The 143,093-nt window shown below is 42.3% G+C and overlaps 3 protein-coding genes across 3 annotated transcripts; 1 reads left to right on the forward strand and 2 right to left on the reverse strand.

Annotated features, from left to right (window-relative positions):
- Nucleotides 1-31,048: 31,048 nt before the first annotated feature.
- LOC308300778 (chitinase-3-like protein 1) lies at nt 31,049-45,237 on the reverse strand (the record flags this gene model as incomplete). Its single annotated transcript, XM_080744679.1, has 12 exons — nt 31,049-31,189; nt 32,423-32,539; nt 33,805-33,987; nt 34,177-34,300; nt 34,375-34,499; nt 34,903-35,068; nt 35,174-35,230; nt 37,090-37,294; nt 37,571-37,597; nt 42,414-42,512; nt 44,782-45,030; nt 45,225-45,237. The coding sequence occupies 12 exons, from the start codon at nt 45,235-45,237 to the stop codon at nt 31,049-31,051; spliced, it is 1,506 nt and encodes a 501-aa protein (XP_080600805.1).
- Nucleotides 45,238-58,660: 13,423 nt separating this feature from the next.
- On the reverse strand, nt 58,661-66,165 carry LOC308300779 (fibronectin type III domain-containing protein 7-like; the record flags this gene model as incomplete). Its single annotated transcript, XM_080744680.1, has 10 exons — nt 58,661-58,692; nt 58,972-59,001; nt 59,267-59,527; nt 60,084-60,338; nt 60,934-61,188; nt 61,741-61,998; nt 63,638-63,892; nt 64,489-64,755; nt 65,103-65,360; nt 65,916-66,165. 10 exons carry the CDS (start codon nt 66,163-66,165, stop codon nt 58,661-58,663), a joined length of 2,121 nt encoding a protein of 706 aa, XP_080600806.1.
- A 4,996-nt stretch (nt 66,166-71,161) lies between these two features.
- On the forward strand, nt 71,162-118,043 carry sec63 (SEC63 homolog, protein translocation regulator). The gene is made up of 20 exons (XM_080743917.1): nt 71,162-71,516; nt 81,847-81,946; nt 84,392-84,506; nt 84,988-85,100; nt 85,665-85,726; nt 86,576-86,634; nt 86,823-86,873; nt 88,555-88,663; nt 90,266-90,360; nt 92,373-92,505; nt 93,381-93,473; nt 96,635-96,780; nt 97,551-97,698; nt 103,616-103,698; nt 105,036-105,104; nt 106,383-106,541; nt 107,175-107,348; nt 108,698-108,898; nt 113,365-113,469; nt 116,175-118,043. The coding sequence occupies exons 1-20, from the start codon at nt 71,393-71,395 to the stop codon at nt 116,310-116,312; spliced, it is 2,277 nt and encodes a 758-aa protein (XP_080600043.1). The 5' UTR covers nt 71,162-71,392; the 3' UTR covers nt 116,313-118,043.
- Nucleotides 118,044-143,093: the final 25,050 nt, after the last annotated feature.

Here is a 143,093-nt window from a genome sequence, read left to right on the forward strand (position 1 = left end):
CTGCATGTCTACAATGGAACAAAGCGGTGTAGACAAATCCTACACTCTGAGTGTACTGTACGCTAACATCAAAGTCACAATGCGTAAATCTCTGCATATGCCAAAAATTTGATCTGCACCACGTTGAAAAATGTGTGCCATGGTGTGCTAGTTCTTCCAAAGTACAAGTAATACATGTATGTGATGCATATTACTGCATCAATAAAGCAAGTCATCCTGCATTTGAGGAGGGTGCTCCTCAAATACTCATCTTAAAGGGGATATTTCACTTTCAAGTTCAACTTCAAACTCCATTTTTACCATGACATGATTCATTTAAAACACCCGTCCTATTCTGAATGATATTGTTCTTCTGTGAGGGGGGGGGGGGGGGGGGGGGGTTCCATTACTTGAATTGACAAACATAGGCTGTTTTCATACAGACATAATATTGGAAATTATATCAGTTTCATCATTAGATGGAGCTGTGAAGCCGTTAAGTACAATTGAGTCAGTGAGAGTAAAAAGAAAGTTTGCCTATTTCATGTACCTTTGGTCTGACAAGAAGAAGTCATGATCCAAACATTCCTCCACTGTAGGTCTTTTTGCTGGGTCATGGTTGATCATCCACTCGATGAGATTCTTTGCAAGCTCATCCTGAACACGGTCCAGGTTGTAGTTTCCATCCAAAATGTTGCCTTCGCATCTCTTACCTTTGCCAAATGGATGGTGTCCTCCAGACAGAATGAAGTATAACAGCATCCCAAGCACCTTTACAATTAATGTGAACATTTAGTGACAGTAATGTATGTGTTGTACTCAATGATTACATTGTTCTCACTCTGCTGAATATTATTATTATCTAGTCTTTATTTGAACGCAAACATGAGTTGCACTACTTGGTAGGGATGGAGCTTGTTATTTTTTATTGATAATGAACACCTTATCGATCATGCTTATCGAGACAGGCTTTTATTGAGCCCATTGAGCATTTTCTATTATTTTGTGGAAAAACGTGAGACAACAATAAAATCAGATTTTCTTTTTTATTTAGGCCTATATTAAATGATATGTAATATACAGTTTTACAGTACTATTCATAAATTATGAATAATAGCCTACTGTAAAACTATACTATAAATAGTATATTTATAGTATAAACTATATGCTAACATTTCCATGTCTCTTTTTTATAAACAGAAAACGCATATTCATCTTTTTCATCCTTTTTTCTTTGTTTTAATCAACTAACAAAATCAATGGGGTTGTAGTCGAGTCCACCTAAGTCAAGTCAAGTCCAAGTCATATGGGTGTCGAGTCCGAGTCGAGTCCGAGACCAACTGGGATCGAGACAGAGTCGAGTCCGAGACCAACGGGGGTCGAGATCGAGCCGAGTCTTTTTTTCTTTCTTTTTTTTGTAGGTAGGCCAAATGAATGTCTCGTCTTCAAATTAGGTCTCCCCAAATTACCTTTGGTTGCTGTGGTTTAGGTTTGAGGGGGTATTACACTAAATAAATTAGTAGTAGTAGACTACTCCATTGCTGAATGTGATGTTGTGAACCAAAATGCAATTGTAAATGTCTGCTCGTTTTTACATATGACATCAATCATTCACATAAGCTGAACAATGGATTCTTTTTCGTTCAGTCTCTCTTTAAATTAGCACCAGGGTTGGGAAGGTTACTTTTAAAAAGTATTCCTTACTTAAAAGTATTAACTACTAGTTACTTTCAGTTAATTTGGATTATTTTTAAGCAAAATTATTATTATTATTATTATTTTCTTTTTTAAATAAGTCTCCCGGTACTGTTTTTTCCCCATACTGATTTTCTATAAGAACCAACATACAAGTAAGACAAATAAGTACAAACAAGACTTATGCCATACTGTATATCCCATATCACAGACGATAATTATCCAGTCTAATATCATGATATGGATATAATATTGATGCCCATGCACGAAAGGCCAAGTGATTACAAAAAGAATATTAATTAAAAAAGAATTATACTAGGCCTACTGTTACAGTCTATAACATTTTTAAACATTGCTGTTATAGCTGTGTCATTGTAATAGAGCTGCATGATTATGGCAAAACGTATCTTATCAAACACAATCTTATCTTAAAGAAGAAACATTTTATTTTGACTAAAAGCTAAAATAAACCTTTAAATAAGGTTTCCCCATTCAAACACATAGCAGTACATGCCTGTCTGCATTTGAATGTTCAAGGTGAGAAATGTACCTTATGTCATTATAGTCTCATGCCTTTCAATTATATACAAAATGCAAACAAAATTAAAAAAAAAAATACACTGCTTCAGGCTTCAGTTGTTTTGGTTCTTTTAACCTCTCTATGGGGACTTAAACTGTCACCTTCTCTCTAGCTGTTGATCAGTGCATTTGTTAAACTTTCGGACGAGGCTTGCTTAACGAGTTATAAGCAGTTATTATCTTCCCGGCTACAGCTGGGAAGACAACAAGACGGCAATTCTTAATCCAGCGGTGCGGGTGGATGATTTAAACATGATCACAATGTCTTGTGTTTGGATTGGAAGCTGTTTAAGGACTTATTTATTTGGAACACAAGGATATCCTACAGGTAGGAGGGAAGGAGTGGACTGAGTTCAGTGTGTTGTCTCCGTTGTTGGGCTTGTTGGCTTCTGCTGCTGCAGCAGGGCTCTCGGCTGTGTGTGTGTGTGTGTGTGTGTAGGTGTGTGTGTGTGTGTGTGTGTGTGTGTGTGTGTGTGTGTGTGTGTGTGTGTGTGTGTGTGTGTGTGTGTGTGTGTGTGTGTGTGCCTGCGTGCATGCGTGTGCGTATCAGATGCGTGTCAGATACGCTCCGTTATTTACAGCTCTCATATGGATATAATACATTTATTCCTTTGTATTGTAGTGATTCGACTCGAGTGGACTCGGTGTCAATTGGTCCGAGACCGAGGCGAGTCCAAGTCAAATTAAGGGCGAGACCGAGACGAGACCGAGTCAATGAAAATTTGGACTCGAGTCCTGACTCGAGACGAGTCAATGACTCAAGTACTACAACAAAAAAAATCAATTGCACTACATTTGACTAGGGCCTGCAAATACAGTACTTACTAGTAACCTTTTTTTAACCAAATAAATACTGTCTCTTTAAAAGTGTAATTTACATGTCATAGTACGACGGTGTCATGCACCAATAATTACCCAATCTACAAGATCACACCGCGTCTGCTCACACTGCGTTGTGAGCTTGTAGATCTGCTCTTTTCAGTAGACTGAGAAGAAGTCACACTGGCGATGCTACAGATTCATTCGCATGGAGCATATATCATAACTCTATGGCAGGGATTTGAGTATCCCAAACAGATTATTATCAATGGTTCTATAGCATGCACTGTTCCGTGCCGTTCCTGTGCGTGCATGTGGGAAACATATTGCCATGACGGTGTCCGGTCACGTCCGGCCTCGAAAGCACTACTGCTAGTAAGCATACATTTTAGGCCCTACCCACCCTGAAAACATCGGGTTGGGTATGGTCGGGTTTGGAAAGAATTAGTCATAAAAAAATCTTTTCTATTTTGCATTTTAGGCCCTACCATACCCTAAATGTTGGTCGGGTTCGGGTATGGTCGGGTTCGGGCAGAATTTGACAACTCTAGTCCCACTGCTGCAACAGCCGACACTGGCGTTGTTACAACTCGTCGCAGATATGCAAAAAAAAAAGAGAACTGGGTTTGTAATGGACCCGTTTTTCGGGCTCCATCCCTACTGGGTGTTGTTAAGGCTCTGAATTAGGTGCGTCTTGGGAGTGTTTAGGGCGTTACATTAATTAAACCAATCATAGTGTCTATTCTTATTCCCTTTAACAGAAACTGTGGTTCAGCTAGACACACTTGTTATTTAGATAACAAGTTGGAAGAGAAGCACACCGCATGTGGATACATTGTGTGGGGCCATTCATTTGATATATTATGTATTTTTATTTACTGTATATTTTGCTAATAAATAAACCTAAAACCTAAACCAAATATATTACAAACCTGGATGTCAGTGCTCCGTTTATATGGTACACGTTTGTCATCACTGTCTTCATCGCTGTCTTCATCCAAGGTCTCTTTTGCCATCCAGCATCTTGTTCCTGCAAAGCCTGTGACGTAAGTTGTTTCTGCTCTGAGCAACCGTCTGCTAATTCCAAAATCGGCCAGTCTTGCCTTCCCTCTAATATCTACAGAGCAAATGGGTTAGATAATATTTTTAAAATCAACACGTTTTAAATTCAAACTATATTAAATGGTGGATGCTTAAATCTCTGACATTATCTGTTTAATTTGGCTTCTGTAGCTTACCAATTAAGACATTCTGGGGCTTGATGTCCCGGTGGAGAATTGGAGGATCCTGAGAATGAAGTATCTTTAAACTATTTAGAACCTGCTTTGCAAGCTTCATCTTCTGTTCAGAGTCTGTATTCTTGATGTATTCTTGCAGCGAATATTCACATAACTGAAGAACAAGGTATCCAAAGGTCTTATCCTCTACAAAGCCCAGATATCGTACAATTGAAGGATCTTCAAGCTCTGGAAGACTTAAAAGGTTTTCCTCGTTCCGCAGCTCTTCATAGCTGGATTTCAACATTCTCTTGATCGCCACTTCAGTGCCATCATCTCTTAACCCCAAGAAAACATCAGTTCCATTACTTCCCTTTGCTATGCGGAATTCTTTATCATCCACAAACTCAAAACTTCCAACTTTGACAACTTTCTCAGCGTGCACATTCTGCACAAGCTTCTCTAACTGTGGTCTCCACTGTTTACTGATTTTACGCCATGTCCGTGGTGGGGTTGTTGATGGATCCATTTCTGTGCTTCAGAACAGCTATGGAGAGACAAAAAAGGAAGCTTAATAGATTTATTTCTTTAAACAAAATCACATGTAGCAGTGAATATAGGTGTGCATAACCAGAGTTGGGGTCCGTCACTCAAAAAAGTAATGCACTACATATTACATATTACTTTTGAAAAAAGTAATGCCTTACACTACTTTATTACTTCCTGGAGAAAGTAACTAGTTACACTACTTGTTACACTACTTTTGCGTTACACCAAAAAAAAGCCTGAGATGCATTGTCGACATATATTAGATGTATTAAATATGTATTAGATATTATAATAATATCTAATACAATACAGTTATGTTGTTCAATGAAGTGTCCCAGGGCTCACTGGTGGTCATTTGAATGAGGGTAATAATAATAATAATAATTAAAATGGTGTACACGGTACGGAGTTACAATAGAAAAAACTATGGCTTGTGTACCAAGTCGAGCCTTTGTACACGACTTTGTACATTTCCCATAGATTCTATGGGACTTGAAAACTTGCTACTGCCCTTCGGTGCCGTCTATATTTTCTCAATGGGGGGCAGCAGAGAGCCATATGTACACAGGCCCTAGTTGATGTCCACGACCAATAGTTTTACATGAACCCTCTGAGGGACACCGTGGGCTAATCAAGTGGTCCATGGTCGGTTCTCAAAGTGAGGTCGGGGGACCCTCAGAGGGACAATGTGGGCTTATCAAGGGGTCCATGGTCGGTTCTCAAAGTGAGGTCGGGGGACCCTCAGAGGGACAGTGAGATTATCAAGGGGTCCATGGTCGGTTCTCAAAGTGAGGTCGGGGGACCCTCAGAGGGACACTGTGGGCTTATCAAGGGGTCCATGGTCGGTTCTCAAAGTGAGGTCGGGGGACCCTCAGAGGGACACTGTGGGCTTATCAAGGGGTCCATGGTCGGTTCTCAAAGTGAGGTCGGGGGACCCTCAGAGGGACACTGTGGGCTTATCAAAGGGTCCATGGTCGGTTCTCAAAGTGAGGTCGGGGGACCCTCAGAGGGACACTGTGGGCTTATCAAGGGGTCCATGGTCGGTTCTCAAAGTGAGGTCGGGGGACCCTCAGAGGGACAATGTGGGCTTATCAAGGGGTCCATGGTTGGTTCTCAAAGTGAGGTCGGGGGACCCTCAGAGGGACAATGTGGGCTTATCAAGGGGTCCATGGTCGGTTCTCAAAGTGAGGTACATCCTCAAAGTCCCTCCTTCCCCAAAAAAACAAACGCTTCTCTGTTGTTAGTGAACCACTTCGTATGCCTTCTTGCAGCGAGTCTGCGCGTGCAGCCACATTGTTTGTATACAATGAATTTGTCTATAGGCTTGTCCAGCTCTAGTAGGCTGTGCTAGGCTCTACAAGTTTCAATTAGGGTGCACAAGGCAGCGGTGTGTACACGAAACTATTGGTCGTGTACACACAAACTAAGGCTCCTGTACACAGTGTTTGGTCTCAATTGTGTGAGCAGCTAAAGGGCAGACAACGGCCTAGAACAGCCTAATGGTGCCTATGAAGACTCTAGTACACCCTTCTTTGGCCTCGACAAGCCTGATCATCCTACTATAGCTAGTATCCCCCTCACCAACTTTGTGCTCCCACCAGAGTGGACTAGGCTATACTTTGGTATACTAGGCTTACTGGGTAGAAACTGGTGGGCTCTAATAGGCTTGTCCAGCTCTAGTAGGCTGTGCTAGGCTCTACAAGTTTCTATTAGGGTGCACAAGGCAGCCCTGTGCGATGGACTAGAAATATCCATGTAAAACTATTGGCCGTGTACACAAACTCATGTAAAACTATTGCCTGTACACAGTGGTTAATCGCATGTGCAACGAGCTACAGGGCTGGCCTGTCCACCCTGGTCTGGCCTATTCGAGCCGGATCCGGCCTGTAATGGCCTGGTGCAGCCATCTAACTACCCCCTTCCCTGGTCTATACTCCCACTGGGCAGGACTGGGATGGACTTAGGTGTACTGGACTCTATTAGGCACTGTTGGGCTGTATTGGGCTCTGGTGGGCAGTGCTGTGCTGGGCTCTGTTGGGCTATACGAGGCAGTACTGTATTAAATCCTTGACATGTTCATGTAAAACTATTGGCCGTGTGCACAAACTCATGTAAAACTATTGCCTGTGTACACAGTGGTTAATTGCATGTGCTACAGGGCTGGTGGAGACTGTTGGAGTCTGGTGCAGTCCTGTGAACCCTGGTCTGGCCTATTGGAGCCAACTAACTGCACCACAGCCCTGCCTTGCAGGCTGACCCGGTTCCGCCCCCCACCACGTTAGCATTCACCAGCGTGGGCAGGCCCGACCCTAGCCGATCTAATTTTTTTTCCTGATTTCTCAAAAGGATTCTGCCTACCCCCCCCAAATCTGGTCTCGGTGCACTTAACAACATAGTAAAAGATGGGCCCATGAGAAGCATGGGTTCGTTAACCAATGCTAACCCCAGCTACCGGTAGGTCAGGGTTAGCCTTTTAGCCTTCATAACGCAAAGGGGATAAGACGCGAGACCTCGGTTTTGAGACATATCGTAGAGCGCTCCAAGAGGAACGCGTGGGCATCTCGTTTGTCCCCCCCCCCCCGGGATCTCCTATTTCTCAAGGCTCATAGAGTCTATAGCCCTAAGAGGACTTTGCCTGGCAGGCCAAAGATAGCCATCCGGAGTGTCTGTGTGGGACGAACCTTATATGGGCGCGTTCAGCTCTGCTCTGTAATCAGGGTTAGGCCCCTAGGTCTCAGAAGCGAAACACATATCCAGGCGTTTGCCTCGGCGAGCAGAGCAAGGATCATCTTGCCATTTGTCTCTACACCCTCTAGAACCCGAGCTAGCCCTTCTAGAATTGTTAGAAATGCACCGAAAGATTTTCACGCGACGGGACCAGCACCATCGGACTCAGCGTCAAAAAGTAAGTCAGAATAAGTATCTTTTATCCGAAAGAATGTGTAATCGTGTTGGCGGCGTGCACATTACGTGTCTTTTTCGCAACCGTAAAGGGTTAAAAGTGTCGGCGAGACACAAAACCCATTCCATCGGATCAGGCATGCTTCAAATATGAAAGTGTGTCCACTGACAACAGTGGCACCGAAAGGTAATAGGCTGAAGCCTGGACTTATTATGCCTACCCTTATTGAAAAAAGTAAGAACAAGTATTTTTAAAAACAAAAAATAGTATCACATAAGAGAAATAATAACAATAATAACTGGATTAATAACAAAACTGTTATATAATAATTACTGAAGTAATAACAGAGTCATAACAAAACTAGAGAAATAATAACACTGGCAAAAATAATAACAGTAATAAGATCAATAATAATATATTGTTAATACGGATAGTAACAATAAGGGTAATAATAATAATAATAATAATAATGGGTAATAATAATACGTGTAGGTGCGCAGAGAGGAAATGGCGCAAGGACCGACTTTCATGTCTCACTGGATATATTACGCAATAGTCTCTCTGACTATCAGAAAGCAATAAAAATGGCTAAAGTACAATGCATCTCCAATTTAGTCAACTAAGGGCGGCCGAGCGCCTAGTCGGCGGCCTGGCCAACTCGGGAACAATGTAAATAGGGAATGAATGCCCCGCCCTTTAATGCAAACCCCATTATACCTGTTGTCATAGGATCCGTTTTGACCATCTGTTTGCGTGTGTCCATTTATGCCCATATATGGAGAGATATGTCTGTCTACGTCCATTTTCTGCCCATATATGGAGATCTCTGTAGGACCTGGTTTGACCATCTGTTTGCCTGTGCCCATTTATGCCCATATATGGAGTTTGCGACCTGGCCAACTCGGGAACGATGTAAATAGGGAATGAATGCCCCACCCTTTAATGCAAACCCCATTATATGGAGATCTCTGTATCTGTCTGTGTCCCTTTTATGCCCATATACTCTATCTGTGTCCATCTTTTATGCCCATATGCCCATATATGGAGATCTCTGTATCTGCCCATATGCCCATATATGGAGATCTCAGTCTGTGTCCCTTTTATGCCCATATATCTGCGTCCATTTTATGCCCATATGCCCATATATGGAGATCTCTGTATCTGCCCATATGCCCATTCTCTGTATCAGTCTGTGTCCCTTTTATGCCCATATACGGAGATATCTGTCATGGAGATCTCAGTCTGTGTCCCTTTTATGCCCATATATCTGTCTGTGTCCCTTTTATGCCCATATACGGAGATATCTGTCGGGTCGAGGCAAGGCCCCTGTATTGCCCATATATGGAGATCTCTGTATCTGCCCATATGCCCATATATGGAGATCTCAGTCTGTTGGGTCGAGGCTAGGACCCTGTATCTACTTCTTTTATGCCCATATGCCCATATATGGAGATCTCTGTATCTGCCCATATGCCCATATATGGAGATCTCAGTCTGTGTCCCTTTTATGCCCATATATCTGCGTCCATTTTATGCCCATATGCCCATATATGGAGATCTCTGTATCTGCCCATATGCCCATTCTCTGTTTCAGTCTGTGTCCCTTTTATGCCCATATACGGAGATATCTGTCATGGAGATCTCAGTCTGTGTCCCTTTTATGCCCATATATCTGTCTGTGTCCCTTTTATGCCCATATACGGAGATATCTGTCGGGTCGAGGCAAGGCCCCTGTATTGCCCATATATGGAGATCTCTGTATCTGCCCATATGCCCATATATGGAGATCTCAGTCTGTTGGGTCGAGGCTAGGACCCTGTATCTGCCTGCAGTGATGTCACAATGACTCAGCGCTTGCACCCGGCACTGCAGTGATGTCACAATGAGTCAGCGCTTGCGCCGATTTTGCGCCGATTTCCGCATAAGGAGATTCCGAACGTTTCACGCCGGTTAGGGAAAACCGCGCGTCGGGTCGGGTATCTGTCGGGTCGAGGCAAGGCCCCTGTATTGCCCATATATGGAGATCTCTGTATCTGCCCATATGCCCATATATGGAGATCTCAGTCTGTTGGGTCGAGGCTAGGACCCTGTATCTGCCTGCAGTGATGTCACAATGACTCAGCGCTTGCACCCGGCACTGCAGTGATGTCACAATGAGTCAGCGCTTGCGCCGATTTTGCGCCGATTTCCGCATAAGGAGATTCCGAACGTTTCACGCCGGTTAGGGAAAACCGCGCGTCGGGTCGGGTCGAGGCCCGGCACTGCACTCCGTGCTGCGGCGGGGAACGTGTGTGCCGAATCTGAAGCCGGTGGGACGAACGGTTCTCGAGATACGCGGATTACAAACACACACGCAGAGACTTCTCGCATTTATAGATAGATAACAGTAATAAACCACAGGTGCTTTTCAATATTCTCAACTCCATCACAAATCCACGTGATGCACCTGCTATCCTTCCCTCCTTAAGCCTCTGTCTAGATTTTCAAACATTTTTCATTGATAAAATCCATAATCTTAGGTTACTACATAATTATACTGCTCCAGATCCAGTCACACCCACCCGTACCGTCAATTTCTCCCAATTCAAACCCATCACTCTCCCTTCACTCTCCGAATTAATCTCTCGCCTAAGACCCACAAACTGTCCTTCAGACTGCATCCCCTCCCCTCTCCTTATCAAGGTTTTTGGTGCGGTTGGCCCAATTGTTTTAATGCTGCTAAATGTGTGTCTTACCTCAGGCTGTGTCCCTACTTCTTTTAAGCACGCCGTCGTACAACCGCTAATAAAAAAGAAAAACCTTGACCCCACAGTTTTATCACATTTTAGGCCCAAGTTTTGGAAAAAATAGTTTACAACCAACTACAGAGTTTTTTTAATTTCACAAGGCATCCATGAAACATTTCAATCTGGCTTCAAACCTGGCCACAGCACAGAAACAGCTCTTTTAAAGGTTTTTAATGATCTGATTTTAACAGCAGACCCCGCCGCCCTGGTGCTCTTGGACTTATCAGCAGCATTTGATACCGTGGATCACAGAATCCTTTTACAGCGCCTGGAGCATCAGGTCGGCATCACCGGTACGGCCCTAACATGGTTCCTTTCCTATCTGTCTGACAGGAGTTTTTCAGTACAAGTAGGCCCATTCTCCTCACCTCTGGCCCCCCTCACATGTGGGGTGCCACAGGGCTCCATACTAGGCCCTATCCTCTTCCTGCTCTACATGCTCCCCCTCGGTCCCATCCTGTCCAAACACAACATTTCCTTCCACTGCTATGCCGACGACATCCAACTATACCTGCCCCTTAAACCAAATTCTAACAATTCCAACAACTCATTTCAGCCATTACTCAACTGTCTACAAGACATCAAAATCTGGATGGATGCTAACTTTTTAAACCTCAACCAAAGCAAAACTGAAATAATTATATTTGATCAACATATGGCCCCACCACTCATCATCCCAGACCCCCTTCTCTCAAACATCCGCACATCCGCCAAAAACCTCGGTGTCACTTTAGATAGCACATTCAAATTTCACAAACAAATTAATTCAGTTGTCAAAACCAGCTTCTTCCAACTCCGCCTCCTCGCCAAGGCCAAGCCATTTCTACCCAAGAAACAACTAGAAGTGGGAATACATGCCTTCATCACCCAAAGGCTTGACTATTGTAACTCCTTATATAGTGGCATAGACCAGTCCTCCCTTAGACGACTACAACTGGTCCAAAACGCTGCGGCTTGCCTGTTGACTGGCACTAAAAAAACGGGAACATATAACCCCGGTCTTAGCTTCACTCCATTGGCTTCCCTTAAAATTCTGTATTGATTTCAAAATCCTCCTTTTCACATTCAAATCCATAAATGGTCTGGCCCCTCAATACCTCTAAGATCTCCTGGAACCCTATGTCCCCGCCAGAGTCCTCAGATCTGCCGACAAACAGCTGCTGGTCGAGCTGATTCCTAAAAAAACTACTAGAGGGGCCCGCGGCTGCAGCCCTAGGCTATGGAACAGCCTGCCTTTTTCAATTAGGACTGCTCCATCCATAAGTGTTTTTAAATCTCAGGTTAAAACTCACCTATTTTCTTTAGCTTTTAATGTCACCTAAGATCCTTTTAATGTCTGCTTGTACTGCACATGTGTTGTGCTCTTGTTGCCTTTGTTATAATGTATATATGCTTGCTTTTATTGTTTGCTCCTGCTCTCACTGCGCTGACTGTACAGCACTTTGGTCAATTTCGGCTGTTTTAAATGTGCTTTATAAATAAAGTTTGATTTGATTTGATTTGTTATAGTGCCACCAGCGGGTCAACTTTTGCATAACACATTTTTGGAACAAAATGCCTCAAATCATGCATGCAGTGTCCGATTGCGTCAGTAACGTCAAAGAGAGCACTGCCTGCGATCTTGACATTTTGTACTTTTATAGCCATTGTTTTCTGGCTTGAAGCGAGCCCACAATTGTTTCGAAGGAACAATATTTTCTAGTTCAAATGGCAGTTATTGACAAAGTTTTTTTTTGCTTGAAACTAATGAAAGGCAGTCAAAAGTCTGTTTTGCATTTCTCAATTCACTCAAGGACCCTTAATAGCCGATACACACACACACATACTCTCTTTAGTGATATGTTGTGAGCTTGTAGATTGTCTATTTTCAAATAGCCAGTGTAACCTACTGTATATTAAAATAGTTCAATAGTTATCAATTTGTATATTGAAGTAGTTCAATAGTTATAACTTTTTATATATAGGCCTATATACTGTATAATATATAAATAAATATATTTTTTAAGTTCCCGCATATTTTGCATAATTTCGCAACTTTCACAAGTTCCCGCATATTTCGCATGCATTTTCACCGCATAATTTCACGTAAAAAACCCGCATAATTCACCGCATAATCAAGGATTTTAGCCCGCATAATCAAGGATTTTAGCCCGCATAATCAAGGATTTTTGCCCGCGTTTTTCTGGAGGGTCTTATGCCTGGTTAAAATCCCCTGCCACCACAAAATAAGAATGTGCAAGAATGGATATTACACATAACACTTTTCCCTGTCAGAACCATCAGAGCGTCCCCACAACAGCAAAGTAAGTTTCACGAGATGACAAGAATGATGACTTTCGTGGCATGATAAATTACTCTAATGTATCTAATAGCGGTGTAATGATATAGTAATAGTTAATCGAAAAATCGATTTTAATTTGCAATGATCTACTATATTGTTTGCAAAAGCAAAATATCATACCGCTTTGGCTTTGTATCGTATCGTTTTAAAATGCGGTAATCGTTATTGAATCGTTTTGCTATGCAAATAATTGATTGTGTGGAAACTAAGTATTTGTGCCTTGTATTTGGTAATTTTAGGAAGGAAAATGTAAAAGGGGCATAATTACTTTTCCATTCTATATCTTGGTCTATCGATGTCAAGGTGCAGGTTTGTCCATATATGTTGAAATATATGTCCATGTATTTGCCAGATAATCACAGTGTTTACTTCCATAATAATAGATTTTTACACGTTTTACACAGATTTAATTTCTTTGCTAAATAGTTACTATATCGATTTCAAATAATTGAATAGAATCGTATCGCCATGAATGAGCCAATATCGTCCATGTATCGTATCGTTATCGCAAAATGAAACTGAATGTGTGGGTGCGCGTGCGTGCGTCTGCATGCGTGTGTGTGTGTGTGTGTTTGTGACAGACAGACAGAGGGAGAGACAGACAGACAGTCCCATTTCACAAGTTTTCAAATGTATACAAACTAGAAGGTCGTTGCGTTGCGTCTATTGGATTAGATATTCGTCCAAAACAAACCCCTGAGGTACAGGGTGGCTTTGAGCAGATTCCCTTGCAATTGGGCAGTTTATGTATCAGGATAGAGAGGCCACTATCCGAGTATGTTCTTTTCCCTTGCTGCTTTCTTTAGCTTTTTCCTGCTTGGCCACTTAATCACTGCTTGTAGGCCTGTCTTAAAAAAATCGACGAATCGACGCGCCGTTTTAAGCCCCTGGAATCAACGCCAATTGTTTGAGTCGAGCCGTCAAAAATATATAATTTTTTATCACACCGGTGCGGTATGAGAGCGCTGGACTGTCATGTTCTTCCTATTTAGTCCATACTAACTAGACAACTAGACTTAAAAATAAAACCAGTTCACGTGACTTGAAAGTTGCCTTGAACAAGGGGCTCTTATTTTGAAGTTAACCGCTTTGAGAGGAAATGCGTCGACATGTTGTTATTCTACTTGCTAAAGCTGAACAAGAAGCAGCAGTGCAATGCGCTTTCACTTTCACTCACTGCTGCTGAGTGTGGCTCTGTGGTGGTGGTCTAAGGCTGAGGACTGCGGTGGAGTAGAGGACTTCTAGTAAAGTTTTAGATTACGTCAATTTGCTTGGATTGCGATGCAGCCGTGTGCCGTTCTGCATCGACGCAGTGATGTTACATTATTGTTACCTTTAGCCTACTTTGGTGTTGTTTTTCCTCCTGAAGGAACGGGGCTAAATCGTTAGCATGCTAGCGCTTTAGCCCTGTTCCTTTAGCCTTGGAGAGGCATAAAATCATTAGCCTACAACCAGGCAGTTTTCAAAGCAGAGAATCCACCAATCATATGTGGTTTACAAACCGGTACTCTATCAATGCGTCGCGGTCGCGCCTCCTCTCCAGTCATTAAAGCACATCTTTTTCTTTTTTTTTTAACACATAAACGATTCGTCGACGCGTCGGATTAACCCCCGCGACTCGAGTCGACTTGATAAATCCTGAGTCGAAGACAGCCCTAACTGCTTGCAGCTATATTTATGATTGTTGCACATTTGTCTGCGTTTGTTGGTGTGTGTATGTGTTCACTCGCAAAAAGGCACACGTACCAATGTCGACATTGTAGAAGTGAAGAACACCACCGTGGACTTCTATATCTGTGTCTATCTATGTATGTATCTATCTACTATATGATAATATATGTCTCTCTGTCCCTCTGCCTCTGTCTGTCTGTCTTTCTCTCTCTCTCTCTCTCTCTCTCTCTCTCTCTCTCTCTCTCTCTCTCTCTTCTCTCTGGGTGCACTGGGTCGTATGAAATTATCATGCTGGGGGCATGTTTTGGTCGACGAATGCACTGTTTGGTCCTATGCAATCATCACGCTGGGGGCGTTTTTTTTGGGTCGGCGAATGCACTGTTCTGGTCACTATTCGATTGTAGGTATAGATTATAGCCTACAAACATAAATTGTATAACAATCTTTTGAAAATAGCAGATCTATAGGACCTACGTGCTCACATGCGTCACATTAGCCACGTTTATATGGACGCTTCTAATCGTATTAAAAACAAGATTTTAGAAAAACCCGATCTAATTCTCCATACGTATACACCGAAATAAACCTATCAAAACCAACACGATTTAAATTCTGATCGGATGCAGAGGGGTGGTCTAGACCTTTTTACGACCCGATCAAAAGGAAAATCCTTCCATGTATACACCGAACCCGATTAGAATCTGATCATGTTCTTTCAGCGCACGCTTCCTGGCCATGTATGGTGGCACTTTTTGGGATGTTTCACTACATTAGTCTATTTAGATTTTGTAATCTATAAATGTGCAGAATATCTGTTTAGCCTACGTGAGCGTGCGTGTTTGTGTGCGCTCATGCGAGTCCCAACCGTACGACAGCTCAATCAACTAGGCTATAAAACTCAGGAAGCATAATTGCTGAGAAGCGCGACAGAGACAGAGAGGGTAGAGACAATGCTGCGCACGCCCACACACACACGCCAACGCAAAAGAGAGAGAGAGAGAGAGAGAGAGAGAGAGAGAGAGAGAGAGAGGTTAACACACCGACTCAAATGCACCAAATGGACCTGTACGTGTGGTGTGGTGTGTGAGCGTGCGTGAGAGAGAGAGAGAGAGAGAGAGAGAGAGAGAGAGAGAGAGAGAGAGAGAGAGAGAGAGAGATTCTAAGCGCGCCTGGACGTTACCTTGTCCTCGTTCATCTATCCTCCTTTGACCATGTCAGATTGACCTGGCCACTAACTAATTGTCTTCTTCTTGCGATCATAAATAGCTTAAGAAACCACCAGCAAAATATCCTATAGGCCTATCCTTCATCAGATAAATAATATTTAAAGGGCACCGGTGTAAGGGGCATATAAGGGGATATAAGAAAGTCCATTTAGAAGTAGGTCTATTTAACTAAACAGACTTTTTGTTATTATCGTGAATGCACTTGTCCAGGAAGCATATTATGTTCTATGGGCCGTCGGCACAAATATATTTGTTTAGCCTGTATTAGGCCTATATTATCATTGTTATAATCATCACATGACATCACTTATAGGTAAACAGAACAATGTACATCCCCAATAATCGAATTAAAAGAGCATTGCAGCTTATTTTTTTCACTTTGGTGGGGCTGTGCATTTGCATTAGGCTCCAATCATGTTATTATTATTAATGGATAGGGAAATGCGAGCCATTTAATCATTTGCGTCACAACCCGATTTAAAAGTGGGCACATGTAAACACCAGATTGGATTGATCTCACCCCATGTAAACACTTGATCCAATACCTTCAATCGGGTTTATTTCGATCAGATTGGAATGAAGCTGTCATGTAAAGGCAGCTACTGTGAGCTTGTAGATCGGCTATGTTCAAACAGACTTTAATGTATAGAGTATAGGGCTGAAGTGGTCAATGATTGTATGTTTTATAATAGCCTAATAATCAAATATTTATCTAGATTGTTGTTGTAAAAGTACACTATGTGACTCTTGAGATGTAGTGGAGTAAAGGTAAAAGTACTGAAAACTGGAAATACTTTTTTTAAAGCAGGGGCTAATGAATTTTAGCAACAAACAATAATGAATATTAACTCATTGACTACACTGATTAACAATTCCGCTTCACTGCCGAGGTTTTCTTACCTTTTAGACAGCGTGCGTGTAGATCACTGGTCCACTGATCGTGTATCACAACTGTGTGCACGGGATTCACCGTTACAAAATAAAATAAAACTTAACTAAATCCATACAGCCGCCTCGAGCCTACGAGCCTCCATGTTTTCTCTGGGCGCAGTCAGCGTGCCTTCAGGGCGGAATCCAAACATGAGTCTGCGCTCACGCAGAGGGTTGCATTCTATATAGGAAGCAGCACAATCACGCTCTACAATGATGCATCTCCCTCTCAGCTATTAGGGCTAGTTTTTAAGGAATAAATAAATAAAATATTAAATGTGAAAGACAATTGACTGACTTAGACATGTAAAAGATACTATAAAAGCATACATTTTATGCTTGAAAGCATCTTCAGCCTCACATAAACCCTATCCGCTCACCTACAGTACACAGATTTCGAGCTGGCATTTGCCAATGATCTGGTTCAGTTTCCAGTAAGACTCCCTAAATCGGGAGATAAGCGACCGTCAGGTCGCATACACAAACTTTAGAAGGCAATGGTAGCCAATCAGGAGGGAATATGGGAAATGGGACTGTGTACCACTTTGCGTGATGTTAGGGCAAAATCTGTAGGAGCAGTGTCCAAAAATGTGTCTTGCAAGAATGGGCCTGATGGTGGCGCTAGAAGAGGGCCATGTGAGAAATGAGGGGCGTTGTGGTTGTGGTTTGGCAGCCAAGGAGTGTGTGTGTGCAAAGTTTTGCATGGACGGTCGGACGGACGGACGGACGGACGGACGGACGGACGGACGGACGGACGGACTGACTGACAGCCGGTGGAGGTTTTGATAGTAACTGCAACCTGGCGGTCGCATTCGATACCCTAAGCCAGAGAATCTTGTCTGTCCGGTTTTCATGTTTTTACAGAGAACGCAGACAGACAGACAGCTGCATTCCATTGCGATTGGAATTACCCTGCCTATTGCAACATTTCCTGCCGTCTCCGGCTGTTGCTGTGAACCCTGAGCAGCTAATGGGAGTGTCAACAAAGTGCAGGTCGTATAAGGACGTGTAGCTCTTTGACTAGCGTGATGTGTAGAAGCAACTTAAGGACAGATCAAAGAATGTACACTACTCAACATGAAAACATACTGTATTATTAAAAAATTACAAAAACAAATATATTGCTACACACTGTACATGTACGGTAATACACAACACAGAAATGTGTTCTTGGCCTGAAGGGTAATTGCAGAAAAATGACCCATGGCAACATGAAAACATCAGTGAAACCACCTTGACTAATATGAAAAAATCATTACAAATAACATTAACCACATGAACCCCAGCTATGCCTATTATGAGGGGGATTAGCCAAAAATAGACGATCTACGAGCTTGTAGATCAGCTATTTTTGGTACAGAGATTTGATACAGAGATTATATAACATTTATATAACAGTTATAATTGTCTCCACCAGGCCGAAAGGCATGGCAGAGACTATGTTTTCGCTCCTGTCCGTCCGTCTGCGTGTCCTTCCTGTCCTTTTCTGTAGACAGCTAATCTCCGGCACTCACAGAGCAGAACCTCTGCCTCCATTTTTTCATATGGGCCTGTTACAGCGCCACCAGGATGCGGGTTTGTGTAAAACACATTTTTGTACAGTACTCCTACAGATTTTGTCCAAAAATGACGCAACGGTACACAGTGGCCCTCATTTATCAATGGAGTGTAAAAAAACAGTGTATATTTTCCCCAAAATTTTGCGTAGGCCAAGGTTCGAGTAGCATTTACGAACACGTCCTAAATAGATACACCTGGCGTATATTTGATCCCAGTGTTGATAAATGCGCAGGCTCAAAATTAAATAACACACCCTTAATTATTCTTGAAACGCCCCGATTTTACTACTAGAACAACCCGAACAACGAAAGAAAAGCCAATAGAAGAGAGTTTACTCTGCACGCTTCAAGTTCACTCCCATGTCTGTCCGCGTCCCACACAGACCACACACACACGCACACACCACCACCAAGCCCAGCAGCATTTTGGTTCACTGTGGAATAGAGTTCTCAACGGGCATGAAAATTAAGGCCCGGCCCTAACTGAGCCCGACAGGGCAGGCCCGAGGCTCGGCCCGATCGACCCTAACGAGTTTCATCATTTTAAGCCCGATGCCCTAGAAGGCCAGAGTGAAGGAAAATAAATAAATTAAAAAACGCCTCCAGGTGGCGCCACGCCAGCACAGTGGTGACCGTACCACGGTTACACTCCGCCATTCCGAAACATCGCCATTCCGCACATTGACTTACATTGTTAGCCTAACCCTAACCCTAACCCTAACCTAACCCTAACCCTAACCCTAACCCTAACCCTAACCCTTACCCTAACCCTAACCCTAACCTAACCCTAACCCTAACCTAACCCTAACCCTAACCCTAACCCTTTCGGAATGGCGATGTTTCGGAATGGCGGTCTGTTGCCCCGTACCACGTGGTTCCCCATTATAGAGCATCGCAGTTGAAGCCCCACCCCGTCCTCACTCTGGTGTCGGAAGCGTTTTCCGCATTCATTTCTTCCATAGACATTTCAGTAATCAGTCCGTCCAATCCCCAAAACAACAGGTTTGGGGATTGGACGGACTGATTAGCGCTGGTTAAGCCTGGTTTCATTGGCTAATTTTGGTACCGAATCAAACGTGACGTGACCAGAAACCTGTCTATAGGCCTACAAGTTGCAATTTGAGACCAAAAGAACACAGGATGAAGGTGTGTGATGTTTTGTATGAATCTGATTTAAATCAATTGTTGTTTTTTCTTGTTATAACATTACACTCATGTTTTTGGACAAATTAAACAGTGTCTAGAAATAGATATGTATTATAATAGTTATATCTTGGTTTTGAAATGTTTTTCATATAGAGCATAGGCCTACATGTTTCTGTTTTAATAGCTTTTAACTAACCAGAGAGAATGATCTAATAATATTTTACCTACATTGTAAACATTATTGTGTGTTAACTGTCTGATCTGTGCCAAAATGCAGATTTCTATGCATTTCTGGGGTTTTGACCGTCCCTCAAAACCCAAATTTTTTTCGGCCACCCGCCATGCGGGCGGCCAGGATGTATCCCGTATTTGAATCTCTGGGAGTTGGCAACCCTATGTTACCCCATATGTTCTACTATAGATAGAAGAAGACGTTATTATTTATAACTTTGGTTTTGGCGATTCAAAGACAGTTGATAAGTGCGCGCGTCCGTCAGTGGGGGGCCACCTAAAATAATCTTGCTTAGGGCCACCTGAACCCTAGAACCGGCCCTGTCAGTGGTGTTCCATCCACCCACTTGAATCAAACCCAGCCACACTAGCTTGTTTCTGCCAAGAACTCTGTCAACAACTCTGACAACAAAATCCTGGACAGGAAAGCAGATCGTTACTGAAGCACACTGTACAACAAATGTAGGCTATGTAGGCTATATCTCAAACAAAGGGTTAGTTAAACGTTATTTGCTGGAATTGACGCCAATTTCCGGGTTCTCGTTGAGCCTCCTGTTCCCATTAACACAATGCCTAAGACGTCCACAGGAGTCTTCTGGTTAATGGTTAATGGGCGCCGATTCCCTGTTAAGATGCCTGGAGACATCTTACCTGGTTTCCATAGTTACCAGTTGAATAGGTGCCACGGGAGTGGTGAGCGAAAACACTACATTATGCCATGATGCAACTTGGCCGCCAGCATCATGGAGTGTCTATTCTCCATACAGGCACCTGTTCATTGCTGATGCAAAGAAACAAGCTTTATCTCGGAATCTATTTCCACAAATAGAGAAGGCCAAGAACCGCTCTTTTTCACCGCAACACTGAGCCGTGACGGTAGGCAGCGGTTAGGATTTTAGTTCACAACCGAATGTAAACAAACTGACGCCCATTTTAAAGTCGTCATTTTCCACAACATGCACACGCACGTGGCTTCCGGGGCTCTTCAAAATAAAGCGTAACCCGGGGCTCTTCAAAATAAAGCGTAAGTGAATGGCGGTACACAGCCAAATTATATGTCGCTATTTCACCTTCGGTGGTGTAAATACATTATAATCTCAGTGGTAGTGAGTGAGGTTTTGAGCGAACTGTACACTTGATTTTATTACCTAAGTAAACCTTTTCATAAACACTTTATGTTTTCAATCACTAACATTTATTAAATCATCATAATATGCATGTATTACATTATGGTCCCATTCTTTTTAAAAATGAATGATAAAGTAGGGTGTGTTTCTAGTATTTCTACTGGTTCTACAGAGAACCCGCCCTCGCTGTGGTTGCGGCCAATAGCATTCATTTCAGTTCACATTTCGGACCGGAAATAGACCGGATGTAGAAAGAAATTACTGCAAAATAGGCTTAATTTACGGTCTGTAGAAACTAATGGCATGACACTGTCCAAATCTTTTAGGGCCTATGGTCTCAACAAAATGGAACAAGCTATTGCCACCCTCAAACGCATATTTTCACAGAAACCATACCTGTTTTTCTTTGCTCTTTATGGTCATCAGATCAGATTGTCTGGCTGTACAGTAGGTTCTGCTCTCCTCCCAGGTTTTCTTCTCAGTAGAGAGGTAGTAGCACACACCATCACCAAATGTAAATCCATGTGATTCTATAACAATAACAACAAATACGGTTAATGTTAGTCACTTTTGTTTTCTTCCATTTGATATATAATGACAGATGATGAACAACATGATATAACAACAAAGACAAACAATGACATCTCTCTGACCACAAAGAGTCTTCTGGGCATCTCTTTCAATTAGTTTGGTGTATCTGTCCTGTAACTCGTTGAAACTGGTCTTACACTGGTCTTTCTGCTCAGCCAGGTCAAAATCTGGGTAGAGTGTCTGCTTGGCAACCGGAGGGTTCCCAGTTCGATCCCAGGCTCCCCAAACTTTGTCTCAAAGTGTCCTTGAGCAAGATGCTGATCTCCATAATTGCTCCCGGTGTGCAGTTTGGTGCCTTGCATGGTTTCCTCTGCCATTGATGTATGAATGTGTGCCAGTGTGTGTGTGTGTGTGTGTGTGTGTGTGTGTGTGTGTGTGTGTGTGTGTGTGTGTGTGTGTGTGTGTGTGTGTGTGTGTGTGTGTGTGTGAGTGAATGGAATGGAATGGAATGTACAATCTCTGTAAAGCTCCTTGGATAAAGACGCTATAATATAAATGCACCATTTACCATTCAAGCTGTTGTATAGTAAGCTGAGGATAAGGGTTCTACTCCAAACTTCAAAGGATCCAGACAGTATAGTCGCTGCAAGCCTTAATTTGCTCTGCCCTCTACTTCCTGGAGTCCACGATCAGAAGTGGATTATAAGAAGTGTTTGACACCATAAAGTCCAATTCTTATTCAGCAAATAAACTACATGGACGCTCATCCACAAAATGACTGCTGCAGGAACCACCTGTGTAATAATCTAGTAGTTTTATTCAGCATGCCTTTTATTAAAAAGAAGTATATGGGCATTTAAAGATGAGGTGCCATGATTTCTTTCATCCCTAAAACATGATGATCAGGTATTATGATTATAGTAGGAGGAAGATTGAAAAAAAGGGTTCAGGAAGTGTTAAAATTATGTTTTTATGTGGCCACACCCACCAGTTCATTAGGTATGCCTGGTTGTCATGATGGGTGGTGACCCAGCTGAAGTTAGCCACACCCACAGTGTTTGGTATATGGTTAAAGGGGAGGGGATTAGTTTATGATGTCATCTGTGTTTTTCGACTTTTGACTCAGAGGCTTTCAGCTTTCAGGAAGTAACCAAAAGTACACAGGAAGGCAAATTTGCACATTATAACCACAGTACAAAACTATGGCACCACCTCTTTAATAACAGTTTTATGGTGTGGGCTACAGAACAAAATATGCTTGAACATATATTGAACATGTTAAAATTAGGGGAAGAAAAAGAAACAAGCTTCCCAGGCAACAAAATACTATAACTTTTCCATCTTGAGGGCGTAATACATAATACATGATTCATACATAAAGCGAAACATACAAGCTTAACTTGAGTTAAGTGATCTCCTACTTTGCGCACGGTGTCATGCTAAAATTGTGAAATGTACAAGCTCGCAATGCATCGCATCATAACTCATTGTGAGCTTGTAGAATGTAGATCAACTATTTTCACTTTATTTATTTTTTTATTTTTTTTACCTAGAATGACATACCCAAAATAGGGATTTATTATTAATCTATTATTTCATTATAGATTATTGTTTCTTTTTTATGTCTACTAAACTGATTAGTTCGATTAAGTGTTGCAGCCATAAAATAGAGCCCAAAGTATTTCAGTCAACATGCCAACATCCATCAACAGTATGATTTGGGTCAAATCTAAAATGTAAGGATAGTGTTTATACAATGATACTTACAGAGTGTGAGCAGGACAATGATGCCAACCAATAGCAGAAGACACAGCAGCCCCCCACACACTGCAACAGCTTTGAAAACGTTCTGCTTTGACACTTCACCGCCTGAAAAACATACCACAAACCTTGGGTGGGTTTAAAGGGTTTAGAGATAAAAAAATAAGATATTTTAAATGACTGCCAAATTTTAACCATTGCTTTAACAGATAACAAGTCATTTATGTTCTTGTTCTTCTTAAATGACAAAGTGAAATATTGTAGATTGGCTTGAAACTGATCCTATCAAGTTTGCCAATTGATGTGTCGACATCTCTGATGCAATTGTCTTTTTAAGCAATAGAAAATGAGAGCGTGTGAGTTATATGTAAGAGAATAGAATTTGTATTTGAGTGGACTGTGCTTTTTTAAAGAAAAAATAATAGTATAAGGCCTGCAGCTGTCTAACTGCAATTTTAAAAGCATCAATTATTAAAGGAAATTTTTATTTTATTACAACAAGGGTTCACATTTTAGATTTTAATTGGAGAAAAGAAAAGTTGAGATGTTTTCATTTACTTATTTCTATTGTTTTAGCAATTTTAATGACCTTGATTTCAGTGGTTGGGGCATGCAAGTGGCCAAATATGTATTATATATATATATATATATATATATATATATATATATATATATATATATATATATATATATATATATATTTAGTCTTTAAATGAAAAGAGTTGAGAATCACGGTGTTATTCAGTTATTCATTGTAACGTGTATGACTGTTACCTCCTTGCAGCTCTTGTGCTGCGTTGTTCCGTGCAGCATCCTGCTGTGTCCCAGGGCCGGGTTCATAGATGTCTACCATCCTCTCCTCCCTCTCTCCCCTGTCGTCTGGCTCTCCTCTCTCCTCCATCTCCATCTGTCTCTCTCCTCGGCCATATCTGACCTTCTTGGTCAGGTCTGGTCCGGTGTTGACGCGCGCTGTATTGACATACATGTCCTCAGACATCGTAGTTCATTGTCAGACTGCACTTGTTGCTGTACAACTTGTTGGAAAGCAGAAGTCGCAAGAGAGGAAGGTGAAGACTTTTGAGAGCGAAGAGTGAAGTAATTTAAGTGTGGTAATTCACACTGCAGCCTGTCTTTAACAGATTTAAGGGGGTTGGACGTACAGTAACTGAGAAAATGTCACAATGTGAGCAAAATGTTACAGGAAACGCACACACTCAGGAGTGTCGCACCAAATTCTGGGCCCTGGGTTCAAGGATTCACTGTGGGCCCCCCATGAAAAATAGAAGATATACATCAGCTCACAGCGTGGCACCGAGTGCCGCGCTGCGAGCTTGTAGATCTGATATTTTTGAAAAATCTTGAAAATGTGTGCAAGTATTTGAATATTTCAAATCCTGCTAAGGTTTTTTGAAAAACCTATGTTTCTATGTCAGTTGTGCTCAGATTCTTTCATGTGAAGGACCCCCAAAATGATATGTATTTGGCTACAGACCCCCATCTCAAAATATTTAGTTCCAGGGACCCCCCCAGAAGCAAGATTTGAGTTGCAAATGTTCACTTAAAAAATACATATATTCAAAAATACCGAAAGTATAACATAATGAAGGCCCCTCCACCTTGGGCCCTAGTAAATCAGTCCCACTCCCACCCCCCCCCCCCCCCCCCCCCCCCCCCCCTTGTGACGCCCCTGCGCACACTATAACAGACCTGTCTTACGCGTGTAAAGTTATATGGGGGTTGAACATCCAGATAAATGAGTTCCCGCAAAATAATTATGTGGTCTCAGGTCTGCCCCCTGGACCTCTTAAACACATTAACTGGCCGTCCCTATTTTGGGAAAAATAATTCAGAAACAAGCTCACAACATGCCGCAATGTGCCGCATTGTGAGCTCGTAGATTGGATATTTTCGCTATTGGTCAGGTATATGGCTGAAGGGGTTAAAGTGTGGCAGGAAATATGTCTTTAACCAGAAACGGGGAACACGAGGAAAGCAGTGTTGATTTTGACAGCATATTTTGATTTAGTTTTCTAACTGTGAGTTTGAACTCAAATTGTTGCTTCTGGGGGTCCTTAGAACAAAATATTTTGAGACGGGGGTCCGTGGCCAAATACATATCATTTTGGGGGTCCTTAACATAACACAGTTTGAGAAACGCTTCTTTTAAATCCTAACAGTTATCTGAAAAACCTATGTTGCTATATCAGTGGTGCTCAAAAATAAATAAATATTTGGCTTTGCCAACCCGTTTTAATCATGTATTATAGTGTCTTTAATTAGTGTTTCTTTGCTCAGAGTGCCTGCTGCTTTGCAGTCAAAGCACATGATGTGTGTACTGTTCAATTGTTGAACAGAATTCCTCTATCCCATCCATTTTAAAGGCTGACCATTTCTCAATCATAAATTAAGAATTTGTACAGACTTGCATGTTTAAAGAGATGAGTGTTTCACTCTTTGGTAAGTCCCGTAATGCTTATATTCATCCTGTCAATAAATGCATAAAAACACTCTTGTCTGTCTATAATGTTTTAAGACCATAATATAAGCCTACGCCTAGAAGACTATGATGGGGGAAAAAAAACATCCATGTGTCTCACACTGGTTTTGATATTTAATGAAGTGTTGAAGAATAGGTTAGGTATTTGGTAACATTGACAATTGGGCATCATGTGGGCAGTCTTCTACAAACAATATAGAACCAGGTGGGGACAGTGCATGACAAGTCTATTCCAGGAGGGGGAGACATATTGAAGGTTACTACAGTACATCAAGATGGATAGATAAATGAATACATTAATGAATGAAGCACAAAACAGGACAAATGACATTAACCCTTAAGTTCTGTTCAGATTCACTACACCTTCGTTCTGTTCGGGTCATTTTGACCCGGTGGATATTTGGTTTAAAAAAAACAACACTAATATAAATTTTAACTTAACAAATCATCATGATACATTGACTTTGACTCAATACCAAACAATTCATATGATATATTTGGTAAATGTTTGCATTTCTGCTTTGCTATATCACATTAAACACTGAAAGAGCTAGGCGTTTTTACTGATTTAGCTGAAATCCATGTAAAAAAACTACTTCATTTAATACTGGGCAATATTGCTCATGCTTATAGGAAGGGGGGGAGGGTTCGGAATGGGGCTTCGGAAGGGGGGTGTTAGAAGTGGGGGTGACTGTGTGTCTGTGTTTTGGCATAATACTGTGTATTTCTGTGCTACCGGGTCAAAATGACCCGAACAGCACTTAAGGTTCAAAAAATATGAGGGGGGTGTAGCATGGGTGTAGTGCAAAAATATTTTTTTTACATGTTCATCTCAGAGGAATCTTTAAGGCCAGTGAGTTTCAAGTGGAAACATCTTTAACTTCTACCTTTTTTTTCCAAATGAAAATGTAAAACGGGTCAAAATGACCCGAACAGCACTTAAGGGTTAACGTACAGTAAATGTAGGTCCTCATTCAAGCCATTGTGAATGAAGAGTATGAAGGGGGGAGTGTTCAATATTGTTGATGTCAGGCAGAAACCTGTCGCCCATGCAGTTAGGTAAAGTTAGCCAAAAGTTAAACCAATCTGGGAACTAAATCAAAATCAATATATTTCTTCACAAATGTGTTCATAAAGGTGTCAACTATCACCTCTGAACTTTCTCAATCACAACTCCCTTGGGGAACTTTGTGGGAACCAATCAAAGTTGGGGGTATCGGGATACCTGGGCCTGGGATGAAAGGGGATAAAATGAAAAAAATGCCAATATGAGCATATGGGGTGTGTAATTAGGGTATTTTTGGGCTGCTGAATCCATTCCAACCATTAGTTTTCAGTTTAAATGACTCCTTGGCCATAAAATAGGCCTAATTGGCTAAGGCTTAGGCAATCATGTCATTCGAGTTCACCTGTGTCCTGTTAGTCCCTATGCTTTAAACCCTTTTGAGTGTTCCTTGTCAGATTGTATTATGTTATCATGTGTGTCATGATGTGCGCTTACCCACCTGATCTTGAATAGTTGTCATGAATTCAAACCCTACTCCAACCATTTTTTTATTGACAATATTATGTCTTGTGGACACAAAAAGGTAGTTTGTTGTGGCCTATTTTATGGCCAAGGAGTCATTTCTACTGATAACTAATGGTTGGAATGGATTCAGCAGCCCCCAAATACCCTAATTACACACCTCATACGCTCATATTGGCCATTCTTTATTTTTTTCCCCCTTTAATCCCAGGCCCACGGGATACCCCCAACTTTGATTGGCTCCCACAAAGTTCCCCAAGGGAGTTGTGATTGAGAAAGTTCAGAGGTGATAGTTGACACCTTTATGAACACATTTGTGGAGAAAGATATTGATTTTGATTTAGTTCCCAGAATGCTTTAACTTTCTGCTAACTTTACCTAACTAATGGGCCATACGAGATGTCGGTCTCTGAAAGGTGGCAAAGGTTACCATGCATTTTTGAAAAGCTCTATATCTGTAGATTATATTTTGGTATGATAACCCTTTCTTAGACACTAAATTGGTGTTATCACTCAGCCACTAGAGTTGGTGTCCCATTAACTTTTTACTATACAGGGAAGAAAAAGAAAAAAAGAAATCTTTAAGTAGCATATGAGGGGTCAAACTAGGGTTTTCTGAATCCATTGCAAGCATTTGTTTTGCACAAAAAAAAAAACATTCCTTGGGCAAAAACGGCCCCATCAAAAGTGTGAAAAGTGATGACTCATCACTTTTCATCACTAAACCATAGTCTTGTGGGGCCGTTTCCGTTTTTAGCCCACGGAATGTTTTTCGTGCAAAACAGATGCTTGCAATGGATTCAGAATAATTGAAACCCCCTAGTTTGACCTAGGAGTATCACAGGTAATGTTGGAGTGCCCGTTGGGCAGATCTTTATGCCCATATATGGTGATCCATGTTGGAGTTCCCGTTGGGTAGACTTTTATGCCCATACACGGTGTTCAATGCGAGCCCACACTGTTTCATAGGAACAGTATTTCTAGTTTTAATTGTTGTTTTAACTACTATTTTGATACAGTCTTGTACTCTTGGGGAAAATCCTTGTCAGCCCATCTTTTATTGTCACTTGTATCAAGAATCTGTGATTGGTCTTTTTGAATGTAATCTTATAAACTAAGCCCGGGTCATCGGCCCGGCCACTAGTCATAGTGGGGTTAAATGAGTGCCATTGCCATTTTGTCACTGGAAAGATTTTCAAATAGGTAATTTAATATTTTCTTGTGAAAACATTGTCACCAACTTTGACTGTGAAATAATCTGGGGACCCCCCAAAATGATCATCACCAATTGAGCTAGTTGCACATGACATGAGGCAGTGATGAGTTCCACGACACCTCAAAACAAACCTAGAGGCTTGAGAGAGAGAAATAGAGTTGTGTGTGTGTGTGTGTGTGTGTGTGTGTGTGTGTGTGTGTGTGTGTGTGTGTGTGTGTGTGTGTGTGTGTGTGTGTGTGTGTGTGTGTGTGATAGAGAGAGAGAGAGAGAGAGAGAGAGAGAGAGAGAGAGAGAGAGAGAGAGAGAGAGAGAGAGAGAGAGAGAGAACAAGAGTCATGTGTGGGAGGGTATGAATGTGTGCAAAACACCATGTCAATTCATGTATCCTTGAAGTGTGCTGTCAAAACACTGTGACTTGATTGATTGATTGATTGATTGATTGATTTAAGTATTTATTAGAAGTTTGCATAGGAAAAGGTACAGGTTCATGACAGTCATGGACACAGCTTATTTACATTGAGATCCTTATTTTTACTCATAACACTGTATGACAGACAGAACACAGTACTATGCAGAAGATATCAGAGAAGTCGTAAAATACAATGCAAAATAAATGGTATTTACAATAGAAGGGTCAGGGGGAGGTATAGTTAGGCTGTTTCTGTTACCAGTTTTGAGTAGTAGTCAGAGCGGTTTTGAAGGGAATTAGGGATTTACACGCCAGAGGCTCTATAGCATTATGATCCTCCCTGTCCCATTTTTTGGCATCTTTGACACTATTAGTAAAACTAGCCCTTACCCGTTCAAAGATATGAGCTCCAAAATGATGTGCAGTGTGTGGGTTATGGGATGTGCACTGTGCATACAGTATATGAGGGATGGAAAGTAACTTTAACTGGTGCTTGCATGATAATATGTAGGAGCATCAATGTAAGAAATACCCGTTTCGTTTAATGGCTACCCCCCCCCCCCCCTCCCCGCCTGCCTGCACACACACACACACACACACACACACACACACACACACACACACACACACACACACACACACACACACACACACACAGAGAGAGAGCTGGTTAAACATGTTGCCTCATGCTAGATGCAGAATAGATGTGCCTCAAGCTAGATGCAGAATAGATAGTAGATACACCATAAAAATGCTAATATACAGTATATGATTTGTGAAAGTGACAAACGGGCTTCACAGTTATGTCAGGTGTGTTCATATGCTAATGGTGATGCGATTTCAGATCAATTGCTCCAGCCACTGAGGAGAAACGCTGTTTCAGACAGACAGACAGACAGACACTCACTCACTCAGACATTCGCAAAATTATAGTATAGATGGACTTGGCTACTTCTACCATGTACTTTTTTTTCACCATGTGCCACCAAATTACGGTGTTCTTGTTCTAGATTGCGCTGTCGTAACAGATACACATATTTTATTTTTCTGTCCAAATAATGCTGAACCCCCCAACAAATATTACGGGGTCCACAGTGAAGTGACAAGATAAGGACTTTTAGGACATTCTTAATACCTAAAAAGAAAGCAAAAGGGAATTATTACATCAAAGAGTATCAACTACTATCAAAGTACTAAAATTGGTGAAATTGGCCAGATTGTCAAATATAACACATATAAGAATGAGGCAAAAACTTAATACACAATCTTCAGCTCACAACACCTCACAATGCGATACATTACAGAGTCAAATAAAATGTAATGCCTCAACTCCTACAATAGACCCTATTCACGGCCCGCCCACGCATGCGCACTCAGCAAATTTCTCAGCAACTTCCTGGAGCTGACGTCAGCTTTGAAGGGTAAAATAACACAGAAATTGCTGGACTTAAAAGCCAACAAATCATTATTTCGAACGGTAAAGTAAATTAAAACGCTTTGTGCCTTTTACTATCTTGTGTTCTTTATCATACTAGCCGTATTTTATACTTTTCTATTCGGAAATTGCATTAAATCTGCGATTTCTGTGTTAACTCTATGGGCTTTCTATGGGTTTTCCCCTTCAACCGTGACGTCAGCACCAGGAAGTTGTGTAACGTGAATTCGGTCAATTCCAAGTGCTTATCAGGATGCATGACAATGATGTGCTTCCCATTATTAAGGCCAGCCGCAACACTTGCAACTGCCTCGAAAAACTAAACCTCCGGGACAGTGTTGGATGTGAGTGATGCCATGTCCACAGTTGTAATAAGACCCTGGGGTATCAGGCTTGGCATAAACTCCATCTGCCCTGCCTGCACAAAAGGAAGCACTATTGTTGGTTGCAGTTGTAGTTGTGTCAGCGAGCCCTTTGGTTGGAGATGGCGTTTCTACTCTTGTGTCAGCAGGCCCTTTGGTTGGAGATGGCGTTTCTACCCTTGTAGTTGTGTCAGCAAGCCCTTTGGTTGGAGATGGCGTTTCTACCCTTGTAGTTGTGTCAGCGAGCCCTTTGGTTGGAGATGGCGTTTCTACTCTTGTGTCAGCAGGCCCTTTGGTTGGGGATGGCGTTTTTGTAGTTGTGTCAGCAAGCCCTTTGGTTGGAGATGGCGTTTCTACCCTTAGATGGTGTTTCTACCCTTGGAGTTGTGTCAGCAAGCCCTTTGGTTGGAGATGGCGTTTCTACCCTTGCAGTTGTAGGTGGAGGGGGAGGGAGATCGTAGTACTCGTAGTAAATCGTAGTACTTATCCTACCTTTAAGTGTATCATCATCATCAACAACATCATCATAGAATGACATTGTTTGATGTTTAATTACTTCCCTGAATTGAGAAGAGATTTCAGGTGAGTGATGAGAGGATAGCTGCCCTGGCTGCAGAACTCTCCTGCAAAGTCATCAAGGTCCAGAGCCCATACAAACGCTCCCCCAAACCTATTGTCTTTTATGTAGCGGGCCTGAGGAAACGAGGAAGAACAAACACATCACTATTTACTCATAAGGCATTGCAATTGTTACAAAGGTAGTGTTGATTTTGTCAACTAAAACTAAAATGTCAACAACGAAAAATGTTTGTTGACTATCTTTTTTTCACTGACAAAAACAAAATAACTACTATACAAAAACTAAGCTATGAGGAGTAAAACTGGGACTAAATATATTGATAAATTCATCAACAAATAAAAACGAGAGTAAAACAAATTATGGGAGGGACTAGTGGAGAGGAGATCCAGTGCTCGGGTGTTGCACTCTGGAAATAGCAGATCTACAAGCTCAAAACAAGTCGCGGTGCGACACGTTGTTAGCTTGTTGCGACCGCCAGGTCGCATTTACTATCAAAACCTCCACCGGCTGTCTGTCAGTCCGTCCGTCAGTCAGTCAGTCAGTCAGTCAGTCAGTCAGTCAGTCAGTCAGTCTGTCTGTCTTGTCTTGTCACGTCACGTCACGTCACGTCATGTCACACTTTTGCCCTACTCATATCTCCGCCATCGTTGCCCCTATCCATGTGAAATTTTCCACACACACTCCTTGCCTGCCAAACCACAACCTTCAGGACCCCCGGACCTCCACGGACCCCCAGGCACCCCCAGGGACCCCCTGCCACCGCCGCCAAATAGTGCAATAATGTCCAAATCAACACCCCAACTGGGCTACTCACGGGGAATTCCCGGGGACCACCGACTCCTGCTGCTCCAACAGTCCTTCACCTTAACTGGTTTAACTTTGCCCCACCCCCTCCTCTGATTGGCCCAAACTTTATTTGGCTTTACTCATTAACCGTTTGTCGTACACACTTGTGGGTGGAACCAATGCCACTTACAGGCCTCTTTGTGTATACTGTGACCTGATGGTCGCTTACTGGTAGTTCGGATATTTTCAGCATGCAAATAAGTGTAAAATCAATCACTACGACACCATCAAGGCCCGCCAAAATACATTTTAGGCGACTAAATTAACTGTAGATTTAGTCAACTAAAGTTGTTTGATATTAAGTCAACTAAAACCAGATTAACCAAAAAATAGTCTGCCTGGATATTACTAAAACTAATGCAATTTAATTCAAGATATTGACTAAAACTATATCTAAATTTGCTGTAAAAAAAAAAAATACTGCACGAAGGATCACGATCTGTGAGTTGTAAAGTTAATTTGCTGCACCACAGAACGTATAGAAACAGACAATCGATCACCTTGGTCTCAATGCTGGCCTTGTTGTCAAACCCAACCCATTGGTTTCCTTTGGAAGCGTATGGGACTTTCTGGTCCGAGATCCACGTGACAGAGGTCCCATGAAGAAATGAGCAAATCTGTGGAATATCCAGATTATACCTTATAAATAACAATCAAGTAAATACATTTTGTATTCCCCACATCAAAGCTTTTGGTTAAATAAGCCACTTTCCCCCACAATAGTTGGGGGGGGGGGGGCTCCAAACTGGCCCAAATCCATCTTCTCCTGGACACAAACCAAGTGTACATTGATCTGTGTGTCCTCCAGACTTCCGTACATAACTACAGTACAGTATGTTTCACATGTATGTCGACAGCTGTTTGTGTCGCGAATCATGTATATCAAGAGCCTGTCTGTCGCATGTAGGCTATATGTAAGCAGCCTGTCTATGTGGCATGTACGGTATGGAAGCGTGTCGATATTGCAACATAGCATTTGTTCGATGTTCCATTTGTTCGACGCAAGTGAATGTTAACCTGGTGAACTGCTAACCTGCCGACGCTGGTGAATGCTAACCTAGTGAATGTTAACCACTATGCCTAAACCTAACCCAAACCGGTGCGGTCATCGACAATTTACTAAAATAAAATGTATAAGTTGATCAAATATCAAATGTGTGGAATGTGAGGCTCTGTAGTCTACAGGCGCTTTCTTGTCCCACACATGATCATCATGCCTTAAAATCTGAGCAGGGTAGTGCGTTTTCTGGAGGGAAGGGGGGTTACGGTGGGGGGTGGGATGGCCCTAAAAAGGATTGGCCCCAGGGCCCTCGCGGGGGTTAATCCGTCCCTGATGTCGACAGGCATTCAGTACTCCTTGCGTTCAAGGTGCTGTTTGACTGCATCTAACAGCAGTAAGTTTACCTGCTCTGTTATTCATGCATTTCTTTACCTCAAGGGTCTTCAACAGGGGGTCTGGGACCCCTAGGGGATCCTCAGAGTTACTACAGTGGGGCCTCCAAATCTTTGTGAGAAACCTTTTTCTCTTCTTATATTAACCACTTGAACCCTAGTGTCCATATTCTGAGGACTTGAGCCAAAAATAGCAGATCTACAAGCTCACAACGCCTTGTATATCGGCTATTCTCGGCAAAGAGGTTTGGTGTGGAGGGGGAAAAGAGCACAATAAGTACAGAGTGAAAGGTCAAGTTTATTATGTATTGACCGTTCAAGTGGTTAAATATCTGAAAACACAAATTGACATGAATCCAAAATACACTGATGATTGTGCTGTCAAACGATGAAATGATAATCTATGAACAGGTTCTGGGGGTCCCTGCTTCATCTCTCTCTCAACTAAGGGGTCCTTGGCCTGAAAACATTGAAGACCCTCAAGCTTTACCTCATAGTAGGACCAGAAGCCTCCCTCTCTGGTGAAGGGCCCGGCAGCGGCAGGATCGCTGACAGGGGCCCCAACAGCAGTGGACTGAGAGGAGAGGCGAAACGCTCGCCCATAGGTTCCAACCCCCAGGCTGAGCTTCTCCGCAGGCGCTCCATTATCACGATAATACTTCATGGCAAAGTCCTTCGGGGAGCAAAAGAGTTGGACAGGAAGGGAAAAGGGTTAGGGTTCAAATTGACTCCCTACAAGCTCACAGCGCACTGCGTGATGCGACGCCTTGTCAGCTGGTATAGGTCAGCCATTTTCGGACTGCGGGCTCAAGGTGGGCTCATATTTAGATGAATACAAACGCAAGCAAAGGTGAATTCTCACTGTATTGAAGTAAATGTTTTCTGCAGTGTCTTGGGAGCCCTTGTACAGAGGACTGTTATGGCCCGTGACTTGCTCCCATGAGCCATGGAAGTCGTACGTCATCACGTTGATCATGTCCAGGTACCTGAGGAAATGGAAGTGAGATGTCGGTTCACCCACGTCCAGACTTCGAATCTTTTTAACTCGTCTCATACATACCTAGAAATCTCTGCTATTTCATAACCAGCGTCGATGGTTGGTTTCCCAGCTGCCACTGCGGCAGTAAGCATGAGTCTGGGACGACCAGTGGCTGCTCCCTCCGTCTCATAGGCCCGTCGCAGTTCCTAAGTTGTACAGACACTGTGTTATACATGAAACAAGCCTAGTGAGACGATTCATCCTCACCAAAACGTGAATGATTTTCACCTAGAATGAAAAGTTCTGTTTTTGACAGATGCATAAATATTTCAAAGTAAAACATTCTGTTAAAAAACATGACAAACAAAATCTTATGGATTAACCACTTAAACCATATACTTATAGTTTTCCAAATGCCAAATGTTATGATGACAAGCCCAGAATGCTAGGGTCCATCTACTGTAATTCAATTAATTGCGTGGATCAATGGCCACAAACACATATTGATCACACTAACCGATTGTGAAAATCGTCTTTACGCGGTAAAAACAAGACATACTGTACGTACGTACGTTCCTGACAGTGGCTGAAGTGAACTGTGGATCTGACCTTGCACAACGAAGTGAACCTCTGCTTGTCCCCAGCAGGACTTCCTCGCGATCCTGGATATTCCCAGTTCAGGTCTAGACCGTCAAAGCCATGTTTTGTCAGCAGAGCGATGGAGGACCTGATGAACGTACTTCTGTTGCCCGGAGTTGACACCATTCTGCTGAATCTGAAACAGGAATACATGGATGCATTAAGGTTGTAAGGTTGTCAATAGAGTATGTCATGACTGAATAGTGAATGTATGTGGAGCATATAATATCAAGTGTCTCACTTTTCGGAGCCAAAATGGTATCCACCAACCGACAACAGTGTTTTGAGATTAGGATTCCTATGAGAAAATACAAAGCACAGTTCAGCAGAAATGGTTATCTTCCCTAAGGTTGCATCCTAGAGGCAAATCTTTCCAGTGCCCAAATGACTTCAAAGGTAATCTACAAAATAACTTGTTTTTCTTTTGTTTTTGTTTTTTAGTTTTTTTTGCACTGGATCGCCCGCTGGTCAGTATAAGAACTCTAGCAAGAGCACTCATTCAACCCATTTTTTACTATTAAGTCCACATATGGTATCGCAGCGACTCATTAGCTGACAAGAGTACAGCATCTTGAAATGGGCCTGGTGTACAAGATACATGACACCACTAAGATGTACCTGACAAAATACCTACAAAATATCAAGGATGTGTACACAATTGCAACATCAGAGGCAGCTCCACAAATCACGTCCAACACAGATTTGGCTCAAACAAAGAGTCAAATTTGTTCTCCAGCTATGCCGCAAAAATGAATGCCCAACCGACGGAATGCCCAACCGACGGCCTTAAAACTGTGTACATCCCTACCCTCCTTTAAAACACCTCTGAAAAGTCACTTACAGGCGGCTGCAACCCGAAACTGGTGAAAAAGACAAAGCCTATCCTACCCCCCCTGACCTTTTTACTGTAAATACAATTGATTTTATTTAGTTTTCTGACTGATGCTATTTTTTGCATAGTAGCCTACAGTGTTGTTTGTCTGTCATTTAACGTTGTATGAATTGAGAAAAAAAAGGGATCCCATTTTAAACAAGCCCATTTCTTGCGGTGTGTAGAATCCATTGCACTGCTTTTGTATGTTAGTTTATTGTTATTATTTTCATTATTATAGTTGTGGTTATTTTGTATTATTTGGCTTATTAGTTATATTAGTTAGATAAGTGATTTATTAGCTGATTTAGGCACCAAGGGCAAGCCTCTCCCAGGTCTAATTGATTGACCGGCAGCAAAGGCTGAAGTAGACCCAAGTAATGAGGGAAGGCATGCACCTGGGTGGACAAATGTTTTTTTTATCAATGCCAGAGCCACAGTGGAGAGAACTATGCCATAACCCGAAAACCTGTTTGTAGGCCTATATGCACTTTATATTGGTGAATTAAAAATGCAAGACAGAACGTCAAGTTGCTGTGTGGACAATCAATGTGTGCTTATAGGATTCTAGGTACATCAGTGGGTTTGTTTAGGAGGTTTGTTTGGAACCGACAAACTGCACTTACATGGTGTTTATCCTTTTAGTTGACCGTATACCAATGAACTGTACTGTCCTATACATTTTCCTATGCAAACCTTTAATAAAGTATTCAATCAATCAATCAATCAATCAATAGCAATTCATGACTAACATGTGCCGCATTCCATATGGTGGGGACAAAGGACCAACCTCTCTTTAACCCTGCTTAAAGTGACATTATAGGCAGTGGTGAAAAGTACATTTACTTAAGTACTGTACTTTGGTAGAATTTTGACATAGGCTATTTGTACTTGAGTATTTCCAATTTCCAATACTTTTACTTCTACTCCACTACATCTCGGATCAACATTTTGTACTTTTACTCCACTACAATTATTTGTAAACCTTAGTTACGAGTTACTTTACAGATGATTATATTATAAAAAATACATGAATCCACTTTAGCCCTATTTTATACCTAGGCTATTTGAAAATAGCCGATCTACAAGCTCACAATGTGTCGCATTGCGACGCGTTGTGAGCTTGCAGATCTGCTATTCTGCAAGTACATTTTGAATTCCACCACTGATTATAGGTCTAATCATCAACATCTTTCAAATTATCATCAAGGTCTCAAGCATTGTGAGTTTAGTTTTTTATCTTTATTTTTTATTTTTTTATTTTTTTTAACTATGCAAAGACCAACCTGTCTTTAAGTCCGTTAAAGGACTTATAGAGTGTCTCATCATTCCATTCAGAGGTTACCAGCTCATTGGCATCATTTATCACAGCAAAGGCATAGAACAGGTGGGTGCAGAGGTTGGGATCGATGTTGGCAGGTAAAAACTTCCCATGTCCAGGTCTGTATTGGGCCCAGTTGGTGAAGTAACATCCCAGCATGGACGAAGAGGCTGAAACACAGAAACGTGGCACAAGTTTGTGTGATTGTTTGATGCAACAACAATTTGATGCACTTATTATCTCAAAAGGCCCAAAAAGCCATGTTTGTTTTCATTGTGGACCTTTGGGCGGGGGCCCAAAGGTCCATGTAAGGCTTGCATGTAAGCGTGCAACAAATCTGTGTTGATGTTGGTGTTTAATGATGGTAAAAGCCCTATCAAAATCTAATATTGTATATTTAAACATTCCATTTAATCACCTAATCACCATAACCTGTAGAGACTCACCTAAACTGCCCACGCTGACGCCCAGACCTTCAAAGGTAGAAAGATTCAGAGATTAGTTAGACTTTAAGAAAATATTCGGTCTGTTAAAATGTACAAATGGCTTACCAAATACAAAGCTCCATGTACACAGATTAGCTTCAGGTACACACAGACGCACAGACAAACACTCTTAGGCCTGATTTACACTGCCACCGAAATCTAGCCTGAATCAGATCTGTGTCACATCAGTGGAATCCGATATTTTTTAAACATTCTAAATGCAGACAGGTCACATGCAGGTCACATGAAATCCGATTTCTAGAAACCACATCCAGAGGTGGTTTCAAATCAGATCCGATCAGGACATCTGTCTCAGTCTGAAAGCAGTAACCACATCCACCCCATAGAGTTATACGCAAGTCACATGCAAGTCACATCAAACTGTCCAAACGTCACTTGCGACCCAAGGGCGGAGCTCCGAATGACGTCATTACAGAACGCAAGTATTTACTATTTGATTACATTACAGCGCGGCGCTGAGCACATGAGAAAAACAAGAGAGAAGACAGAAAACACGTGAGCTATATAGATAAAACCAGAGAGAAGCGCGAAACTCAAGAGCAAAGAAAATAAAGGAGAAAAACAATATTGTAACGTGCTTGTTTTTGTTGTCGCCTGTCTGTTATGTCGCATTTCCTGAACGTAATCAACTAGCGTCATTGTTGTGATGTAACGTAAAGACGCCTACGTCGTGACCACGGTAACCAAAGCAGATATGTAGACGCAGGGCAGCTATGGGCTGCCACTGTTAAAATCAGTCTGAACGCACAGATCAGATCTGGTCACTTGGAAATGCAGTGTGAAAAGTCGGGCCAAAAGATCGGATTTGAGAATCGGATTTGGGCTGGATTTTACTGCAGTGTAAATCCGGCCTTATAATGTAGATAAAAAAATAGAGGAAATGGGAAAAAATGGGAAATGGTTTCTCATGACAATGAGTAGCGTACCCAAAGACAAATGAAAGTACCGTATGTCTCGTCAAGCTGTTTATCACACAGCTGTTGCAACATCCAATCCAACTGAAGTAAAGTACAAGACTCAATGTTTGTCTGGAAAACTTAAATTCTCCTTCACTTGAAAGATCCTTCAGCCACAGAAATGATTGTGTGCACATCTAATGTCTGTGTTTAGGCCAGGGCTGGACATCAAGGCATCAAGGCGAGAATCAAAGAAGATATAAAACACTGCAAACTGCTTTCAAGCTCCCAAAACGTAAGTAAGTGATAATGAATGGCTCCGCGGGGATTGACGGTACATAACAGACCGACAGCCTGATAACTTATGTTATGTACCGTCAATCCCCTGTTATGTACCGTCAATCCCCAAGGAGCCATTCATTATCACGCTTATTACCCGGCTGCTAAATATAAAATTAATAATTTGACTCAAAACTAAAAACAAAACAAAGTATTTCCTTGTTTACAGACAGTTGAAAGTGTTCCACAAGTGTTGCGCTGGGCGTCCCCCCCCCCCCCCCCCACCGCGACACGGTGATTAGGCAGTGGTCTGTTATAGAGCGGAGTTGTCTGTTATTGGGGAATATCAGACCTCTGATTTCAGCGATTGACCAATCAGAATCAAGCATTCAAACAAGCCGGATAATCATTTTTATTAAGGCACAATGCTTCTACCGCTTAGGTCTTAATCAGGCTTCTTCTTCAGACAAAGGAACAGATACTGTACAGTTGTGGACAAAAGAATTGGCACCCTTGTAGCATAGGCTATTTGTTTAAAAAACACACAATTTCTTCCAGAAACTTGGCAAATGAAAACAGTGGCATGTTATTGTTCTGACATCCCACTAGTCCGACCGATGGTACCTAAACTGCTCGATTGGTATAGGAATTGAGAGTTGAGATTGATATGTAGTTGTCTAGTTCAAATGTGCGACGTGGAAATTGCTCTGGCTTATTTAGGCTTTTTCTGCAGCAGTAGCAAACTAAAGGTCCACTCTACAACCCCCTCAATTCTACCGACTCCTAGAAAAAGACGTAAAAAAGACTGAAAAAGTCCAGTTTCTCATCAACGGTCCCGGCGGCTTTATCGTCGGCAAGCATCTCTTGCCGACAAGCTCCCGATGGCTCCCTGTTGGCAGCAGATGCATTCCGCCATCTTCCAAAGCCTTTACAGTTTGTGGTACAGTAGCTTTGAGACCAACCTATACTCACTCTGGGATAGACAGGTTGATGAATGCACATCTGGGAGAACTCACTCAAGGGAAAAATTACCAACCTACATACTATGGGGGACAGGGCTTTTTGCTCAGCTGCTCCTCTGCTGTGGAATGTCCTCCCTGACCACGTTAGAGCACCACAGTCAGTTGACACTTTTAAAAGGGGACTAAAGACCTTTCTTTTTAATAAGGCATTTGCCTAGAAGGACCTTTTGGATGCCCTTTGTGCTTTTAACCCTTTTTTTGGTGACCAAATGTGCTTTTAAATCTTCCATGGGATGTGTTTAATAGGTGCACTGTTCTTAATTTACGGATTTAACAGTTTTTACCATGTTAGTCCTTTTTTTAATCTTTTGTTGGCTTTGTTTTGCTTTTGCTTCGTTTTTTGCCATTTTAATGTAGCACTTTGAGATTTGTTTCAAATATAAAGTGCGTTAAAAATAAAATGTATTATCCTCACAACCTAATCAGAATGGGGTAGTGTGTGTGTATGTATGTGCATCTGCAACTCCACGTTCAGCAGTTGTTCAATTGTCTAAAAAACATAATACAAAAATCAATAACGCATATTCCTTGCTGACCATCAACTTTTCCACCTTCAAATGCATCTCTACTTTTCATAATCACAGAATGTTTGTGTTTGTATGCTTATTACGCAATACCTATTGCGCAATCCTCTGTAGAGTGAGTTTGTCATTATCATCACGAAAGTATCGGGTTTCAAGAGGGAAGGGGGGGTCAGATGGAGAGAGAGAGAGAGAGAGAGAGAGAGAGAGAGAGAGAGAGATGTACAGTAGGGTACAGTAAAGTACAGTACAGTACAGTCAGTGGATGGATGGATGGATGGATGGATGGATGGATGGATGTGGATGGATGGATGGATGTGAATGGATGGATGGATGGATGGATGGATGGATGGATGGATGTGGATGGATGGATGGATGGATGGATGGATGTGGATGGATGGAGGGATGGAGGGATGGAGGGATGGATGGATGGATGGATGGATGGATGTGGATGGATGGATGTGGATGGATGGATGGATGGATGTGGATGGATGGATGGATGGATGCATGGATGTATGGATGGATGCTTGGATGGATGGATGGATGGATGGATGTGAATGAATGGATGGATGGATGGATGGATGGATGGATGGATGGATGGATGGATATGGATGGATGTGGATGGATGGATGGATGGATGGATGGATGTGGATGGATGGATGGATGTGGATGGATGGATGGATGGATGGATGGATGGATGTGGATGGATGGATGGATGGATGGATGCATGGATGGATGGATGCATGGATGTGGATGGATGGATGGATGGATGCTTGGATGGATGGATGGATGGATGGATGGCTTTCAATGGATGGATGGATGGATGTGGATGGATGGATGGATGGATGGATGGATGGATGTGGATGTATGTATGGATGGATGGATGGATGGATGGATGGATGGATGTGGATGGATGGATGTGGATGGATGGATGGATGGATGTGGATGGATGGATGGATGTGGATGGATGGATGGATGGATGGATGGATGGATGGATGGATGTGGATGAATGGATGGATGGATGGATGGATGTGGATGGATGTATGGATGGATGTGGATGGATGGATGGATGTGGATGGATGGATGTGGATGGATGGATGGATGTGGATGGATGGATGGATGTGGATGGATGGATGGATGGATGCATGTGGATGGATGGATGGATGTGGATGGATGGATGGATGCATGGATGGATGTGGATGGATGGATGGATGGATGGATGTGGATGAATGCATGTATGTGGATGGATGGATGCATGGATGGATGGATGGATGTGGATGGATGTGGATGTGGATATGGATGTGGATGGATGGATGTGGATGGATGGATGGATGGATGTGGATGGATGGATGGATGTGGATGGATGGATGGATGGATGGATGGATGGATGCGTGGATGGATGGATGGATGGATGGATGGATGGATGTGGATGGATGGATGGATGTGGATGGATGTGGATGGATGGATGGATGTGGGTGGATCACTGCTGCAACGTAGCTGTGAGCGCCTGCGAAGCAGGCGCGATCTCTAGACGGCCCGAGCGGGCCGCGAACCTCTAGTTATTATTATTATTATTGTGAAGTGAAGTGATAATAACTGCTGACTATTATCGGCCAACTACAACAAAGCTGCATGATACAATTACAATTTAGGCATTTAGCAGATGCTCTTAATCCAGAGCGACTTAGAGGCAGACACCAAACGAGTCCTGGGATCAGATGCAGATTCATACTGTTCTTCACAAACTGTATTTGGCTCACGGCCTCACGGAGGACCACCACATTGACAGCCCTGGTCTATGATCCAAATATACTGTAAGTTAGTTGACTAATCAGTAAGTCAACTACACCTCTCCTCCCACACCTGTACTTTACACCATGAGTCCCTGAAACACCAAACACACAAGCACAATAAAACAAACGCACCTACAGACATTTTAAATGTGCGTCTGTCCAGTGTCCACTGCATATGTCTCACACCACTCCACCTGCCTCACAATAGAGCCCAAAGTATTCCAATCAACATCCATCAACAGTAAAGATAGTGTTTATAGAATGCTACTCACAGAGTACGACCAGGATAATGATGCCAGCCAATAGGAGAAGACCCAGCCCCACACACACTGCAGCAGCTATGTAGCGATTCTGCTTTGAGTCTTCAGAGCCTGAAAAACATACAACACCAACATTAAGACTTATCATCATCACTCACCATAGGTTTTAAAGAGTGTTGTCCCATAGGTCAAATAAATGACACTTTTTAACAAGTTTTGATGGTAAAGCCTACAAGTCATTTATGTTCTTAATTGACTAAGCTGAAATTAATTTACTGTAGAGTAGCATTCAGGGTCACTGTTATTGATGATCATTATTGTCATAAAGTATTTTTTTAAAGCAGGGCGAGGTTCATGCATAGCATGACCCCTTGAAATGTTTTTGAAAGAGCATTGTTTACCCACTTCTCTAGACACCGCTACACTGTCCTGTAACATCCATACATACGTGTTAGTTAACCTTTTTGTAGGTTATCTTTTACCTCCAAGCTGCTCTTGTTGTGGGCTCGCCTATAAGGCGAGCATACTTTAGATATTGTCATTATTGTGGGCTCGCCTATAAGGCGAGCACACTTTAGATATTGTCATTATTTATCTATCAGTCAGTCAACAGTAGACGGGAACTTCGGTTCCTTTCTACTCCTACATACTTAGTGAGAAAATGAAAATAAAAACATCAATGTGTTCAGCCTACAGTGGCAACGTGTGCTATTATTTTATACAGCAATCGGCCAAATGGTGGCGCTGTAGGAAGCCTTCGAAAGTGCGATCTTTGAACAGCTATAGCTCATGTGTGTGTGTGTGTGTGTGTGTGTGTGTGTGTGTATGTGTGTGTGTGTGTGTACTCACGTTTTGAAAACTGTCTCCTCTGAGGCTGTGGTGGATCTGAGATGTCAAATGGAGACACTGAAGACATTGGAGACATGAGTAGCATCATTACAACATACTGAGGAATACACTTTATTAAAGCCTTGGCTCATTGTTCTATTTGATATCACTTCTACCTTGATAAAACATCTTTAACAGACCCTGTATTGCACCCTTATAACAGCAAGAGCCGTTACACCATAGCTGACCTACGTGTGGAGGTGTGGGGTAACACCTACACAAGCAACCTTCAACCAATAAACATAAAGCAGAACAAACATTAATATTAGCTAATAACGTCGGATATCATGAACACACAAATGCACTTTTTTAACTTGCACATATTAACCCTTGGATGCATGACCTACCAATACCTACACTCTTCCATGAGTGGGGTAAAAATGACCCCAATTTAGTAGACAGAGGGGGCGAGGCTTCAACAATTACAGCTCGTCCCTATTGGCGGAAAAAAGGCCCAAGTCTTGCGAGCGTTTTAACGTTTTCAAAAGTATGGCAGAGTTATGTGTGAGAGCAAAGTAGTTTATTGCAAAAACGCATTGATTTTAATTGGGGTCATTTTTTACCCCACTCATGGAAGAGTGGGGAAGTGATACAAAATCTGCAATTTCTTAAAATGAATGAAAGAATAAATAAAAATGCAAATGGCCTCATGTCACAAACATGTTTTATGAGGAATACCTGGAATATGAAAATATTAACACTTTTTTTTACAACCCCTGGTGACATTTTTGACCCCACTTATGCATCTAAGGGTTAATAATAAAACTGCAATTTTTAAACCAAGACATACATTGCTCCCTGCCAACATACAATAAAGGTTTAGATATAGGGATGTTATACAAGCTGAGAGGGGAACTGAACTTAAAAGTGCTGGTACTACTATGAACAGTATGTGTATTTCTTCTAGAGGTGTGAAGCTGTGGAATGGTTTGCCTGAAACTAGCAAGCATAGTATAAATGTAATGCAATTTAAAAATAGTATTAATGTTTAATACAGGGAACAAATAGAATGGAAAGATTTCTGTTAATTAGGATCTGTTTATATGAACAAACATTGTGTTGTTGTTGTTGTTGTTTGTTTGTTATGTTTGTTAAGTTCTCTACATTCGCACTTGTTAAAAAGTAAAATATCTAATGTAATAAGGAAAGCCATCATCGTAATGTCTCACTGAACAAGGAGTATCTATATAGGAGTATATATATAAACGATACTCATAACTTCCATCAGTAAGTACAACGCGCGTGCGTGCGTGCGTGTGTGCGTGCAGAAAAAAAAGCACCTTGGTTAAGGCCTGCAAAAAAGGGAGTCCCTGAATTTGAGTTCGGAAAGCCGGAACTTTACGACGAAAATTCGATGGTCGGAGATAGTATGTACAGCCCTTTAGCCGAACACTTTCCGGGTGATGTGCGTCGTCATGGTCCCCACTCGGCCATGTTAACCTGGTCCATTGGGGGGGGCAAAGGACCAGGACATCATGGTTGTCTGACATACCTGGGGGGAGCAGCTTGTCCTCCTCGGTCTGCTCCGCTACTTTGGGTGGTTTGTGCGTGGGGAACGCTTCCGGTATGAGTTCCAGCGGTATCCGGAGCAGGTTGGCTGGAGCCGACTGAGGGTGAGAAGGAAGAAGAGGTGGATGAGTAGGGGGCGGCAATCTGAGAGTTGGCGGCACACTCGCCGGGGGTCTGCCTGGGTCGTTCCCGATCAACTCCTCCTGTCTGTCTGACGCTCGCGACTGGCCGGCTGCAAGAGAGAAAGGAGAGTGAGGGAAACGTTAAGAATATCAATCTTTTAAACCTTTTAAACAGTTTGTTATCTATTTTTACACTAAACAAAAGATAACATACAACAATAATTAAGATGTCTCAAGATGGTACGTTGAAAGAAGAACGTATCTATGGAATTATGGATATCTTGTGAAGAGAGTGGGTATGTACCTGGAACTGACATGATTGTGATCTTTGAATTGCAGTGTTCTCATTTCCATTTTATGAGGGTCTCTGTCTGTCTGTTGTAATTTACAACAGCTGACCAAATAATTCAGTTCAAATAAATTCAAACTGAGACATAAAATCTAAACTTTTCATATTTTCAATGAATTATCAGTCAAACAAAGTAGACATTACACCCACTTATTTTTGTATAATCATTTTTATTATTATTGTTTTACCTGGCAGTGCAAAAGAAGAATCCCATTCCTTGAGTTGTGGATATGTGTTGATAATCTCTGTTTTTTGTAGAAGTTTAAGGAACTGAGATGAAACTTCCTCTCCTCTACTGATTACTGTATCGATGAGGTGAATGCAAGCATCTTCTGGCTGTACTATATTCTTCAGTTGTCTATAAACTCTTGTATCAACAATTCCATCGGACTCTGCATGTTGCAAAATGTAGAGATCTGAACTGAGCCACTCGACAAGTTTCACCTTGTTGGTGACCAATATCTTCACAGATGAGCCCTATTGAAATGAGTAGCAGGTATTATTATTATTATTATTATTATTACCCAGATACAACAATGACACCTTATTTTCAGTTGCTATTTGCCAGTAAACTTACCTGTAGAGTATCGACATGAGTGGAAGCCATGGTCTTCTCTGGATGAGAAACTTTTAACAAGCAAAGAAGACAATGTTATCTTTCATTGGAAGGGGGAGATATGTGTAAGAAGAGCCACTTACAAAATGTCAAGCTTGAAGCCCCACCATCTACATGTAAGTTGGTACACACCTGTATCATGTCCCGATGTACAGCAAAGTCACTTGGAGACATGACCTAAACACAGCAGGAAGTCAGAAATGTTTTTAATTTATTGTGCCGTTTTGCAATTTTTTTGGGTTATACTTTAACAAACTCTTAAGATGGTCAGAATCACCTCAAACTCGCTCAGCATACACACGAGACCTTAACGATGAAAAGTTAACAAAAGTGTGAATTTTCATAAAAGGGTGATGGTGGAGAAGCGTCAAACTTCACCGTCAAACAGTGAAAATAGCCGATCAATAAGGATAAGGTGTCCCTTTTCTCTACGTAACTTCAGAGAATATTGCCATATGGACTTGAGGGTGGTGTCATTGGAATCATAGTAATTGACTCACTGGGCTCAATGCCCTTTTCTGATATTTGTAAACTCTTTATAAAACTCTTGTTAAAACTCATCAGACTCGGTTTAAACTTCCGAGTGTAATAAGTGTAATAGTATAATAAGTGTGATAGTGTATTACTGCAATAAGTGTAATAGGTGTAATAAGTGTAATAGGTGTAATAGGTGTATTAGGTGTAAAAGTGAAATAGTGTAATAGTTGTTATAGTGTAGTATGTGTAATAGAGTAATAGAGTACAATTGTAATAGAATAATTGTGTTAGACTAAATACACTCTAATTGTGGTAACCTCATGGTGGATGCTGCCCCTTGTGTCGTGGGTGGGTAAAGCTGTGAGGGCCTGGTCATCGCTGCCTGCAGCTTTAATTGTTTTTTATTTTATTTCTTGGGACCCTCCCATACAGCAATTGTGTTATTTCAATATTTCACTTCATTCTCAATATATATTGTAGATCTGCTATGTTCAAACAGCCTTGTAGCCTTCTTTTGGACTTGTTTTCATAGACCTGGCCGCTTGTTTCTGTTGCAAATCTGGCAACCCTGCTGGTTGCAGCGGCAACACAACCGCTTGTTATGTGATTGGGGACTGGGGAGGTGAAGTGAAATATTTTATTTTGTGTCTTGCGTCGTGTCCACGCACGCGCAAGTGCGTCATATCAACATAAATAAAACACTGTAAGCAGGCCCGTTGTACGGATTTTTGGGAGGGGGGTCAAGATCAAAGACCTGACCCCCTCTGTCCACGTGGTAGGTACCCCCTCGGTTTTTTGCCAGCATTGTGTAAAGAGAGCTATGTCACATTGTGTCGTATTATACATGTTATATTCAGGGTATGAAGCGCTTTGACACAAATAGCAGCAATATGATTTTTTCCAGTCACGTTTGGGACAATTTGCAGAATTTATTTTTGCTCAAAACAGTCTGTTTTTTATAGTCAGAACGGTCCGACGGGTCTATCATACATTAGGCTAGATTTAGTTTATTTAATTATTAATTTCCTTAGAGTCTGTGTAAGTAATCATGGTATTACATCTTTAGGTTATTTACAGAGGAAACCTTTGTGTAACATCTTGGAAACATAAGTACATTAATGTATAGTCACTGTTGCCACTGCTGCAATATTATCTCTAGCACTAGGGGTATATACCTTCCCAAAAATCACTATGAGAATTATTCCCCCTAAATCAGGGGTCTTCAACGTTTTCAGGCCAATGACCCCTTAGTTGAGAGAGAGATGAAGCAGGGACCCCTACAACCTTTTCATAGATTCCATATAGTTTCATTGTTTGAAACACTCATCAGTGTATTTTGGATTCATGTCAATTTGTGTTTTCAGATATTTAACCACTTGAACCCTCAATACTTAATAAACTTGACCTTTCACTCTGTACAGATCTGCTAAACTGCTATTTTTGGCCAAAGTTAGGGTTCAAGTGGTTAATATAAAAAAGGAGATTTTTTTTTCTATTCCACAAAGATTTGGTCGACCCCCTGTAGTAACTAGGAGGACCCCCTAGGGGTCCCCCTGTTGAAAACCCTTGCCCTAAATGGTACATTTGGGGTCCTAGCTTGAACGGACTACATGAACTGGGGGTTGAACATGCATGATATTATTGTCCAACTTACTGTAGGTCCAATAATGGATTAATGAATTAGCGATTCTGCATGCCATAGAGGTGTTTTGCATGGAAACATCTATTGTGAATAAGACATTGTATGCTTAGAATCTGTGTATTTAAACATGCATGGTATTAACTCTTTAGGTTATTTACAGTGTAAAGTCCAGTCCACTCCAATGATTCGTGAAGCAACAATTTGCAACTGCAATACTTGCAACCTCCTTGCAACCATTTCCCCAAAGGCAGTGTTGAGTCCACACAGCTGTAATGTTGTGCAACTGGTTGCAAGTTGTGACCAGTTGCTTTCATTGTACTTTTACTCCCCCTACATTTATTTGGCTATCCACTTTAGCCCTATGTTATTCTTAGCTATGCTTTAAGTACATTTTGATGCCAATTCCGTACTTGTACTCGAGTACATTTTGAATTCTGGACTTTTACTTGTAAGGGTGCCCACACACCAAAATACCTATGAGAGTGGAACCCGCATTCCGCCAATACATTTCAATGAGAATGGAGTGTTTTTTTGCCGAAATCCACTACTGGCATGAAACCGCTTCATTCTCAATGGCGGAATGCGGATTCCACTCTCATAGGTATTTTGGTGTGTGGGCACCCCAACAGAGTTTTTCTACATTGCAGTATTGATACTTTTACTCAAGTAAAAATTTGAGTACTTTTTACACCTCTGGAGGTGTGTACAGTACCTTCCCAAAGATCACTAAGAGAATTGTTCCACCCAAATAATCAGATAAACTTAAATAATTACAAACTTCAAAACTTCAATCCAATACAATTAAACATAGCCTTGCCTTGTTGCCACATCTTGCAGAGAAATAAGGAACCAGGTATACAAGCCTATCTAAAAGCTCACAACATGTAGGCTATGTGTTGTGAGCTCTAGATTAGCTATTTTCCAAACAGTCTTGACTCTTGAGGGGGAAAGGATGCATAATGTGGAATACTTTTGAAACATTTTAACAACACATATCTTGTACAGGGGGTCCCTGTCACAACTTATAATTTCATTTGGGGAAGTGGAACAAAACAACCTCTCACGGATAATCCATCATCTTATGAAATTATTAAACAAATGTCAAGTTAACTGATATTAAACAGGTATTTGTTTTATTTCACCGTTTTAATATTTAAATGTTATTGCGACCGCCAGGTCGCAGTTACTATCAAAACCTCAACCTGCTGTCAGTCAGTCTGTCAGTCAGTCAGTCTGTCTGTCACACCTCACGTCACACTTTTCCCTACTCATATCTCCGCAACCGTTGCCCCGATCCATGCCAAACTATATGTGGCAACCCTGTTGGCTGCACCAGCAACACAACCGGTCAGAATGAAACAGGACATGAGTTATGCTACAGCTAAGAGGAAGTGATGCCCAACTTTCATGCAAGGGCTCATGGAACACGGGAAACGTGTGGATATATCAAGCCCCCAGAACCTAGCATCATGGACATGGTGGACGTTTGAGGTACTGCAGTTGGGGCCAGAAACATGTATGCGCATCTAGGCTTCTTTGTATTGACTGCGCGTTCATACCGGAACTGCTCGTTCATGACTTGGAGCCCCAGCGCGTCCATGAACACAAACTAGGACACAAAATGTGTCACATAGGCCCCACTACATCACGTTTCTGAGGCGTTTCCAAACGCGGAAGTAGGCTTCATGCGCTGGGTGAGAAACTCAATGCAAGTGGACAGGCGTGGATATCTGGTGGCCTCTCTATTCTTCTTATAACTCTATGGGATATATAGACCCATTTCCTGAGCGACAACCTGTAGAACCATTGCTGCGGTGTAAACAGTTGTGTAAAGTAACTAGTAGCCTAGTAAGCCTACATTTACGTACTGTGCAATTTTGTTTGGGTCCTCAGAGTAGGGAAGCCAGGGTTGAAGCAGTTAATGTAAAAAGGGCATAAAAGAGAGCCAGACCGACATAGTTAAGAGATCTCCATATAATGTATGGGCATGAAAGGGACACAGACAGACAGACAGACAGACAGACAGACAGACAGACAGACAGACAGACAGACAGACAGACAGACAGACAGATGAATACAACGGGTATTGCACAACTGGACGGCAATGGTGACTGTTCTGCCCAATGGGCACCGGACTGGGTTCTCCAACATTACTTCTGAGACTCCTCAGGGACATTCAATCCCTCATATAGTCTGTGCACTCATATACTGTGCACATACCCGGGCACAGGACTAGTCATATAATAATTTTGAATATATCACATCATACATAATAAGAATACATATATCATATCATAATTATATTTGTCCGTGGACCCCATCTGTGAGCATGGCATAAATAATAAACGTTATTGTCAGTGTCAGTCTTCAACAGGGGGTCCGGGACCCCTAGTGGGCGGGCATAGTTCTTCTCAAGCGACAAATCTTTGTGTGATAGATTTCTTTTTTACATTATTAACCTCTTAACCTATTCTGAGGAGAACTTTAGACACAAATATCAGATCTACAAGCTCACACTGCCTCGCAGTCACATTGTGAGCTTATAAAAAGAGCAGACCAAGTACAGGGCCAAAGGTTAGTTTAATTAGTATTGATGGTTGGTTAAATGTGTGATAATACACATTAATCCAACATGTCTATGAAGATATGAAATCCATGAAAAAGTTTAATCTGCAACAAAGTTGTATACAACATGCAGTGGGGGTCCCTGCTTCATCTCTCAGCTAAGGGGTCCCTGCTTAATCTCTCAGCTAAGGGGTCCCTGCTTCATCTCTCAGCTAAGGGGTCCCTGTGTCATCTCTCTCAGCTAAGGGGTCCCTGCTTCATCTGTCTCAGCTAAGGGGTCCCTGCTTCATCTCTCTCTGCTAAGGGGTCCCTGTTTCATCTCCCTCTGCTAAGGGGTCCCTGCTTCATCTTTCTCTGCTAAGGGGTCCCTGCTTCATCTCTCTCAGCTAAGGGGTCCCTGCCTCATCTCTCTCTGCTAAGGGGTCCCTGCTTCATCTTTCTCTGCTAAGGGGTCCCTGCTTCATCTCTCTCTTGGCTAAGGGGTAGCTGCTTCATCTCCTTTCAGCCAAGGGGTCCCTGCTTCATCTCTCTCTCAGCTAAAGCGTCCCTACTTCATCTCTCTCTAAGTTAAGGGGTCCTTGCTTCATCTCCTTGCAGCCAAGGGGTCCCTGCTTCATCTCTCTCTCGGCTAAGGGGTCCCTGCTTCATCTCTATCTCGACTAAGGGGTCCCTGCTTCATCTCTATCTCGACTAAGGGGTCCCTGCTTCATCTCTATCTCGACTAAGGGGTCCCTGCTTCATCTCTATCTCGACTAAGGGGTCCCTGTTTCATCTCTATCTCGACTAAGGGGTCCCTGCTTCATCTCTATCTCGACTAAGGGGTCCCTGCTTCATCTCTATCTCGACTAAGGGGTCCCTGCTTCATCTCTATCTCGACTAAGGGGTCCCTGCTTCATCTCTATCTCGACTAAGGGGTCCCTGTTTCATCTCTATCTCGACTAAGGGGTCCCTGCTTCATCTCTATCTCGACTAAGGGGTCCCTGCTTCATCTCTATCTCGACTAAGGGGTCCCTGCTTCATCTCTATCTCGACTAAGGGGTCCCTGCTTCATCTCTATCTCGACCAAGGGGTCCCTGCTTCATCTCTATCTCGACTAAGGGGTCCCTGCTTCATCTCTATCTCGACTAAGGGGTCCCTGCTTCATTTCTATCTCGACCAAGGGGTCCCTGCTTCATCTCTATCTCGACCAAGGGGTCCCTGCTTCATCTCTATCTCGACTAAGGGGTCCTTTGCCCTGAAAAAACATGTGGTTTTCCACCCATTTATTCAGCATTTGAGCCACAGATCCGCCGTTTGATGACATTTAGCCTCTCAGACCCAAAAGTATATCGAATCTTTTGTTATCGGTGGATACCGTCTGTCAAATTATCAAATTGGTAACAGAAGAGTTTACGCTGCTAAAATAAGTTGCTGTGACACAATGTGTGTGTGTCAGACAGACAGACAGACAGACAGATAGCATTAAAAAGTCTCATAGATTCATTCATACCTGTCTGATGCTCTTCTCCCCTCAGTGAAGAGTCTTCATCTGTCCTAGATGCTGACCAACACCTCAGTGAAACCAACCTCCTTCACCTACAGTAGATGTTGACAAACAGGTTGTGGCTTGATATGTCAAGAGCTGGGGTTCTGTCAAACCTCTGTGATTGGCTCAACAGTCACATGGATGGTCACTCTGTGTGTGTGTGCGTGTGTGTGTGTGTGTGTGTGTGTGTGTGTGTGTGTGTGTGTGTGTGTGTGTGTGTGTGTGTGTGTGTGTGTGTGTGTGTGTGTGTGTGTGTGTGTGTGTGTGGGGGGGGGGGGGGTCATGTTATCTGTGGTATTCCCTGCGTGTCTGAACTAGAATGACAGACAGAGAGAGACAGACAGACAGACAGACAGACAGACAGACAGACAGACAGACAGACAGACAGAGAGACAGTGATTTAAAAAATGTGGGGCAGAGGTTCTGAATTAGCATCCAGGGAGTGTGTGTGCTCAGTTTGGCAGCGATCGGGCCAACGGCGCCGGAGATTAGCTGGTAACAACCAGGCCACACAAATCGGCCTGTTATAGCGCCACCATGAGGCTGATTTGAAAAATGTGGGGCAGAGGTTCTAGATTGGCATCCAGGGAGTGTGTGTGCTCAGTTTGGCAGCGATCGGGCCAACGGTGACTGAGATTAGCTGCTCACAAACTGCGAGGACGCACGGACGCACGCACGGACGGACGCAAGGACGGACGGACGGAGGGGAAAACATACTCTCCCTCAGCCTTCGGCTGGTGGAGACAATAATATGTACATTGATCCTATAATGTACCAATCATGATGCAGCATTCTGGATTCATTGGGGGGGGGGGGGGGAGAGAGAGAGAGAGAGAGAGAGAGAGAGAGAGAGAGAGAGAGAGAGAGAGAGAGAGAGAGAGCAGTTAGATTCCTGAACAGACATGCAGGCCTAGGGGCCAAAATGTCAGGAGGTCATGTAGAAAGTTGTGGAAGTTGGGACACACAAGCACGCACACGCGCGCGCACACACACATGCACGCATGCACGCACGCACGCACGCACACACACACTCAAAATAATCTGTTACAAGTAAAAGGCCTGGGTTTAAAATGTCACCTGAGTAAAAGTACACAAGTATTGGCATCAAACTATACCTAAAGTGCCAAAAGTAAAAGTTTTAAAATGTTTGAAAATAGCAGCTCTACAAGCTCACAATGTGATGCGTTGTGGGATTGTAGATCGTCTATTTTCAAATAGCCAAGGTATAAAATAGGGCTAAAGTGGATGTGAATGGATTAATCTGCAAAGTAACTAGTAAATAAAGCTTTCAAATAAGTGTAGTGGAGTAAAAGTACAATATTAGATCCGATATGTAGTGTAGTGGATTAGAAGTAAAAGTATTGGAAACAGCAGCTGTGACATACGTTAGATGACAGTGGAGAGCCTTGAATGAAATAAACATGTTTGATTCCAGAAGGATTTTATTGGTTCTATAAAGAACCCTTAACCATTTAAACCCTACAGATCATTAAAAAAAGCAGATTCCATAGCACCCCAAATAATCACTGACTGTGGAAACTTCAACGAAATGTTTTGAGGACTGGTCGTTTGAGACTTTGGATCTTTGATTCTCATGAGCTGTATGCCAAAAAAATTGGCATGTGCGCAGTATACATCTAAAATACATGAAAGTGATTTTCTTTTTACAAAATGATGGGAAATAATTAACTTTTCCACGATATTTACATTTTTGTAGATGGATCTGAATATGGGCGACTTCGTGGACTGGGTCCTGGAAACTCTGGGGACCCCTGAGGGGTCCGGGACCCCCTGTTGACCCTCAGGCACTCTTGGCCTAAAATTAAATAAACTAAATGGACTGTAACTTGAAATAATGGCTTCCATACATGGCAGTTTTAATGATGAGTTAATGGGCTTTTTTTTTTACAAGGGTATTTTAGATTGTAATTATGGGAACATTTACTACTTTATCATCTCCGCCATTTTGCATATAAGTGGCTAGAATTGTGATTTTTTTTCACACAATAAGACACCAATTTCTTTATTACAGTAACAATACTAGCCTACTGTAGTTCCCATAAGTTCACATCTGATCTGCCCATGAAAGTTTGTGGTGCATCTTGGGAACGGGCTTATTGTGTCTAAAAATAAATTGTACACATGACCCCACCCACGTTAAAATGGCTAAAACGATAGACAGCAGTAAATGAAAACATTTTAACACTCATCTTTTCTTTTCTCTAATTACAATCTAAAATATGGACCCTTGTTGTAAACAACCAAAGAAATAATAAGAAAAAGAATCACATTACTCAGAAGCATTTTAGATTATTCCTCAAAAAAGACATAAAGATGTAATTCAATGCTTTAACAGACTGCATCCTTCAGAACTAATAAATGCAAAGTTCCAGTGTTTTCTGTAGTCTTATAATCACAGGTCATTATCTACCCTGCATATAAAGCTTGTGTCGACAGAGCAGCTGCTAGGGGGCATCACTATCCATTGGTTCTCAACCTGTGGAACGGGACCCGCAAAGAGAGGGGGAGAGAGAAAGGGAGAGAGAGAGACCATAATGAGAGAGAGTGTGCGACTGTGCGTGCATGCATAACGGCTTCTTCACTGTGACTCACCATAGACGTCTTCATAGAAATAACAATGCGAAAAGAAATATATATATTTTATTTTAATTTGATTTACGCAGGGCCTTCCAGGCGGCGGGCCCTGGCGCTTAAGCACAGGTTAGTCCGCGCCTGCCCCCCCTCGAACCATGACTGATAGTACCTTTAAAGGAGTAGTTCACCCCCAAAGTAGTATAGAAATATTGATTACTTACGCCATGGAGACTTGAGTTCAATCATATTTTTAGTTTTTTGTCACATTTGATTACCCCATTGATTTCAGGTGGGGACCCAAATGCATTTGGTCCCCACAATATTTATATAATATTGATTATTGATTATATTATTAAAGGAGAAGTTCACCCCCCAAAATATTATATAAATATCATGCCATGGAGACTTGAGTTCAATCATTTCCTTTGGTTTTTGTCGCATTCCTAATAGTCATAGCGTTTCAGGCAAAAATCGTGGACTTTATGAAAGAAGCATGACATTTGGAACACAGTTAGAACATGCCATATGGAACATTTTTGGCTAAAGGGCCATCACAGATTTGTCTTGGGAAACTTGTGGCAGCCAATCAAAGTTGGGCTCTCATAGACTTTACTATAGAGTAAAATAATACAAAAAATAAATATGCTTTGGAAATAGCATGTGAGGGGTCAAACTAGGTGTTTTTCGGGATTCTGAATCCAATGCAAGCATTTGTTTTGCACGAAAAAACATTCCTTTCAGAGAAAAGTGAGGACTCATCACTAAACCATGGTTTTATAGGGGCCGTTTTTAGCCCAAGGAATGTTTTTCATCAGTGGTGTGATATGGATTTTAGAAGTGTGGGTCCTCTAAATTCAAGATGTCATGCGTGCACGCTGTTTTTATAGTTAATTAGTGTGCATATGAGGCGCACGTGCGTGCAGCAAAATAAGTGTGGGCTCGCCGAGCCCACGCGAGCCCATGGTATCTCACCCCTGTTTTTCATGCAAAACAAATGCTTGCATTGGATTCAGAATCCCGAAAAAACACCTAGTTTGACCCCTCACATGCTACTTAAAGCATATATATATATATATATTTTTTTTACTGTATAGTAAAGTCTATGAGAGCCCAACTTTGATTGGCTCCCACAAGCCGTTCAAAAGACTGTCTCATTTTAGTTAATAGTTACTTTGTAGATTTTGATTATAATTACAAATCACTTCAACACCATATACATTTCGGCCATATAGGCTACATGTCCACCATTTGAAAATAGCAGATCTACAAGCTCACAGTGTCACACACTGTGAGCTTGTAGATCTATATTTTCAAAAGATTTTTCTACATTTTATTCATTGGAAAACCTGTGAAAGGGACATTCTGCATAATGAGTAGTTTCTACTATTAGTAGGCGTACTTTAAGTATCAAGTATCATTTTTGATACCAATACTTTTGTACTTTTACTCAAGTACATTTTAATTCCGAACTTCATCTCGTGGCATATTATTTCTACATTGCAGTATTGATACAAAAAAAAACATGTGACCTATGGAAGTTGCTTAACAACCAATTAAGCCTAAAACCTAAAACCATATGCCACAACATAAACATCAAAACGGACGCCGCTTTCATTTCTGACAAATGTGAAGTGGCCACCCATCTTAACAAAACCTTTACCACCACAGCCCTTTCACTGGTCAAAAGACTGGTCGCCCCATCTGGGCAGTATGGTGTACAATTAAACCTTAAACTGGCAGATTGAACAACACACAGGATTCGAAACAGTAATCATAGCCTGCAAGGGTAATGTAGCGTGGTTGCTGTTTCGAATCCTGTGTGGTGTTCAATCTGTTAGTTTAAGGTTTAGGAGAGGTCCAGGATATGAAACAACCTGGCCATTACGCCTGGACCTTTCATGAACTTTAAACCGGTCTCAAGTGAAAGTGTAATGTGTAACATGTCTCTCCCCTTCTCCGCAGCCTCCACTGGCTCCCGGTTGCGGCCCGCACTGAATACAAAACACTGATGCTGACCTTCAAAGCAGCCAAAGGTATGGCTCCTCCATAACTCCAAGACCTGATCAACGCCTACACCCCACCCGTTCACTTAGATCAGCCAACACAGGGAGGCTGACAGAACCCTCGCTAAAAACTCCAGGGCAAAAATCCACTCGTCCGAGACAGTTTGCCCTCCTGGCCCCCAAGTTGTGGAATAAACTCCCTGTCGCACTTAGAACAACAGACTCACTCGCTAGCTTTCACCGTGGACTGAAGACCCACCTCTTCAGACTCCACCTAAACCCTTAGCACTACAGAAAATCAATGACCATACATGAAGATAGTTAGCATTTGTATTTAGGTTTTTTTAGAACTTTGATTTTATTGTGTTTTTTTCTAGATAGATATCCATTTGCACTTGTTATATTGCTGTTGATGTACTGACATATTATCTTGTGATGTTTTGTATCTGCTTATTGTAAGTCGCTTTGGATTAAAAGCGTCTGCTAAATGCCTAAACTGTAAACTGTAAACTGTAATGGCCAAGACAGATCTAAATTAACATGAACAACACAGCATTTGATTGGTCTGTTCTTTTTGGCTAACACATGTCGTCATGAGTAGAACGGTTTCTGATTGGTCGATTCTAATGTTTAGTTACTCAACTAGCCAATCGATGAAGAATGAAAGAATCGTCCCGTGCTAATATGTTTTAACTAAATAAACCGAAAGTGAAATATAGGAGCGGTTTGCACCGCTCAAAAATACAGACACCATTACTCACGCTATCCTAAACGTTCTGCCAGATAAAAAAAAAAGCAACTGGTAATACAAAACATACAGACACCATTACTCACACTATCCTTGATTTAGACTTGTCATGCATACAAGACAAAATGATGATAATTCTGGGAACACGGACAATTGCTGTCTGTCAATGTTTCTGTCGTCCAAAAAAATCCTCATTCCAATCACAAATCAAACATGATGATGAACGCAGGACGACTGTAAACCCTGGTCACAGAAAAATAAATAAATAAATAGCCCAGTCAATGTATAGCCAATAGCCTACAGTAGCTTATAATAGGCTTCTTCTTCTTCTTGTTCTTCTGCTTCACTTCAACAACTATTCTTCTTCTTCGGTGGGTCTTCTCTTTTAACGACTATAAACCAAAATAGGAGGGGCTGCTTAAAAAGCAACTCGCGGGGGAAAAAGCAGCAGGAGCACTTGAAAAATTAGACAGAAGGCGGAGCTATAGGCTCGCAGCACTTTCGTTTCAATTGGACAAGGTGCCGGCGGCGTGGCAAAGGATGTGAATTGAGCGCAACATGATCACGTGGCTTTCAGGGCAATTTCAGCAGCTCATATTGGGTTTTGCGTTTCACACAAAACCAAAAATAACATGTGAACAACGAACACACATTTATTTGGTCATTGTAATCCCTGTTGCAGGCTATAACTGCCTCCACATGTTGCATGGGAATAGATTTGCTTATTTTTCTTGCTTGTTCAGACTTCTTGTAGAAATCAGATGTAGGTTGATGTATCTGCTGCTTGGTTCAACAGGTCTTGAAGCTTTGAAAACAATCCACAATGCATTCTGTTCAGTACTTTTGTTCTTACGGTAAAAACGAAATCTGTTAGGTTGTACATTTCTGTTTACCAATTAGCAAAAGCACCAACACGCTGTTGTTGTGGCCAGTAGGGACACATGTGGCCAGCAGAGGGACACATGTACTCTCAAGTAACAGGTTGATATTTTACAGTGTTTGGTACAACAATGGCTTTCATAAGTAGCTACACAGTAAAATCATCAGTGTTATTTCAACCATTTGGTTACGTATTGCACTCAGTTTAACACTGAGGGTCGTACTGTGTACAGTATGCTACTGTAAGAATGTGTCATTTGATATAACTGTAATCCTGCCAGTTTCTTTTGCTAATAAAATGAAAGTGAGTGGCGTGGGAATGCCATTGTACTTACCACTCTCTAGTTAACACTTCTCTTTCCTCGGTAAATCACTGGAGAAAAACACATTTAGGTGACATTAGAGACAAAATTGTATTGGAAGATTTCAGTTGGTTATGAATAATTATGTTACTTTTGTATTCATAGCCTATACTGCCTGTATAATATGACTCCTAGTCATTATGTAAAGCAACACAAAAAAAGACGCATTGAACTTCCTATCAGGAAGCACACAGACAGTGTTGTCTGTCTCACTGCACTGGCTGCCAATATGATGTGATGCTATTTTCATGGACTGAATATTCAAAGTGCCAATGATATACAGTACTCACCCATTCCTACATTGCTCCCCGAGCAAGTTACTGAAAAAAGACACAAGAATGCAAAGTCAACCAAAAGCAATCATGATGTTAATTATGTATTTCAATATTCATTGGCAATATATTATACAGTACCCATATCTCCACTTAAAGTTTTTTTGTACTGTCTATGATTATAATAAATGTTATGTAAGCATTACTTTATAATTACTTTTTCATAATGTTTAGAGAGAGTAACCAAACTCAGAACAAAATTCCAGTGCAGTGTCCCTTCCACTGGAAATTGAGAAGTGACCTGCTGCAGTACCTGAATACATCCTCTGGGGGCAGAAGTGGACCTTGTCGCCTGCTGGCATGACTGGAGCTACTGTTATATGGTAGACGTCTCCACACTGCACACTGCTGATGTCACAGCTGTTTTCCCCAGCAGGGGGGATGCAGGTGTAGTTGGCACTGCCTGACATATCTACTGTGTAGTTGTAGTTGCCGCCAGGAGAAGAATGCCAGTACACCCGCAGTGTGCTGTTGGCCAGTCTGTATAGCTTTATGCCCGAAGGACAGCAAGCACCTGTAATGGACAGCAATGTCTCTTAAGTCATACATCTAATAGTGATATTATTAAAGCTGCAATTCACGGTTTATGTAGGGATTTCAATCTGGGTGTCCTGCGCAGAAAGCCTGTTTTTGGGCAGGTGTGATATTACACTTCGAGCTTCATGCAATACCTCTTGGCAACCAGTAGTGGCCCTCGCCCAGTAGAAGAGCAGTCTAGTCATTTTGTATTACCATACACTACCATACAGATTGTTAAAAAAAAGAAAGAGTAAAAAAAAAAGAGTTATGGATTGCTTATTTAAAACACAATCAGGAAGATTTCACTGTGGACCTTTGTGCATCATTGATTTATTTATTCCTTGTAAGCAAACTAATTCAATTGTTTTAGGGAAGTTCTATCTCCGTTAGCAGAGACGTCAGCCTGAGCTATCTATTTAGGGGATCGGGCAATTAAAACCGATTAGTCTGATTAACCACTTAACCCTGTATTATACAGTACTTCGTTGTACAATGGTAGTGTGCAAAACAGTGACAATAGACGATTTTCAGTGACAGAAATTTCAACTCACTGGATGAGAAGCCCTTATAGGTGCACTCAGACTTGTGGCCCGTGCGGCTGTAGGCCTCCATGCCCACGGTGTAGTTGGTGCCACAGGTGATGCATCCCATGAGACAGTGGTAGTCCTGGGTGTGGCAGCGGGCATGGCCCCGCGACGACGTCAGAGAGGTGAGGAACGACGCTGCCCCTCTGGCATAAGACCATGTGACGTTGCTCATCGCCATGGTCACCTGTTTCACGGTCAGGTTTACTGGGCAACATGGCGCTGGTAAGGGAAGAGAGTGGAACAGTCAGTCAGTACAGAGTGCAGTGTTTTTGTTCTGTATACAGTATGATGCATATCGTTGCTGTCGGGTGACACCCATCTCCATATAATAACGTTTTGTGTTTTTAACGGCCTTCTTGATCATGGACATGAAACTCAGGAATTGATTAAATACAAATGCAAAGGCATGATTTGACTGAAATATCCTGTGGCAACTGATATGAACACTGCAAAAGCGTTCAGAGTCTGGGGTTTGATTTGCATTCAAACTTTTCATCTCTATCTTGAGCTGATCAGATTTGGATGTCTGGTCATTCATTTTTATGGCTGGTGGGGATTTGTTTTATCCCTGCTTCCAGTCAGACTGCATTTCTTTTAGGGAAATGTAGATTGTCTGATATGCTTGATAGTATCATAATTTAAATGTATGTTACCCACATTATCACTGATGTTAATATTCTGGGACGATGTCAAAATGTTTCAAACTGCCTACATACAATGTTAATTTCTTCAACATACGATGATTCTTGGGGAACCCTTTTAGTGACAAATGAGATGATAATCATACTATAGGAAGTCATCTTCGACCGGTTACCTGTTTCCAGATCAACACTGAAGCTGGGTAAACTGTCGCCGGCATCGTTGCTTGCCATGGCGGTGATCTGGAATTCTGTGCCACATGCCAGGCTGGCGAAGCTGCAGCTGTCTGAGGCGGTTGTGCAGGTGATGGGGGTGGTGGTACCCTGCTGTGCTGCCACGGTGTAGTTGGCAGCGCGGTTGTTCGCTGTCCAGCTTACGCTGACGTAGTCTCCTGTCTGGTTCACCTTCAGATCCTGTGGAATGCAGGGAGCTGGTGGGGAGAGAGGCCTGGATGAGTTACAGCCTGATTTACACCTTGTCCTATTTCCGCGTCGCTCGTTGGAAATCAGCAAGCAGCGCGGTCAAACAATGAAGTGTACATTTGGCATTTGCCTACATACCTACATAGTCGACATCTCAGGGTTAACTTCATTCTGAGAGTGTACACAGGTAACCAAATGGACCCGTCTGTGTACACTCTCAGATGTAGCACTGAAGGTTTTACTCTGTCTTTCATTCCAAATTCTTCCATACCTGGGTTGATGGCACTGTGACATAACATAACTAACTTTTGTACAAAATACATGATGTGTCAGTGATACGGCTAAAACACATACTGTATGTACCCTGTCTTCACACGAAAATGCATCTCAACCCTATAGGATGTATGTTTGTGCAGTGTGTTTATGTACTGTATGTTATACATTGCTTTTTGGCAATGTGGATTTCTAGGAATGTGCATGCTTTGTTTCAATACATGTGTTTTTGTGTTTTGTACTAGGTACGTGTGTACGTACGCGCGTGAATGCGTGCGTGCACATACCCGTGTTCCTGGTGCGAGGCTGGCAGGTTCGGTTGCAGCCTCGGATTTCATTGCAGGGTATCACCCGCACATTGTAGGTACTGTCACATGTCAGGTCAGAGAGGGCACACACGGGTGCTGTGTCGTTGCATATGATGGTCTCGTCACTGTCCACGGCAATCGTCTCGTACAGCTGTGCCCCGCGCACAGGGATCCACCTGATCTCCAGGGTCTCTGTGCTCACCAGGCTGACGAGCACGTCCTCTGGGCAACAAGGCACTGTGGTACAGAGGAGATTAAACACATGATGAAGTGACGTGAGCTCATTTTATACAGCATCACAGCAAAAGCCGAGCCATTTTCCCTACGCTCTGCCTGTCTGGTCTTTCAAGTCCAGTAACCTTGGACCCTTGGTTATGGCTGCACTAGCCTCGGAAACCCAGACTTTGCACAGTACCCGTGGAAAGCCTGGTTTCTACTGCTCAGTCATCAGTGCTCTGCTCTGATCTGGACATTTCCTCACACACACACACATCCAAGCATACATTTACAGACAGGCAAAAGTTATCAGGTCACAATAACATGTAATTATTACTTTTCATTGGTAATATTTATAAAACCCAAATACATACTTAAGCACTTCTACTTTCTACTTTCAATATTTCTGAAAATGAAAATGAAATATGGAGACACAATTATTGTTACACAAATAGGGCTGTCACGATATGACATTTTACATGACGATTAATTGTCACTCAAATAATTGGCGATTAACGATTTAATTGTGTTTTTGTCGTTGATAATTACATTTGTGTTTGGCTTTTAGGCTTTGAAGTTGTACATGGTAGATATGACACATAACCTAAATATACAAAGAAATTACTGACATATTTGACAACTTACTACTTAAAAAAATACATTGATAGTGGAAATAGCCGATCTACAAGCTCACACTTGTAGATCTGCTATTTCCACTATTTTTGACCTTTTTTTAAAAAATATATGAACATCTTTCAACATGGAAACGATTATGACGATTATGAAAACTAATCACGATTATGTCAAATAATCACGATTAGACGATTATGTAATAATTGTGACAGCCCTATACACAAAGTAACAATATCTGTGCTCTAGATCAAAAGCGAATTGCTCCCAAAAAAAGAAAATATGTTAACGACTTGAACCCCAGCATCCCTATTCTGGGGACAATGCTCTCCAAGAATAACAGACCTAGATCGACAATTTTGGGGCGAAGAGATTTGGTATAGAGTGAAAAAAGGAGCGTACCAAGTACAGTTACAATTCAACGTTTTACTAAGTACAGAGGGTTTAAGCTGCAAAGATTCCCCAGCCTTGTGATGGGAGAAAGCTTTCTGGATAACAATCTTAACAGTACACAGTGTTGTTTTTGTACAATACTCCAGATCTCTCGACAAAATATATAGGTCTCACAAGCTTTTTCCACTATATTCACCATTAGGGCTGTCACAATTATTACATAATCGTCTAATCGTGATTATTTGACACTATCGCAATTATTTTCTCATAATCGTCATAATCGTGAATGTTGAAAAATGACAGAAATAGTGGAAATAGCAGATCTACAAGCTCACAACGCGTCGTAGATCGGCTATTTCCACTATCAAAGTTATTTTTTAAGTAGTAAGTTGTCAAATATGTCAGTAATTTCTTTGTGTATTTAGGTTATGTGTCATATCTACCATGTACAACTTCAAAGCCTAAAAGCCAAACTGTGAAATGTAATTATCAACAACAAAAACACAATTAAATCGTCAATCGCCAATTATTTGAGTGACAATTAATCGTCATGTAAAATGTCATATCGTGACAGCCCTATTCACCATTGTTCACTCCAGAATAGGGTTGAATTGGCTGTGGTTAAACAGTTACTTACAGGTGGTGTAGTTGAGGGTCACTCCCTCGGGACTGCGGCCAGCATCGTTGTAGGCAAACACGTTCGTCAGGTAGGTGTAGCCACACATACAGGTGAAGTCGCAGCTGGTGCTGTTGGTGGTGCAGTTCACCTCAGCTCCGTCATCTCTCTTGATGAAGGCCTTGTACTTGTCAGCATAGGGTAAGCTGTTCCATGACAGCGTACAGTTTCCTGCCTCTGTCTCCTCGACTGCCACATTCTCGGGAGGGCAAGGGACTGGGAATACAGGATAACGTTTAATGTTTAGTGTCCTATAATCCAAATGAACGGCAGTATATAAATCATCCCGAATCAAATTAATTCAGGGATATGCTGATTCCCTGATGCAGGAGTGTCAAATGTCTTTTATGAAAAGTAAATTCATTTACTTTTTTTCTCAAATAACATCTGTTTGAAATGGATCGGTTTTGAGGGAACTGGCATATTTGTTTTAGAGGGAGAAGGTGACACAGGTGACAATTGAAGCTCTTAAATTCAAATAGGCTGCCTTTTTTCTGCCAATAAAGATCATATTTGGATCATTGGAAAATAGCTCCTTAATCAATCTCTCAAAAATGTATTGTGAAAGGGTACTAATAAATGCTAAGAACTGCTATAACGCATTGTCACCTAACATAAATCAGGAAGTCAGACCTCATTTTCCCCAAATAAAACTATTAAGTGTCATACACGTGTTTAAACAAACACAAAAGTTATATTTGTAATCAGTGAAATATCAATGTTTATGTTATATGATATATTGGTAAAAGTCTAATATCATCTTGTATTATTCACTTTGGAAACCAGGGGATGGTTTGATCATTGATACTCACAAGACATGAACACCAGAGGAGGGGATGGATGGCTGGGTCCAGCGTCGTTAGACGCAGTGACTTGGATGGAGTAGTTCTCTCCACAGACCACTGGTGTTAGGGTACAGGCACTGGATGTGGAGTTACACTGCAGGGCTCCAGCCGTGACATGGTATTCCACAGCTATGGATGGATGGATGTTCTGGTCCGTGCTCCAGGACACATTCAGTCCTGCAACATCACCGCCCCAGACCACAGACGCACTGACGGAATCTGGAGTGGGAGGTCCTGTGGCAATCCAAAGAAATATCATTAGTTTGGTCTGACAAATCACATGCACTGTACGTGTTAAACAATGGTTCTCAAGAAGGAAGCACCCCCATGACTCTTGATTGTGTAAAAATGGACCCGGAAGGGTCCATTTGGTTCCATTTGTTGTACACTGTCAAGGATACAGACCTGTAAGGGTCCTTTAGGAACCTGCTCAAGAAAACCTGAGGGTCCCTGGACCCTACTATTGAGAACCACTGCTTTAAAGAATCATGGACAGCTTAATACCTTTCCTTCTCCATAATCTCATGACCTTAATACAAACAGTTTTCCCATCAATGTACTTGGTCCCTCTCCCATCTTACGTGAAGTCTGGTTGGCCGATACAGTCTCTCCCTTCCTGCCCTCCGTGTCCCAGGCGTAGACAAAGACGATATAGAGCGAGCCTGCATCCAGGCCGTCAATGGTCTCCGTTAGACTTGAGGTGTTCACAATCACGGTGTTGTTTATGCCGAACTTATGGACACCAACGGAGTAGCTCACTGCATGCGTCACATTGCTCCATGATGCTGTGATGGAGTCGTTGCTGGGAGATGAGGTGGTCAGCACAGGAGGAGGCAACACTGTGGGGTGGAGAATAGAGCAAGGAATGTTGTCAAATCAAATGATGTTTCTTGCATCCTGGACTGAATCCATCCTTAAGGGCCAAAGGGATGGATGCATGATGATCAGTTCATCGTTTATCATTTAGTGACAGTGAGATTCATCACACACACATTCTTTGTGTTCATTTATCCATACTGGGCTTTCTTGTGTCTCTGAAATTAATTGAGAAAGACATACCGGTAGGAGCTGTGGTAAACAGCATGCATTGTCAGGATGAGGTCAGCTTTTTGTGTTTTGCATACTGATGTCAGATAAGATAAGGTCAGTTATATAATAAGTGGATCAAACCAATGTTGACAGGCTGGGACCTACCGGTATATTCTTTTGTACTCATTTTAGACAATAAGGAAGATCAGATAACAAGGGAGGTGGAAGTCTAGGTGGCAATAATTTTTTTCCCAGTGAATGAGTAACACATTTCTGCTTGAAACAAGCCCTCAGAAAGTTATTTCCTACATTATGTCCCCCATCCATAAAATGTGTTTTTAAAACTACATGAGGCATAACAGTACCTGTCTTTCCTTCCACAGAGGTGGACGGCTGGCTGCGGCCATCAGCGTTCTTAGCGATGATGCAGAGTGAGTATGCGGTGTGCGGTTCAAGGGATCCCAGCTGTACAGGCGAGGAGGTCACATGGTCTTCTCGGAAGAAGCCAGCGTTGTTCTCAATGCGTATGATGTACCCAGTGGCCCCGGGGACCGTGGTGAACTCCACCATCAAGGTTGTGCTGTCTTTTGCCTTCACTACGTCAATAGGATCCATCACCTTGGGAGCTAAAGACAGTTAATGAACACAATTAGTTCTGATGAAAAAACATGTGGGAAGAAGACAAACATTTAGTAAATGCCCATAATAGAAAACGTAATCCAACGCAACCAGCCACCTTGCATTGCACGAGAGGTACAGTACTGTATGCAAAAAAATAAGGGCAGTGATATTTCATAATATACCTCTGGCTGAATTTGGACAAATCTCTTTGTGAACAGTAAAATGTTCCTGTCTATACAGCTGCCTGAAAGCTGAAGATAACTTAAATCCATTTTAAAGGCCTATACTGTACACAAAAGTGCTTTTAGTCAAGGACCCAGTCCCTGATAATGGGAGAGGACCTGTGATGTTCTGCCGTACTTTTTATTTATGTTTTATCTATTAGTTTGGTCATTAAGGTCCACAGAAAGAGAGGCCTGCTCTGCCGGAAACATCGCGAAAAAAAGTTATGGCCATTTGTATATTCACTGTCCCATCGACTTCACTATACAGGAAAAGAATACAAAAAATAAATGTGCTTTAAGTAGCATGTGAGGGGTCAAACTAGGGGTTCTTCATGTTCTGAATCCATTGCAAGCATTTGTTTTGCATGAAAAACATTCCTTGGGCAAAATGTTGGCCCCCCACATTTTTAAAAAGTGATGAGTCATCAAAAAAATCTTCACTTTTCACAGTTTTTGGGGGCCGATATGTTGCCCTAGGAATGTTTTTCATGCAAAAAAAAAATGCTTGCAATGGATTCAGAATCATGAAGAACCCCTAGTTTGACCCCTCACATGCTACTTAAAGCACATTTATTTTCTTTTTTAAATATTTTTCTTTTCCTGTATAGTGAAGTCGATGGGACAGTGAATATACAAATGGCCATAACTTTTTTTCGCGATGTTTCCGGCAGAGCAGGCCTGTCATTCTGTGGACCTTAATGACCAAACTAATAGATAAAACAGAAATAAAAAGTACGGCAAGACATCACAGGTATCACCCCTATTCCTTGAGCTTTTGGGCTTGTGGGTCCTTGACTATTTCCTTCTACATTTATAGCAATTGATATGAGCTTTGTATTCGAGGCATGTGATGAGGTGAGAACTGTGCACATACAGTACATTAAATGTCTCTAAGTTTAGAGTACCTCTAAAACTGTAATAGAAACACACAGACAATCCAAACCTACATAAGCCTCAATGTTATGCTATTCTCTACTATTCCTGTTTTCTACCCAAAACTCTCTAACTCTAAATTGTAAATCTACAGTAGTTAGTTGTATACGTTTCTAATAACACTCTTTGTTATAATATAGACAAAGCCACCACTGTAACTCACCTGTGGAATTCTCAAAAACAGTCTCAAAAACCTTTAAGTGAGCAATTTCATCCAGAGCTCTGGCTGTAATTCTTGTCAGAGCGACGACCGAGACGATATAGAGGGTGTTTGGGGAGAGATTGTTCAGGGAGCCCATCACAACATTGGGACCATACATTGCATAGATAGTAGTGCTGTTTGGCGAGGTTTTTGGTGCAGCAGAGAGCTTGTATCCGGTGGCTCCCGAGTACTTTGTCCATAACACCATCATGTTTTGTGATGCTGGTTCCCATAATTCTGAACGGAAATCTGTAAAATGGCATAATTCATTTATGAGGAGATCAAAATCAATTTTGGCAAAATAAACAATTTGTCTGTTTTCATTCAATTGCTTCATTTGCTGCATTATTTTGTTTTGTTTCATAACTATGTTTATAATTGTTATGTCAAGCAATATGATGTATGAGACCAATGATTCCGAACACAAATGTAGGCCATAACCTGACATGAACTAGCCTCGTACCCGCCCTCTTCCGGAAACCATTAACGGAAGTTGGTCGTTTACTAGGCTAGACATGAACCAGTGCCTGCAGTATGTGTGTGTGAGGCTGTACAAGATTGTGCCTTTGTGTGCACAGGTGTCAGGTATATTGTCTTCCATTGTAGTGTAGTCGATACACAAATATGTGTTCATTACTGTGTTCATAACTATTAAACAATTAGCACTTAATATTGAGAACACAAAAACAATCTATGATACCATATCTGTCTCTATTATTTGACAATGATACGGTGGAATTTATGCAAAAAGGAACATACCTTGAGCTGCTGTCTGAAAATGTAAACATAAAGAAAATGATGTGTCAGTGAAATGTACATTTTCCTTGTAGGCTACATCATGATATCAAAATGTGATATTAGTATTTAGTTTTTATATGAATTAAGACAAAAAGAAAGTTACTACTTTACCTGTGAGCCTATGCCCAGTAGGGCAAAAATCATAAAGCACTTCATAACACCCATTCTCCACGTCTTGTCTCTCCTGTTTGAATTGTGCTGGTTCTTACACTTAATATTATGTTACTTCTTTTCTTCAGCAGCTCTGTTGTCTGTGCTGGCTAAAATACCTGCACCTGCCCCCTCCCACTGGCAAACAACCAATCACCTACAGACAGAGCTGGAGCTTTGGGGCTTGTGTTATGTAATACCAGTGTAATGTTCTGGGCATGATGCCTATGAGGGGGCAGGAAAACATCAATCCAAGTATGACTAACTGGAGGGCAGTCTGCTGCGCAGATGGGCGCAGATGGGCGTGGTGTGAGGTCTTCGAATGGGCGTGGCGAGATGGGCGTAGCGTGAGGTCTTCGAATGGGCGTGAGAAAAGCTACCAAGGCGTTCCACTCGCAGTTTCTACCGTAATTACACTACTTGAAGCGCAGCAAATTTTGGACGGGGGCTCATTTTACCGGACGTTCGACTCCACTCGCAGTTTCTACCGTAATTACACTACTTAATGCGCAGCGAATTTTGGACGGGGGTCGGGGGGCTCATTTTACCGAACGTTCAGCCGCGGCGGTTCATGTTACTGCGGTCGACTTTGGGGCTGCCTCGATCGGCCTCGGACCGACGAGTGGCACGCTTGCCGTGGACCACCTCCAGGGACCCCTGGCTATATAACATAACAGGGGGACATGCGGATATATAGAGAGAGAACCATGCAGGGGCACGGGCGGCCGCCGATCCACTCCTATCCGAAGTGGGCTACAGTGGCGGGGTCCTCCGCAGCGGCGCGATCCGGAATGATGGTCCCCGGGCGCCGTGAGTGAGCCACCCCTTTAGAAGGGTCATTTTCCCGGCTACACAGGGTGTAGCGCGGCGCCGCCAGGGCGTCCCCGGAGCTCCGCGATACCTCCAGGGGTCCCCGGAGGGCGGAGGTGGTCGGCGATACGATCCACTCGGCCGTCCCACGCCAAGGCTCCAAAGTCGGATAGGAGTGGAACTGCTGCCGCCCCGTGCCCCTTGTTCTCTCTCTCTCTATATATATATCCCCAAATCCCCTGTTATATCGCCTGGGCATGGGTAACTGGAGGCGGTCCGCGGCCGAGACCCCAAACCCAAAGTTGGATGCGAGTGGAGCGGCGAGCCGCTGGTTCTCTCTTTATTATATCCCAGGCCCAGCATTATCGTAGACCTTTTTCCCACGCCCGTTCAAAGAACAAGTAACTCCCATTCGAAGAACTTTCCCCACGCCCCGCAAATCTGCGCGGCAGCACAGAAACCGCCGCCATCTTTGCCTCCAGTTACCCCTGTCTCCATCAATCTGAATTGGAATGAGTGCACTGGTTTATCCAGCGGTGAAATCCTCATTCAAAACAAAGGAATAAACAACATTATAATAAAAAAGATATAATAATTAATAATTAACTCTCATTGTTTACAATTATTACACTATGCTATAGCTTGTTTAAAGGAATAGTTAACCCCCAAATAAAAAAAAAGAAAAAAAAATATATATATTAAGGGTGCAACAATACTTGTACCGGTATTGAACCGTTCAATACGAGGGAGTACCGAACCGAATGACCCTGAACCCTGAATGAACCGTTGCACCCCTAATATATATATATATATATATATATATATGGTCATTATGTCATCAATAAATAAAGGGCAGGCTAGATTCAACAGCACCTCTCTGGTCAGCCAGAGGTACTCAGGCTACATACACCTCAGGCTACATACAGACAGACATACACGGCTACACAAGGCCACGCTATGGAGACGGTGTGACCACCGCTCAAAAATTGAACGGCTCCCTATAGTGGATCCCAACGTTCATTTCAAAGAGCCGTTCAAAAGACTCGATTCGTTCACGAACGTCCCACCTCTAACACTCACACGGGAGAGTGTTTTTTGCAGGTCTTTCAGTCCTCGAGTGTATCAAAAAAGCAACTGGGTTAAGCAACGTCGGTCCAACGTACCAGTTTAAAGGAACTATGGTCAACTTTTTCTTGAAAAACGGATGCTAAAATAAAATAAAAATATATGTTTAGAAAATATTTTATTAAAAAAAATAGGCTTCATATGTGTTTCTTTAAAAAAGATTACCACAAAAAGCGTAAAATAATGATAAAATAATAATTTTGGCCATTGTCAGGCTGACTTTGTTTACATCCCTCTTCTATTCTTTTATAATAGAAGAGGGATGTAAACAAAGTTAGCCTGACAACGGCCAACATAAAAAAAAGTGACTATAGCTCCTTTAACATTCACCAGGTTAGCATTCACCAGCATTGGCAGGTTATCATTCACGCAGCGTCGGCAGGTTAGCATTTCACCAGGTTCGCATTCACCCGTGTCGGCAGGTTAGCATTTCACCAGGTTAGCATTCACCAGCGTCGGCAGGTTAGCATTCTCCAGCATCGGCATGTTATCAGTTCACCAGGTTAGCATTCACCAGCGTCGGCAGGTTATCAGTTCACCAGGTTAGCATTCACCAGCGTTAGTTTTACTGAGGTTAGGTTCAGGTGTATTTCCGTCCCCCCGGCTTCCGTCACCTCCGCGCAGCCAATCACAAGCTTCCGCTGCCTTAACCCGGTTGTCTTTTTGAAACGCTCGGACTGAAAGACCTGCAAAAAAAAAACACTCTCCCCACAGACTGCCCGCCTGCTTGCCAGTGCGCAGGCGTAAAACCACGTACCCCCCTAGCATTCAACAGAGTCTGCATCCATCCATACATACATACAGTAACATAGTTGTTAGTTAGCTTGGATGCTAGCTGGACATAACAGTATACAGCATCACAGTGCAGTGCTGTTAGCTTGGATGCTAGCTGCCTGGACACACACACAGTAACACAGTGCAGTGCTGTTAGCTTGGATGCTAGGTGGACGTCAGTGTTGTTAGCTTTGATGCTAGTAGCATGGCAGGGCAGCAGTTCCAGTATGACGACAGCGGCAACACCTTCTTCTACTTCCTCACGTCCTTCGTGGGCCTCATCGTCATCCCCGCCACCTGGTACCTATGGCCGCGGGACCAGAACCAAGGTGAGCCCGGCCTGGACACAGCCTCGGACCCGCTGTCTGTATGCTAGCTCTGTCTATGGGGTCCATAGAAGATATGGGAGACAGTTCTGCTTAACGCTATGTCACCCATCGGCCCTGTGCTCGCAGGACAGGGCTGCGCACCATCTCTTCTGTAGGCGAAATAAGAAATACGGTTTTGCTGCTCAACAAAACAAAGACTGTTGTATGGAGTTGAACGACTACTTTTCTTAGTGGCAACACTTTGATGCCAACATCTCACCTCTAAAATACACTTTATGGACAGAGAAATAAATATTTCACCTGAAGTTGTAGCAGCTCCACACCGCCCTCTACAGGTCTTGTCAATAGGAAATCCCCTTTGACCAGATTTTGACTTCAGGTGAAATACTTTCTTTTCTGGTTGAAAGGTGTATTTTAGACGTGATTTGGGGGCTCAGAGTGTTGCCACTAAGGAAAGTAGGCTTTTAACTCCATAGAACAGTCTTTGTTATGGTGAGCAGTGAAAGGGTATTGTTTATTTTGACTACAAACGAGAGAGTGAGCAGCCTGAGCTACCATCAGTAAACACAACGTTGAGGTAGAACATACTGTAACTCTGTCCTCCTGGAGCTAACATGTTAGCCCAGCATGCTAACTGATGCTACCAGAGCTTTACCCGTGGGTTAAAACATGTGAAACGCTACAGTGTGAGTGGTTGTCAGTACCTTTGGGTGCAAATGGAACCAAACTGACCACTGTTGTGTTGTTATGTGAGTGAGGGTTCATTTGGAACCAAGGGAGCTAACTGATGAGGATAGCTATAGCTAGCATGCTAGCTGATGATGGCTTATAAACCACAAGTTTTTCATGTCAGGGACCCCCAAAATTGACACTTATCAGCCCGCGGACCCCCAGTTGAAAAGACATGCCAGGGACCCCCATAAGAGACATTTTTTATCACAGTTCTAGCAGTGATTCTCAACCATTTTCATCTCAGGGACCCCCAGTTTGACATGCATATGGCTACGGACTCCCATTGAATGGCATTTCTATCTCAGAGACCCCGATTTATATTGCAAAAGCAATGTTAATTTAACCCGGAGAGTGTGCCAGTTACAACCACATAAGGGTCCATTTGGTTGCTAACTATCATCTAGATGGGGACCCCCTGGAACCCCCTCAAAGACCCCTGGGGGTCTAAAGGACCCCACTTTGAGAACCAATGTTATACACAGTACAGTGCCAGTGGTTTGACACGACTTGTAATTCCATGATGGTGTTGCAAATGAAACCAAATGGACCCTTTCTTGTGTAACTGGGGGTACATTTTGACCCCATTTTAAGGAAGCTAGCCTAGCAATTACATTCAATTCATAGGAGCGTTATTGGCATGGGAAAACATACATAAAAACTGTTAAAAAGGGGGGAAATAGTATACAGTTGGAGGGGGTACAGCATTGTGTAAACAGAACATACAGTTGGAGGGGTACAGCATTGTGTAAACAGAACATATATACAGTTGGAGGGGTACAGCATTGTGTAAACAGAACATATATACAGTTGGAGGGGTACAGCATTATGTAAACAGAACATATGTACAGTTGGGGGTACAGCATTGTGTAAACAGAACATACAGTTGGAGGTACAGCATTATGTAAACAGAACATAATATACAGTTGGAGGGGTACAGCATTATGTAAACAGAACATATATACAGTTGGAGGGGTACAGCATTATGTATACAGAACATATATACAGTTGGAGGGGTACAGCATTGTGTAAACAGAACATATATACAGTTGGAGGGGTACAGCATTATGTAAACAGAACATACAGTTGGAGGTACAGCATTGTGTAAACAGAACATATATACAGTTGGAGGTACAGCATTGTGTAAACAGAACATATATACAGTTGTAGGTACAGCATTGTGTAAACAGAACATAAGTTGGAGGGGGTACAGTATTGTGTAAACAGGATTGTGTCGTTATGTACACTATATACAGGGTATGAAGCTTTTTTGAACAAATAGCATTTATTTTTACCTCAATAGGATTTCAATAGTATAGAAATGGAAGAAAAGAAAAATGACTCAAATTTAAAATGCGTTTAACGGTAGCAGCTCTGTTTGTTTATACTGTATGTGCGGTAGGTCTAGATGCCTCTCAATGGTTTGGCCTAACAAAAAAATTCTTGGGTTTCCGGTAGGCGACCGACCCTATTAAATACGTGCGACCCAGATGATTTTATTGGCATTTGGAGTGAAAATAAAAAAAATAATAAAATTAAGTCAAAATCCGACCGAGTCGATCAAAAACGTCTTACAAAAAATATATTTGGTGCGACCACATTCGCGAAGTTTAATCAAAGTTTTCTTTCGACTAAAATATCATGTGCGCAAATGTTTTGTTTTACTATTCATGCGTCATTGCGTCAGCTCCGTCTCTCTCTCTCTCCCCCCTCAGTCCATCCCTCCTCCCCAGTCCCTACACACACACACACGCAAACACGTGCGTGCTCTGTGCCTCCGTCGAAAACAGCTAATCTACAAGATCACATCATTCGCGCAAAACCTAAATGTGAATACGCTTGCAGGATCAATCCTCTCTCCAAAGAGTGTCTGTCGCGACGGGGATAGCTTCGCTGTTTCTACATGTCATCTTTTTTACACCCAACTCTAACCTTAACCTCCATGGGGTGAGTCGGTAAAACCCTCCGGACGAAATGAGTCTTTCGAAAGAGCAAGATTTTACCATCGCGACGTGCCGTGGCCGCCTCTCTTTTCAGCGAACCACGCAGAAAAGCTAGCCGCGAACCGCACACGGTAGTCGGCATCGGTGCGAGCCAAGAGCCGCTCTGACGCGCAACGTTGTTTTCAGATCATTCACGTTGCGACACAAGCATAAAGCATTCGAAGAGAATCACAGTTTGTAAAAAGAAAACACCAGAGCAATAAACACTTTCTAACTGTCTAGAAACAAATATCTTTGCTCCACTTTCATTCATCCACTAAAACTACATTCTCCCTTCCACTTCAGTCAAGTGAGTCAACCTGTGGGTCGAGACCCCCCCAGAGGTCCATCCACTAAAACTACATTCTCCCTTCCACTTCAGTCAAGTGAGTCAACCTGTGGGTCGAGACCCCCCCAGAGGTCCCCAAATGATTTTGGGGGGGTCCCTAGATGACAACGAAGTAATCATTTAAGGACTTTTTAAATAAATTTAAAGACAAGAAAAAAAGACCATTGCTGCATCAAAAGTAATCAAACTATACTATAAAAAAAAATACTATAGCCAAATTGTAAAATAATACAAGAAAGATGCAAATGTTGGAAAATAGCTGATCTACAAGCTCACAACTCTCAAAAACATATAATTGGGGACCCATAATTTTTTTCTGGGACCTATTTGAATGACCACCTGTGGGTCCCCCATTATATTGAAAACCTAGCAACATCACTGCAAGTAGAAGGTAACAAATACGTTACAATGAACGTTAATTCAAATGTTACGATTTTGCGATTATGAGGGTGGCCATGACCTGAGGGCAAGTAGAACATGACCTGTACTTGCCCGACGGGCAAGTGCCTCTGAGACCTTAGTGTCAACCCCTGAGAGAGACAAGTCGGCTTCTCAAGAAATTGGTAACTCAGGAAAACAGAATATATTAAAAAAGAAGCATATCGATCATTGCCATAGGGAAAAAAAGAAAGAAAAAAAAAACTACCTACCCATCCTTCCCATGAGGAAATAAAATAAAATTCCTTGCTACCCATCATGCCCACAAAAAAATAAAAAATAAAAATAAAATAAAATAAATTCCCTACCTACTCAGCCCTAAAATGACAGCCAACCGGAAACCCAAGATTTTTTTTTTTAGGCCTTTGTAGTCCTGACCCCTTAGGAAGGTTTTACAGTATTCCATTCTCTAGCCTTCTTTTATCGCAACAGTTCATCTTGCTGCTGTGTTCGCACATTGTTGTATTTTCTTTTAGAGTAGGTATGGGACAATATGAATGTCACGATTATTGTTACCAAAGAAATTGCGATCTACTATAGTATCGCAATGATCAAAATATCCTTTATCCTGGTGTGGAACATTTGGAAAAAATAGCAGATCTACAAGCTCACATCGCGTCGCATTCGGGGGGAGTAATGCATCGGCCCTAAGTGTTCATTTGGTTCCCGGTATAGGTTTAACTCAGACCTGTAATGAGGGTCCATTTAGATTAGAACCCCCCGCTCTCCTAAAAGAAGCATGGGGATCCCTGACTGTCTGTCTGGACCCCTCTTTGAGAACACACTTGCTTCATGTTATGTTATGAACGTTCATATTTACGCACACTACTGCTGGTACTGTGTGTTAAGGCTGGGCGATATTAGGAAAACCTTTGGTATTCGATAACGTTGTTGAATACCTCTATCGATATTACTCATGATATTTTAGTAAAAACTAAAAACAGTTGCATTATGTCGTTTTTAATGTTTTTTCTGCTTTAGGTCCACTGCTTGTCTAACCCAGATAATGAATAGCATATCCATGCATGCACACTGCACAGTACACATAGATTACATAAATTAAATGCCTTATTTCCATTTTCCAACTATGGTTTTATTGAAATAACCACACCTGGTTACAGATGGACTGCTTTTTTGCATGTGCTACGTGCATGCATAGTGTCTGTTAATTCATTTGACACATGAACCAATACCTTATTTCAAGCCGTCTTCGTTGGTATGTATACCTCGCATGTTGATACCTCGATATCGATACATTTTCAATATATTGCCCAGCCCCAGCCTTATGCCTCATTCACATACAGAAAAGCCAAGCTAATGGTTTGCTTGGTAATTCAATGTATTCTCTATGCAAACCAGCTTTTAAAATGTCCAAGCTGGAAAAAAAGCTTAGACATTTTTAAAGCTGGTTTGCATAGAGAATACATTGAATTACCAAGCAAACCATTAGCTTGGCTTCTCTCAGTGTGAATGCAGCATTACTGTGTGTGGTTATGTAGACTTTAATTGATCAGGCGTTGACTAAAGGGTTGCCCACCTGCCCCCTCTGGCAGGTAGATAAAACCTTCAGGGCAGGTGGAGTTCGCTTTTTTTTTCACTCTCTACCAAATGTTCCGCGGCTCCGCCCCACGATTATGGATGTTGGGGATATTTTGATTGTCATGATAATATTGTAATCCGCACAATAATCGTGACAGTGTCCCATCCCTAAGCTATATCTGCCCTGTGCGTGTGTTAGGGATGTCCCCAACGAAATGAGATGATCTGCAATAAATAGCATCACACGTCTGTTTAACCACGTTAACCCTATATGCTTTGGCTCTTTGAGAATGGCAGATCTACAAGCTCACAAGGCTATACTTCCAACATCTGTCTTTTTTTATGTTCGTCCAAAGTTTGTCGTACGGGTCGGGTTCGCCCAGGGTCACATTCTACTTCAACAACAGAAAACCTGCTTCACATTGTCTTCAGATTGGAGTCGGCACTGAGTGCCGTGCTGCAAGCTTGTAGATCTGCTATTTTTGGTTAGTTTTTTGCAAATCTTTGAATCTCTCTTTCGAACATTTGTAACTCAAATATTTGCTTCTGGGGGGTCCCTGATAGGGATGTGGCATCGGTACTCGCAGTATCGTTACTCGCCCGATACCGGCCTATTTTGCTGTGCTCGTACTCGTCCGATATTGCTCACGGCAGCGCCAGATACCATTTTGTTTCATAAATATGTTGGTAACAACATATCAAAAATCCTAAGACACAGTTTTGTGTGTGTTAGTTCAACTAATGAACCGTGTTTTCACCTTCTCTCACTCTAGGCATGACAACATAAATTATTTAAAGCATTTTATTTTGGAGCGCCACTTTTTAAGCACTTGTACAGAAACGTAACTTACAGTATCGGTATTCGGTATCGGCAGGTACTCAAATTAAGTACAAAAAAGTGGTATCGGGACATCCCTAGTCCCTGATACATAATGTTTCAAGATGGGGATGGGTGGCCAAACATATGTAATTTTGGGGGTCCTTGACATGAAAAAGTACCAACGTCCCAAAGCATCAACCTCTGCCATATGTTAGCCTTTGCTGTGACAAACTGCTCCTCACAACACGTTCATCAGTTTAAATGAAACCCTCTCTTCTCTCTGGACTGTTAAAGAGACAGTTTTGATTACGTTTATCTTTTTAACGAAATGATGTAAAAGGACAATTGTCAAGCGACTGACTGACACTTTTGACTGTTGTTGTTGTCCTGCTAACCAGGCAGACACTGGCTGCGGGTCCATTTGGTTCCATCCGTACCCTGTCTAGAGTTACTAGGGTTTACCCTCTCTAAGGGTCGATTCACACTCAAATAGTGAGTGTGTGTGAGTGAGAGAGAGAGAGAGAGAAGAGACCCTGTCACTGGTGCTGCTGCCTGCTGGAGCTGCTACTCACTGGACCTCCAGTCATTCAGCGTGCAGCGTGAGGGCCAGTCAGATATATGTATCCGCCCTGCAACGCTCATGTATCGGCCACAAACGTTGTCATGCCATGGACCTCCAATATTTACAAGCGACTTCGGCACTAGCCGTTAAGAAAGTATGAATGGACTCCCCCCGAACTTAAATAATTTCGGGTCAGGGAGCCCTCCCAAACCGAAATTAGTTAGGCTACTTATAAGAGTAAGAAACGACCCTAAGGGTCCATGTGGTTCCGTTCCATTTGTACACTCAAGAGAAACAAGGCAGATCTATATGGTTCCATTTGTACACTCACAGTTACTCTGGTATTTTGTTTACAGTTTACAGTTTAGGCATTTAGCAGACACTTTTAATCCAAAGTGACTTATAATAATCAGGTAATACATCACTATAATAAGAAAGATAATACTGTATGTCAGTACATCAACAACAATATAACATGCAGAAAAAAACAATAACATAGGTAGACCAAGCACCTAATCAGTAAAACAAACTTCTAAAAACCTAAAAAAATGCTATTAGGGTTTGTTCATGTCCCTAGACCAGGGGTCTTCAACGTTTTCAGGCCAAGGACCCCTTAGCTGAGAGAGATGAAGCAGGGACCCCTTAGCTGAGAGAGAGATGAAGCAGGGACCCCTTAGCTGAGAGAGAGAGATGAAGCAGGGACCCCTTAGCTGAGAGAGAGAGATGAAGCAGGGACCCCTTGGCTGAGAGAGAGATGAAGCAGGGACCCCTTAGCTGAGAGAGAGAGATGAAGCAGGGACCCCTTGGCTGAGAGAGAGATGAAGAAGGGAACCCTTAGTTGAGAGAGAGAGATGAAGCAGGGAACCCCTCTACATATTGTATAAATGTGTGATGCAGATTTTCATTGATTTAATATAGATTCATAGACTTATTTGACAGCACTGTCATCAGTCTATGTTGGATTCATGTTAATGTGTATTTTCAGGCATTTAACCATTTAAATTGTCAATATTTTGTCAACTTGACCTTTCACTCTGTACTTGGTCTGCTCTTTTGTAGCTCCACACCAAACCTATTTGCCGAAAATAGCCGATCTACAAGCTCTCAACGCCTTGCAGCACGAGGCTTTGAGATTTTGTAGATCTGCTATTTTTGGCTGAAGTTCTCCTCGGAATAGGGATGCGAGGGTTCAAGTTGTTACAAGCTCACAACGCGTCTCTTTGTGAGCTGGTAGATCTGCTATTTTCACCGGTTTGGGTCCCGGGTGAATATCTAATCTCTCTTTTGGGTCTCTGGCTAAAAGGTTTGGGAACCACGCGTCTACACGCTAGCGGGAAGTAACGGTTTGTTTCAACGCTGACTAGGGATGGAGCTCGTTAACTTTTATTGATAATGAGCACCTTATCCATCCTGCTTATTGAGCCGGGCTTTTATCCAGCCCACTATTTATCATTTTCTAATATTTTGTAGAAAGATGTGAGACGACAAATTCTGAACAGAACTGGTCTATTTTCTTATTGTCCAGTTGTTGTGACTGAGTCGAAGTTTGCGGCTGACCACCATCTATGAAGATGACAATTGACTAAAGTGACAAATTATCATTATCATTAAATATCAATAAAACAATCATTCATTAGTGTGCAACAAGTGTTAAATGGCTTTATATTATGACTAGTAATGATGTCTTGATTGCCTCTTGTCTTGATTGTTTAAACATGACGTCATGGGACGCTATGCTCGATAACAAGCTTGATAAGCCCAAAGCTTATTGATACCGGGTAATCAATACATTTCTTATGGAGTTTGTAGCGTAGCCTTGTTTGAGCTCCATCCCTAATATAATGCTGACTCACTCAGCGGTTGACAGACACGTGTTGACCTATGAAAACAGTGAGAGTCAATATTAACCTCTTGAACTCCGGCACATGCCTGTTCTGGGGGCAGCATTCTGCAAAAATAGCCGATCTAAGAGATCTTGTACATCGTCTATGTTTGCCTTAAGCCAGCGGTTCTCAAACTATGGGTTGTGACCCAAAGTGGGGTCGCGGGAAGGCGCCATTGGCGTCGCGTATTGGCATAAAAAAAAAGTTGAGAAAGAATGAAGGGAAAAAAAGTGGTCGTCGCCAAAATGACAAATTAAACATTGGTCATTGGTCAAATAGGCAGGAATTGTGAAAATAAACGATCTACGACAACACCTCGCAACGCGTGTAGATCTGCTATTTTCACAATAGAACTTTGTTATACAAAATGTAACTCTTAGTGCTCGTTGGGGGGGGGGGAGGGGGTGATAAAGCTGCCCCATATATACTAGGAACTACTAGAGGAGGTACATCTGCTTGGGAGAGTGTTTTTTGCAGGTCTTTAAGTCCGAGTGTATCAAAAAAGCAACTGGGTTGAGGCAGCGGGAACTTGTGATTGGCTGCGTGGAGGTGACTAAAGTCTGGGGGACAGAGATACACCTAAACCTCAGTAAAACTAACGCATCAAGGATGATGATACACGAAAGAAGAAGAAGAAGAAATGCTAAACTGGTCGGACCAACGGTGCTTAACCCAGTTGCTTTTTGAAGCAATGAAAGCCGCGTCCAAGGAGTGGCTTTGTGTGTCCCGTGCGTTCAGAATCGAGGATTGGTCAAGCTTCACATGACAATTTGGCCCTACAGATGAAATCATTCATTCATTCAGAATTCATAAAAGTATAGAACCAAAGCACATAGAAAGTATAGATCTAGAACACAGAATGTATAGATCTAGAACACAGATTTCATAGCTCTAGAACACATAGAGTAAGAATTCACCGCTTTACTTCGAACCAAGGTTTGATTTTTTATACACTCTTTTATACACTCGGACTGAAAGACCTGCAAAAACACTCTCCCAGGAGTGCTTGGTCTACCGGCATGGTGCTTACTGAGTTTGTTTTTTTCTCACACACACACACACACACACACACACACACACACACACACACACACACACACACACACACACACGCACACGCACACACACACAGGGCCACGTAGTAAAAAGATAGCTAAGCAAACTGAGGGAGAGAACAGGTGTAGTGTTGTATGTTGTTTGACATTGACCTGCGTGGCCGTGGCTGCTTGCTCTGTAAACGTCTGTTAAGTAAGGCTACACAAAACATTACTATGAAGCATATTAGCATCAACTGGCTGTGACAAAGCCAATTTATAATTTTTCTCATCCAAAAACAGACCATCACGCATGTAAGGTGTTTGTGTAGACCAGTGGTTTTCAACCAGTGGTCCTTGAGGGGGTTCCAGGTGGTCCCCAGATAAATGATGGAGAGATGGTGACCAAATGGACCCTTATAGATCTTTAACTCTTGATAGCGTAAAATGAAGCCAAACTTTACACACTGACTGGACCATATGGAAAAATACAATTCACGATATTTTCCCAAGCTGTATCACGATACACAATTCTATCAGGATTCTTTTTCACATTGGTTTTTATGGTTATTTTTCAAGTTACTTGACAAAAACTAGAGACTCTGGGTTCCTTTTGGGAGGTCTAAATCGACCCTTACAAGTATGTAACTCTGACAGTATACAAATGAAACCAAATCCATTTGGTTAACATTTTAAAGTTTGAGAACTACTGATTTAGACCAAAATACAGGTTTAAATTGAATTCTGCAATGAATCTCTGTATTAACGATTAAACAGGATTTCTTACAAGGCTCCCTCAATTGTATCACGATATATACGATACCTCTGAAAAGGAATATCGTGGAGACATTGTATCGTCTCAACAATAATTATCACCATATCGCCCACCCCTACTCAAAAGCTGAATAAATAAGGGACCTTGATATGAACAGTGATATGTGTATGTGCAGACAGTGTGTGTTTATGTGCGGTATCCTGTTCTCTTGTGTTCCAGAACAAGTGCGGTTGAAGAGCTTACGGAGGGTCCATGGGAGGTGTCTGTGGTATCGGCTCAGGCTGATGAAGTCACAACAGAGCATCGTTCCCACACTAAAGTGAGTTCAACCCATTTGGACCGGGGAACACATTATTACGCATTATCACTTCAACCCAGGGGTCTTCAACGTTTTCAGGCCAGGGACCCCTTAGTTGAGAGAGAGATGAAGCAGGGACCCCCACAACCTTTTCTTTGTTTGACAGCACAATCATCAGTATATTTTGGATTCATGTAAATTTTAGATATTTAACCACTTGAACCGTCGATACTTAATAAACTTGACATTTCTTAGTCTGTTCTTTTCCCCCTCAACACCAAACCTCTTTGACGAAAATAGCCGATCTACAAGCTATCAACGCCTCGCGCTGCAAGGCGTTGTGAGCTTGTAGATCTGCTATTTTTGGCTAAAGTTCTCAGAATATGGACACTAGGGTTTAAGTGGTTAATATAAAAAAGGAGAAAGAACCACAAAGATTTGGAGGACCCCCTGTAGTAACTCTGAGGAACCCCTAGGGGTCCCGGACCCCCTGTTATAACCATTATTTTATGCGTTAACACGTCGCGTGCCAGTTTCCCTTTGAGACGTCGGCAAACGTCTTACCTGGTTACTGTGGTTACCAGGTTGGCGGGTGAGCGAAAACACTACATATCCCATGCTGCCTAGCGGCCGAGTGCAATTCCTCATTGGGGCCTTTTCCACCGGGCAAAGAACCGGTTCAGGTTCTTTCTCCCGCCTATGGGATGAACCAGAAGTGAGCTTCGTTCACAAGAACGAACCAAGGTTCCAAGAAAGTTGAACCGGCACTGGTTCTGGAACCAAGGTTCTTTTGGTGGAAAAGGCCTCACAGAGATCCATTGATCTGGGCTCCATTCACTGCCCTTTTTCCCCTACTCCATGCATTGCCATGTTCTGTGAGCCGTGGCTCTTTCATAACAACTGACAGTGGTTCTCAACCTTTTTCAGGCCACGACCCCCAAATTAATCATATTTAAACTGGGGACCCTCCCACCCTGACGAGCACTAAGAGTTGAGGAATTACATTTAGTACGACACGGTTCTATTGACAGTTTGGCCATTGTTTAATTTGTCATTTTAGAGGTATTAAAAAGTCATTAAATTGTCACTTTAGAAATGTGCAGATACCCTCTATACACTTAAACGTTATGTTGGTTAGTTTACTGTTGAGTGAGAAAACACTCTTACACGTTAAGCTAATCTTCTGGGGACCCCCCAAAATAATTTGGGGATACCCCCCTTGGGGCCCTGACCCACAGGTTGAGAACCACTGCTCTAGACCCAGTGGTCCTCCATCATCTTCATGTCAACGACCCCCAAAATGTACATATTTGGCTGAAAACCCCGTCTGAAAATGGTTGACAAGATATTGTTGTTAAAAGGTTTATTTATTTTATTTTGGGGACCCTGCCCTCTCCACACTGGGCTCAGTGAGCTGTGTTGTCATGGCAACAGATGCTGCAGAGCAGGCTTTCTGCCGTAGTCATGGAGACACATGAGGCTGAACCGCATGCACTGACATCCCATAATAATAATAAACACATGCACTGACGTCCCATAATAATACTAATAATGTTGTGGTCACAAGGCTAAAGTACTACAGCTAGTTGTAATAACATCAATCCTTGACTTGCTTCCCCTCCTGTCATTAGTCGTGTTTCCATAAACTTATTCGAAAATAGGAAGCGAATTGTCAGAAATGCGCATTAAGACAAAGCAAATTTAGCCTGTTTCCATTTGCGGGTGTTAGCGACGGTCACATGAGCCGGTCGCTAAACACAGCGAAGCGCTCCCTACCTCCTTGCCCACCACAGGTTCTGTTAGAGGTTGTCTTTGCACAACAGTCTATAATGTCAACATTTAACAACCAGTTTAACAACCAGTTTGTTTTGTGGGCTAGCGCTATTCAATGGACGTTAAGCGGCAGGTGAAAGTGTTAACTTGGAGGACGATGGACCAGAACGTCATAATTTATTCGCATTTATTGGCTGACCGGTTTCCATTCTCAAATGCGCATTTCGTTTTTCCGATGAAGCTTCACAATCCACCTCCTCCAAGCACTTAAAAGCTTTTGCGGATAATGAAAGTTTATTCGAATTTGGAAGTGTTTCCATTCAAAGATTTTTTCGCAACGCCACTATTGTATTTCACCCATAAAGGGCTGAAATACAGCCCTCTGTTAGATGCTTGGGGAATAATCCGTGGAAACCATGCAAGGCACCAACCAGCTCATCAGGAGCAACTAGGGGTTCAGAGTCTTGCTCAAGGACTCTTCCACACTAACTCTGGGGGAGCCCGGGGGATCGAACTGGGAACCCTTCAGGCACCCTCTGTGTTCTCAGACGGCATCTCTACCCCTGAGCCACTGCCGCCCCATTTGTAGAGTCTGCCTCAGGTCTCAATGGGTTTGTTAATATCTTTTCGTTTGTCTTTGTGTGTGTGTGTGTGTGTGTGTGTGTGCGTGTGCGTGCGCGCGTGCGTGTGTAGGAAAGCAGCGCTGCTGTTTGGCTGGGTAGTGTTTCTACTGCTAGCCTACAAGGTGTCCAAACTAGACAGAGAATACCAGGAATATAATCCTTATGAAGTACTGAGTCTGGACCAGGTGAGAACACACACACACACACACACACACACACACACACACACACACACACACACACACACACACACACACACACACACACACACACACACACACACACACACACACACACACACACACAAGCAGTGCAGCGTTTAAAGGACAACGTTTTTATTTACAACAAGGGTTCATATTTTAGATTGTAATTAGAGAAAAGAAAAGGTGAGAGTTAAAATGTTTACATTTACTGCTTTCTATAGTTTTAGCCATTTCAGTGGGTGGGGGCATGCGTACAAGTGGCTAAATATGTATTTTCAGAATTCAGACGGCAATGTATTACTATTTACAGTAACACTACAAGCTCCCTTAAGTCACATCTGCCCATGAAAGATGCATATCATCTTGGGAATGGGCTTATCGAGTCTAAAAACACATACTTAGCCACTCAATAATGGCTAAATAATAATACTAATAATACTAATGTATTGTTAATATGTTTCAGGGAGCGTCTCTGTCAGAGATAAAGAAGCAGTATCGTGTCTTATCACTGAAGTTCCATCCTGATAAAGGCGGGGATGAGGCCACCTTCATGAGGATCGCCAAGGCCTACGCAGCGTGAGTGTGCCCCCGTGTGGTCGTTCTATGACACGACACCACACCTCAACAACCTGCTCTAGTCCAAACTTTTAAACTTTTTAACCCATGAGAGAGATTAGACGTTTGCCCAGGACCCAAGCTAGTTGAAAGCAGCAGATCTACAAGTTCACAACGCGGCGCAAAGTGTCGCGTTGTGAGCTTGTAGGTCTGCTGTTTTCACTAGTTTGGCTACTTTCACTACTTCTTAAACATTTTTTTTTCTAATGTATGGATTTTTATTTGATTTCATGATTACTGAAAATCATTTAATTTAGTTTTTAAGTCATGATTTATTTTGCTTTTTTTTGGGGGGGGGGGGGGGGGAATGTTTTATTGAAAATGTTTTGAAATGATAATAATGTCAAACAAAATGTAGGAAACAAAAACCACAAGGGACCCATAAAAATGTGTCAGCGACCCACACATGGGTCCCGAGCCAGTGTTTGGGAACCAGTGGTCTAATCAGTGCCTAAGCACCAATCACACGGCTCCTCTCTCACTTGTGTCCACAGGTTGACCAATGAGCTGTGTTTGTGTCCACAGGTTGACCAATGAGCAGTCGCGACAGAACTGGGAACAGTACGGCAACCCGGATGGGCCAGGAGGTCAGTTCACAACCTCAACTCATCATGGGGGGGGAAACATTTTAAATAAAAAAGTGTTCACAGAAGTTGTCATACAAAACACACCCTGAAGGCCTGTCCATACTGTCTTTTCCGACCACTCTGACTTTCCGACATGCTGCTTACCGAACTCTAATTCAGGGGTAATGCTTTTCAGAAGTTGCGAGTGACGTCATTTTGTCGCTGAACCGGACCTTTTCCGACAAAAGGAATTGTGTGGAATAGTTGTGAAAACACACCTTCCATGTGCTTGATGACCAATAGAACCTTTAAAGGGATATTTCACTTTCAAAAAAACTTTTGGACATTTTATCGTCTAATCAGGCTTTTATAAACACCCTGAACAGTTTTTAATTTGCTTGATTCAATATTTAGATATTTGATGTAAATGTTGTCAGGCCCTCCAGGCCCAGGGCCTCTCCCCACACACACGCATTGTAACTTCATACTTCCTTTTAACCATGATAGATTCATTAAAAAACACCCATTACTTTTTATGGTGACTCATATTACCCTCCTAATACGTGAGCAGGCCGTGTTTTTCCGATAACTTTTTTCATTTATTTTTAATAATATTTTTTGGTATTTCATTTTTTTCCATTTTCCCAAATAATTATTACAAATAAATGAGAAAAGTTATCGAGAAAACACAGCCTGCTCACATATTAGGAGGGTAGCATGAGTCACCAGAAAAATAATGGGTGTTTTTAATGAATCTATCATGGTTAAGATGGAGTTTGAAGTTACAATGGGTGTGTGTGGGGAGAAAAGCCCATAAGGTGTTTCCCTGTTGAAAGTGGAATATCCCTTTAAGTGTCTCTCTCTCTGCAGCCACCAGTTTTGGCATCGCCCTCCCTGCGTGGATTGTTGACCAGAAGAACTCTATGCTGGTATGTTTATATTTCATTATTTGTTGTCAAGCTTTGTGGGATGTTTAACACATAGGATGCCGTTACTTAATTATTTGGCTGTAGAGCCGCCACCATTCACTTACGCTTTATTTTGAAGAGCCCCAGGAAGCCGTGTGCAAAAGTGATCATAAGACTGTATCGTTTAATAGTGATGGTTGTGTTTTCAGGTGCTGCTGGTGTACGGTCTAGCCTTCATGGTCATCCTTCCTGTGGTTGTGGTGAGTCATCGGTCTTATCCTTGTTTTCTGTTCCTTCCTGTGGTTGTGAGTTAGTCTGCAGTCAGAATGCATTGAGAGAATACAGAGGTTAAAGTTCTCAGTCCTGGGGACAGATTTCAGTCTTGAGGATTCCATGGGAGTTATTTCTGAGATCAGTGCAGATCCTCAATCTGTAGCGATAACCGTGGCGTGAATGACAAAGTCGTCAAAACGCTAATAAAAAGCAGTTATAATTTCAAGATATGAGTGTTTGAATTGGCCAGACTAGCAATAGAATACAACAGAACTTCAGAAGATACTTCTATAAAATGAAGCATGGATTGGCACACACACATTCAGTGAAGGCAGTTCAGAACTTCAGGGAAACACCCCAAATATTGGTGTGCGCTGCACGCGCCATGTTTCGAAAATCACATATTGGGACATGGTCAGAAAATAATTAGGATTATGATTTGTTTTGGGCTTTAACCTCTGAGATGCAGCATCTAATTTTAGTGGGGGTCCTAGACACATAAACATTACATACAGTACAAAAAACACGTACAGTGCAGTTAGCTTGGTAAATGGTGCATTTATATTGCACCTTTATCCAAGGCTCTTTACATAGATTGTGCATTATATTCCCCGATTCACTCACACATGCACACACCGATGGCAGAGGAAACCATGCAAGGCACCAACCTGCTCACCAGGAGCAACTAGGGGTTCAGAGTAGGGCAGGAATTTCATGAAGGCCATGGCCGTCGTTGCCCCTCAGTTTGACCCTCAAACCAATGACATGACCTGAGGCCACAGTGACCTTAATGCCCTAGCAGCTGACTGTACCACTTTCTCCTCTGTCTCTTTCTTGTCATGTAGACACTAGCGTCTTTTGTTGAGATTCTGAATTCTTAACTCCCCTGAGACCCCATATTTAAACCAATACAGTAATTTTGATTGGTGCAGGGCTGAGCATGGATAACATTGTAAATCCCATTATTTATTTATTTCACCGAATATAGTCTACTCTACATATTAAATTCATCCTTACCCCTTAAATTCAATTAATTATTTCAATGGACTAAAATCTTGTTTTATTTGATGGCATTTGGCCTTTGTGCCCTAAAAAATGGACAACACCAAAAGTGGCCTTGCCCCTAAAATGATGAAATTCCAGGCCCGGTTCAGAGTCTTGCTCAAGGACTCTTCAACACTAACTCTGCCCCCAGAGTTGGTGTGAAACTAGAAGACTCAAGACTCTTGCTCCCACGTTTACATTGCCAAAGCAGAAGTGTACACAATACAATCAATCAATATAATACAATCAAAATAAAATATGTAGAATTGAACGTGGTGAAACAGTTTTCATGTATGGAGATTACTCGATGCAGACAGTGCAGGGATATACTGTATATACACCATGATCGGTAGTCCTTAAGGTGGTTGTGCTCCATTTGATATACTTCTCCTATCACAGCAGCTCGCCAATCTTGCTGCAGTGTTTGCACATTGTTGTACTTCACCCAGCAGGTATGGGAGATTTTTAATCATTGGTCATGTTTTCCAACACTCACACTCTCCCTCTTTCTTTCTCTCTCTCTCTCTCTCTCTCTCTCTCTCTCTCTCTCACTCTCTCTCTCTCTCTCTCTCTCTCTCTCTCTCTCTCTCTCTCTCTCTCTCTCTCTCTCTCTCTCTCTCTCAGGGGACCTGGTGGTATCGCTCCATTCGCTACAGTGGAGACCAGATCCTGATCAACACCACCCAGCTCTTCATGCACTTCATGTACAAAACCCCCAATATGAACATGAAACGTAAGTCTAAGACCCTCAATATGAGTCTAAAGACCCCCGACATGAACATGAAACGTAAGTCTAAAACAGTGTTTCTCAACCTTTTTTCTGCATGGGATCACTTATCATGTCCCAAGAATCCATGGGCATGCCAACATAATACGGGGGTGTAAATATCGTCACTGTCAGGAAGAAACCTTGTATCTCCAAGTTTCAAATTTGTACGTTTCTTCGCAAAGTAAAGCCCTGCTTCATCATACAAGGCTGTCGCACAGCAGTAGTGAAAACAGCCGATCTACAAGCACACAACGCGCTGTGTGCTTGTAGACCGGCTGGTTTCACTAGTTTAAATTCTTTTTTTAAATGATAAATACAATACTGGCTTTCAAAGCAGTTTCAAGGGGCACACTTGACCCTTCTCAGGGGACCACCAAAGGTCCCCAGGTTGAGAAACACTGGTCTAAAAGACCCCCCATATGAACATGAAACGTAAGTCTGAAAGACCCCAATATGAACATGAAACCTAAGTCTAATAGACCCTCAATGTGATTCTAAAGACCCCTAATATGAACCCGAATGGTGAGTCTTTTTCCTCTGCATCAGTCCCTGTTCCATTGAAAAAGGACTGATCTACAAGCTCAACGTGATGCCATGAGCCTGTGAGGGTGTCAAGCGTCTTTTTGCTGCTACTTTTGCCCCACACTGTCACTCGACAAAGTATATAATAGGACAGTGGTTCCCAACCTTTTCAGGCTCATGTGTTAACTGGGGACCCCCCCCCACCCCGACGAGCACTAAGAGTCGAGGCATTACATTTTGTATAACACTGTTCTATTTTGAAAACAGCCGATCTACATGCTCACAACGCCTCGCAACGTGTTGTGAACATGTAGATCTGCTGTTTTCACAATTTCTGCCTCTAATATTTGACACTTTGGACAATGTCTAGTTTGTCATTTTAGAGGTAAAAGTCCTTAAATTGGCACTTTAGAAATGTGCAGATACCCTCTATACACTTAAACTTTATGTTGGTTTGTTTACTGTTGAGTGAGAAAACAATGTTGCACATTAAGTTAATCATCTGGGGACCCCCCAAAATAATGTGGGAACCCACAAAGGGGTCCCAACCCACAGGTAGAGAACCACTGCAATAGAGCAGTGAAGTCATGACGTGACTTGCTCATCCTACGGTTCACGGAAGTAATTTCTCTATGGAGAATAACATTGGGTCATCTTAAAATCGTCTCATATAAGCATTGTGGTCCAAAAATAAACAAACGGTCTTTGCGATATTGTCGGGGAGGTGGCTCTGTGTGGTTTATGATAGTCAGTCACTCATATTTGATAAAGCCTGTTTCTAGCGAAAATGAAACTCAGTTGATTCTTCACATCCATATAAATCGAACCGCTTAGATTATTTGTTTATGTTTGGAACACAGTTCTTAAATGACGCGATATGAAAAAAGTCTATGGGAATTCAGAATGTGGGAAAAAAACGCAAACCTGGTAGGATGGGTAAATGACGTCAAACTTCACTGCTCTATAGGACTGATATTAACTTCTGATCTATCGATAGTGACATGGTAATGTTTGTGTCTAAAACGTGACCTTTCTGACCTCCAGGGTTAGCCATGGTGTTGACGGCAGCCTTCGAGTTCGACCCTCGCAGCAATAAGGAGGCGACCATCAGACCTACAGACAACATCGAAGTTCCACAGGTAACAATAATAACTAGTGCTGCACTCTGTCGAGGTGCCAACTTGGGCCTCATGCAAGCAGGCTTGTACGCAGGCAGAGCGTGCCACGAGGTGTGCGCTGCTGGCCTCATTGGCTGTTAAAGGAGTCGTTCAGACCAAAAAACATATAGGGTTAAATCTGCCTTTTATCATACCCCTTCATACCTGCTTTAGTCAAAAAATGTTCATAGCTGCCCCTGTTGCTAGATTTCGGCTGCCCCTGTTGCTAGATTTCGGCGGGCCCTCTCATAACTAACAGAGTAGATAGTCTTTATTCTAGTGCGGTTATTTATTTAGCTTCAAAGTTAGTATTTCTTTATTGGATTGTGTTTACGCAATGTCCTGAGACCAACCAAACCGCTGTTTTGACCTCACAGGCACCCTTACTTGTCAAACAGACGAGAAGCTCCTCTGCTCCTCCCCTCCCTTTCTAGGCTCTCCTCTCCCTGCTCTGGTGCAGAGCAGAAGCCGTTTGACAAGAAATAACCGCGCTACAATAAAGACTATCTACTCTGTTAGTAATGAGAGGGCCCGCGAAATCTAGCAACAGGGGCAGCCGAAATCTAGCATCAGGGGCAGCTATGAAAGAAATCGACTAAAGCAGGTATGAAGGAGGGTATGATAAAAGGCAGATTTAACCCTATATGTGTTTTGGTCTGAACGACCTCCTTTAATGAAGACATTACCAAGAACGCTCTTATATACCAAACTCTGCTGACATCACCAGTGGCATCACCATGAATGCTGGTTCGTCATTGGCTCTAGGGAGACACATACATACGTGCATACATTCCCAGAATCCCAGCTATTTCAGGGCTACGGTCTTCAAAAAAGGGGGACATCTACATACATGCCCAGCCGATTACAGTACTTGCGCGCTCTGCTTGTGCAGTAGTAATAATACAGGTCTAATACCATCAGACCTACAGACATCCAAGTGCCACAGGTAACCAGAAGAATAATACATTGTACAAAGTGCTTTTAAAAAAAACCTGTAAAAAGACCTGGGTTCATGGGTATGTTTTCAGATGTGATTTAAAAGATGTCTCTTGACTTGGCTTGCGTCTAAATGGTGGAGGGTTGGCAATGCTCGATATCGACGCTTGGACAGTAGTAGATTAAACTATTAGTTGCCTGTCGTAAAAGAGATTATTTTCCACAATAATCGGCCTCTAATGGCCACATTATGTTTATTCGTTCTAAACAAGCAATCAAACTAATGCTTCTACGATTAAACATAATTATTCCATCTCATCTATATGATTTTTTTGTTCTTTCTTTTTTTACACAAGCAAGTAACTTTAGTGTCTGGACAAGCAATGGTGGCGCTGCGAGGCGTTGTGAGCTTGTAGATTGGCTATTTTTGGCAAAGAGCTTTGGTGTAGAAGGGGAAAAAGAGCAGACTAAGTACAGAGCGAACGGTCAACTTTATTAAGTATTCGGTTTTTTAAATATCTGAAAACACAAATTGACATGAATCCAAAATACACTGATGATTGTGCTGTCAAACAATGAAACTATAATATGGAAACTATGACACGGTTGTGGGGGTCCCTGCTTCATCTCTCTCAACTAATGGGTCCTTGGCCTGAAGACGTTGAAGCCCCCTGATTTAGGCATTTAGCAGATGCTCTTAATCCAGAGCGACTTCTGCCGTGGCCTGAAGACTCATCTCTTCAGACTCCACCTAAACCCATAGCACTGTAGCACTTGCCTTCCCTCAATGACCATACATGAAAGCTAGATAACAATTTGAATATTTTAGATTTATATAACGTTTTCTTTTTTTTTCTTTAAGATTAGGTGCTTGGTCTACCTATGTTATATCTATCTAGTGTCAGCTAAATGCCTAAATTGTAAATTGACTAAGCAAGGTCATCTATACATCAACATTATCCTCTCCTCCTGCAGTTGATCCGGTAGCTGGGAACCATCAACGTGAAGACGTTTATTATTATTATATTATTATTAATCTCCTCTCCTCTCCTCTCCAGTTGATTCGTGAGCTGGGGAACATCAACGTGAAGAAGAAGGAGCCTCCGTTCTGCTATCCTTACAGCCTGAAGGCCAGGGTTCTGGTTCTGGCTCACCTGGCGCGCATGGACGTGTCCGACGACATCGAAGAAGGTACGCTTTCTGGGTGTGTTTGATATGGGTGGAACAGTGAAGGTAGTGGTTCTGGGCAGGGCAGGAATTTCATGGAGGCCATGACCGTTGTTGCCTCTCAGTTTGGCCTTGTGCCCCTCAAACCAATGGCATGACCTGAGGCAGTATAAGGGGGACTGCAGCCAAAAAAGTTTGAGCGATGGGGGATACAATGGCCGCCTTTGGCTTTTCCGTTTCCATTGGGAAGCCCTCGGCTGGGCTCCGCACTCAGCCGTGCTGTCCCATTTCACTGGCAAAATGTGTGTCCTACGTGCACTAGTCTCGCGTGGCCAGACTGTTGCCTAACGCGATTTGCAAATGCTCCCGGCATACAGTCTGGGGCATGGAAATAGAAACGATGAGTGCGAGATAAAGCGGATGTGACGCAACCGCTCCCTTGGTGCAGTAGCAATAACATGTCCTACTGGAAGCGTTATGTCTCCTTTCTTAATTTTTCGGGGCGTTATTTTGTCTTTCTCTGGTGTTGTTGGTGTTACTCCCATGATGTTTTCAAATGTTTTCTTAAACTATACACACATAACAAGAATATGCCACTCGAATGACTATCTGTGCGAGTGTGCTTCTGTTATGTTACCAATGGGACTACAGTTCAGTGCAGCAGTGGCTACTTCCGATACTCGCCGTTCAGGAGCTGCCGTTCCAGACTCTATATAGCATTCGGAGATTGTGGAATAGTTGTCTGGCTACGCGAGACTATACGTGCACTCCACAGGGCAACACCCTACCCTATCCTATCCTAGCTAGGCTCACACTTTGAGGGTGCACACTCTGAATTGGGAAGGGGCTCAAGTGATTTATTTACTGTGTGATTGTCTTCCTCCTCCTCCTCCTCTCAGACCAAAGGTTTGCGGTGAGGAAGAGTCCAGCGCTGCTACAGGAGATGGTCAACGTGGGCTGTCAACTCACCATGATGGCAAATAGCAGAGGAGGTATGCACACATGCATGCACGCGCGCGCGCGCACACACACACACACACACACACACACACACACACACACACACACACACACACACACACACACACACACACACACACACACACACACACGTGATCATGAGATTATCTTTCTGTAATTATAAAAAAGTATAGAGGGTATGCACGTGACATCGTCATCATACAGAAGTTATGCAGGAACACCTACTGAGTAGCAAAAGAAAACTACTTTCTGGCCTTGACAGCCCATACATCCAAACAGAAAAGTCAGTCCTGTCTGATGTTAAACTTCCTTTACCACTCACTCTGCCATGCGCATACCCTCTATTGGAAGTTGCGGGTTGCTGTTTTTTTTTCCCTTTAATGGGCTTGTTTCTAAAGTGTAGTTGCTTTATTTGGGCTTTGCTTCCTAATGTTTAAATCAGTGTTTTTTTTTTTCAAGGACCCCCATATTCATATGCATTTACCTACGGACCCCCATCTTTGATCTCACAATATTTAGTGCCAGGGGTCGCCATACAAGTGTTGTGTGTTGTTAAAATGTTTAAAACCTATTTCAAATATTTTACATTCCTGCAAATGGCAGATCTACAACTACACTTGTAGATAGGCGATTTTCAAATAGCCACTGTGCACCCACGGCTTTCCAACGCCCCATAGTGCATTGCGCAGACGCTGTACCGAGCTTCCGGCGCCGCAGCCGAGTGTGATTTACAAGCTCACAACGGGTTGCATCTGCGATGCGACGTGAGCTTGTATGTCTGCTGTTAAACCGGAAGTGTGGTCCAAACAGGTCCAAATAATCTCCAGTAAACTTCCGCGAAAACAGGTGGATAGGTTTAAAGTGCTCTAATCCAGAGGTTTTCAAACATTTTTAACCAACATCATATTACACAACATAAACATTCACTTCTACCACTTTTTCGAGTCACGTGTTCAAATACTGGATTGTGATTGGCTTAAAACAGTAGTAAATGAGGCCACAATAGCCGGAATGTGTGAAATGCCCGGATGTACATGCAAATGAGGCACATTTCCGAGATCAATACGCGATGAACGCATCCGGGGACTTCAGGAGGGAGTCGGAACCTATGGTCGGAACACCTTTCCCCCCCCACCAACAAATGACGGTCGCAGCTGTCCTATGTTTACTAACGTGCGTACTATCGTCGCCGATTTATTTGGATCCAATGCAATCCGCCAACTTTAAAGCCCCTTTTCTCTGAACCTATGCCTTTCTGGAAGCGAACAGCCTCTATTTACGGCCGGAACGGTGCTTTTAACTGACGTTAGCTTAGCTGTAAGCTAGGCGACCGAGTATTTCCCGGTGAATCTGTGCGCAAAGGTGGGGGCTTGGGAGTGTGGGGGTCTGGGGGACACGCACCACCACTGACTATTGCTGATGATGGAGAGGTTCTATAGCTTAGCCTTTATGTATTGAAAATGAGAGGCACTCTTGCCGATTTAGTAAGAGACTCGTCTCCAATTGCAAGATATTTAAAAGTTATTTGGGGCCATGATGATGATGATATCCTTTTCTTCCCACAACTAGACTAAGGATTTTATATTGTCTGTGTTATTGTTTACAACCACTGAACCACAATTATTCACGTGTGGCAAGATTCACTCGTTTTTAGTAGGCTATATAGTGTAGGCTTAGAAGAAGCCTTTTCAGAAGTTAATTTAATGATTTCCATTTAATGATTTCATTTATCCTCATCTAATGCACCGTATGCACGCTGTTTAAAGGCCGTGTAGGCTTTTCATTCAGAAGTTAATTGAATGTTTTCCATTTGCGCTAATGCACGCAACTGTTTTCGCCAGGTTTTAAGGTCTTATTTTAGTTGTTTCTCATAAGCTCGCAACCCTCCTTGCCCATCGGCCCCCACCTTTGCGCACAGATTCACCGGGAAATACTCGGTCGCGTAAGCTAGACATCTGTCTCAGCATGGAGTTGGCGCCATCTGGTGGTGAGTAGAAGATGTTGTTTGTGGCACTATTTGTTGTTATGGCGGAAGTTTTATAGGCAATAATGATTGTAACTTAAGATCCTTGCAAGTTACAACTATGTGTTTTCTTTCATGTATACGGGAAAAAGTGGTAGAAAAGCTATTTACCACTCGGGGTCGGACATTATGCTCTCATAATGTCCTGAGTGCGGGTGTTATCGGACTCGGCTGGCGCCTCGTCCGATCACACCCGCACTGCGGACATTATGAGAGCATAATGTCCTCTCACTCGGGGTAAATTGCTTACATCTTTCCACCTGAGATACGGTAGGCTTTGTCACAGAAATATCCGTTTCCATCAGAACTGACTGAAAATAACTTTATACTTGATGTTTAACCACTTGAACCCCAGCATCCCTATTCTGGGGGGAAGGTTCACCAAAAACGGAAGATCTGCAAGATCTACAAGCTCACAACGCGTCACAAGGTTGTAGATCTTGTAGATATTCTATTTTAGGTGAAGAGAGTTGGCAGTAGATGGAAAAAGAACTCATCAAGTACAGTGCAAATCAGGTCTGTTTTACTAAGCATAGTGATTGTGTGTGTGTGTGTGTGTGTGTGTGTGTGTGTGTGTGTGTGTGTGTGTGTGTGTGTGTGTGTGTGTGTGTGTGTGTGTGTGTGTGTGTGTGTGTGTGTGTGTGTGTGTGTGTGTGTGTGTGTGTGTGTGTGTGTGTGTGTGTGTGTGTGTGCGTGCGTGCGTGCGTGCGTGCGTGCGTGCGCGCGCGCGCGCGCGCGCGTGCGTGCGTGCGTGCGCAGATAGATAGATAGATAGATAGATAGATAGATAGATAGATAGATAGATAGATAGATAACTACCTACCTACTTTTATTATCCCAAGGGGGAAAATTTTCCCAGAGGCAGCACAGCAGTTTAATGTTTACAAAGTTACAGAGCAGTATGAAAAGAAAGAAGTACTGTTGTGTAGAGTGAAATGAGCAAGGCAGAGACAAGAAGAATTAAAAACGTTAAACGCTCATAAGTTTCATAAGTGTCACAACACAAATGTAATACTTAAAGCACAACTTATCAATGCAGTGCCAAACAGAAAGTGTCCAGTCGATGCTAGGCAGTGCTACACGAGTATCTCACCGCCATGTCAAACACAAGCTATAATTTGTGTTTGTGTTTGTGTGCGTGCGCTGCAGGGTTCCATGCTCCTCGTCTGGTGTCCATAGAGAACTGCATGAAGCTGACCCAGATGATCGTCCAGGGTCTGCAGGAGACCAAGAGTCCTCTACTGCAGCTGCCTCACTTTGAGGAGGAGCACCTGAGATACTGCATCTCCAAGAAGGTACCTGCTCTTTTTTCCTGTATAGTAAGTGAATAGGTAGGTGCAAGAAATCATTAAAAATGAACCCCATGAGAACATATTTCAGCTTGGTACCTGGCAGAATCTTCAAGGATTAAGAAAACAAAGGTTGCGGAAAAAAAAGAAAAAATCCACCCTATGCACGTGGACCCCTCTGTCCATCTAGACCAGGGGTGCCCAAAAGGTAGATCGTGATCTACCAGTAGATCACCAAGGGTGTGCAGGTAGACCACATGACATGCCTCTAAAAATATGTAATTAAAATATAAAAAGAATATGTCAATATGACATCAAGAAGGGCCTGTCAGCTCCCTTCATGGCTTCTGAAGTAGGCAAACCTCCAATGCAATACTTTGTTCATGAGTCAGTAGCATTACAAAGAACCCCAAAACCTACCACTTCTATACAGAATGGGATGAAGACATTTCCCCCAGTATTTCCCATTTATTACCCCCTTACAATAAGTGTGTTTGTCTAAAAATGTAACACCAGTGCTGCTATTCCAAAGCCCCCCTCAGGCCCTCAGCTAAAACATTTTGGGTAGATCATGTTGATCTAGTAATTTTAAAAGTAGATCTCATGTCAAAAAAGTGTGGGCACCCCTGATCTAGACTAACAGTACAAGGTGAAGACAGTCCAGGACCTGGTCAGTGTGAAGGACAGTGACAGACGCAGCATGCTGTATGTTAGATAATGGTTTATATACATGTATACAGTATGTTATAAGGTGTATATTATGTCCTGTGTTTCAGTATAAAGTGAGGACGGTCCAGGACCTGGTCAGTGTTAAGGACAGTGACAGACGCAGCATGCTGCGTTTCCTCGGAGAGGAGAAATATGAAGAGGTCATGGCTGTGCTGGGCAGCTTCCCTCACATCACCATGGATACCAAACTACAAGGTCAGTGTGTCACCATGGATACCAAACTACAAGGTCCTGGGTTCGATTCCCGCCGGGGGACGCTGGGGGCATGTTCCCTCCTCTGCGTCATCAGTGCCCACACCCTACTGTAGGTGGGGTTGGCAAAAGGGCTTTTCTGTGTGGAGTTTGCATGTTCTCCCCGTGTCCTATAGGGTAGATACCCTCACAAAAACATGCAGTAGTCTTGGTCCGTATACTGCCAACCGGGTCTCCCCAGGTGTGTCAGAGGGAGAGCAGAAATCAGGATTACAGCTTAGGAAATTGGCACTGGGTGAAAAGATGGGTTACAAAATCGTGGGATAAAAATTATAGGGGGAAAAAGAAAGTGCTGTCACTTAACTACTAATCATCATACAAATAACTGTGATTACCGTTATTATTTCCAAATAACAGCCCTATCATATCACAAATAGCCTCTGACTACCTAATACGCTAGGATAGTGCTAAAATCCATGCTGTTGAAAAGGAGCACCCGCCAGGCACATGACTAGGACCTACTCTATATTATAGGTTAAATATATTAATTATTCTGGGATCTAACACCCTTTGCGTATTAAACGCCTCGTTCAAACAAACGCCCGGGTTTGTCAAAACGCCTGGCCGTTTATTTGCAGTTTATTCAGCCTGCGGCTCGGAAATAAATTAAAGCCTGTTACAAACGGCCACATGGTTCTTTTAAACCTCCAAATCAATTTTGCGTATTCAACACCCGGGCTACTATTTGGAAATGTGCGGTGACTTTCAAGTTTAATTGAATTTGTCTATTGAACATTGGAACAGAAAAATGTTAACTTAGGCTTTGAAAAACTAACTTTTACAGGGGACATATACTGATCAATCTCAGAAAACTAGAATATTGTGTAAAAAAAAACATTGCAGATGTCATAGCATCCCAAATCATAACTGACTTCAGAAACTTCCAACTGGACTTCAAGCAACTCTGACTTAACCCTTTTAGTGCCATTCGGGATATTCGGGATCAAAAACAATTTTTTATTTGCTATTTTACTTACCCCGAGCTGCTTGGAGCAACGTGGGTGGTCCCGGCTCGCCCAGCGCTCACCAACGAGAGACGCTAGATGCTCCGACGATTTATTCCATTGAAAATGGTTTAACTTTTTCTCTGCCATTTTAAACATAGCTGTAGTAAGCAGCTGCCAAATTGTCCTTACCTTTTAACGTGGGCACGCGCACGCATAGTGCACAATCTGTGCGCGACTCATCTAGTAGACGTGTAGACTCGGTGACAAGCTTTCGAATACAAAAAACCCCATTGAAAAAGACATATCCGTTGCCACGCTGTATCTCTGCTTATCAGCCAGTGTTTACATGAAAAAGCATTGAAAAAAGCCAACTGTGCGCTATGGTAACACGTGGACACGTTCGCGCACAAAACGCACGATATGTGCGGGGATCATAATCCAGGCGTGTAGAGACTGGATCAAAGTTTCCAAACGCAAAAATCCGATTGAAAAACGAACGTTCCATCGCCCAGTAGCTTCCACTTCTGTTACACAGTAAACCAATGGAGGCGGGACTATGGCCCAGGCTCAGACTGGATACGGAAAGCTGGATCCGGTCCAGACCGGAAATGACCGGATACAGTTAGGGGGGCGGGCCTAAAGAGCCAGAATCAGCGAAAATCTGCGATAATACTTTTAATCCTTTCATAATGATTAAAGCTAATTAAACTTTGCGGGCTCTACGGGCATGGCAGCGCGGTACAGCGGGAAATCTACGGTCTCTACGGGGATCGCGAGGTATGAGTTAAAATAAAGTTTAGACCCCCCCCCAATGTTCACCAAAAGTTCATTGTAGGCGGCGCGACGTATTCCAGGGTGCCTATCCCGAACATGTCCGGGATATTTAATAAAATGAATTATTTTATCGGAGGCCTCAACGAAGCCCCGGTCTAGACGTCCATCCTTGGCCGGGACTTAGACTCGGCCATCCACGGGCCGTATTCGCGCTAACGGCCAAATCGCGCCGCCCACTCCAATAATAAATCACATCTTTAGACAGGATTTTCTCCGGATTGTGTCCCCAGACCAGGGCTCGAGACTAAGGGACTCCCGAAGTCCCGGGGACGTAAAAATGTATATTTGGGATGCAAATTAATCTCCCCTGGGACGCAGACGGGACGTAGAGGATATTTTTGAGCCAAGTTACCACAGGCAGTGCTGATCATCCTTTTCAGGTAGAACTTAGTTGCTAAAATGCTGCGCTATTTGAAGAGATTAACCAGCAGAATGAGGCAGAGAACAGTCTGTCAATCTGGGTTACAACTAGTAGAAAATAGCCGATCTACAAGCTGTGGCTGAGAGATAAATCTTAGCATCCCCACCCGGCGCCCCCTGCTTCGCCACATAAAGAGTAACGTTATATGATTTGGATTGTGATTATTAATGAAAATGTAAAACGGAACGCGATGTCAACGCACCAAGCACAGACACATAGCCTACGTTTAGTGAGCAGCACGAGCAGTTGTTTGAATATAGGACAGGGTTTCCTGCAGCACTTTACAGGCCAGGCGCCCCGCCCGGCCTGAAAACCCTCCCGCCCCCCCAAGGGTATTAAAAAAAAAAAAAAAAAAAAAAAAAATTTCTCAAAAAAACTTTTTGGACCTCCAACAATGTACTAGGCATGATCGCGATCGCGAAATTGCATGTTTAACCCCCATACCAACCCTATCTTTCAAACATGGCAGCCATGTTTGTTTACATTTGAAGAAAACATAAGGGCTGGTATCTCCTGAATGCAGGAAATACTCAAGTAAAGTGCAAATACCTGAAAATCTCCTTTGTACAGTATAAGTACAGTACTTAAGTAAATCTACTTAGTTACTTTACACCAATGTTTCTTTTTTTTTACTGTGCTGTAGACTTCTATGTATATGGCACGAGTGCTGGTTGATTAACCTGGGGGAAAAAAACAAGTTACACTGTCCTGTGAAAAACGTAGTTATTCAATGTTGAATAAATGTGAATGATAGCATGTAGTTGTGTTTTCCGTCATCATGGGCACATTCATGTGTTTTTATAGGGCAAAAATAAGAATTAATATAAAAAATTAAGTGAATTAATTACTCAAATTAATTAATTAATTATCAAAAAATGTCGGCGCACGCGCTTCGCGCGTGCGCCATGAGATCCCCCCCTGGTCAAGACTTTCCTGCAGGAAACCCTGTAGGAGTAGGACACATTGTAATTAAATCAACGGTTTGTTTAACTTTTGTCATCTCTATAAACCTATAGCCTATATTCCCAAATACAAGACGTTACTTATGTTCGTCTAATCAACTTCATCACAACCAGCCGTGCAAGCTGGCATTCATTTAACAGAGTTCCCGTGCTGTGTGGTGGTTTATTTTCTCCAGTAATCGTCTCTTATTTAACTCTCAAAAACAACCAGTCCGCTCATAATAAATAACTCCATTTCGGCTACAGTTCATCTGAACCGCTTGCTGTGAAGCACAACGGACCCAAAAAGCAGCCTGCACGCGTCTCCACTCGATCAAGAATGGCACTGGTTATACTTCTTTCAGTGCGACGGTGTTGTGCGTAGGGTTGTTCGATATGGCCAAAAAATAAAATCTCGATTATTTTCTCTGAAATCCCGATTTTCGATTTCGATTTCGATTTTTTGTTAAAAGAATAATACATTGTTTCAACTATTTTGTTTTCATTTAAAAAATGCAAGGAAATGATTTTTTTTTTCATTATTGTTTCATTTTTTGATTTTTTTTATATAGCCAAATAGCAAAATGCAATAAAACAATAAGGGTATTAATAATAATAACTTTAGTTGTGCAACAATCACATACAACTTAGCGTCCTTAGTGTTTCATTATCAATAGTGAGTGACAAAACAGCCAAAACAAGCCAGCTCTTGGAGGCTGGTGAGGCATTTTGGTAGGCATTTCGCCTACCAAAATGTAATTCCTGGCTACGCCCCTGCACTGCACCACTCATGCACGGAGATGTTGACTGATTGTAAACGGAGGCGAAGCGCTTCGCTTCCCGACGCAAAATTAACACAGTGACAGGGACAGTAGGACTAGGAGTAGACTACAGTCAGTAGGTGGGTAACACAGAATTAATAAGCTTCTTTCAAACTACAACAAGTAAGTAAGTTTACCAGCTCAGCAGCGTTTTGTTCTGTTTGCTGCTTGAACCATCGCGAGTGAGCGCAGTGCGGGGTGGTGAACTCTGCTCAGTCTGACGTGCGCTAAACGCGCATCAAAGAAATTACACATCAGATAGAAAGTAGTATTAATTTGGTGTCGGACCTTGTCGTCCTGCTTTAGGAGGACGGGGCTGTGTACTTTTTGCGCGTGCAAGGCTCCAATGAGTAAGAATTTCCCTAATTAAAGTGAAAATCGATTTTACGATTTCCATTTTTTTAAATCTTCCAAAGGAAAAAAACCGGGTTACGATTAAAAATCGATTAATCGAACAACCCTAGTTGTGCGGTGAGCATATAGACGATCTAAAAGCCCTCAAAGCCCCGAGGATGTGTCTAGTTGTAGGCTTGTAGATTAACGCGCAACACGTTCATACGGACAAAGTACAAACCCAGTTTAACCGTAATTCCTCCAACAGTCGTGCATGATTGGTTCTTTAGTTTACCGTATATGACAATCACACCAGCAAACTGGCTGAGGTAAGATTTTTAGAAGCCACAAATGACAGTATAAAAATAGAAAGGATTATCAAGCCAATTTCACCAGCAACAACAACAATATAATAACAACCATAACAATAATACCGGTAATAAATATTATTATAATAGTAATACTAATAGACCTGCAATAATGGTGGGACGGATTACATTCATTTGGGGACTGTTCAATTTGTATTTTGGGACGGTCCCGGGACGTAGGTGAAAAAAGTTAGTCTGGAGCCCTGCCCCAGACCCAAAGAGAAAGTTTTTTGCGGCTGAAATAGCTTTAGATCGGGCTTCTAAATGGGTTAGCATTTTGGCTACGTGTCAGCTAGCTTCCTCCTCTGGACACCCATAGGATTGACCGGAGTGAAAACACAGGCCAGTTGGGAGAGGGTCGACGAAAGCTATAAAGAAGGTCAATGGAGACATTTCTGGCACTCTAGCACCCCTTGTGGCCGGATGGCACTGTATGAGTTAAGAAGGTTGACATTTCTTGTTTTGAGTGGTCTGGTGTAATATTGTAATATTTTGATATATGGACTTTGGATATTCATGAGCTCTATGCCATAAAGAAATAAAATTAACAAAAAAAAAAAGGAAAAAAATAATTCACCAAATGTGCAATGTATCTAGACTATATCATAGTTTCAAGAAATATATGAACGTTTCAAGAATATTTACTTTTACAAAATATTAAAGTTCTCTGAGATTGATCTTAGACCAGGGGTCTGCAACCCAAAATGTTGAAAGAGCCATATTGGACCAAAAAAAATATATATGTGTGTCTGGAGCCGCAAAAAATTATAAAAGTCTTATATATTGTCGTTGTTGGGTGGAAACCTTGTATGTCCAAAACTTCGTTTTGTATTTATCATTTAAAAAATGAACTAAACTAGTGAAAACAGCCGATCTACAAGCACACAACGCCTCGCATCGCGAGGCGTTGTGTGCTTGTAGATCTGCTGTTTTCACTACTTTTGTGCGTCAGTCTTGTATGATGAAGCAGGGCTTTACTTTGCGGGAAAAAAAAACATACACATTTGAAACTTGGAGATACAAGGTTTCTGCCCGACAGTGACGATAAACACATCGTTAAAACAATTCCATTTTCATACATTTTTGAAAAAGCTCCAGGGAGCCACTAGGGTGGCGCTAAAGAGCCGCGGGTTGCTGACCCCCGTCTTAGACTGTTCATAGCAGGCTAAAATAATGTCTCTGTGTGTGTCTCTAGTCCTAGATGATGAAGACAGCAACAACATCACAGCAGGCTCCATCGTCACAGTCACCGTCACCCTGAGCAGAAAAAGGATGGTGGTAAGAGGAAAAACTAACCTTTAATTCAAACCCACATCTGCTGTTTTCCAGGATTTTAGAAACAGAATTGATAGCGGTATTACACTTGTAGATGGGCTATTTGGCTCTGTTCAAATAGCCACTGTACTGTGTATAGGTTTAAAGTGCTCTAATTAGAGATGCTCCGATTGCGATTTTTGGGGCCGATACCGATCGATCGTCAAATCCATAAATTCTTCTATTTAGTGTTTTACTGTAGCAGCATTTATATATTTAATGATTCTTCTTACAAAACATGGACATTGTATATTAATTAAGTATAAACATTAGGAGATTGCAGGCTGAGGTCCTTTAGTATCCAATTCAACTTGTTGGAGTTGAGAAATATCCGTTTTCATCAGAACTGACTTAAAATAACTTTATGCTTGGCGTTTTAACCAGTTGAATCCCAGCATCCCTATTCTGGGGAGAAGGTTCACTAAAAATAGCCGATCTACAAGCTCACAATTTCAATTCGGTGAGAAATATGTTTTTGATAATTGATCTTCACGGCAACCCTTGGAGCCATATTTCTCAGAAGTAAACATTTTCATAAGTGCACATTTCAGTAGTTTCACACAGTCTAATCAGGTTCTACCTAACGTGATTACCTGTGATTAAAGTTTGGAAACCCCTGCTTTAATGCAGGGGTCTCTTCAACGTTTTCAGGCCAAGGACCCCTTAGCGAAGAGAGAGATGAAGCAGGGACCCCCACAACCTTTTCATAGATGCCGTATAGTTTCATTGTTTCACAGCACAATTATCAGTGTATTTTGGATTCATGTCAATTTGTGTTTTCAGATATTTAACCACTTGAACCGTCAATACTTAATAAACTTGAACTTTCACTCTGTACTTAGTCTGCTCTTTTTCCCCTCTACACCAAACCTCTTTCCCAAAAATAGCTGATCTACAAGCTTCGCAGCGCGAGGCGTTGTGAGCTTGTAGATCGGCTATTTTTGGCTAAGGTTCTCAGAATTGGGACACTAGGGTTCAAGTGGTTAATATAAAAAAGGTTCTATCACTCAAAGATTTGGAGGACCCCCTGTTGAAGACATCTGCTCTAATGTGATATGAAATGTAAAAACTGTCCAGTGGCATCTTCGTTAATACATGATAATTTAGGCCTTCACTTGTGGCCTGCTGAAGTTGTTGGTCACCCAATGCACCACAAGAGGGCAGTATTGCTTGTAATGCTGTGATCTATGATGTAGTTAAATGTATTCTATAAATCTACAGTATGTGTAGTTTATAGAATGATAAATGATGATGATGATGTAGAATGACACAACTAATGTGGTTTTATCTGTGTGTTTTAGGAGATGTTTGAGAAGGAGCAGGAGGTCACACCTTGCCCCGGAGACGAGCTCACACACTCAGAGGATGTGGTACGCGCACACACACACACACACACACATTCAGAGGATGGGGTATGTACAGTACAGGCATGCACACACGCAGACAGACGTGCAGTCCACATAACATTGACAGTCTTTGTTTTAACCTTCTCGTCTGAAATTGTTAAACCAACTTACATCAATAACTTGACTAGTACAACTGTTATTGAATAGAAAACAATGTTTATTTGCCATTATGCTGTTTTATTTTATTTTGAACATATTGGCATGGGAACTGGACTTTTGATGTAACATTTTCTAAGCAAAATGCTGTATTCAGGGGAAGGGGGTACTTGGCTTCAGGAATCAGTATAGGAGTGTACTGCAACCAAAAAGGCTTGAAACCACTGGAGTAGACCTACTGCACACATGTAAACAGTTTCAAATAGTTTTAGGGAAAAATGCTACCTTTTCTCCTAACAAGAGACCTCGACACCCGGAGAGATTGCTGCCGTTTGTTTCAAAAACATCATCGGTGGCGGCATAGCTGAATGGTTAGGGAGTCCGCCTGGGGAACCATAGCCTCTGTGTGTGTCCCTGAGCAAGACTCTTAACCCCTAATTGCTCACACGCTCCTTGAGGGCAGCGAATCAGCTGGGTTGGTCTGAAAATACTGAATTTCTCTTACGGGAGGAAATATGTATCTATTATCATACCAAGCTAGCCACCCTTGGCAACATGGATATATTTCTAACGGCAAAATAAGCCTTTTTTTTCCTCGCTGAACCCCCTCCTACTGTACATCATGGTTTCATTATGATGTTGACACTTGCTTTGACAGTGTAAACATATGATTTGTCATGCCAATAAAGCTCCATTGAATTGAGTTAAAGGGTTAAAGTTCTCAGGCCTGGGGACTGATTTCAGTCTTGAGGATTCCATAGAAGCTGTTTCTGAGATCAGTGCAGAACCGCTAAAACATAAGGGGGAGGTGTAGTGATGAATGACAAAGTCGTCAGAACGCTAGTCAAGTGATCTCCAAACTAAACAATCTGTTATCATTTCAAGATATGAGTATTTGAATTTGCCAGACTAGCAAGAGAATACAACAGAACTTCAGAAGATACTGCTATAAAATGAAGCATGGATTGGCACACACACATTCAGTGAAGGCAGTTCAGAACTTCAGGGAAACTGTGCCACCATGTTTCAAAAATCACATATTGAGGCATGGTCTGAAAATACATTTCAGTCTTGTGATTTCTTTTTTTAACGTGTGCAGCCAGAAGACTCCAGTAACATGTTTTTTACGTGTGTGTGTGTGTGCAGCCAACAGACTCCAGTAAGTCCAAAGCCAAAGTGTGGCAGAAAGGTAAAGCAGCAAAGAAGACTGCCAAGTCCAAGAAGAAGAAACAACCCGTCAAGAAGAAGAGCACTCCTGCACCCGCCTCCAAGGCCAAACAGGCCAATGGCAACGTAGCAGGAAATGTAAGTTACCCCGCCTTCCAAAAGCCAAGCGGGCCAATAGCATTGATAAGAATAAAAAAGAATGCGGTGGGGCCAAAAGAACCCCACCGCTCAAAAGATGCGGTGTAAAAGTGGTCACAACGTTTGCGTGTAAAAATGTGCATCCCATCAAACTTTCAGAAGCTGTTTTCCTCCCAGTGTGGAGGAAGAAGGTTTAGGGTGGATGCCATACATTTGTTATCGAGTCTCGCGTAGCCAGACAACTATTCCACAATCTCAGAATGCTATATAGAGTCTGGAACTACAACTCCTGAACGGCGAATAATGGAAGCTGGCATTTCCGTTCATGAAAATGTATTTTTTAAATGTCATTTCTGCTAAGCAGCAAGGTAAATATGCTTAAATGATTTTTATTTATATTAGGATAAATGTGCGCAATGTTAAAAACAAAACGGAAGTGGGGAGGAGGCTTCACTTCAGCTTTAACATGATACGCATCGTTATTCCAGACTGTATCACTGGAGCATTTGAATTTCCAAATCACGGGAATCAACAGTCTGGCCACGCGAGACTGTCGGGTTTGTAACGGGCTCGGCTTTTCGAGCTCCATCCCTATGCCTGATGTGTTCCGTTGTACTGACTCCTCTCTACCAGGAGGTGGCGGTAGCGGCGGCCGCGGCGGCCAAGGACGAGGAGGACGAGGCGTCGGACAAGGGCAGCGAATCAGACGAGGGCGAAGCCAACAAGGACACGCCCAGCGAGAGAGAGGAGGAGAGTGACAAGCAGAGTGACACCGAGGTGGACGAACTGGCAGGAGACGACGAGGAGGTGGGTGGGACTTCAGCCTCTAGTCCAGGGGACTTCAACGTTGTCAGGCCAAGGACCCCTTAGCTGAGAGAGAGATGAAGCAGGGACCCCCAGATTCCATATAGTTCATATTCATATAGTTCATATAGTTCATGTTCATAGATTCCATATAGTTTCATCGTTTGACAGCACAATCATTGATTGATTGATTATTTTATTAGACAAAAATGTAGAACAGTACACAAGTATAGTCAATACAATTGAAATGTAGTACAGTTAAACACCCTGCCTAAAAGGAACATCCCAAATAAGACCTTTTATGGTCTTTTTTACGTTGAGAGCCCTCATCAGTGTTTTTTGGATTCATGTCAATTTGTGTTTTCAGATATTTAACCACTTGAACCGTCAATACCTCTCCCCTCTACACCAAACCTCTTTGCCGAAAATAGACGATCTAAAGCCGATCTACAAGATCGGATTGTAGATCGTCTATTTTTGCCTAAAGTTCTCAGAATCTGGTTAAGAATCTGGCTAAAATGGAGATGTTCTTTTTTTCTTTCTATCACACAAAGATTTGGAAGACCCCCTGTAGTAACTCTGAGGACCCCCTAGGGGTCCCAGACCCCCTGTTGAAGACCCTTGCTCTGCTCTGAGGTGATGATGTGTGACTGTGATCTTTGTAGAGGTGATAACGGCCGCTGGCGAAGGAATTCACACGTTAAACCATAGACCTGCCATACACCATTAGTACAGTTCCATTCGGTGACCACATGTGTGCCCGTCGCATGCCCGTACACACTCGTACATGTGTGCACGTGCCGTGGGTGTGGGAGGGAGGGAATAATTATAGATGGCCTCCAACAACACTGGGTTATAAACCAATCCATTTTCAATGTGTAAAAGAAAGAAAGAACTTAACAGGTTCAACTCTGGTGGGAAAAGGGACCGGTTTGTGTGTCAAGGTAAACTTTATTGTCCGCAAGGGAAGTTTGTCTTGGGCTTTCAGCCCTGCTGCTGCAGCCACACACAAAACATCAGTGACAAAAAACATTCTAGCAATACATAACGGAGGGGAGGACACAACATTACACCTACAGTATAGTGATTTAGACTGGGATCGCTTCACATTTCAGGGTTTGATCCGGTCGGGAGCAGAAACCACTTTACGTCATGTTGTAGTCCTCAAATATATACACTTTGACCGGAACTATCAAACCGGATTCAGTTTTAGTCCAAAACAATTCCCCACGCTCGAGGACATACTTTTAGGGTAAAATCTGACCTGGCTTTCCAAGACCGCTCGCTAATAATCTGTGCGTGCGTGTGTGTGTGTCCGTATCCGTGTGTGTGCTTGTGTGTGCATTGTCCAGGAGTGGGAGGCGCTGCAGCAGAGCATCCAGAGGCGAGAGCGCGCCCTGCTGGAGACCAAGTCCAAGGTCACCCACCCTGTGTACAGCCTCTACTTCCCCGAGGAGAAGCAGGAGTGGTGGTGGCTCTACATCGCCGACCGCCGCGAGCAGACGCTGGTCTCTATGCCCTACCACGTCTGTACGCTCAAAGATACTGAAGAGGTAAGACCTGGTCTCTATGCCCTACCATGTCTGTACTCTCAAAGATACTGAAGAGGTACCTCTAGAATGACAAATTGTCAAATATCAGAGGCAGAAATTGTTAAAACAGACAATCTACATGCTCACGCATTGCGAGGCGTTGTGAGCATGTAGATTAGCTATTTTTACAATAGAACTTGAGGCATTACATTTTGTATAACACGGTTCTATTGTGAAAATAGCAGATCTACATGCTCACAACGCCTCGCAACGCAGATCATTTCACTTTAGAAATGTGCGGATACCCTCTATACACTTACACTTTATGTTGGTTTGTTCACTGTTCAGTGAGAAAACAGTGTTGCACATTAAGCTAATCATCTGGGGACCTCCCACAATAATGTGGGGACCCCCCTTGAGGAGCATCTGCACTTTTCTAAAGTGACAATTTAAGGACTTTTTAGACTTTTTTTAATACCTAAAAAATGATAAATTAAACATTGGCCAAATTGTCAAATATTAGAGGCAGACATTTTACCGTGTTAAACTAGATGCAATGCCTCAACTCTTCCTACTCCAAGAGGTGCTTGTCAGGGTGGTGGGTCCCCAGTTAAAATGATTGTTTTGGGGGTCGCGGCCTGAAAAGGTTGAGGACCACTGGCCTACCACGTATGTACGCTCAAAGACACTGTCCATGCGCTACCACAACCTTTCGTTTGCCAACGGGTCTGAGCTGCGTGTATCTATTCTGCATCTAGCTTAAGGCAAGACCCAAATTCAGAGTGAACATTTTTAACTCAAATCTTTGCTTCTGGGGGTCCCTGGAACAGAATATTTTGAGATGGGGGTCCACGGTCAAATACATGTCATTTTGGGGGTCCTTGACAAGACAAAGGTTAAAAAACACTGATTTAAGCCGATTTCTCGAAATTTCTTCTAAATCCTAACAGTTTTCTAGAAAAGACCTACAGTATGTTGCTATAGAGCATCGCAGTTGAAGCCCCACCCCGTCTTCACTCTGGTGTCGGAAGCGTTTTCCCCATTCATTTCTTCCATAGACATTTCATAAAGTATTTATGTAAACGTTTTTAAGCCTCGGACAAAGATAGATAGATAGATATATACTTTATTGATCCCGAAGGAAATTCATTTCGTTCAATCAACAGCTCCAATGCAGTACATTCACACAGTTATTAGTAAAAAGAGCATGATGAACATATAAAAACAATGCATCAGTGAAAAGAAGACAAAAATCATCTAAAAAGTATAGTAAGTCACTAATTAAGAGGAAAGAATAAAACAATAAAACCAAATATTCAATAGGACACAGCTAAAACTAGTAACAAAAATAAAAAGGGTTTTAACTAGCCAAACCCCGCCCGTCTCCTCTCCCCCCCAGTACTTCATTATATACCCTAATGGCCCTTGGGATAAAGGAGTTCCCATAGCGGTCTGTTTTACATGATAGGGATTTAAACCTATTGCTAAGTGTACTCTTTTGAGAGTGAAGTACTGTGTGCAGCGGGTGGCTGACATCATCCAGTATGGACAATGTCTTGGCCAGAGTCCTTTTCTCTGCCATTTCCACCACCGAGTCCAGCTCGGCCCCTGTCAGCTTGCCAGCCCGCCTGATCAGTCTGTCCAATCTACCTGTGTCCCTTTGTCTGGCATTTCCTCCCCAGCACACCACAACATAGAAAAGCACACTACTGACCACCGACTGATAGAACATCTGCAGTAATTTCCTGCAGATGTTAACTCATTAAAAGCCAACCGCGAGATGTCTCGTGAAAAGTACTCGAGTAAAAAAGTGCCAAACGCGAGATGTCTCGTGAAAAGTAATCTATTACTGTAACGTTGAGTACATTACCGAGTAGAATGGCCGGATGTCCGGAGACGAAATTCGTCGCTGATTCATCATCATCACGGCTCCACCAGCACAAAATAGTAATCCCACAACATTGAGGTGGACGGGGGATCTCATCTTTAATGTCCATTATCTCAAAACTACACTTTAGAAGCGAAGATGGAGGCAGATGCTCGCTTATATAACACATGTATAAATACTCCGATGCAATCCAGCATGGCATGCACGTAACAACGATCGGTTCCGTCGCAGGATGCGATGACGTCAGACCGGAAGTAATCACCTCGTGGCCTTCTGGCCTTCAAAATAAGATAACGGGAGTGAATGGGGCCGGGGGCGGGCACTCTGGACATTTTAATCCGTTAAAGTCAGTGGCACTAAATCGGTTAAATGAGGCCAGTCTCCCTAGGAAATACAGCCTACTCTGGCCCTTTTTGTAAAGGCAGTCTGTATTTACTGACCAGTCCAGCTTGTGGTCAATTTGAACGCCCAGGAATTTGTAAGCCACCTCGGCTGGTGAGGAATCATGACGATTTTTTTTTAATGCAACGGTTAATTAGAAAGCTGAAAAAAGGGCAGAGTACAAGACTGTGTACATCATTATTCTAGAAATTGCGGAAACTACACTCCCAGAATGCATTGCGAATGACACTTGTTTCCTGAAATATATCCCTTAAATCACGCTCAGTTTAGTTATCCAGGCCAGCATATGGCCTGACATGTAGTGATTTTCATCTCTGTGGACGCTCTTATCGTCATCTTTAACATAGTGCATCATATTTGTAAAAGGAAGACACTCACTCACGGATTTCTGCTGAAGTGCAATAATCCGCCGGGAAGACAGGGGGCAGTAAGCTACTCCCGCAGTAACCGCAAGATACATGAAAGAAGAAGCTAGACCAATCACAGACGTCAATTTCACCGGATGTATATTTTTAGCAGTATGGGTAATGCAGTTCTTCTCTGTGTGATCTTGATTAAAACGTGTTTTTACTCAAACTAGAGTGATTGCATACATACTCGGGGGTTCTACAGGAGCATATAAAACCATTTTACAACCACCAGCCTAGTGGTAAGTGTACATTGAATTGCTAAGACTTTGTGGCTGATAATGAAAAACACTATGGTGAAAATGAATGGGATGCTCTATGGCAGTGGTTCTCAAACTTTGTCATGTCAAGGACCCCCAAAATGATAAGTATTTGGCTGTGGACCCCCATCTCACCATATTTTGTTCCAGGGACCACCAGAAGCAAATATTTGATTTAAGCCTTAAGCTAGATGCAGAATATCGAGAACTGTTGGCAAAAATTTGCACGCTGCCCTACCATGTCTGTACGCTCAAAGACACCTGGTGTCGGGTTGCGTAGCGTTGTTTCTGACTAGGAATCAAGGGACGATATTGCGAACAAAGAAATTGTGATCTACGATATTATCGCGATAATCAAAATATCCCCAACATCCATTGTCCTGGGACGTGACTTTTGCTAAAAAATAGCAGATCTACAAGCTCACAACAGGATTGTACTGCCCCGATAATCCTGAGAAAAAGCCTGTACAGTATGTTTCTCTCCACCAGGCCCGATAAACCAGAGAATTACTCATTTGCTGCCTTTTCAAAATGGCTGCCAAGTACCAGGATGCCATGTCTCCATAGACTTCCATGTAATTCATAGTGCACGGATCATGCACGTCCATGCCCCGATCATGCACCACGTGTGTGCACGATGTTCACAGCTTTCAAACAAAAAAATCCGCTTGGAAATCCGTTCAGGCATTCATCAGATAGAAGCCATTATGTTTTCTTGAAATGTAAACAAACATGGCTGCCATGTTATAAAGATGGGGTTGGTATGGGGGTTAAACATATAATTTCGCGATTGTGATCATGGCTAGTACATTTTTGGAAATAAAGTAAATGAGTTAAGGCAATAAAAGCAAGCATAAAGTTTGGCAAAAAAAAACATTCTCTTGAATGGAGCATAAAGTCTGTTCCTATATCGCCTCGACGTGCAAGCCGGTCACTATGCCCTTGTTGAGGAGCCCCCACCGGGAGGACGTAATGAGTGCCCTGCTCCGTCATTCTATGTCACACAAAAAAGTAACTAAAAGGTGGGGTTTTTCCAACTGCTCCACCTATAGTCTCGCGTGGCCATACTGTTGCCTCTGCGATTTGCAAATGCTCCCGGCATACAGTCTGGGGCACGGAAATAGAAATGATGAGTGCGAGATAAAGCGGATGTGACGCAACCGCTCCCTTGGTGCAGTAGCAATAACAAGTCCTACTGGAAGCGTACATGTCTCCTTTCAACATTTTTGGGGCGTTATTTCGTCTTTCTCTGGTGTGTTTTTTACATGATGTTTTCAAATATTTTCTTAAACTATACACCCATAACAAGAATATGCCGCCCGAATGACTCTGTCTGTCCTAGTGTGTTTCTGTTATGTTTCCAATGGGACTACAGTTCCGTGCAGCAGTGGCTACTTCCGATACTCGCCGTTCGGGAGCTGCCGTTCCAGACTCTATATAGCATTCGGAGATTGTGGAATAGTTGTCTGGCTACGCGAGACTACTCCACCTATTGAACCATGTGTTGTTGTTTCCCTGTGTCTCCACCAGGTGGAGCTGAAGTTCCCAGCTCCGTCCAAGACAGGAAACTACCAGTACTCTGTGATCCTGCGCTCTGACTCCTACCTGGGCCTGGACCAGATCAAACCTCTCAAGGTACTGGGGCTGGGGGGGAGAAGTAGTCAGGTAGGGTGACCAGGTCTAGCGGTCCAGGTGCATACCACATAGGCCCTTGACAGTGTGTTGCGGGTTCGAATCCCGTTCCCGATAGGGCTGTGAAAATGTGCCAAAAATAGCATTCGAATATTCGGCCGAAAATCCACCGTTGATTCGAATAAATTCGAATATTCGAAAATATCGAATAATTCGAAGCATTCGCAATTCGAAGCTGTTTATTCTAATCTTTTTTTTTTTTTTTTTTTTTAAAGAAACCTTTTTCTTTAATTATTTATTTTATTTGCATTGTTATATTGCTGTTGGTGTACTGACATATTAACTTGTTTATTATTGTGATGTGTTATCTGCTTATTGTAAGTCGCTTTGGATTAAAAGCATCTGCTAAATGCCTAAACTGTAAACTGTAGAGACAGTCGCGGTCGTGCAGCCAGGTCCGCGTTGGTCAGGGACGTGCAAAGAATGTTAAGAGAGGCAGGGGCTGACATTTCTAAAAGGGCATTTTGGTGGACAATTCTCTCTTAAAAGGGCAGGGGCTCAAGCCCCGTTTGATGTCTGTGTGCACGTGCCTGGCAGCATCGTCGTTGCGAAGCGTCACACTCACAGCAGCAGCCTGTGATGGAGTTGGAACAGCCACGACATGAAACGAGCAATTATAATCACACCAATGGAGTATGTTTTGGTTTGAACCAAATTAGGTAGTCTACAAGAGTGTGACGGAGGGACTTTTACCGTGGCTGCGTGCGGGGAGAATGACTCGTGAGAAGAAATCCATGCTTTGAGTTTTTCGGTGGAGAAGTCTCGTTGTCCGGCTTCCCGTCACTACCAAATGCGTCGCCCGTTTCAGCTTGACTCGATAATCATTCTGAATCAACGTATTAAGTTTAACAGCACTGAGTGTGCAGTGCACAGCGAGGCGAGTGCATTTCTCCACTCCGTCGGAATGGAGAGAGCCTGCGGAGGAAGCTGCACACTGTGTGTGAGGGACAGCGTGAGTGAAGGGAAAGTTTAGCAGCTGGAGGTTTATTCTTCGCTGTATGACGGTGTCGCTAAATAGGCACCCTTAATGTACAAGCTCACAACGTTTTGGATCAGCGACGTATTGTGGACTTGTAGATCAGCCCACTTTTGCAGCAGCGAATGGAGACTTCTGCCTTGCGAGACCAGCCACCTTTTAACGTTCCATGCGCCCAGAATCTCGCGAGAAGTGCGGTATATTTGTTTTAATTAAATATAAATTAATTCGAAGCTCCATTTTTTACTTTCGAATATTCTTTTATTGTTAACATTCGAACGAATATTCGAATAAAGAATATTCTTTCACACCCCTAGTTCCCGACAACCTCTGCTATATGGATTTGGCTCTGTGCAAAGTAAACTGCGCCCCTGTAACTGTGGTTCACAACATTTTAATTGTATATAAAATATACGTAGCCGTTCAGATATCTTATTTTACATCAGTATTGTTCATGTGAACTGTTTTTTTTAGGCTTATCCATTATAATTATAAAATCGCTATGATTTATCACTCGTTTTCCACCGCCGATCACTTCCTCATTTACTTAAAGCGGACAGCAGCAGGAGTCATGTTCCCCTCCGCGTCCCTTACAAGCAGTGGTGTGATTTTTGAAGTGGTGTCCCTCTAAATTCATGTCTTCAAATTCATGTCACGTGCGTGCATGCCTGCCGCTCTGTGCTAATACTGTATAACACAACATTTTTTATCTAATTACATTTCTTATTATTTAGTTACATTGTTAATTTGTTTATTTTATTTCAGTTTCAATTAATGTATTTTCCTTTAGGTTTTATGTAAAATAACTTTACATAGACTTTATAGACTCACCCACGCACAGTAAAGTCTGCTAACTCCTTTCGGAACCTCTCCCGAGTCCCTCCGCTATGCAGCTCTGAATAAATGAGTGATTAAACTCATGACATGAAGAGTGAGGAGCTGCATAGCGGAGGGAGATTCCGAAAGGAGCTAAAAGTCTGCAAAGAATGCTGGGCGAACGTCTATGCTGGCCGCATGTAAGTGTAAATTAACCTGCCTACCAGAGTATTGTTATGCGACGTGCATTCACGCGCGTGTGTGTGCGTGCGTGCATGTCGGGCGCGCGTGCGTACAGCTTGATAAGTGTGGGCTCACCGAGCCCAACCGAGCCCAAGGCATCTCACCACTGCTTACGAGACACCGGAGGAGCCGATGAGATCTGTCGGGGCCATAGAATGTCCGCGTTAGGTTAGACTATCTAAACCAGTGTTTCTCAACCTTTTTTCTGCATTGGCCCACTTTTCATGTCCCAAGAATCCATGGGCACACCAACATAATACGGGGGTGTAAATATCGTCACTGTCTGGAAGAAACCTTGTATCTCCAAGTTTTAAATGTGTACGTTTCTTTGCAAAGCAAAGCTCTGCTTCATCATACAAGGCTGCCGCTCAACAGTAGTGAAAACAGCAGATCTACAAGCACACAACGCCTCGCACCGCTTGTAGATCGGCTGTTTTCACTAGCTTAAATCATTTTTAAAATGATAAATACAATACTGGCTTTCAAGCAGTTTCAAGGGGCACACTTGACCCTTCTCAGGGGCACACCAAAAAAGTCCCCAGGCACAGTGGATGAGAAACACTTATCTAAACGCTAACCCTGTGTTCTGTCCTCTCCTCTCCTCCCGTTGCAGCTGGAGGTGCACGAGGCCAAGGCCATGCTGGACAACCATCCCCAGTGGGACATCCCAGAGACGGAGGAGGAGGACGAGGAGCAGGAGGACAGCGACGGCATCGAGGAGAGTGACGAGGACGAAGAGGACAACCACTGAACACCATGACACACACACACGCACACATGCACGCACGCACACATGCACGCACACACACACACACACACACACACACACACACACACACACACACACACTAGAGCAGGGGTTCTCAAAAGGGTTACATTTCAAGGTCCTCCCCTCTTAAAGGAGTAGTTCACCCCAAAATGACTTTTTTCTATTGATTTTTCTCACACCATGGAGACTTTAATTCATGGATATGTTTTAGTTTTTGTCACGCAGTCGGTGCCATATGTAAAGTGGGACCTCTTCTTATATTGCCGTTTTGCCACCAAAATGGTACAAAGGGTTAAAAATAGTGTGCACGCTGGTGCAAGAATTCGTGCACAGATCATGCACTACGCATGTGCACGCTGTTCACAGCTTTCAAACAAAAAAATCCGCTTGGAAATCCATTCAGGCATTCATGATATAGCAGCCATTATGTTTTCTTCAAATGTAAACAAACCTGGCTGCCATGTTTGAAATGTTGTGTTCAGATGGGGTTGGTATGGGGGTTAAACATGCAATTTCGCGATCGCAATCATGACTAATACATTTTTTGAGGTCCAAAAAACATTTCTTGAAAAAAAAAAAAAAAAACGGCACAAACTCGGGAAACTCAGGGTTGGCACTGAAAGTGTTTAATTTGATTGCAATAAATGTACCCCCATTGATTCCAGAATGAATGGGGGTAAATTTACTACAATTAAAATGTTGTCTTAGGAATGCGACACAAAACAAAAACTATTATTGAACTCAAGTCTCCATGGCGTGAGTAATCAATAGAAAAGAAAAGTCATTTTGGGCGTGAACTACTCCTTTAACTCTTGACAGTATACAAATAGGTCAATTTGGTTCCATTTGTACACTGTCAGAGTTACAGACTTGTATGGGTCAATTTAGACCCTTATAAAGAACCCACAAAGTCCCTGGAATCCACTTTGAGAAACACCGCTCTATAGAGTTATCAACGGGCCTGAGAATGATGGCCCTAAACCTGGGCCCTAACCGGGTCGGCACGAAGGCTCGGCCCCGACCCGACCCGGAACCGACCCGACCCGGACAATATCATAGTTTTTAGTACCTGAGAAACCAGAGATAATGTGCTTAATGTCCTCAAAGTCACCCTTCCAACGACCTTTGAACTGAGCACGTTGGACCTTCCGTTCCAGAGATGGCGGCGCCCAAAACATCTTGAAAACGGACACAATTTTTTCCGATCCATTTTTCTTTCTCTCTTCTTTTTCTTCCCTGAACCCGACCAAGTAGCATACGCTTTCGTCCCCGGCCCCGAACACACACACGTGTGGTGCTGGCTTTTCATGATCGACCGACAGGGAGGGGGGAGATGGGTTCGGTCGCCAAAGGACAGCACAGCAGTCAATATCGTCACCGTCATCGGGCCAAAAAGAAACTGTTATCTACTTTTTTTGTTCTCTTTTTTTTTTTGCTCCCCCTACTTGATTACAACATCGTCACACCAAAAAGAAAAAACACGTCAAAAGTTGCAGATCCCGAAGCGTGAAACGTGACGTGTTTCAAGCTTTTAGAGATGCCAAGTTTTCTTTTAAAATTTGAATCATGGAAAAGTGACAGTTTTGGACATAATGAGGTTTACATCCGGCAGAGACGATATAAATATATGCATATATAAACACAGTTAACTGGTCTTTTTATATATAATAATTCCACCGATTAAGAAATAAATGAAAAAGGGTTTGCATTAAAACTGGCTTCAGATGGCCAATGAAAATGCAGTATATATATATATATATATATATATATATATATATATATATATATATATATATATATATATATATATATATATATATATATATATAATTTCTTCTGACAGGGAGGGGGTAGCTTAACAACACCCTCCACACTGTCACCTCACAGACAGTTTATACACAGGAAATACACGGTCTGTGACATCATACGTCGTTCTGTGTGACATCACAGCAGTGGGTCTCTCTCTGTTTTTAACGGAGACCCCTTGAAGGGTTAAAAGACTTGTGTGTCGTCCCCCCCCCCCTCCTCCTCCCTGGAAGAGGATGTATGTGACTCCTCCCACCCACCAACCAACTAACCCCACCCTCACCCCCCTACTGGTGGTGTCAAGTATGCACCGCAGCAGCCCACTGTGTGTGTGTGTGTGTGTGTGTGTGTGTGTGTGTGTGTGTGTGTGTGTGTGTGTGTGTGTGTGTGTGTGTGTGTGTGTGTGTGTGTGTGTGTGTGTGTGTGTGTGTGTGTGTGTGTGTGTGTGTGTGTGTGTGTGTGTGTGTGTGTGTGTGTGTGTGTGTGTGTGAGAGAGAGCTGGATACTATTTTTGGACAATTCTTCTTCCTTAGGGCGGGGGGGGGGGGAGGGGCTGTGGGTAACTGCTGCAAAATCCGTTGGTAAAAAAAAAACAACTAAATAAACAAACAAAAAGACTAAAGCCTCCATTTTGAAATCTCAACATTGTTTTTTTGTTTATGATTTCAGACGTACAGTATATATATAGGCCGCTAGTCCATGCAGATTGTTTTTTTCTTCTTTTTTCTATTGTATGCTTTAATCACAGACGTGTAAAATACGGTGGGGGATTCTCATAAACGTGTTTATTTCAAGGAGCAACTCCTGAGAGCGTACGGGTCCATTTGGTTCCATTCTGTACGCTCTCAAGAGTTAACATAAATGTAGAGGTCCATTATAGACCCTTATTACGGGTCCATTTGGTTCCATTTGTACACTCTCAGAGTTACATACTTATAAAGGTCCACTTAAGACTCATATTATGGGTCCATTTGGTTCCATTTGTGTGCGCGCGTGCTTGCGCACACGTTCTCTCTCTCCCCCTGATCGAAGCCACTCTGACCTTGTTACCAACGTTAAACGTGCTTGATTTCTGCAAAATGACTGTATTTTGGTTGAAATGGCAAGGAGAACGTCATTTAAAGGCTGAAATTGTCTCGGGAAATGGACGATTTTCAAGGTCATGGACTTTTTTTATTTTAGTTTATTTTTTTCAGAATGCACGACAAAGTGGATTAAATATGACAGTGTTTAATTGGGTGGTAGTGTGTTGGCGCCATTGTTGTCCCCTAACATCATCATTATTATTATTATTATATCATAACACAAGACGTGTGAGTACCTCTGAAAGTTTATTTTCCCTCTTCCGTTAAAGTAGTATCACATTCCACTTCCTAAAGACTTCACTGTCCCAAGATAAAAAGAAAAGGCCTTATTATTGTTGTTATATAAATACAACTGAGCATACCACAAGATAGACTTTCATAGAAGGTCCTTTTTAGGCTCTTTTTTGGAAGCAGTTTAAATGTGTTTCGTGTTTAAATGAGCCGTTCTCCCAAAAATAGACTTATTTTCTATCAATTTCACCAAGCCTTGGTGGAGTTGTTCTTTAGTTTGTGGATGGATCACATTATTGTGTAATCATGATAAGAATCCGAGGCTTTGAGATGTTTCATTAATAGAAAACAAGTCATTATTTACTACTTTAATTCCTTCATTTAGTTATTTTGTGAGGGAAAAGCAAAAAGTGTTGTTTTGAAGCTTATGGGTTGGGGGAGGTTTTAAAAATAAAACAATGTTCACTTGGTTCATTGTAGAAACCAATTCTGCTGCTCAAAGCATGACCGACTAAAAGCTCTAAGAGGGCGCTCTCATTTGGGGTTCTAGGGTCCCCCACCCATTTGGAGGTAGCCCCCCCCCCCCCCCCATTTGGAGGTAGCCCCCCCCCCCTTCATGAACGGCCGTCAACCAATCTTGTGGTAAGAGGGGAAAATTCAGATATTTCCCAAATTATGATTGTGTCAAAATGTATGTTGAAACTTCACCTGTGTGTGTGTGTGCGCGTGTGTGTGTGTGTGCGCGTCTGGGCCCCTTCACAAAGCTGCGAAGCAATATTATACTGTATTGTTGTTGCCGGTTAGAAACTCTTCATATAAACTTTTTTTTTTTTTTTTTTTTTTTTGGACTGTGTTCCTTCTCTATAGCTGTGTATCTCAATGTTTAACCCTCCAGAATGTGTGTACGCCTTCTGCTTCATTTTCAAACTGCTGGGACTCTGGAAGGTGGAAGTCAACAGCAGTGTTGGGACGCTCACAGTTTTTAATGTAAAAAAAAAAAAAAAAAACTATAAAAAGGACATTGTTCTGTTTTGAGGAAACAAAAGAAACAACCGAATCTTTCGTCGGTGTGAATTATCCACACTCAAGTTGCGTTGTAGTTTTCTTATATTTCTTTTTTTTTTCCCCCTTTTATTACCTTCTTAAGTGTGATTATTTTGTTTTCTCTCTTTTATGTTCAGCAGTACGGGAAGTGGATTGTGTGTCCACTGCACGTGCTCTCCCAACACACACACACACATGCACACATACACGCACACACGCACGCACACACACATGTACGCAAAAAAAAAGTTCCTCCTGTAACTGTGCTCGGAGAAGGTGTAATTGCGAACGGGTAAATATTGTACTCTTTTGAAGTATTTATCGCTCTGCAATAGAATGTAGCATCAGTGTTTCTTTGTGTGGAAAACAGAAATAAGAGCAGAGAAGGTAAACCCCAGACGCCACATTCTCCTACCCTCCCCCTGAACGGAAACGCAGAGGTCGCCGACCCTTTGACCTGAGGTGACCCGGGACCCGGACCCGTACCCTGCCTGGTTAGGGCCCCTAGGGTTTGGGACTTGGAAAAAAGAAAGAAAAAAAACTACCCAATGATTATTCTGCCACTTTTGTTTACAAAGGAACTGTCATTGTAAATGGGAAGAAAAAATATATTATTTGTATTTAAAACATTTCAAATAAAATAACTTTTAAATGAGACGGGTGCTCTTGTGTTGTATTGCACGCAGGTACGATGGTTGCTTCTTGACTCATTTACTGCCGCACTTACTGCCTTAGGGCCCGGGCATGTCCATTGTGCCCGATGGTGCACAGCTCTGGTGGCACGCACTTGGGCTTTAGTAAGGGAAAGTTAGCCGAGTGCTGGAACTAAATCCTTACCGGGGGCAGACCTCTATTCAGAAACACCCCTACTTAGAAACATCCCTATTCAGAACTAGGATTAATAAGAGAAGGATATCACACTGGGTGTGTCCCAGCGTGGTACCGGGGTATGGCACATGCGCAGTGTTAACAGGAACTGCCATGGTGGAGTGTTCCAGCAGAGGCACTAGATAAAAAAGATCATGATCCGTTCTCAGTAGAGCGAGGTGTGTGTGTGTTTGTTTTGTTCTCTCTCCACTCATCACCTAAACAGCTGCAGGTTTTCTTATATTTTCTGCATAGTGCTGTGTTTTATTTTTTTAAAGGACCCCAATTGAAACAAGCCCAATGCTCTTTGGAGGTGCTTATCCTTTTAGTTGACCTTGTACCAGCTGTTATGAAACTACCTTTTCCTATGCAAACTTCTAATAAAGTTTTAAATCAATCAATTGTGGGAAATAATTGGTCTTCAGAGGGATGCTTTTATATAATCCTGTACTTTGAAGCATATGTCTTAACTTGTGCTGTGTGCCGTACTTGTATGGTGCAAAACATTCAACAGACCGCACAATTTAATTTATTTATAAGCACTTACACAAAATATCAGTAAAACGGCAGTAGATGAGAATACGATGGATTTCTATAACTTAGGCAATATTCATTCAGGATATGCAACACATAGTTGTGCCTATTAGGGCACCAAATAAGCCTACTTGTTTTGTGGCATAAGAACATTTAATTTGAGCAAAGAGCAAGGCCCCAGCAGGCACTTAAAGTAGGAGAAAACAAACACTACCATTTAATGTTTACACGCCGCCATCTACTGAGCCAAAGTGTAGGTGCAGGCCAGATTGTACTGCGCATGTGCCGTACCCCCGTACCCCGGTACCACGGCTGGGACACGCCCAGTGTGATATCCTTCTCTTATTAATCCTAGATTCAGAAATACCCCCACCGAGGTTAGGGACGGGTTTAGGTTAGGGTTAGGTGACACCTCTATTTAGAATAACCTGCCATATTGGCCATTTTTTTATCCCCTTTAATCCCAGGCCCAGGTCATTTTTGACCCCACTCATGGAAGAGTGTAGGTATTGGTTGGTCATGCATCCAAGGGTTAATCCCAGGCCCAGAGAGATGTGTAACCATCTTTACCAATAGCTTTCTTCACAGATGTGTTCATGAAGGTGTCTACTATCACCTCTGAACTTTTTCAATCACAACTCCCTTGGGAAACTTTGTGGGAGCCAATCAAAGTTGGGGGTATCGGGATACCCAGGGCCTGGGATTAAAGGGCATAAAATTTAAAAAAATGGCCAATATGGCATATGAGGTGTTCTGGGCTGCTGAATCCATTCCAACCACTAGTTCTCAGTTAAAATGACTCCTTGGCCATAAAATAGGCCTATTTGGCTAAGGCTTAGCCAATCATGTCATTCGAGTTCACCTGTGTCCTGTTAGTCCCTATGATTTAAACCCTGTGTTTGAGTGTTCCTTGTCAGATTGCATCATGTTATCCTGTGTGTCCTGATGTGCGCTTACCCGCCTGATCTTCAATAGGTTTCATGGATTCAAACCCTACTCCAACCATTTTTGTTCTTGCCAATATTATGTTGTGGCCTATTTTATGGCCAAGGAGTCATTTTTACTGATAACTAACGGTTACCTCATACGCTCATATTGGCCATTTCTTTATGTTTCCCCCTTTAATCCCAGGCCCTCGGGATAGCCCCGACTTTGATTGGCTCCCACAAAGTTTCCCATGGGAGTTGTGACTGAAAAAAATTCAGAGGTGATAGTAGACACCTTTATGAACACATTTGTGAAGAAATTTTGGTAATGATTTAGTTCCCAGATTGGTCCAGCACTCTGCTAACTTTCCCTTACTACTTCCCGGCTTCGTCGGGACTCGTCTGCTTGCATTTTGCTAAGAGACATGTTACATAGTTTAATGTACCGGTATATACATTTATTTGTGAATTAAGTTTCTCCATTCACTATAATGGAAAAATGCAAAAATGTAACTTTTCCCAAATATGGAGATGACTGACATCATAGATGTCTGACGTCATAGACCACATGAGACTGACACATTGTGTATAGGCATTACCAGATATGGGCTTAATATTGATGACATCAGGGACACCGAGATCTCCATATTATATATGGCCATTCATTTATTAGAGAATACATTTTCCCCTTTGACTTGAATAGGGAAAATTCAAATGGTGAGACGGAATAAATTTACAAGTGTGACTCACATCACAGCAACCACACTTGCAAATTCCCAGAATTGCATCTGACTAGTTAATGATATTGATGTGTCGATAATCAAGATAAATCTATGGCACGTTATTGAATCTTTATGGCATGTTATTGAATATTGATAAATATATTGAATATTTATAAATCACCTTTCGGTTACCAACATCTCGTTTGGCCCATGGACTAATTATTACATTTATCATAGCTAGCTTTTGAAACAAACACACTGCCCGTTTTCATACAAACACATGAGTGGAGGATGGTTTAACACATTATGATCTCATTATTATAATACTCTTTCAAAAATGATTAAATAGCCCATAAATAGTGCGTAACTGTGTGTGTAGTGTTGCATTTTGTCAATAATAATCTTATGACTCTGGTACCAAACCATGACAGATGTAGCCAACCATAAGGTCATCATAATGCACAGAACCTTCAGTTTTGGGCATACCGATCATAGCACCAACCAAGAAGAGACAACAAACGCAAAGGGAGAAGTAGCCGATCAGAGCGCTTTGCTTGGCCCAGTGGATGCGAAATTTAGATTTAAAAAACTCACTTGTTGACTCACTCATACAACAAAATGTGTTTTACTTGAAAAAAGAAATGCAAATGTTAACATGCGAGTAAAATGTGATTAATTGTGATTAATTAATTACAAAGACTGTAATTAATTTGATATTTTTTTTAATTGCATCCCAGCCCTATATATATATATATATACCGTATATATATATATATATATATAGAAAGGTTTACAAAACCCTAAAGCTTTGGTTCTCCAAGTGGGTGGTGTAGACCTTAGGGGTCCAACTTAGTAGAGATAATGTTGCTAGGGACCTGACACAAGCAATCCTTAATGTAATTCAACTGGTTCACTCATGAAGATAGTAACTGCAAGCAGGTAATTCACTGCAAGTTTTGTTCTTGTTCTATTTTTGTTGAGACCTAAGGTCGCAGTATACCATGAGAAATGTTGTAGCTTGTCCTTCCCTAACGGAAGTTGTCCTCCCCTGACGGAAGTGATGTCATCAAACCCCGGATGTCCATACTGTAACTGTGACATCACTTCCTGTTCCACTTGGGCATTTCCTAGAATCCCTTTATGCCCATATATCTCACTCTGTGCCACATCACAGTGACTCACTGTCACTCTGTGGAATTGTGCCCACATTTTGAACAAAACACTTTGTGAAAGTTTTCTTAGGATGTGCCTACAGTACCAGTGCCTACAGTGGCCTATATGTGCCTACAGTAACTACAATGCACTGCTGTGGAAAGCATGGTTGCTGCTCTTCATACAATATGATATATAGATCTCTCTCTCTCTCTCTCTCTCTCTCTCTCTCTCTCTCTATCTCTCTCTCTCTATCTCTCTCTCTCTCTCTCTCTATCGATCGCAAAGTATATATTTTCCACGTGCGACCCGACTGCAGTTGGTTTCAACCCAGTCAAGAGCAAAAAGTGAGAGAGGTGGGGCTGCGTGTGTGCGTGCGTGTGTGCGTGCGTGTGTGCGTGCGTGTGTGTGTGTGTGTGTGTGTGTGTGTGTGTCATACACTTCCTCATCATTGCTACATTTACGCCCAACCATGGGCAGCAGGGCAGGAATGTCATGGAGGCCATGAAGGCCATGGCCGTCGTTGCCCCTCAGTTTGGCCTTGTGCCCCTCAAACCAATGGCATGACCTGAGGCCTCAGTGGCCTTAATGCCCCAGCTGACTGTACCACCTTCTCCTCTGACTCTTTCTTGTCATAGACACCAGTGTCTTGTGTTAAGATTCTGAAATCTTAACTCCCCTATCGTTAAACAAATCCAGTGAATTTGATTGGTGCTGGGCTGAGCATGCATCAGATTGTAAATACCATAATGTATCTTCACTGCAGGTTAGGTTAGGTTATCATCCCTAACCCTTAAATTCAACAAATTCTTTCAATGGAATAAAATCATGTTTTATTTGATGGCCTTCCTACCCTAGCATTTTGCCTTTGTGCCCTAAAAGAATGAACTTAGTGGCCTTGCCCCTAAAATGATGAAATTTCAGGCCTGATCGACAGTCTAGCATATATGATCACATTAAGGCTAAACAGGTTATCTATTCCACAATACTTAGATTATATTTGTCAATTCATCAATATCACTTCAGTTTAACCACTTAAACCCTTCATGCTTAGTAAAACACACAAGTTGCACTGTACTTTATGAGTTCTTTTTCCTTCCCTAACCCTAACCTCAGTGAGGGAACATAGGGTTGAGGGAACATAGGCATGACCCCGAATCGACAAGCTCACAGCATGTCACACTGTGACGGCTGTGAGCTCGGCTATTTTGCAGATCGGCTATTTTGGGAGAACGTTCCCCTCAGAATAGGGATGCTGGGCTCAAGTGGTTAAAAAAAGTTATTTTCAGTCCGTTCTGATGGAAACAGCTATTCCTCTGTGAACTTTTGTATTGTGATGTATTTTACGAGGAAAGATTTGCATATGTATTAGGGATGCACGATTAATCTGGCCATCATATCGGTATCGGCCATAAAAAATGCATTATCAGTATCGAATCAATGTTAAAATAACTGATCGGTTTAGCTGATATTTTTTTTTATAATATTCACATTTGAATGTGAAGCTGAAAAAGCCCTTTGTAACGATGAAGGCTGAAGATTCAATCTGGGTTTTCTTGGAAAGATTTTCAACTTGGATTTCTTAAAATAAAAATATGAAATTTAGATATGTTTAGTGTCATATCTGTCGATACCGATTCTGATAAGATATATATTGCAATATAATACATTAATGTAATACATATATCGTTATCGGAATCGGTATTAACAAATATGAGCCTGTAAAATATCGGATATCGGCCATAATTTCATGATCGTGCATATCTAATATTTATGCAGTGTAATGTGACATAAGATTTTTTTTTAAAGATAACAGTGTAATTCAGGGTTGCCGTGGATGAACAAGTTATTTACAGGGGTGACAAAAACTAAGTCTGATGATGATTTTGTTGCATTTCCTGCCCTTTCGACTACAGCCTGCCCACCTCTGGGTTGGAGGAAGTGGCGACACCCCGGGTGTAGTTGAAGACGAAGAAGCATCATTCTTAAACATCTCTGCAGCTGAAGGTAAAAACATCTCGCTGTGAGTGTGAATTAATCAGTATTGTGGCAACAAATGGTACAGATATTTGATGAGTAGTTCATGATGCAGTACATTATTACATTGCAGGGTGTTTTAAGGCTCAGAAATTGCATTTTGGGGATGATGTTATGACGGTATCATGATTGCTCATGACAGCAATGAGTCTGTTTGGTCTTATTTTACAGAAATCTATGAATTTCCCTTTTATTTCTGCGTGACAGTTTGATTAGCTTAAACATAATAATACAAAAAACGCTCTTTCAGGGTCTCTCTATAGTGTCAGGTCAGTATACGGGTAAGCCTGGCTTCCCGAGGCTAGTATACGGGTAAATACAGTATTTAAAGTCATGGGCAGCGGTGGTGATAGCCTGGCATATGTTCTGGATGGAAGGAACTGAAGAGATGGGTCATTGATTGATTGATTGATTGAAGAATTTATTAGAAGTCTGCAATAGAAAAAAGTACAGTTTCATGACAGTACAAATCACTGGTACAAGGTCAACTAAAACGAGATCCTAGAAAGCCGAGGCTTATTTCCACAGGAACCACACTTTAAGTATCTCATATAACATTGAAAGACAGACGGATAGAACATACTTTATCTAGGATAATATCAGTTTCAAAAGCATAACATCAAATACAAAGGCAGAAAAAAAAGGGGGGGGGAGCATGGGGGCTTAGTCTATTTACAAGTCACGGGTAGTAGCTGTCTGAAGGTGACTTTTCATACCAATTTTGAAGGAGGCTAGGGATTTGCTCTCCTTTAAGGCATGTGGAAGGGCGTTCCACATGTTGATGGTATAGCAGGAGAACGAGTTAGCACCTTGTTTAGTGTTAAATCTACGTTATGATGATTAGTGGAGCTGCCTCTGGTGTTGTGATCGTGAACATCCTTGACCTTTAAGAAGTAGTTTGCCAGGTACGTGGGTATCTTGGAGGTGTAGTGAATCTTGTACACCAGGCCCATTGCAAGATGCTTTACTCTGTCAGCTACTTTGAGCCACCCCACGCTTTCGTGGTGATGATCGGTAAGGTGGGTCTGAGATGGAAGACCAAGCACAACCCTAATTAGTTTGTTCTGGGCTGTTTGGAGCTTTAACTTTAAGGCAGCTGGGGCGTCGCGATACCAGACAAGGACTCCGTAATCAATGAGGGGCCCAATAAGAGCACCTCCTAGTGTCTTTCGAGATTTAATATTGATCAGCGGGGCAACCCTTTGCAAGAAACAAATTCGTTGGTTGACTTTTTTGATTACCTTGGTAGTAATTTTTTCACTGGATAGGTTAGCCTCCAGGATGCAACCCTGGTAGCAGATGTGTTTTTTTCTTTCAATCACAGTGTCACCTACTTTAATTGTGAAGTTCTCAACTAGGCTAAGTTTCTGACTAGATCCAAAGAGGATACATTCAGTTTTACCTAGGTGAATTGAGAGTCTGTTGTCATTGAGCCAGTGCAAACACATTGTATTCTTAAAGTGGCCTAGTGTTGGGGGGAACGGTCCCTTGGTCTGTGCACGCAGTTTGTATTTCTCACTCTGTCTTTTGACTCTGACTCATCTCTCTCTTTCCTGTCTTGAAGCGTATGCATTCACGCTGCACGCCCGAGCATTTCTTCAAAGAGCAACTTCCTGTTTGTGGCATATGCTGAAGCAGTATTCTTAGATATTGGTGTGACGGGCAGTGTTGGGCAATATTACTTAGGAGAGTAATCGTTACATATTACTTATTATTCCTTGGAAAAAGTAATAATATTATATTACTTATTACTTGGAATCAAGAGCAATATATAATATATTAAGTTACATTACTTTTTTTCTTTTTTACCCCGCAAAAGAAAAGAGATGTAGGGTACAATGACACAATCTGTTTAGCCAGCTCCTTATAGAACAGAATCCAATTTATTGGAAAAATAAGTCTCCAATCAGCCAAACAAGCTTTATTTGACAGCTGTGATCAGTGCATTTACCAGACATTTAAAACTGTCAGTAATTTTGACCCTAGGCTCTGTATGGTCTTTAACTCAGAATAAAGGATATAGGCCTAATCAGAAGGAGTATCTGTAAGTTGAAAAACAATCCAGCACCAAGGAGATGAAGAGAAACTACTTCTCCCTGTGTGTCGTTGTGTGTAAATGAGAAGAGGGTCTCTCTCTCTCTCTCTCTGTCTCTCTCTCTCTCTCTCTCTCTCTCTCTCTCTCTCTCTCTCCAGTGTGTGTGTGTCTGTCTGTGTGTGTGTGTGTGTGTGTGTGTGTGTGTGTGTGTGTGTGTGTGTGTGTGGTGACGCAATCTACGACTCACTGCGCAACTCTGTGTCAAGTTGACCTAGGCTCTCAGAGAACATCAAAAGAAGTTAACGACCGTCAATTAAGCAGCTGCATGCGCTGCTCTGAGTGCTCTCCTCTCCGGCCAGCGAGAAACCGTAACGGAGTAACGAGGTGTTTTTTTGGCAGAGTAAAGCGTTATATATTACCGTTTTTGACAGAGTAATACCTTACACTACTCGTTACTGGATATAGTAATAATATTACAGTAATATATTATTAGTAATTCGTTACTGCCCAACACTGGTGACGGGTGCGGCTTTTAGCAAAAGTCAAACGACTCTGGACATAACCTGATGACTGCTGGAGTTTTAACTTTCTCATATTGAAAAACAGTTTGAGGGTTTGAAAATGAATCCCCTCAAATATTGCTCTACTAGTTTAAAATCCTGTTTATCTCAGGCAGGGTCTGTTCCCAACATCCCCGGCCCTTATCAAGATGAACATTTGACACATTATAACTATAGAAGTAGTACCCTACCCCACCATTCATTGAACAAAAGGCTGACCGTGAGAGGTCTGGTGTGTGCTTAACACATGGGTGATTTTGAGATTGCAAAGTGCAATAACTCTCCCCGTGAAGGTCTCAGAAATGTCCACTTCCATGACTTTTCCTAAATACTCAAGACATATGTTCTAGTTTTTTTTTCTCCTTCTGAAATATTATGTATGACATAATGTACATTTATACCACATTTATACCACTCTGTCAAATTGACAGGTAAATTCTCTCCCTTTTTGCCCAAGAGAGCAACACCTCTTCCCCTGCTTCCAGCGGGGGGAATAGAACCCCCGCTGGAGACTTTACGTGTCAATTTGACTGATAAATGCAGTCAGAGTGGAAGTGTTTTCTTTTCAGTCACCCGAGTGTTAAAGGCCTTTTTTTTTCTTTTTTCTTTTTTAACAAGGGTTCATCTTTAGATAGCCTAGTCCAGGGGTGGGCAACTTTGATGATGGAGAGGGCCACTACATTTTCACACTCACTCCAGAGGGCCACAATGCATATACATAGCAAACATAGCCGATCTACAAGCTCAAAACGTGTCGCAGTGCGACACGTTTTGAGCTTGTAGATCTGCTATTTTGGCTATTTTTTTAATTGGAATCCTGAAAGTAACTTTTTTTTCTTCTTTTGTTTTAAAATGTCAAATGCATTTATATGTTCTTATGTCAACTTTATGGACTTAAATACAAATACATTGGACATAAAAATACAATAACATTTTAATACTAGTCATTTAGCTACTAATGAAGAAATTAAATTAGGTATTTTTTCCATGTTTGGAATTGTAACAGCTGAAATCAATAATATATCAGTATTCAGGTATTAACCTGCGATGAAGGTGAGGGCCGCATGTGGTCCCCGGGCCGCCAGTTGCCCATGTATGGCCTAGTCATTAGAAACAAAAAAAAAAAAACATTTACTTCTTTCTATCATTTTAGTGATTTTAACTATTTTGATTTGCATGCATGCAAGTGGCTAAATATGTATTTTTTTAGGCACAATAAGCCCATTCCTAAGATGCACTGCAATCTTTCATGGCCAGATGTGATTTATGGAGGCTGGTGTAAATAGTAATGTAAATAGTAACAAAGAAATTCCCGGCTTAAAGACATATTTAGCCACTTGTATGGCTAAAACAATAGAAAGCAGTAAATGAAAACATTTGAATGCCCATCTTTTATTTTATCTAATTACAATCTAAAATATGAACGTTATGAATATATTCATATATATATATATATATATATATGAATATTGTCCTTTAAGTGTGTGCGCACCTGCGGGTAATCAGAACCTCTTTTATCTGTCAGTCAGTGCAAGCAGCGTTGAACATGTATTTTTGCTGTCAAATAAAGAACCCCATTTTGAACAATATGCTTGTTTATTTAGACTATGACAATATTGTGCTATGTAGACCTTTACGCTCTGGTCTACACTTCCCATTCACAAGTTCACAACCATAACAAAGGTGCATGACCTTAAAGGCACTACACCATGTGTTACAAAGACCCTCACTCACCTTCACGTTGCTAGTCGTTGCCATAGGTAGCCATAGTTACCGGTTGAATATTGAATCTCCATATATGGAGATAACCGACGCATCTTACTAAGTCTGACCTCACAAGCCCCATATATACACAGACAACCTATAACTCCATATAGAGACATAGCTGCTGACATCTGTATGACATCACACTAGTGACATCAGTATGACATCACACAAATGAGCATTATATAAGACCGGCATCTACCGACAAATTAGATGGCATGGCACTTTTGCCAACAAGAAAGTGTTGGTGAAGGTGATGTCTGATACTGAGGCAAGAGTTAGAGGATACATGAAGTCATGTGTCCTCTTTGTCGTCTATGGTGAGAGTGCAGTTATTACCTGGCCAGGCCAGAGCTTCAAAGTGGCACATATTATGAAGCAATTTACACTCCGTCCTCCACCTGATGATGACTCACTGAATCTTCATCTGGACTTCACCCCTGGACTAGGCTATCTAAAGATGAACCCTTGTTAAAAAAGAAAAAAGAAAAAAAAAAGGCCTTTAACACTCGGGTGACTGAAAAGAAAACACTACCTTACATTTTGCCATCTCCATTATGACCTGCTAGATTAGAGCATCCCTTACCACTCGGATATGTTTGTGAACTTGTGAATGAGAAGTGCAGACCAGAGCTTCATACCCCTCCCCCTTGCCCCAGCAGCTCCCACCTTGTGACTCTTCATACACATAACAATGGCATGGCTTGGATGGATGGCTGTTGCTAACTTCATTTGTAGAAACTGCACGATGTTGTTGAACCACCGGTGGTTAAAAAATGTAGCTTATATTGAGTTATGTATTGACGTGGTAGGCTAATGCTTAGACTGGAATAGCTGTGTTCAGTTTAAATGATTCACCAAGTTGGTGACGGTTTTTATGCACGCTTTTACACGGTCGTGCACCGTTCGGTGCCGTCCGTGCGCGTGCATGTGGGGAAATATTTCCGGCCACACGGCGTCCGGTCCCGTCCGGCCCCCAAAGCACTACTGCTGTACATACAAAAGTAGAAAAGAATTACTATGGTGCCAATGGCACCATAGTCTTGATGTGAACCGGACAGAGATGCGTCTTGGGTTACATATAACCGCAATTATATCATTATCAGACACAGCCACTCTGCACATGAATGTGTACATCAAGTGTCTAATTAGGGCAGGGCAAGTGGGTACCCCCACACTTACAAACATATGACTAGGACAACAAAAATTCTAGTTCCATTCCATGGTATAAAAAAACAGTGATGGGGTAAGGTGGGGAACGAAGAAGAGGTCCAAGGCAACTCTGTTCAGTATAAAAATAGCAAAACTTTTATTTAATTCATGGCAGCAAAGATAAAAAACACGACCGACGCGTTTAAACATATGACTAGCACTGCAGCTTCGAGGAGCTCTAAGTAGCAACCTCATGCTGTCATTATTGTCATATTTTGACAGGAACAGAGCACATGCTAAATTTACGGCACAGCATATTAGCTTGGCCATATAATTTGCGACATTGCCTATATATGTCTTTATCATCTGAAAGATCATTTGTGATGACATGTCCAAGGTATTTAACCTCCTTGGATTCACTGAGGGCAGAGCCCGATAAAGAGAATGCACAATCAAGATGTTACTCTTTTTAGCATTGTACTTGATATCATGGTCTAACCCATACTGACTCTGAGTACATATATTTAGTAGTTCTTGCAACCCAGCAGTGCACGGGCTCCATATAGCCACATCGTCTGCATACATTAGGTGATTGATAAGACAATCACCCACCCTGCAACCTGTACGACATGCACTAAGCCTCTTGGAGAGATCATCCATGTAAATATTAAATAATAGGGGACTCAAAATCCCACCTTGGTGAACACCATTACAGACATGAAAGGGTTCAGATGTAGATTTGCCCCATTTTACCCTCATGGTCTGGTAAGCATACCAAAATGCTAATATTCTGACAAGATATTTAGGAATCCCCCTTTCACATAATTTTACAAACATTAATTCATGATTAACTCGACAAACGCCTGCGAGGCGTCTTATGGAGGAGTTCTGCCTATTATAATTATCTAACATCTCCTTTAGGGCAAATATACACATGTCAGTGCTATGTTTATGCTTAAACCCAAATTGATTGTCGGACGTAAGGATGTACCTCTCCGATCTATTCAGCAACATTATCTCCAATACTTTGGAGAGAATGTTAGCCAGGGCTATTGGCCTTTAATTTGCAGAGCTGTTTAACTTGCAAGTCTTATCTTTTAAGACCGACACTATGAGGACAGCCATGACAGAATCAGGTAAGATGCCATGTACTAGACATCCAGTGAAACATAAACTCAGCAGAGGGGAGAGTTTCTTACTTGCATATTTGATATGTTCAGCAGTTATATTATCGATACCAGATGCCTTGTTGTCTCCAAGCTTCAGTATTTCAGTTTTTATTTCAGAAGGAGTGATAATAACCCCCTCATCAGACTCTACATTCTCAACAGCAGAAACATTACTTTTTACACAATTAAATAGTTCTTGATATTTCTTCTTCCACAGGAGAGAGATTTCGTTAGGGCCACTCACCCCATCTATGCAAGATGGTAGAGGTGTTTTACAGTTATTCATTACTCTCATTTCGGAATCATTTACACTGTTGATCTGAAGCTTCCTTGCTAGTGAGTCAGATCTCAAGCTGTTCTCATTTCGCTTAAAGGAGTAGTTCACCCCCAAAATGACTTTTTTTCTATTGATTACTCAGGCCATGGAGAGTAGAGTTCAATAATATTTTTGGGTTTTTGTCACATTCCTAAGACAAAAATGTGATAACAATAAATTTACCCCCATTGATTCCGGATGGTGACCCGTTTCGAAACGGGTCACCATCCGGAATCAATGGGGGTAAATTTACTCGAATCAAAATGTTGTCTTAGGAATGTGACAAAAACCCAAAAATATTATTGAACACTACTCTCCATGGCCTGAGTAATCAATAGAAAAAAAGTCATTTTGGGGGTGAACTACTCCTTTAATGTATCTAAGGGCATATTTAAACTGTGCATTAGTATGCTTCTTATGCTCAAAAAGTGGGCCACTTCTACATTTACCTGCCTCAGCCCATAACTCAAATGCCTTCCTGGCCTCTGCATGTAGGCATTCTACATAGTGGTTCCACCCTGGCTTCACACCCTTTATTGACCTTGGCTTATGAAGAGACTTACTAGAGGCAGAGATGGAATTCACAATATAATCATACAGTGAACACAATGCTTTTTATGTATAAAACAAGGCTATATTTTTAGCCTTTGTATATTAGAGGTAGGTCGCTATATATGGTTAGCATTTCTTTAGCTTCCTTTCCCACCTAATCTATACATTTTCATAATAGTAAAATGCCAAAAGACAGATAATATGAAGAAGGCAACGCTATAGCAAAGCCATACTGTACATGTTATTTGTTTTTTACAGTACCTTTTGACAGACATTTCTTTATTCTGCATTACGATCTTGTTGGGTCCATGGCTGCTCCGTTCGTGCTACGTTGACTGCACTGTGACTGTGGCTGAATCTCAATGTGGATTCTTGTCTAGACTTGCGTCCTCCTGAACTTGTGATACGTCATCAGTCTCTGCCCAAGTACCCTTCCAATCTCAAGTCTGCGTTTGACCAAGTAGAGACCAAATTCCCGGATGTGAACTTGATCCTCCCACTTTACAGAGGATGCATCGGAGCTGACTTCTGTAGACTTTCCACAGCAAATGGCCCAGAATGCAACACGACCCGGATAGGACCACCCACAAGAGAGCCAGAAAAAAACAAACCAGTATGGCTGACACAGACGGACCCATGGACGGACCGCAGTAGGCCTACAGTCCGAATATTTTTTTCGTTTTGCCACAGAGTGTCCTTTTATGATTTATTTTAGGCTTGAATGTTGTAAATTAACTTCAAACCGGTGCACCGAACGTGTGGACGCTTGAGTCGCCGCCAGCCGCCGCTAACCTGACTGCAGATGACCGGCCATCAGGACTACACTGTTCCAAGCAATTCCAAGCAAGAGGAATTCGTCCAGAGAAATATGCATGTGTTTATTCATATTTATTATTTGGGGTGTGTGAGTGTGTAGGGCCACTGTTTATAGGACTAAAGTTGCATTAATAGTTTTCACACCTCTTAACAAAAGCTGTCAACAATGTGTGTCAATGCAATATAATGTAGGAATGGAATATGCATATGAATGGTCCATTAATTGTGTGTCATGCTAAGTACAGTAGACGAATGGTCCATTGTGTGTCATGCATGCTAAGTAGGCTACAGTATACGAATGGTCCATTGTGACATGTGTGACATACAAGTACAGTAGACTGAAGCAGTCCAAAGATGTTTTGATAATGGATTCATGAATTCAGCTTACGTCTGCAAGGTGTGTGACATTTGGCTCCATCCATAATCAGGTAAATAGAATAACATTATGCAGTGTTAATAAATAGGCCTACACATTAAATAGGTTATCAGCAATTGTTTACTTCATGTCATATAGAGTACAGTAGGCCTACATCATTCATGAATGTCATTCCTCTCCTCTTTCTTTCTATCCATCAATTTCATTCTGTTTATATTTTGGGAATAAAATTTGAGATCATCTCCTATGCCTGTGGTTTGTGTGCGATTTTGTCTTATAGGCCACTTTATGTGTGAACGTAAGTTTTAACTTGCTTTGATGTGCAGAATTAAATTGTAGACACAGTGATATTTTCAAATAATACCATTAGTCTCTGCTAAATATTGAATGTTTATTTTGTTTAGTTCTATATTCTATTATATAGCCTACTACTTTATACACAGTGGGGGAAAAACATTATTACTAATAGCCACCCTAAACCTACAATGATCAACATTATTCCAAACGAGCTCCCAGACCTTCAAAGATGCAGGCAGCAAGCTTCTCTCCTCACCTCCTCCATACACCAGAGGTATGACAACGGATGCAGGATGCGATAATGGAATAATAATAGCATACAGCATAGGTGGGCACGAAATGGCAGTGGCACTGTAATGTAAAAATTGCTGTTTTGTCAAAATGTTAAATGGAATATTTTATAAATGGTCTGAACTCTGAAGTAATGTAAAGTAAGCCTGACAGTACTGTCTCATTTTCGTTTTACATTGGATAGACATTCATATGGCATATTGATAATGTGTCATAAATAATGACACATTATAAATAATGCCACACGAAAGGCTATCCAATGTAAAACAAAGATGAGTTCATAAAAGAATATGCTCCCCTTAGAATGTTGGCTGTGGAAGTGGCCAGTGATAATAACCTGCACTGCAAGCTACTGTTTCGATGTGTTTACAGTAGGCCTATATCTATGTAACATAATGGCATGCCATATACTTTCCAAAGTTTGGTGCGCAAATCATGAAAAAAGAAAACGACGCATTGCTCTATTGTTCTGATGGCAATGCATTAGGGTCTGTACTAAGGCTCTCATAAATTACACAATCGGGCAGCCGCCTATCATAATAAATGCCAAGTCGTGTATTTATTTTCCTGGCTGATAGGCCTATCCCTACATTATAAGCATATTAACAAAAACGTTTTAACATTTATATAATTATAGAGAATATAGGCTACGTTGTGGTTTTATGTCCTCACTTTATTTGAATAGCTCTGGATTAAGAGCACCTGCTAAATACCTATATTGTACATTATAAACAGTGGTGTTTGTATAATATTTTTATATTGTAAAGTGCATGTGCCTATGCCTATTTTATACTACAAAGAAACCTGATCTACAAACTAACAATGCTTTGCATTAAGACGAGTTGTTAGTTTGGAGATCTGCTCTGGGCATATCCACACAGAGAACAAGCTGAGGTGGTGACGTCACCGAGTACGCTGCAGGAAGTACTGTTCCAAACCCAGAATCAGCGACGTGCGTCCTCCCGTCCCTGGAAGTTCTTACTCCCAAGGCGAACCTGCAAGTCTGAACTACCAAGGACCCAAGGACCCAGTTACCAAGCCTGCGATTGAGAAACAGCCTGTGTGTTTGTTTCGGTTTGTTTACATCGCCCATCATCATGGCGGTGGCCCCAGCAGAGCGGGGGATGGGCGGGGCCATGATAAGCCCTTATTAATCCAAGTCGGTACATGGATGTGTATTCCCTGATTGCGACCGAAGGTCGCATATACTCTGAAGAACCGTGTCGCTTGAGTGACCTTCCTTCCGTATCCTCTGTGATGTCAGTGTGATGTCAGCGAGTTGTGACATCACTTCCTGTACAAGGCGGCTACACGAAATGTGGATAACACTATATATGGAGATAGTCCAGTCCATCTGGAACACAGGGTAGTGTTCCAAACATCTAGGCTGATATTCCAGCTTTTGCAGCGTCACAGGTTCAAGTCCTGACTTGCGACCTCAAGTCCCCATCTCTTCCTGTACGGGGCGGCTACACAAGACTAAGAAAGACAAAAAAAAAGAGAAGGATACACAAGACTAAGAAAGACAAAAAAAGAGAAGAATAAAAAAGAAATAAAGAAGGAGGAGGATAAAGATACCAAAAGGAGAGAGAAGAAAGGGTGGATGAGGTACAATGTGCGGTAACCTCCTCCGATCTGATATGGGCGGCTGGATTTAGATCACCTATGAAAGGATGTCCATGAAAGAATGTCCATCCACCTGGAGAAAAGAAAATGTAACAAGGAGGTGGCAACGGGGCGGCCAGATAAAGTTATTAGGCCTGGATCCAACTTTAAGTCGATGTATCAAACCGGTACTCGAAACGTACTTAGAATTTAACATATTTTCTAAAGTAAATATGGGGGCGGCTGTGTTAAGAACATTTCGTTGTCAAGCTCAACGTTGGGCATTTGGACCTATACATGGAGAAATGGAGCGAATCTGTTTGGCCTAAACATGGAGATGTGGATAACACTATATATGGAGATAGTCTCGTCCAATATGTCATATGGGACTACCGTCATAGACAGAAGCCATTGTTAATCCGGAGTCAATGGCTGACTGTCTGTACAGGAAGTGATGTCACATGACATACTTTTTATGCCCATATATGAGTCCTAACATGGAGATGTGGATAACACTATATATGGAGATAGTCTAGTCCTACTGTATGTCATATGGAACTACCGTCATAGACAGTAGCCATTGTTAGGTCGGAGTCAATGGCTGTCTGTCTGACTGTCTGTACAGGAAGTGATGTCACATGACATACTTTTTATGCCCATATATGAGTCATTCTGTACCACATCTCCATGTTTAGGCAAACTCCACACAGAAAGGCCCTATCGCCAACCCAACCTAGGGTGTGAGCGATAGGGCCTTTCTGTGTGGAGTTTGCATGTTCTCCCCGTGTCTCCTAGGGTTGATACCCTCACAAAAACATGAACAAACTCCCCCCAGAATGACAACAACTAGAATCGTCAGAGAAACGCTGTGGTTGGCCAGATGGTCAAGAATTGGCGCGACCTCGCCCTTTAGGGCGAGGTTGCATGTCACCCTGAGGTTGCATTCCACCCTCAGGTGTCTTACTAGTTTACTGAACTTCCTATGTTTGTACCAGGAATCAACCATGACGACACTTAATGAACGCATCCTGGATATTCTGGACGAACTTGGAGAAGAAGACTTCAAACTTTTCCGGTGGCATCTGCGACAGCCTGCTAACCTCGAAGGTCTCCAGAAGATCCCAAAGAGTCGCCTAGAGAATGCTAGCAGGACCGACACCACAGACCTGATGATGCAGAGTTTTCCCGACGACGCCATGTTTATTACACAGAACATCTTAGTTAAAATAAAAAGAAATGATCTACTGAATGGTAGGTGAAGAAACCCAATAATCAATCAATCAATCAATCAATCAATCAATCAATCAATCACGCCATCCATCCATCCATCCATCCATCCTTCCATCCACCCATGTACAGTATTAGGGATGTAACGATATTGTCAGATTATTTGGACGGATAACAGAAATGTCAGGATATTGTTATGGTCCTGTAATGTCATTTTTTCTCTACAGATGTCAGCGATGTTCCAGAGACATCAGGACTAGTGGATGGTAATCATCATGTATTTATTTAACTCAACTTGCAAAATACATATTATTGGCACTCACTGTCTTAGCTAATGTGTCTAAACTAGAAGTTCGGCCTCAATCAAGGCATTCAAGACACAGAAGTATTTTGAGGCGGAATCACTCGCCTAGGGTTACCAACCGTCCCGTAAAATACGGGATCGTCCCGCTTTTGGAAACTAAAAGACGTGTCCCGTATTGAACTGAAACGGGACGCTCTTTGTCCCGTATTTGAAGGTTGGGGGATAAATATGAATGACGGGAGGATTTAATTGAGAAATGACAGCGATTCTGCCTGTCAATGAGCTCCGCTCTGCTCTCCTCTGAGTTAAGTGCTGCATCCCATTGCTGTGAGAGGCGCTGCGCTGTTTGTAAGCAGCTGATTGGCTTATTAACACAGTGTTGCTAAGACACAGTCTCCGCCCCCTACACCAATCCCTTCCCGGCTGTAGGATATTTCTGCAAGAAGACGTTGAGGGCTGATTTCTCCCTCCTGCGTCCACAACACAGTGCGTGCGAGCAGTACTCGGCTCAGAACATTGTTTAATGTCTTTAAAAAAGAAAAGGCGTGACAGAAGATTGTGTACCAACAGATTAGGCATGAATCCATGATAGGTGATAGCCTAAACAACAAAGTGAAAAAGCAAGCAGAAAATAAGCCATGGATATATTGGTATTCCTGGGAGCACTACAGTATTTCTTGTCTGCCAACTAAAGCGACCCCAGACTGGCTGGTATGTGAAATAACATAAGCATGCGTTGATTTTGTTTTTAAAACCTAATGGTTATTAGTGTAGGCCTATGCCAATATGATTAAACTAGTGTTGGGTAACCAGAGAGTGGGCACATAAGAACCAGGTAGACCTGTTTTGGGGGGGGGGGGGGGAAAGAAATAAAATACACTACATGACTTTAAGGTAATAGGACATGGCCCAAAGACACCCGAAATGATATTGTGAAAGGAAAAATACGATTTAATATAGGAAAATAGCCAACTTTATAACCGAAAATATCCGATTTTTCGGCGTCGCCTTTGGCGACGCTCCTTTCCTCATAAATATAATGAGGTGTCCCGTATTTGAAACTCTGGGAGTTGGCAACCCTACACTCGCCCGATCCAAACATCACACGGCATAGACACACACACACACACACACACACACACACACAGACGATGCACACACAGACGATGCACACGCATACGTGTGTACACTCACAGAGCATGCGAGAGAATGCGAGTGGCCAGTGGAGCAGTGGATAGTTTATTTGTATACTCCTTGTTCAGTGAGAGTCATCTTTATTTTAGCCCTGATCGAAAAGGTATCAAACAAGTATAGGCAGAAGCTTATAGCTTATTGATGCCTATCTCTTATTGCATATACCGTATTTTATATTTTAGCAAGAAAGACGAATGTAGAGAACCAAACAAACAGTACAGTATAAAGGATATGACAATATTGTCAGATTATTCTAACAGATAACAGATATGTCTGGATATTGTCATGGTCCTGTAATGTCATCTGTGATATACAGTACATATGAGGGCTGCCCACAGAGGAGACATTCTCTCTCGTTTTTCCTTTGCTTTTCTCTACAGACGTCAGCGATGTTCCAGAGACTTCAGGACTAGTGGATGGTAATCATCATTTATTTATAACTCAACTTGCAAAATTCATATCATTGCAGACACCGTCTTAGCTAGGTATCTAATGCCTTGCCTATCCTTTATTACATAATATTACTTTTATTACTTTTATTACATAAAAGTAAATAAACTTTTATTACATAAAAGTTTATTTCCCGGAAGTGAGAGGACGCTGGCGTCTTGTGATCGCCGCTTCTCCTTCTGTGTTTTGAATTAGTTTTATTGTTTTCTGGCAACTCTGATTGCTTTGAATTCTTAGGTGTTTTGTTTAATGCTAGTTTTGATCTACCTCCTGACACATCCTGATCTGACACCACTCGGATCGTTTATATTTTGGATTTTACTCACCTACCTGCTGACTGACTGGATCCACTGATTCCTCTGCCATACCAACGCCTTGGATTACAGCTACTACTGTGGGCTCTTTCCTGGACATCCAGCCTGGAAATATTATTGGACATCTCCATCTGTCCTGGAGCTTTTAGCCCTCGCTGGCGGCGAACGCTCCCCCGAGCACAGTGGTTAGCTGGCGGCTTTAGGGCTAGCCGGCAACCCTACCTCAGTAGTCAGCTACTGTCAGTGGTCCACAAAAGTCAGTCCTCCAGCATTATTCCGTTACTGTCGGCGGTCCACATCAGCACTGGTTAGCCGGCGGCTTTAGGGCTGGCCGGCTGCAGATGCTGTACGTGGGCCACTAAAACCGACAATAAACAAAAACGCTACGCTACTGTGTTAGCTCAGTCAGCCCTGCTCAGTTAGCCAGTGGCTAGTTTACTTCACGCTGCATGTCTCCAACAACTCCTCCACGCTCCGCCAAAACTGCCATGCTGTGGATCTTCCTGCTCGTCCACTCGTTATTCCACCTCTGCCTTTGGTCAACAACTGTGCAGCCATCGGCCAGCGACCGCAGGCGATCACTCACCCCGGCTGGCATGTCATTAAAATACTCCGCATCACAACTTCTCCGACTCAACAACAACACAACAATTCCATCCTGCATCACAGCTATTACAAAACACGGACTGGTACGGCGACCACGATATATCCACCGGAGCTCCCGCAGAAAGTTCATTTACTCACAGTCTGACCAACAACATTCCATTCCCTCACTCTGGACATTCCAACGCACACCCCCTCTGGACGCACTACGTCATCACCATTACAACAACAAACTGCACGTGCGCTCTGTCTGCCTGCAGCCACTGACCAAAGCTCCCCAATCAGCCCAAATTCAATCACGCCTCAAGTTTTCTCTGTTTAATACCCGGGCACTCAATACAAAAGAACTCACTGTATCTGAACACATAACGGACAACAACATTGATTTCCTCTGTTTAACTGAAACTTATAACCGAAAATATCCGATTTTTCGGCGTCGCCTTTGGCGACGCTCCTTTCCTCATAAATATAATGAGGTGTCCCGTATTTGAAACTCTGGGAGTTGGCAACCCTACACTCGCCCGATCCAAACATCACACGGCATAGACACACACACACACACACACACACACACACACACACACACACACACACACACACACAGACGATGCACACGCATACGTGTGTACAACAAAAAATTCCAGGGGCAAAAGCCCCTGGAATATTTATCACTCAACAAGACCACACCCCCTGGATATGCTTACAGTGCCAAACCACGTGGCCAAGAGGGACGTTGTGGTGGTGGCATAGCCATCATTTACAAAAATCACATTAGAATAAATTCAGTTAACATTCCTGCCCCCTCCTCATTTGAGCATCTCACCTTCAAACTGTCTGGTCCTAAACCCTTGGTCATTTCTGTCATTTACCGCCCCCCCCCCCAAACCCAACCCTGAATTTCCCTCCCACCTCTCTGAATACCTCACACAGCTTACAGCCATCTCACCATCCATCCTGCTGATGGGAGACATGTGGACAAACCTGACTGCCAAAGTACAATTGAATTCCTGGACATTTTAACATTCTTCAACCTCACCCAACACGTCGATTTTCCTACACACAAGAAAGGACACACCCTGGACCTTATCTGCACCACTGGAATTACCACCAATAACCTCACCAGCACAGACCTCGGATCCAAAATCTCAGACCACCTGGCCCTTACTATAAATATTGAAACCCCCACCCCCCTCATTAAGCAAAAACGCTCCATAACATTCCGGAACCTCAAATCAATCCACCCCCCCTCTCTCTCCTCCCTACTATCTGACATCATATCTGACCCCACCCTCACCCCGGATGCCCCCCCAACTGACCTGGTTAACAACTACAAC

This window comes from Nannobrachium achirus, assembly GCF_963921795.1.
Source record: "Nannobrachium achirus genome assembly, chromosome: 16".
NCBI lineage: Eukaryota > Metazoa > Chordata > Actinopteri > Myctophiformes > Myctophidae > Nannobrachium > Nannobrachium achirus.

Coding starts and splice junctions, on each gene's coding strand:
- sec63 (XM_080743917.1), top strand. CDS start 71,393: ATGGCAGGGCAGCAGTTCCAGTATGACGACAGCGGCAACACCTTCTTC. Junction 85,101..85,664: donor ATCGCCAAGGCCTACGCAGC/GTGAGTGTGCCC, acceptor TTGTGTCCACAG/GTTGACCAATGAGCAGTCGC. Junction 113,470..116,174: donor ACCAGATCAAACCTCTCAAG/GTACTGGGGCTG, acceptor CTCCCGTTGCAG/CTGGAGGTGCACGAGGCCAA.